A 144179-nucleotide genomic window follows, 5' to 3' on the forward strand; every position below is an offset into this window, starting at 1 on the left:
ATTTCTTAACCAGATTAGAAACCAGAACCCTGGTAGGCTTTTGTTTAGCTATTTTGCTGAGGGTGTTCTGCTAAGGCCATGCAAAGAATGAATAATTCACATTGAAAACCTTAGCATTTTGCTTAAAAGCCTTATTTTCATTTTTGGAAAATGTGACAGCAAGAATTAGTACTGGCACTTCTGTTTCAATAATGGTGGTGATGTTTAACTGACAACAAATACATAATTGGACTTACATGCACATTTGTGGACACAAAATGTCACTACCTATTTTAGTGGAACATTTTATATGTACTCTATAAACAAGAAAAATCAGCTTAAGTTGTTTTTTATCTATAAGCAATGAATCAATATAAGAAACCCTTACGGCATTGGTGAGAATATTCCTTTTTATCATTCCCTCATACTAAAAGGATGAAATTGCTTATTTTAAATAAGACCCTTGATGAATTTTCTTAAAATAAATAATAACTCATTTTCATAACATCCCTAAAGATCTTTTGAAGATTAATAATTAGACTCCTCCCCAAATTAGAAGATAGGCAAACTGTAGCATAATGATTCCCTGCTTTCCTTAGTTTGATTGAACTGAAAGTATTTGAATATCACAAGGTAAGAGATTTAGTATTGTACAGTGAGAACAGGGAAAAGGAACTAGGAGATTGAATGATGGGGGAGCCCCTTGAAACCATCTTGGATACCGATTATTATATCCAGAGAAACATCTGGATGGATAATACAAAACAATGAAGTAATGAAGAACTACTCTTGTTTCAAGTACCGTATAGATTTCCATTTTAAAGTAAGGGTTAAACAAATTTCAGTGTCAGTGGGAAGTACGGTTATGACCTCCAACATTCGCCATAAACAGTCTCTTAAACACCAACAATGAGGCTGGTTTTTCCTATGACATATATGAATTTTCTTTTCTGCCAGTCTCCTTTCATTATAATGCATATTGTGTTTGTTGGCGCAAATTAAGTTTTTTTTTTTTTTTAAAGTATGTGTCTTATTAGGGTGGCCCCAAAGATGTTGGACTAAAATACTGTTAACCTTAAAGGTTACACTTGCATGGTATTTTAGAATGACTGGTAAACATTCCTGGTGTTCTCCTATGGTCCCTTTTAGACCTTCTATTCAATGGGGACATGTGGGTAAATCTGTAAAGAATGTATGACAACCAGTTACAGATTTGTTAAGATTCACGGTCCCATCTTTCCTATCTTTATGGAATGACTGTTTTTCTTTCTCTTTTGTGTTGATAAGAATGTGGCTATTGCTATTTGTCTATGAAGGGGTTTTAAAAAGTTCATGAAAAAATAGGATTAAAAGATAGTTTATTTTTGCACAAAACAATTTCAAAAGCCATGCATAATTTTTTCATAATACTCATGTTTCACAAACTTTTTGAGTTTATTTCTACATTCTTTTGTAGTCTCCGGTAGTTCTCTATCATTTTTTTTTAACCAGATGCCTTCAGAATTTGAGTCCTCAGTCCTTCCCACAGTGAATATTCATGTAACTCACATTTTCCTAGTTAGTGATTCAATACTGTCTCTGTTCGTCTTGGGTTCTAACCAAGAATGCCAGCTATTTCAAATGCAGTCTGGGTAAACTACTAACCTTTTTGGCTTAATGTTTGGACTGAACACATCTCTCTATTCCCACTTCCACACCCCCTGTTTTTCTTATGAAATCTAACCCTAAGGAAAAAAAATTTAAACTCAAATATGGTCGGAATAAATTATGTTGCTTAAAAAGTTATATCTTTCAAGCATGCTCACAGATACTGAATGATATGTTTCAAGTTTTTTTTTTTTTTTTTTTAAAAAGCTATCCTTTGTGAGTAAAATTTAAGGACTCAACAAGCACATTGGGAAAGTTTGGGGGCAGTGAGAGCGTGGTGAGTCTACGAGTCTGTTTGGCACCTTGGGAAACACTTGCAGTCTCTTACTTTGCCTCCTTATAAGATTAGTTCTGGTGAAGTATAACTCCCCTTCTCCAAACCATCTCTCTCTCTCCACCTTTACAGTGAAGATCAGGGAAACCTCCACTAAGAAGCTTTTCTTGATTAGTCGCACCATGCTTCAGTCAGCCTCTTTAAATTCTGGCTCTCTGTTATCAGGCTAAGACCTCTGAGGGTCTGGAAGCTCCCACTTTCGCAGGCCCTACCCTACTTCATATCACTTGAAATGCATGGTTATCTCATATTAGCCCTCTCTCTCTTTCTTTTTTTTTTTTTTGGTAAAAATAATTTGAAAGTATCTTAATACTTTTACATTCAAAGTTATTTGCCTGTGTTCAATTCCTTTTTGATTGACTATAACTTCTTAGTAATCATGGGACATTTTTATAAATCATGAGAAAATATATCCTGTATTTTATGAAGTGAAATTTTTCTGAATATTAAAATTCATAGGTAATGAAGAAGACAATGGAATACTTTGTAGATATTTAATTGAATGAACTTATCTGAAAAGGTTTTTTGTTACTGATGATTTTATTTTTGATCTCAAACTTTTTGCTTGAGTTTATAGAAAGCACATAGATAAGTTCAGTGATTGTTTTAATTTCAGTGTTCTGGTGACTGGAATTGCCAGTGAAAGGAAAGAGTTTAAGAAGCAAAATGTTTGAATAAGCAATACTAAAGTGATGTTAAGATGTGTCAATGGCAATAAAGTTAGATACACACAGATGACTGTAACTCAGCCCTCCCAATTCTGACAAGAATTGATTCGCTTTAAAAGCTTATTTATTTATGTATTTTGAAGAGGGAGAGAGAAAGCATTTCATCTGCTGCTTCACTCCTGGAATAACCATACCAGACAGGGCTGGGCCAGGCTGAAGGTATGAACCAGGAACTCCATCCTGATGTCCCATATTAGTGGCAGGGACCCAGAGCAGTTGAGACTTGAACTTGGATAGCAATATGGGTTGCCAGCATGGCAAAGTGCCACAGTGCCCAAAGAAGTGGTTTTTCAGCACAAAGGTGACTGACCTGATTCATTCCTGAATCGGAGGGTCCTGATCCTTCAGGAAAGGCTCTCTCATTGATTCTTTACGCATTCTAGGTCACAACTAACGTCACCATCAGTTTTGCAGAAAATAAATCTGAGACACCTATCCTAATTTGTCTAAAATAGTTTAAACCTGCTCAACTCCTCTGGGTTTCCAGGTGCATTCTCATTGACAGTAGAGATAGGATGCGCAATGCAGGACAATGTGGCTGCATGTAATTCTCATGGGGAGCTTCTGAAGCAGAGTTATCTTTATCTCTTTTTATAAAACTCAGTGAAGGTGGGTGTCGTTTGCTTAAAGTCAGGTTAAATGAAAGCTGGAATTCGGTCCCTCATCAGACTCCATTAATTCTTACTTAACCTCTTGTCTCCGTAGGGGGTGACCGTGAGCAGAACCTTCCAAACCACATTTAGGGGCTGTTGTTTTCTAGTTAACTTTGTGTGTTCATTTTCCACCCATTTCCTCTGCACTGAAGTGCAAAAGGACTTCAAAAATGAATAAGTAAATAAATACATAAATGCCCAACTCTCTCTTCACCCAGGAAGTGGTAAAAGGAAACTCAAAAAAGAAAAAAAATATTGAGCAGAAAATTATCTAAATATCCCTGGCTTTCCTCTTAGCTCATTTTATTAAGTGATAAGCATTTCCATAGGTACTCTATCTTTACCTACTTTAACAAGAAATATTTTCCTCAACACATACTTTTTGGCAAGGGAAGATCCATCAAAATAAAAAGAATCCTACTATTTTGAACTAGGATGAATTTTAGGATGGTAGTGGAACAGAACAATAGAAGTGTCCATATGATAGTCACAATTTTTTAATGAGCTGATTTTAAGATTTTGTTGGAAGGTGGGAGTAGGACTCACACAAACATTGGATGAGTGAAGGATACTAATAGTAGAAATTTTGAGCCATGAAGATTAGTCTTTGGTGGAAGTTAGGATAATACTCTGTTAGAAGAATTCTGACTTTAGTATTGTGTAAGCTGTTTCCCAATACATATCTACTCTCTACCTAGGAGATATTCATGAAATAAGGCGTAGATAATGCATTTAGTAACACTGAGCTGAATCATGCAAAACATAATTTGTGTGCAATTTGAGGGAGTATAAAATAAAAGTTGCTTTAAATGTCAGGAAAATCTTGAAAAAATAAAGCATTCTAATCAGAGAAAAAAATTCAAAAGCTTGTGTCATAAAGGAAAACAATTTACTTGTGCTGGTACCCTTAATAAGTGCCCCAAGGCGTTCCAGTGCTGTTACATTCTCTAATGATATTACAGTGTGTGGCACATCTCATCTAATCTGTTAGTAAAATCCTAAAGTCACTTATGTCAGTCTCTAATGCAAGCCAAATGAGTCTTTCCAGTAATAAGAAGCTTCACAAAATTAGTTTTCGTTTTGCAGAAAATTGCCATTGGGGCTGGCACTTTTATCTAAAAATTTCACTCGTGCATAAGCAAAAAACTCATATATTATTTGGTTACATTCCATCAGTATGAGAAATAACATTGTGAGAATTCTATGCATGCTAATGATATATAGAAATCCACCTGCTTTCAGATAAAATGAGTTTAATTTTCTGTTGCCCACTGCCTGGTTGGCCTTTCATAAATTACTTATGCACAGCTATTATTAAAATAGAGGGAAAGCAAATTAGAAAGTCCTCCTATCTCTCCACTGGATTTAGCCAAGGCAGGGCTGTGACAGCCAGAGTCAGCGTTTTTGAAAAAATTCTGCTCTCTTGAAAAATTTTGCATCTCTATACAATTCTATACCACTGTTGTAAACGTTCTGACCTGCCTTCTTACCAAATTAACCTAAATCCTTTCTATTTTTCAACATTAATGGAATCCTCTAGAGTCCTGCTGATATATATTAAAATATATTTATTGGTTAATTTGAATTCCAGCATTTTGTACCTCGTTTCCAGCACTCCTGTTATATCTGAACAGCCTTGAGCTTTAATATTAAAAACTTACAAATTAAGATACATACAGAACATTTTACAATTATCAGATCAAAACAACATAACTTTTATTGGAGTATAGAATGCCAAATTTAACTTTCTGATAAAATAGAAAATGAAGGTTGTCTTATAACGCAGTACATTGGATTTCAAAGGGTGCTTTCTAGTTGATGGGGGGTGGTCTTTAACAGTCAATGAATAATTGACCTTTTGGCTAAAGGACAGGTGAAAAGTTATCATTTTCAGAGTATTTTGAAGCCAAAAGTTTCCAATCACTTAAGATGAATTCTTGCTATTTTCTTTTGCTTAGCTATGATCAGAAGTTTCTTAGAATGTGTCAGGTGATATGTCGCCCTCATTGATGAAGCTCTACTGCTTCAATAGCATGGTGTTAAAAAACACACTGGTAGAACCAATTTCAGTTCTCGATTCTATTGAGAAAGATAAAGTTTTGAAATCATTTTATAGTATTTCAATGTAAACATCACTTTTTAAGAAAGTTTAAGTTAAGATTATTATACTGCTCAAATGGCTTTGTATCCCAATTATATGAGATAAAGTGTTCTCAAGTTTTTTCTTAGGTTTTTTATTTTTATTGTTCTGATAAAACATTTGTCCATAGGAAAAATGAAATGTTTAAGAGAACATCTTGATAATACAAGATACTGAAACAAATAAAATTAAAAAGGAGTGTTTGTGGTAGATGTGTGAAGTGAGAACAAAGATGTTCTGTGAGTATGTCGGGATGAAGAATGGAGACAGTTATCTCTTTTCCTCATTTCTGCTTTGAATTCTCGGTTGAGTTTCCTTCCTTTGTTGGGAGAAATCTTCAAGCAAAGGTAGCAAACACATATTCAGTGCTTTAAAACTGGCAGTCAAAAATGATACCGAAGATATAAAACCTAACAACACAACTCAAAAGTTGTGTTGAAGTAGAAATAGTTCAGAAAATAATGCCAGCAGAGAAAAGGATCACTTTCTGATTTGTTCATAGCAATTTTCAAACACTATCATCTCTTAGAGTATTTGGTAAAAAAAAAAAATTCTACTTATGTACTCAATGATATTAATTCTAAGTTTCGGCATATAATTGGATAGTCTTATGATAAAAGCTTTCAAAAGAAAGATTTTTTGAAATTTTTAAGTTGAAATTCACTAGCAATAGAACTTTGTCAAAAGTCGTCAAAGATAGAATACAGAGTTGGTGATCAGTCAACTACTTGGACCATGATGTGTCAATTCTCTGTAAAATACTTAACTGAAGCTTCTATGATGTCTCATTTTGACCTTGAAGCTTCTAAGATGTCTCATTTTGACCTTGGTTAGGATGATGTGAATGGGAATTGAACAGAAAGGAGTAATTGGAGTGACATTCCCTAGAAACCTGCATATTGTCTAGTACTTGAATGAAAGTGAGACACCAATCCTTTAACTAGTTTAATGCCTCAGCACGGTTTGCATGTGACAGATGCAATTTGCTGTCAGTTCTAAGAGTTTAGGAGTAGCAAGGCTTTGGGCCATCCTTTATTGCTTCCCCATACCACAAGCAGGGAGTTGGATGGGAAGTGGACTGGCGGGGACATGAACCGGTGCCCATATGGAAACCCAGGAATGCAAGGCAAGGATTTAGCCACTGAGTCACCATGCTGGGCCCTAACGGAATCGTTGTTTTCTTTTTTACAAAGTTCTGGGCTTAGAGGCAAATTCTGTACCAAAATGAGGGGAAGCTGTGGATAATCTCTTTATGTATATATTTATTGAAGTTATCAATACTATTCAATGAAGTGTTTCTGAAATATTAGAGATTGGCCTGAACTCATGCAGTTCTTACCTCTGTTGTGTTAAGTAAAGCATTGTGTGTTAGTGAGTGAAAAAAAGAGAGGAGTTTAGGCATAGGAAAAAGCCTAAATCTAAATTTAAAATAGAGAACAGATTAATTTCTCCAGATAATTCATGCAAAAGCATAAAACAGAATCCTGTGAACAAAGCAATCATGAGTTGTTCTCCAAAAATTTCAGACTGCTTTTCCAGACATATTGCCTTTAATAAACTCATCACTTACTTTATCTGTATTGTCTGAGAAACAGTATGCATAGAGTCATGAAAAGCTATGAACTTTGGAATGCATTAGACTGATATGACATGTGGCTATAGTATTACTTAGGTTCATTACTCTGGCTCAGTACCCAATTTCATGTGAGCCTTAATTTACAAAAATGGCATGATAGCAGCTAATAGTCTGCTCTGAACATCATAAACAAAACAAAACATTTTGTTCTGGATAAGTTTGATTTTTAAATTAATTGTGTAATTGTTTTCATTTGGACTTTTTAAAATTGCTGGTGAGTTTGAACATTTTTCTTCTACTTTTTCTGTGACTGGAATGTCTTTTTGGTTATTAATCTTTTCTTATTTTTTCTTTTTGGTTTATCTTCTGGAATTTATATCTTTTTATTATTGGTTTATGAAAACTCTTTACATATTAAGATAAAAACCTTTCATCATTTTTGCAGTTACTACAGGTCTATTATTATCATGATGTTTTAAAGTGAGTGGCATGATTTTACATTTTACAGTGCAAATTTTTTTTTTGGTTTCTAATATAAACATCAGTACTTTATAAATGCTATTTTATAATATTCGACTCAGAGGAGAACAAATAATACTTAAAACAAATTCTGACTTTTTAATTTTTACATTTTAGACAAAAATTTGAAATTTATTTTGAATTCAGGACAACATATGATATTACTTTTTAGAAGAACAGTTCAGCTTTTCCTACCCCTTGTATTATAAGTGTCACTGATTTATGCAAATTTAGGACTTAAGAATCAACTATTCATTTGGAACTACTTATCTGTAGGTATTTCTCCTGATATTGTGCTATGTTATGGAACAAAATTAGTAGCTACTTATTGCCAGTTTGTGAATAGAAAGAATTAGGAAAAGCAATAAACATAATGATGACAGCTATCATCTTTTTGGTCAGCTCAGTGACTCTTTTGCCTGGGGCAGTTTGCTGATGCCATCTGGGCTATGCAAAATGAAAGAATGTAAAATGAGAGTGTTGTCTAGTGACTATTATGGCTGATTTCTGAAAATTCATTTCTCCCCAATATCTTGATGATCAACTGTAGTGTTACCACATTTAACAAAAGTTGGCTTAGATAAGGTCCTAAGAATATTCATGTCAATAAACTTGAATAAAATATTTCTTCCTACTTCAGAGAAGGAACTGTCTCTTGAAAGATACAAGTGTAGTTTACCGCTTTTCATAATTTTTATTGTCCCCCCTCCTTTTTTTTAGATGATGATCTTTACCTAGTTGATTAGGGCTCAAAAGGCCAAGGGCTACAGGAAAATGGGCAAAACCATTATTTCCACATTTTCTTTTTTTCCTTCCTGCATCTGGAGGAAGAGGAGAGACAAAGGGACATGCCACACCCACCCTCCTGAACGCCCCAAGGTCCCCGATGTGGGGCATGCTCTGAGGGCACTGCTCAAGTGGTTTAGATAGTTCAACTGTTCCGAATTGCTGCCTATTTTGCCATTCCAAGGGTGATAGAATCTCCTCGGAATCCACTTCTACATGTTTGTCTGTGTCCTCACCCACCCACTGCCCCATTTTCTCCCCCGCCCCTACACAGGTCTTAACTATGAATAAGGAATCCTGTTTCCCTGGCTAATATTGGTTGTCATCTTGAGATCATGAACTAAGCCAGCCTGAAGGTTAGAGGTAACCCAAAGAGAAGAGAAAGGCTCAAAAAATAGCATGAAGTTGGACATGGAAAGCCCTGATACCCCTTTGCCTGCAACCCATGAGATCTACCGTTGTTTCCTGTTACCTGCCAACTGAAAGTTTTCTGATTGATACATGTTGCCGCTTCCAAGTTGAGTGTGATAAGTACATAGAGCATGATTCTGTAGTGATTTAGAAGATGGCCAGGAACATAATATGCGATTGCTGTCAATAGATGTCTTCAGTCACAGAAGTGCTGCTGTCATTATGTGTGAGTTAGCTGATCGCTCATCTCTGTGTATGTTAAACTATTATAAGCATTAACATGCATATATAGAATACAGGCATAAAGTTCATATCAGCTTCATAAATGTAGCATTACATATAGTATACATGACACATTCAGTAAAATAGAATGAGCTGGAATAAAGATGAAATAACTAATTTTAAAGCACTCATAATTTTATTTTGTTCACTGGTTACCACTGGTTACAAAATATTCTTTTTTTTTTAAAGATTTATTTTTTATTATTTTTTTTATTGGAAAGGCGGATATACAGAGAGGAGAGACATAGAGGAAGATCTTCCGTCCGATGATTCACTCCCCAAGTGAGCGCAACGGGCCAATACCGATCCGAAGCCAGGAGCCTCTTCCGGGTCTCCCACGCGGGTGCAGGGTCCCAAAGCTTTGGGCCGTCCTCGACTGCTTTCCCAGGCCACAGGCAGGGAGCTGGAAGGGAAGCGGGGCTGCCGGGATAGAACCGGCGCCCATATGGGACCCCGGGCGTGCAAGGCGAGGACCTTAACCACTGCGCCACCGCGCCGGGCCCTACAAAATATTCTTTACCTCCAACTGAAATCATCATCACCTTCATTAAATTATTTATCTTATAAAAACAAACACTGGGTAAGACCTAATGCTTTCAGAAAAGCTTGAAAAATTTGGACCATTTTTTTTGTGACCAAAAAAAATCCTTAATTTTAACCACTGCTATAAGTACTTTTTGAAGAATTAACTAGAAAGTATCTGTATTTAACCCAGATTTTCACAGTCACTGCCAAACCAACACCAGGTACTGTAAAATTTCTATTCTTTAAAGCAGTAGTCACACATATGTACATTTGGTCTCATGCATAGACTGCAAAAGGTCACCATGCACCAAAAGCTTGTAGGTGAACTCAAGTTGTGACTACCAACCCTCTGCATGGCCCAAATGACAGACACTTCTCTCATCCAAACTCACCAACCTACTAAGACAGTATGTGATCAACTGCACATTAAATTTCATATCTAACAACAGAACTTATTATTTTATAAGATGCAAATAACTATAAACTCATACTCTCTTCCCATTTGTCAATTGTCAAATGCTGTCTTGGTCTCCACTCAAAACAGAATGTAATTGGATAGGTAGCACTGATGAGCTGCTAAAAAAACAGAAGAAAACAATTAACAAGTCTACATATAAATTTATTTTGATTTTTTCAAAAACTATCATGAGATGTTGTGGGCCTTGTTTTTCTAGTCATTATATTGATTATAAATACTGCAATTGCAGTAATTGGTGCTAAATTGAGGAAAAGCCATGTCAGATCAATGTTCAATTCTTCCAGTCAATAGGTAAGACCAGGAATTTATTCAGTGAAGCAAAATCACATATAGTTTTATTTTAAGTGCTTTCCACATCAGCAGAGAATCAATGGTGTTATTGTTTATTTGTTCAAAAGTTTAGCTGGTTTTAAAATAAGGCAATGGGCTGGCATTGTGATATAGCAAGTTAAGCCTTTGACTGTGATACCAGCATCCCATAAGAGTCCAGCTTGAGCCCCAGATGCTCCACTTATACTGTGGCCCCTTGCTGATGTGCAGCAACAGAAGGAGCAGCAAGCTGGGAGAGCTGGAAAAGGCTTCAGACTTATCCAGCCCCGACAGTGCAGCACTTTATGCGGTGGACCAATGGGTGGAAGATTCTCTTTGTCTTTTCTCTTCTCTGTGACTATGCCTTTAAAACAAACAAACAAATAAACAAAAAATGGATCTTTAAATAAAAAGAGGTCAAAGGAAAAAATGGTTACATTGGGGTATTATGAATTCTTGGCAAGTGAGTTGTGCTACACAGCTACCATTTTTTTTTTTTGCTAAGGACTAGACTTTTGATTAACTCCTTAATTGTATTTTAAGAATTCTGATAAGAAATTTTTTCTAGTATATATCTCAACCACATATTTATAACAGTGCAAACCATTCAAAGAATCTGCAGTAAATGGTTATAGAAGGTGCCTCTGAAACCAATGGCCATACCTTAAGTGATGCTACACTTTATCTTTTCAAATTTTTGCCTTATTTCTTGTTTGTTTCTTTTATTTTTCTCCTATACTTCCATTCTTACTGTTAATGGGAATATCACCCACCAGGCCTTCTTTTCCTTCCTAATTTTCTGCTTGAAATTAGTTTAGACCTTGTACCAACTTGGAATATCCATTAAGGACCAGATTAGTTTTGACTATGTCATGGACTCTCTTTTATGAGCAATGTATTTATTTTAATGCCTAAGTGTTATAATTTCCTGCTCAATTACTTAACATTCATTTTTTCCCCTTCGGTATTGGTGAGAAGGCCAGAGATCTAGGCTTCCGAATGTGTAAACTGCCATGGGTGTACACCCTGCTTCTAACTCTTAACTTTTGACCTCACATCAATTGCTTTCTTCAAACCTCTCACATTACAATGCATTTCTTATTTACATAGCTTCTCATTCTCCCCCCCCCCCCCCCGCCCCCAGTCTCAGAATATAGGATTTGGGAGAACATAAAACCATCTTAGAAGTAATCCAGCACTGACGCACAAATGGTACACACTGGGCTTTGTAATTCTTTCAATCAAAAACAGAAGTTTTCATGCAAAAACACAGTGGTAGGAATTTGTCCTGGCAGTGAAGATGCTGGTGAAGATGACTGTATCCATATTGGAGTCTCAGATGGCTCTGGCTCAACACCTGCATTGACTTTCAAGGTCTTGGCTGGAACCCTGGCCCAGTCCCAGCCTTTGTGGTGACTTGGGGAGTGAACCAGAAACTGAAACTCTGATTCTCAACTTTTTCTCCTGCTCTTTCTTAAGAGTACTAACTGATGAATTGTATGCATTTGATTTCTAGAGATCCAAAGTAAATTCTAAATTTTGGCTGAGACAAAGTAAAGATAACTGAATAAAATATTAAATAGTTTCATTCTTTGTATCACAACTTTCAAATTATTTGAATATTTACCAAAATTGAAGTTGATAATATTCACTTGAAATATTTTTTAAAAGATTTATTTATTTTTATTACAAATTCAGATATGTATATCTCTGTAGAGAGGAGAGAGACAGAGAGGAAGATCTTCCGTCCGATGATTCACTCCCCAAGTGACCGCAACGGCCGGTGCTGCACATCCAAAGCAGGAAACTAGGAACCTCCTCCAGGTCTCCCACGTGGGTGCAGGGTCCCAAAGCTTTGGGCCGTCCTCGACTGCTTTCCCGGGCCACAGGCAGGGAGCCGGATGGGAAGTGGAGCTGCTGGGATTAGAACCGGCGCCCATATGGGATCCCGGGGTGTTCAAGGCGAGGACGTTAGCTGCTAGGCCACTGTGCCGGGCCCATTCACTTGAAATTTGAAGTACATTTTATAATAGTATTTTTTACTTTGAAATTATTATAAGATTTTTTGAGAAGTTATAGAAATTCAGCAATCATAGAAAGTGAAGTCATGCAATATTTTCAGCTACATATAAGGTTACTTCAGAAACTTGTAAATAAATGACTTGTCTTGGCAAAACGGGATGTGTGAGCAGTAAATTGTGTTCAGTGCTTTTTGCCTTTCAACACACCATTCTAGAGTACAATTCGTAGGTCTCCTCATATGAAAATTAAGGCTTCATGCAAACATTAATTGGTGGATCGACTGATGATTGATTGATGAGTGAGGGAGTAGGACTTCTGTTGCTGAAATAACAAGAGACGGCCAAGGATCACAGAACAGACCTGGAGACGCCCTGGTGCCTATCTGTGTACTATCAGCCTCACACATGACAAAGGGAATCAATCATCTTCCTGCTAAACAGGCTCAGAAACTGGTCAGAATTGAGGGTACGGCTCTGTATACCTCTCCACAGGGAGAGAACACGGGAACAAATCAGGAATTCCACCTTCCCTATGCATCGTGAAAGTAGTCATGAGGCGGGCATTCCACCCAGCAATACTAAAACATTTTATGACAAGCTGTCCCTGGTCCTTAGGAGCTAATTTCCTTTTTCTTATGTTGCACAGGACATATCCTAGAAACTTAGTAAAGGACATGCTATAATATTAAAAGTTCTATAATTAATGTTGAACAGGATTTGAATTTAAATCCTTTACTTTTCAGGGTCTAATTAAAGTCATACATTATTGTGTGTGGAATGAGACATTTTCCTGTCCAACCGTATATTAATAGTTTAATATGTAAGGATTTTGTGTTAAAATGCTAAAACATATTTGGAATAATGTGTTTCCCTTTGAAGTCATGAAGAGTGAAAGTTATCTTGCTATAACATAAAAGGAAAACACCTTTGATAAAAGTGGCCCTAATAGGGCAATTATTATTTTATCTCTTTATAGTTCTCAGTAGCTCTGAATTACACTACATAAGGTTGTAAATATAATTATAGACACTATATCCCAAGATAACTGCTGTGGTTTAGTGGCTTGTGGTTCTAAATTATTAATTCATTTTAGATCACATTTCAGGCATTAAAATGAATTTGTTGGGGAATGATGTTAAGATTTGCAGCTATCTTTACTGCAGAAGTGTTGATACAATGTAATTAAGTCCTTTAATGGTTAATTTCAGTATTTACTTGGATTATAAAGATAGTTTAGTATATGCCTTGGAAAGTAAGCTGCAAGAAAATAACCTTTTGTTGATGTTTATAATGGATTCCAGAAAGGAAAAACTACTCATTTACAGTGAGCAATTTTTTCCTTTTTTTAAGATTATATTTAACAGCATTAATGACTTAAATGTCAATGATAACTTTCTTTGTAATAATTCAGGTGTTTACATATATTATTTCATAATATTTTAACATCACTTTGTGCTTCATTATATTTTAAACCCATAAATCAATGTTAATAGGCTTGAAATTTAAACCTCTGAGAGAAATGTATAATCTGTAATCAACAGTAAAAAATCTCTGTGCTGTTTCATAAGAGAATATTATTGAGATTTTATAAAGAAGGAAATATTGGCTGTTTTGGGTGAAATCCCACTAATATTGAATAAAATGACAGAGCATAAATAAAACATCACAACATCCTATCAGGTGGGCTCTCAATTTTTGTGTAAGTGTATTTTGTGTATTTTGTGTATTTTGTGTAAGTGTATTTAAGTGTATTTCATGCTCACCCAGCTTATAATTTTTTCTGTTCCACTTCTTCCCTGGCCCTAAAAAAGAAAAAAATCAAGTTCCTTGTTTTCTTTTCTGATCAAAATAGATATTACAGATAAAAGAAGCAGGCCAGGTAGTAAAACAAAGGAACAAGCATAAAATCAAGAGTGTTGAAAAGAAGGCCAAATTCTTTCCCAGGTACCAGTGTTCATTCGCCTGGGCTTCTCAATGCCTTTTGCTGTGGTCATGTGAGAACTGTCATTCATTTGTACATTTTCCTGAAACAGAGAATCGGACTGTGAATTTCAGGAAGAAGATAACTGCCACCAAGTGGGTTCCCAGGGCACTGAGTGAAATGTGTGAGCACTCAGAAATGAGGACATTGAAGCTGAACTTGGATGAATAACCTTTTGTTTGTCACCACCAGCAAGTCCTGCGGTTGTATCTCTTGAAACTTCCCATGCTTGATTTCAGCAGCCTGGGGGTTAAGTTTCCTTCCAACATAGGAGCTTGGAAAGCAGTTCTTCCAAATCCCTACTAAGTTATTCAAGATAGCATAAGGAAGAGCTAAATTCTTCTGTCGAATTTATCACAAGTCAAACCGCAAGCAAATCTAAAGAAGCCCACCAAACTGTTACACTACTGTCCTCCCTCACCAAAAGAGATAAAACGGGAGATTTACAAAGCAAGCTACAGTGCTCAGAAATACAAATATATATATATATATATATATATGTATGTATGTATTTAAACTCTACCACTTTGTCTTATTTGCATGAGCATAAATCGTTTTCAACCTAATACCAGAGAAAAAGGCAACACTCCCTGTGATGACTTGCTGAAAAGCTCACTGTATTTGTTTGATAATGGATTTTAGTTCATTGTCATGTACTTCACTCTTCATCAGCAGGAGCACTTCAGGTAAAGAAACAGGCTTTTACCACACTGGAACAAAAGCTATATAAGGAAAAAAAAAATCCTGAGCAGATGGAATATTATTTGCATTTGTACAAATAGGGCTTTTTACCACAATTCATATTACTTCATTGTGAGCTGAGAGAAGCCAGATGTGTCTACAGCATGCTGCAGACTCAGAATCGGCTCTTTTTGTTTGTCAGACTCAGAGGTCGCAACCTTGTGATATCTCTGCACTTGTATATCCATTAGTTTTATTTCAGTTACTTGTCAGGAGAGAAAAAAAGAAAATAGCACCAAGACTTAAGAGGACCACTGCAGAGAGGGCCGGATAAACTATTTTTTTTTTAATTTTCATGAATGAGGATCAAATAGGTTTCACATATCTGAACAACTATTAAGAGATCAGGATGATGATGTAAAATTAAAATGCAGAATGCATAATAAGATTCATTTCCTATGATTACATTAAATAATCTGATATATCTTTTCTCAAGTATCTCTTGTGCAAAGTACAGTAACATGATTTGACATTATTAGAACAGAGATTTAACTCTTAAAGGGTTTTTCTTTTTTAAAGATTTATTTATTTTTGTTGGAAAGGCAAATTCACAGAGAGAAGGAAAGACAGAGAGAAAGATCTTCTGTCTGCTGGTTCACTCCCCAAGTGACCACAACAGCCGGAGCTGAGCTGATTTGAAACCAAGAGCCAGGAGCCTCTTCCAGGTCACCCACATAGGTGCAGGGTCCCAAGGCTTTGGGCTGTCCTGCACTGCTTTCCCAGGCCACAAGCAGGGTGCTAGATGGGAAGTGGAGCAGCCCGGACATGAACTGGCACCCATATGAGATCCCAGGGGGCCCTAAAATGGATCTTTGATAACTAGTTCAATGTTTTCCCCCTACAAATCAGGTAACTGAGGTTCTGGAACTGTACTGACTTACATTCCAGGTGCAAAGGAAACTGATAGTCTGACCAATCCAAGCCTCCACTCACACATCAGAATTACCTGAAACGTTTGACTTGGGCTGTAACTCAGACTTGATAATTCAGATTTCAAAAAAGTTAATAAATCTTTCTCAACTTGTGGTATGTGCTGTCTCCAATAACAGGAAACAATAAACCAACATCCCCAGTGATGTGATCCAGAAGCTCGTTTGAGCATACTACATACCTAGGCTCTGGTGTCTGGGACAATATTTTGAGGATGAAGAGCACTGTTCCCTTCACAAGAAGAAGACACTCAACACAACTAAGGAAATGACTGAAAAGAAAAACAGAGAAGATTTCTGGTTAAACTAATGTAAAGATACTTTGCTGAATTTTAAATTGTAATAGTTTTTGAAGATTTCTAGAGACTTTTATTAATGATTTTTTACTTATTTCATTCTCTTTTATGACATGTGCTATATTGAGGAGCTATTCCCTGGGCAGCAGGTCCAGGAAGTTGTGAACATTTTCATTTTGTCAGCTTTGTACTTCAAGATGATCACTTAGTTTGACACATGAGCCCAAGGGAAGGAGGGCAAGGTTGTACACAGTGAAGCATGTTGAAAGGCTATGAAACAATCCAGGGGAAAGGTGGACGTGAACTAAAATTAATTTGTAGTAGTGATGAAAAGAAGTGGATAGATTTCAGGATAATCAGATAGGGAATGTGAATAGTTCTTGGAAACCGATGAGTTGTGTGGGCAAGAGAGAACGCTCTAAATGGTGTTTCATGTGGTATTGGTAGGTTACTTAACTACTTAGTTATACTGAGTTTGGGTTATTACCCTTCTGGTCAGCAAAGCAAAAGAGTACCCGAAAATAATTAAAATGATTTGGAGTCACAGGGATGCAGTGACTGTGACTGTTTTTCTGTGTTTCTTTCCTAAAAGCTGAGCCTCAAAGGAAACCTTTTATCATCTGGTTATAAAAGAAATATTTGTAGCTTACTAACTTTTTAACAATAAATGAAGCATTTTAATCTAGCCAATATACATAGTTTACAAAAATAGAGGAAAGATCTTCCATTTAGTCGCTCACTCCCCAAGTGGCTGAAACAGCCAGAATGAGCTGATCCGAAGCCAGGAGCCAGGGGCTTCTTTTGGGTCTTCCACATGGGTACAGACTCCCAAGGCTTTGGGTCATTCTCTACTGCTTTCCCAGGCCAAAGCAGGGACGTGGAAGTGAAGTAGAGCAGCCGGGACACTAACTCGTGCCCAAAGGAAATCCCAACACATACAAAGCAAGGACTTTAGCCACTAGGCTACTGTGCTGGACCATATGAATGTATTTTTAACTAAAATCTTATTAACTGAATTCAGGAACTAAAATAAACTCAGAAAGGTGGAAATTTTATATTTCTTCCTAATCTTTTATACAGGTGTTACCAAATTGCCTACAGCTTGTGTAATTCTGCTATGATTTTCTTTTTGTACTACATGTATTTCCTTACATCATCACATAATGTTTAACATAAGAGTGCATGGTTTGGACAGTCATCCAATCACACTATAATTTATTGAACCATTTCCTTATTGAAAGATGTACAGTTTGCTTTTTTTTTTCTTCACCGCAATAAATACTATAGTCATGGAATGCTTTTTTTTAAAAAAAATTTTAATTAATTTAGTTTTTGTTTGTTTTTTGATAAAATTTAGTTGGCACTGGGCTCTTCCCTCCCTCTCCCCCAAGTTCCTTCCTCTTCCCTCTGTTCTCCCCTCCAGGTTAATAACGTGTGTCCTTTGTGAATTTTCCCAGGTCCATCATGTTTCCACTGGAGTGTCTCCCAACCATAAAGGAGACTGTCATTTTGTTGTGAGTTCATTCTTGTATCCTGGGGCCCTAATGTAGATACATTGAGGATTAGATCTTCATTATTTATGGGCAATACTGATAACAGTAATAAAGGGGCCATTGACCATCTCAGGTGATTATAAACAATCAGCCCATTATGGATGGTTGATTAATGAATTACATCACAAAGTCTTGTTACATAAGGTACAGATAAGTATGAAGTGACATAGAGGAAGATTCAAATGTAATATACCTAGATTTGAAATCATACTATCTTATATTAGAGCAAACATATGATATCTGACCTTTTGGGATTGGCTCATTTCCCTTAACAAAATGGTCTCCAGTTTAGCCCATTTAGCCACAAAGTAATGTATTGCATTTTTTAAAATTGCTGAGTAGTACTATGGACATGCTTTGACACTGCATTTTCTGAGGATAAAACCCTAAAGTGAAACTGCTAAATCAAAAGTCATTGGGGGGACTAGTGTTGTGCATAATAGGCAGACCTTCCACCTGTGATGCTGCCATCCTGTATGGGTGCCAACTCAAGATTTCCCTATTGATGTGACTAGGAAAGTAGTGGAAGATGCTCTAAGTGATTGTACCCTGTGCCCACATGGAAGATCTGGAAAGAGCTACTGGCTTCTGGCTTTTGCCTGACCTCATGACCGTTTGGGGAGTGAGCAAGCAAATAGAAGACATTTTTCTATATTTCTTTCCTTCTCCCTAATTGCCTTTCAAATAAATAAATAATAAATAAATAAACAAATAAATAAATCCTGAAGAAAAAAAGGTTTAAAAAATTATTTACACCCTTAATTCTTTTGGCAGAAATGTCCAATTGAACCTATCATTTTTGCCATTATTTTGAATATTTTACTTAGCTCTAGAAAGCTCTTGAGTGTTTCCAGAAAGCCAAAACATTTCAGAAAATGTTCCTTAATCAGGGATCTATGTCAGATATATAAGGATATTTATATCTTTTTTTTTTTTTTGTCAGCCATTTCAAATGAGGTAGTTGTGTATTTGGCAGAGTAAAGAAATAGTAATTCTAGGTGAGAAGTAATAAAAGCTTGACCTAAGAAAATCACATTGAATGTGGAGGGAAAAGGCAGCCTACAAAGCTGCTGGAGATGGATCCTCCCTATTGTGAAAGATCAGTATTTAAGGAGATATCTTTGCTCATGCTATACTATTATTTTCTAATGGTACAGAAGCAATGTAGCACAGAGACAACAAAGTGGAAAGGCACAGGCTTTCAATCTGAACAAAGATTTAGAATGTCACTTTTTGTTGAGATTTTTTTTTTTAAATCTACTTGAAGGCTACAGCTACAGAGAGATGAGAAGATACAGAAAGAAAATAGAGCTACACAGAGGTGAGAGAGAGAGAGAGGGAGGGAGAGAGAGAACCTTGTAGTTGCTGCTATAATATCTTTGGCCATTCTCTACTATGTTCTTAGGAGCATTAGGAGGAAGTTGGATCAGAATTGGAGCATCTAGGTCATGAACCAGAACCCTGAGATGCTATCATTCCAAGCGGAGGTTCAACCGGCTTTTCCTCAATGATAACCAACTGGAAAGTCATTTCTAGCTAACTAGGTTAGCTAAGACTTTGAAAGTTACTTAGCTTACTTGACTCCTGGTTTTTCTTCTGCAAAGTGGGCAGTTGTAACATCTACTTTTCAGAATTATTATATGAATTTAATGTGATGATGTGCATCCTGGTATATAAAAAATGTTCAATAAATGTCAGGTACCTTTCATACTAGGACTTTTTCGATTATTAAATGAAAAAGATACATTCAGCAATAAGAAGAATGATACTGGCACACATGACTGGGAATTTAAATAAACCACCAATCCACATCTAAAGCAACATCGAAAGTTCTAAGTATCTTCTTCTTTCACCTCTATTTTTTCTCCTGCGTTATTTTCAATTTTACCTATTATTTATATGTGGTATTAGGATGGTTCTGAGAAATGTTATTTACACATTTAGAATGTGCTGTCTGAAAGAACCTTGATGTTAATCTCAAGAAGGACCTCAAATTGTTTCTGATTGAGTCATGTGTTTACCCATAAACCAATCTCTATGTCCTAGAAAATGTATCATTAACATTGATCCAGCCTTGAAGTCGTAGAAGACATTGTCTTGGCATTCTTGCCAGAATGCAACCAGGGAGGGATAAATTCTACTCAGGAAATGAATTTTTTCAGATAAAAATATTTCTTCACATTTTTTCAACTCACATTTTTGTCTAGTATATCCTCTACAATATGATCTTTCTATATTTCACTTGACTCTCAAAATTAAAAAAAAAATCTGTGCTTCTCAGAAAATGTAGTGCCAACTTCTTTATAGGGATAAAATATACATGCCTCTCTGACCTTAATCAACCCTTAACTCCTTCTAATTGTGTTTCCCTGAAACCATTTATTCCCTCCCAAAAGTTTTCCCTCTTTTGCCTTTGCTCAAACTCTCTCTTCTACTTGGAATGGACCCTTTTATGTGTTAGCTTGAAGGTGGCCAATCTGTTTTTCCAAACTGCAATGGTTCTGCAGTTTGGAAAAATTGAATCTGCAAACCAGATTCTTCTGGTTTACCCAGAATCTTTCTTCCTTTAAGAACATTCTTCTGAGGCAAAGCTGTGATATTTTCTGGAGTTTTGGCAATCCCAGAAGTGCCCTAATTCTGGACACACATTACATGGCAGATAGATATGTCGTCATAATTGTGATCCTAATGCATGGTCCGAGATGAATTATGAGCTAAAAACTCAATGTGGTTTCCACTGGAGTCCTTCCTAAACTGGTGATAAGGAAGAGACAGCCTCTCTGAGTCATTAATTTGGAATGATGATATCCCAAAGGTGCCAGTGGCCATGTTCTCCAATGCAGGGAGAAAAACCACACACAGTAGGAGATGGTGAGCCCAACACTTATAGAATCAAAGAGATATGATTAAAGACCCACACAGAGACTGAGTCAGAATGTCCCAGACCTTGTTCTGACAAGGCCAACTCATAGCTTCTTTTTTGCTGTGTTTTCTCTTAAACTATTTTGAATGCGATAATTTGTCATTTGAGAATAGTATTCCAGATCCAGCTTAAACATTCCTTTTTCTGGCAGACAATTCTAGCCTATACCTTTGTGGACCGATTTTGTTACAGTTATTACTGTCTTTGTTTTACAAGGCACACAAAAATATTTGTTCATTCTACTGGGTGCCTTCGTTCAGTAACATTGACCAAATTTTATCATGTTTCTGACTGTGGCAGATTGGGGACTTGACTCCTACTGAGCACAAGCCTGGCACACAGTGGAGCTACAAGAAGGAGTCTATTGAATGAATTGCCAGAAGTCATTAAAAGAAGTGCTTTCTTCCCAAAGTGCTTGAGCACATTTTTTTTCTATATTCCTAACTCTGCATTTATAATTGGATCACAAATGATGTAACATATTTCTGTGAAAATATAATGTTTTTAAAAATATGTGAACAACTTGAGAACATGAGCTACATTTGAAGTGGGAAAAAGGTTACATTTTCAAATAACGAATTCAAGCTATTTCTGCATCTTACTTCTAAATAGCAGGTACAAATTGGTTTATTTGCATTTTCTTGGTTAATTACACATTTTGGAATGATCTTTCCATGTGGAAGTCATTGATAACAGGATCTAATTCCAGAGACCAAAGTGCCATTCGTTTCATTGAATTGAAGCATTTTCTGAGGTTGGAGTCAGAGCCTGGGAATTAGAAATTGTGGGTCTTAATTACATCTTGGTCACACGTTGGTTGTTTTCTTGGAAGCACATAACCTCAAAAACTCACGTGCCTACAAAATGAATCTGAGAATCTTCGCATCCTTCAACATTAGATGTTTATGTAATTTAAAGAAAATGTCCATAAATGTCTTTAAAATACTAGGATGGTGTGCATTACTTTCCTAAATACTTGGCTAGATGGACTATTAGCAGGAGAGACCAATAGGAAAAGGTAGTGAACCCTTTTCTTCTTATCCTAATTGCTGTTGGTTTTGATTAAGGTCTTTGGTATAGGGATATGCAGTCTAGATGTTCATAATGAAAACACAGGATTAAGAAAGGGAAGCAACCAGGCCCAGATTGGGTGTTTATAACACCTTCATGTTAGGTAATTCTGCTTACCTACTTATGACACTTATAAAATAGCTATGAGTTAGAGAATATATTTCACCCACAAGGAAACTGAACTCCAGATACCATAAATAATTTTATTTGGGGTGATACACCAACAACTGGATGATAGTTTCTGGTCTGGTCTTTTGTTGAATCAATTATGCTGTAAAAAGGGATTATATATTTGTCTCTAGAAAATTGACATGTAATATTGAATGAAAACTAAGACCCATTATGAGTACTTTATCCAAAACAATAATGTACATTTTGTTGTTCACTGTCAGCTACAAGGGGAACTTCATTTTCTTGTTTTCCTTTTTTCTTTTTTTTTCTCTGTAAGAGTGGTTCATAAAATTAGAAAGCTGGCCCTTGAGTCTGTCTCTGGCTGGAGTTATAGGAATGCTATGGAGGATCATATAGATCACATTCGCTCAAGAAGCTATTTGCAAGAACCTGATCTTGGATTCATTTTGGCAAACCTTGACTCTGAAGACTGTACGTCTGTGTGTCTGAGAGGGTGGGGAGGATGGTTACAGTCTTTTCTTTGAGTAATGAGATTCAAGAATGCAATATTTCCTTGGAAGAAGACTAATGGCAGTCCAGTGGAGGTACCCAGGATAGGAACCCCATAAAACCTAGGTTCTCTTTAAGGTAAACTAGGGTTTCTAGAATCACTTTCCAGTTGCAGACATGTCTAAATTTTCTTCAGAATTCAACTTCAATAAAACCCATTTGGTAGTCATTGTTCTTGATTTGTCCTCATCTCTCATTATGAAAAAGGCAAAGCCATAACAGTTAAAAGGGGTGAGGAAGCAGCTCTCTGGGTGGGTATGAGAAGCAGTGAAAGTGACAAGCCTTTGGCAGTAGCCCAAAAATCTTACCATGAGGGAGGCTGCACCCCATTCAACCAGATAAAGCAGGATAATACCTTCATGTTTCACTTGGCCAGTTCATAATGTGCCACTTGAAAGGAAGCAAGTCTGTCAGGCTTGTGTGTGTGTTATCTGATTTTTCCCCACACTGCTCCTGCCAGTTGTGCATTGTGTGAGGAGTGCATTACTTGTTACAGCATCAAGGTTCAACCAATGTGAAGAGTGGGTCTGGGGGGGATTATGGTGAAGAGCACTGAGGCTCAACTAATGTGAGGAGTGCAAGAGAGAGAGTCATCTAACAACACAGGTCTGCTTTGCCTCACATGACCAAATTCAGCTGAAAGCTGGTACAGATTCTGGTATAACAACTCTATTGGCAAAAGACAGCAAAAGGTTTTCCAAAACTGCTTCTTTTGAGTTCAAGGAAGTAATGTGACATGGTGAATACAGGTTCTTAGTTTCCTTTATTGAACAGAAATGATTCGTGTGTGTGTGTGTGTGTGTGTGCATAAATTACTTCTTATACTAGTGTAAAAAACATAAATGAAGACTCTTTTGGAAATAGAGTGTTATGGATAAGGTCATTTTGTTGACATTTTTCATGCCCATAATACATGTGATTTCAATTGTTATTCATTGAAAATCAGCAGAGATCAAACAAAATACTAAGGGTTTTGAAGAGATTTAGTCTGTGTGAGGGTTCACATTTTTATTTGGAAAAGCAGTCAGTATCATAGCATGTATTGACTTAAGTTTGGAGCACTTTTGGAAACTCATTATTTCTTAACCAAAATAGGTGTAGCAATCCTGTTGCATATAAAAATATTGCAGAGAAAATAATAAATACCATTTAAATTTTTACAGTTTAACAAACCATACAAGATGCCTTACATTTCTTCAACTCCTTGACTTTGTTGTTATTGTTCACAGGTGAAAATACCAGCTTGGTAACACTTGCTGGAGATTTTTAAATGCACTTTTTATAATGAGCCTTGAACAGTAACAAATAATGATGACTACCATTTGCTGAGTAAGTACTCTGACCTTGATACTTGACTATGTGGGATTTTTACAGACATTAAAGTGTTTTTTACATATATACATTACATACAATTAGTCATCTCAAAGGTCCTATATTCTGATGAGGAAAATAAAGGTCACAGAGCTAATGTTAGTGATGAAATTAGGAATGAGACCAATGAAGCCAGACTGATGCTTGGAACCTATTACTGTATCCTAGAATCACAAACACCTTCACCATAACCCACAATACAGCAAGCAGCGTTAAATGGCTTGTCATGCTGATTCAAGGGTGCAACTTAGTCACTAGATCACACAGAAGGAACACAAATCAAGTAATCTTCCTTGTTTTCTGCCTGGAACCTGTAAAGGACGGACCTGAGTAGTAAGATTTCCAGGTGAAGTTTGTTCTATAAAGCACCATTTTGCTTTATATTATTTTTAATTAAGGAAAGCTCTGAAGAAACATACTTTTGTTGCTTTAAAAAAGGAAAAATACAGATACATTCAAGAAAAAAACCACCCATCACCCCATTAACCAGGGATCACTGTTTATTTCCCATTCTTACATTCTTCAAATTCCCTTCCACATGTCTATTTTAACATTAGAACAGATATTCCATAATATTTTCCAGTAGCTATTCTTTTTAAATCAATATGTGAGTATGTGGTATCAAGAAGGTATTTATGGATTACAAGAAGGTATTTATGGATTACAGAATAGCGTACAGGTTTACTGGCCCACGCTGTTGGATAATTTTGTCAATGTCTTGATAATACAAAGAGTTATCTTTTCTTGTGCATGTTCATAATAATTTCTCAAGAATTAATTCCAATAACAAAACTACTGGTGAGTGCAGTAAGGGCACAGTTTCCATGCCACATTAAACATTACATCTGATGAACTGCAAATTTGGGGGAAAGTTATTTAGTGTTTAAATGTCTCATTTTGGGTAAAGTAAACATTAAACATTACATCTGATGAACTGCAAATTTGGGGGAAAGTTATTTAGTGTTTAAATGTCTCATTTTGGGTAAAGTAAACATGTTAGTACCTACCTCACAGTGCTATCATAAAAGTTTTTCTTTTAGTATTTAAAAACATTTAGTACACAACTTGGCACACAGTAAACACCATGTACATGTTTACCAAGTAAAAATATGAATACTGGGAGTGATGTCATGGTGTAGGGGGTAAGGGCATTGCCTATGACACCATGAGAGTGTCAACTGTCTCCTGGCTGCTCCACTTTCCAGCTGCCTCCCTATGAATGGCCTGGGAAACTGGGAAAAGCAGGATCATGTGGGAGACCTGGATGAAACTCCTGGCTCCTGGCTTTGGCCTAGCTCAGTGCCGGCCTTTGTGGCCACCTTGGAGTAGACTAGCAAAAGGAGATCTCTCTGAGTGTGTCCTGTTCTTTTAGGGCACCACCTCTTAGCTTTCCATGTGAGTTAAGAGGCAGGAATTGATTGCATATTTAAACATGGTTAAACAAGGCTTTGCAGGATATAGAACTCATCATGGAGTTCTATGTCAGTGACTAGAAAGAGAAAGGGATCTGGTAATATTCACATTCGAGATTTTAAGACAGGTAATTTTGTCATTTTTTTTCAAGTATAAATAATGCTTTTTAGTAAGTAAATTGTATAATTATTTATTTCCACCAAGAATGGATCTGTAGGAAGTATACTTTAAGTTATAGCATGACAGATCTAAGTTATAATGATTAAAAAATATGTTTGCAATATACACTTTAAAAGACTGCAAATAACTAAGCAAAGAAAGCTATGTAAGTTCTTTAGAAGTATTTAAAATGGGACTTTTTGGTATTGGTTTCAAATTATTTCAGTGGGTCTTAACTAAAGGCAGGAGAATAGACTAGTAGACTCTAAGGGTTCCTTTCTATGATTTGATGATTTAAAAAAAAAACTTGATCCCATAAAGATTGCTCTGGCTTCTTTTCTATTGCAGCTACCCAAGGAACAGCTGTTGCCTTGACAACAAGGGACATTCTTAGGTTCCTCATATGCTAATAGGAAAACGGCCAATTTTCTTGTTCATAAAAGAAAACTGTTGGTTAATGTGTGCATCTCTCTTTCTCTCTCTCTTTTCCTCTCCCCCACCCCCACCTTTCCTTGCTACCTGTCAGAGAGCCTTGGTGAGAAACGGAGTTAAAATATACAAGGATAGAGTAGTTTGTATCTTCAGAAATCCTCACTGAAACTTAAGAAACTTATACAGAAAGAGGTTTGAAGGAAGATGATAGTATAAGAATAACAAGAACTCATCACTGAGTGTGAGGAAAAGAAAAACAATGTGTAGCACAAAATCCTTAGCCTGCTGTAGGTAATGGGCAGGTCGGTAACAGATTCCAAGAGAAGAAAAAGAGTCAGTACAACTCACCAAAGTCTCAACATCGGATGACATCTGGAAGATGACTTTTCACACAAATACTTCCAATACGTCCAACTGCGTAGGCATGATATGTTACAGATCTCATCCACTTGTAAATAAACTGACTAGACTGTATACAGATCTGGCTTCACACAGGACATATGTGACTAATACCACAATATAGCAGAAGAGCAGCAATTATAGCCACCTACAATTCGTTGAAGTAATAAGCAACAATTAGTTCCCTCTGGGCTCAAGTCCTGGAATAATCTTTTGCTACCTGAAATGTAGCCAAAATGCAAGCTAAGAAACAGATTGACAGCTGATAAAAAGTGCTTTGAGTAAACTTACCCATATATTATGTGGAGAGCAACAACTCATAGAATAAAGCAAGCCACCTCTGTACTGGCGCTTACAGCTTTAACTATAAAAAGGCGAAGTGTCTTTGCTGCCTAGAGGGGTGCTTTTTCCCTACAGCTGCACAGAAGGTCCACGCTGCAGCCTCACAGCAGCCTCGTTTGGGGCTGTGCTCTAACGGACTGTGTGTACAGTATCAGGATGAGCAACACATTTTCTTCTCTCTTTACCCTACACTTTTCTAGGGCTTTTTGTTTGTTTTCTGCTTTCACCCTAAGATTTTTTTTTTTTTTTGCACAATGTTGCTGTTAAGAGTGTTTTTTTCTCCCTGAAATCATAAAAGTAATTGGTGGTCATTGAGAAGAGTAAAAAGTTTAAAAAGAAAAGCAACGATGCTGCATTATTTTGAGGAGTGATAGTGAAAACAAAGAAAGCCATCGCCAATTCCTATTTTTCTTGCGGATTGAACAGGGTAGTCACAGGATGTATGCCTCTGCCCCTTTCTTAATTTATTTTCCTTGCTCAGAGCTGTGCTTTCTACAGACTCTCAAGAATCATACTGTGATGAGGGATGGGAACATATAGGTGTTCATATAAATTCTCTACACTTAAATTGTGGACACCCACCGAGCACCCTGTGGAAGGTACACACATTTGAATATCTAGAGGAAAATACATTTACATGCAGGCAGGGTAATCTTTGAAAATTTTGCTCCTTATAGCACAATATTACAGGCAGAGTTGGGATTGTTCTCCATTCCTCTCTCTCCTGCAGTTCGAGCTAATTCTCTTCTAGATGAGCCTGGTTAGCCTTGCACACACCCTCATAGTGTATGTACCTGGTCTAATTATTAGGCGAAAGTTCTGGAAGGCAGCATTCTAGAATGTTTTTGTTAACAGAGACTGGTGCTCATCACTCATCATAGCATGCAGGCCACATATTGGGTGATCAGGGGCTATTAGATACAATGTTAGGAAAGAACATCCACTGTGTAGTTGTATGGAGTAGTCCATGCTAAAAAGCAGAACAATGTACTTTTGTTTTCTATTGTGTTAGTGGACCTGGAGAAGTAAAAAGTGAGTGTCATTATAGTGAAACTGTGATGGAGGGAAACACACATAAATCAGAGAAATCTGACGTTAGCTGGGCAAATACACGGGAAGTGTATCCAGGCAGAGGGAAGGGATGTGTTACTACTTGATGTGAGGGAGATCTTGAAAAACAGGAAACTAATTTAGTCTAGAAATTCTGGTGCCAGGTGAAGGGCAGTGAAAGATGAGGCTAGAGAGAAAGTGTCTATTCATGAGTGGCCTATAAGAAATGTCAGGGAGACCAGGGAGTTTCCATAGAAGGGGGAAGTGTTAATGGTGAACTCAGGCACTAAGATTTGAAAACTTACTTTGGTTGAGATGTGATGATATAGAAGAGATAGCTGATGGCTTCTGTAATTACTTCTCTACTCGATGGTGACCGCCTTGAGAGAAAGGATTATCATATTTTCAGTACTGTAGCTTAAAGATTCATGCCACCATTTTAACAAATGCAATGCTTCTTTTATGTATGGAGAAAAATCTACTTATGCCAATGATTATATCCCAAGAACTAAGAATAAGAAAGCTTCCTTCTTTGACAAGATTTATTCTGTATGATTAGTCTAATCATTGGCTTAATGCTACTACTTCTAGATAGGCTGGTTGTACAAAGGAGATTTAGCAGCATCCTACTCTTGCCTCTTCTCTCCGGGATACTTGTTGATATTTATAGTTTGCCTATTTTACAGGGACCAACACCATTTTGGAGGCAACAGCTGTCTTGATTTCTAGGTGACAGTCATCCCAAACCCCATGATAGGGTAAACAAAGTCAGTAAGATTAACTGCTGCTCTGATCAAAACTTTGTCACCCAGCATGTCTCTCACCTAACTCCTGGAAGAAGCCCAAGTGCATTACAACTAGCCATGAGCTACCTTTATTTATAGCATCCTGTCCTGCTTCAAGGTGGCTCATGGCTCCATTGTTTTGTGGTAGATGGAATGCTTTTCTCGTCTGCTTCCCCAGTAAACTATGCTTTATGTAATTCGGGATTTGCTATTTCTTTTTTCAGTCTCTAGACCACTTCTACATTTAACAGGTAGTTTTTTTGTTTTGTTTTGTTTTTACACTGGGTGTTCTGAAGACAAACCATTTGATATCTTTTTTATTAACGTGCCTTTCTCTGGATTAAGATCGTATGGATTTTGTTATTATATAACACATCTAGAAATAACGAATTCAAGTCTTTGTGTTTTAGTTTGCTCAAACAAAGATAAAAATCAATGAAGACATGAGTGAAGGAAAGCATAAACTATGAAATTATTCTTTTGAAAGGTTTCTTTTGCCTCCTCTGTATTTGTAGCAGAATCTAATACTGAAAAAAGGCACAGTGCATTGAACAAAGCCATTTTATTAAGACATTAGCCAGCAGGTTATGAATACCTACATTATGTGTAGCACTCATTAGTGATCATAACATTCATTCTTCTTTTGATTTAGTGAGGAGAGTAAAATTTTCAGAGAATATAACAGAAATTCATGTAATAATACCATGGTTAAGTCAAAATGTAATACAGCAAACTAATACAGTAATGGAATTGCTCTGATTTTTACACTAGTAGTTGTCACCTTTACTCTTGATTTGCAAAACCATAGTATTTCAAAATAATTTTGAAAAACTGAGTGATAGCATATTATAAATTTAGAAAGATAAAAGAAGCAGAAATGTTAAAGGAGGATAAAGTAGATAACTTCTGGATTCATACTATGTGTCAAGTTTAGCTGTTTCTAGAATATACAAGCAGCAAATTAATTACTTGTAGGTTACTTGATGATGTAGATTATTTGGGCTGATACTTAAATATGGTCCCACTTTACTAAAATTTTCACTATTTGATGATTCATAAAGAAGCATTAATGTATATTGTTACTTTAATCACCGATTCAACTACAAATTTCATGGCTATAAATTCTCACATGTATCAAAGACTTTTAAATGTATGTTATTTACATGACATTCATTTATGTGGGGATCAATTCCTTATAATATTAAATGTAAACTTTCATTAATACTTATTATCAATGTCATGGTGGTTTCAGAGCAATAGCAACTAGCAGGATTTTGAAGAATAAGTTGGATTATGATTTTGTGCTTCATGCTTTTATTGGACCATCACAGAGTTCTGTGTGAACCCAAAGAGCTGTCATTTTAGAATGAGAAAGAGCCATTGCGGGTCGGGAGGAAGTTAACAGATTGTTAGGCTGGTATTTCGTCCACAATTACATTTTTTTTTCTCTTAAATGCATCTCAAATGCTGCACCCAGAGATTTGGCTCAGATGTCAAGAATAATGATCTTCTTTATAATAGTAGACCTTGATGAGAGTTCTGGCTCAAGAAAAGAAAAAAGGCACTTGTGGTACTTCACATAGACAGACATGCAGCACCATCTACTGGATTAGAGTAAGTGAATAAAATCAGGAAAATATGATTCTTACTACCAAAAGTATAAAATTCTGAATATCAAAACGTCGTAGAGTGTTCCTTTAGCCCATTCATGTATACTTGTTTTTTTCTTTTACTAATGGCTAGGAATACTTTTTTTTGCAAATAGTTATCTATTTACCTAGTTGTAAAACTAGGAAATAGTTACAGAAAAGTGTTAGGCTTTATTTAAATTCATTCACATATAGCAATTGATTAGATATGCACACATACCCCACGGTAGTCAACATAATTACATATTAATATTCACATAAATGCATCCTGTCATACTCAGGTCAATTACATAATATTTTTTACAGTTCAGTAGTTGTCACTCGCAAAATAACTTTTATAAATGTGAGTTTCCCAGAAAATATTTAAAAATTTTTTGATTACAGAAATCTTCCTTCTTTTGTTCTTTTGCATTGGAAAATGTTTTCCTTAAGCCTAGGCTGTCTCTCCTCTTTAGTAGGAGAAATAGACCTCTAGGAACAATTCACAGGTTAGTTAATTTGGCAAGTATTAATCAAGATATTGCTTTGTAATAGCAACATTTGTCAAAACCCTAAAAAAAGCAGAAATATTTCAGAATGACTTCATAATATGAGACATATTCAAAAGTTGATGGAAAATGCATATCATGAAAAACTACACATAAGTTTCAAATGGTTTTTGTACCATAATAAATGATGACATGGCAGCAAACTAAGCCTCTGCCTGTGGCTCTGACATCCCATATGGTCACTGGTTCAAGTCCCAGTTGCTCTACTTGGAATTCTGCTTCTTGTTAATGCACCTGGAAATCAGCACAAGATGGGGCAAATCTTTGGGCCCCTGCATCTGTGTGGGAGACTGGAGGAAACTCCTGCTTTCTGGCTTCAAATTATCATAGCTTTGGCCACTGTGCCCTTTTGGGGAGTAAACCAGTAGATGGAAGATCTCTCTTTGTCCTTCTCTTTCTGTAACTTTTCCTTTAAAAAATTAACGTTTTGAAAAAAGATAAGTTTGTCTTTTAATTCTACAAACTTTTGAAGTATATGTGTATTTTGCTCTGAGATCAAGTCTCCTTTATAAAGGACTTGCATTAACCTCTTTCATTAACAATGTTCAACATAACATCCAGTATTCTGACATAGCCTTGTGAACTTAACATGTTATCAAAATTGGTAAAAATACTTGCCACTAAAACAAACTTTGTGTAAGTAAAAAATGGTGGAACAAGACAGTAACTTCTCTGATACTGTTTTCAAGAAATTTATTTTTTCATCCACGTAATTATCTATTTCATCCATTATACTAAGATGTATTTCCCCAGGAGCTGATGAGTCCTGAATCAGAATGAAAGCACGGTTTGTTTCTGATGTACATCTTGTTAGGGACAATCTTGCCAATATTTTTAATATCTAGAATATACACAACACTGAAACTATTAATATGCAACTGTATTAAGAATTAGCTACAAAAGATCCAAATAAATGGAGACATTTATCATATTTCCATTCAGAAAGGCAATGTAATAAAATGTATAGATCCTCCTAACTTATTCTGTATATTCAAGGAAAATTCAACTAGCTCTCTTCCTGTTTTTCTTTTGAAGTTACCTTGATTCCAAGGTTTTAAAATTCACTTAGAAATGTGTTTGAGAACAGACAGAAGAATAGTTCTGATGGTAGTGACAGATGCTGTGTTTAATCCAAACATATTAAAAAACTGTACTACTCAAAACAGTATGACACTTTTGTAGAGATAATAAATGACATACTGGACTTCTATTAACATATCTAGCAACATAATGAGAATTTAATATGGCAAAAGGATTCATTTCAAATCAAAGGAGAGAACAATTCTACTTAATAAATAATCTATTATTGTCTTGAAAAGTTATGACTATATGACTATATTTCCTCTCACATATGAATACATATTTTATATAGATTAAAATTTTTATTATATAAATATAAAAGTACTAGAAGAAATTACTAGAATCCATTAGTGTGGAGCAAAACATAAAAGTCAGCAAAATATAGCTATAGTTAAATAAAAATTTAAAACTCATTTTTTCATTTCTACTCTGGTGACAGAATTTTATAGACAGACTTCATGTTAGAGGCATTGTTCTAGTTTCTGAATTTGAGATGAACAAAACTTGTACATTCCCTACCATCCTGTATGTTGGAGTTAGTGACAAAGACAAAAATTTAAAAATCAGCAAATAAAATTTTAATTATTAACTGATGTGAGCTGTTTACCCCGGTGGTGGTGGGCAGGTGCCAGTGTGCAGTAGATGAAGGTGGAATTGCCAACCAAATCCATCATGTGGTCCCAGTATTTTCCAGTTCTGCCTGTCATGTCACAGGTACTCCTCCATGGTGTTGGGTATCTGCTTCTTCCTATTCTGGGCAGGAGGTCACACTCAGCCAGAGCCCTGCAGTATCAGCTCAGCCAGAAGGGGGAACACCAGTGACAGGGACTCAGGCTCAGCCCTCCAGAAGCTTTGAGAAAGGGGAGCTTCCTGGACAGGTCTAAGGTCTTATCCTTTGTTTTTGCTATGTGGAAGAACTACCTCCCAAGACCTTGAAGGGGTTTGGGAAACCTTATCTCAGCCCACGCCAAATCCCCTGGGATCCTTGCAAGAAAGGTTCCCCACCCCCTTTCTCTGCATAGGAGCCCTTTCCAGAGCAGCTCCCAAGGAAGAAAGAGCGGTCCACTTTCCCATTGCTGGACTCCCTACCAATAGGCTGCTGGTGTTCCACAGTAGCTTGGTGAGGAATTTCTCTCTCATTAGATTCCAGTTTAGTGGGAACCTCATGATCTGCTCAGGTTTCTGCAGATGGGGGTGGGGTGGTAACTAGAGCCACATGGGGCCTCAGAAGTCTTGCCCATCTCAGGGTTGAGTTCTCAGTGCGCACAACTGCCAACAGTGACCATGACCCTGCCCTCCTGTTCCATGTCAATCACTAACTCCTGCTCCGCAGCTGAAATGGGGCTGGGCTATCTACTCTGACCCAGGAGGCTTGGGAATGGACTTGGTGACCCTTCTAAACTATTATCTGAGGAAACTGGAGCCCCAGACCTGCAAAAGACTGGCCATTCATCTGCCCTCCCTTTCTGTATCAGTCCTGGCCAGCCAGAACAGGAGACTCCCAGGTGAAGTTGTGAGGTGAAGAGGGTATTATGAGAGAATAACAGGAAAACATGACATTGGATTGGATGAGAAGGGGATCCCTTAAAGTTTATTTATAAACTGAAGAATAATACAGAACCAGCCATTAGAGGAAAGAAGTGATTAAGTCAGAGGAATAAGTTAAGCCAAGCACTTCAAGTTTGGAAGACTTCTTGGATGTTTGAGGCTCTTGCAAAACAATTTCACCAAGTCAAAGTGACTGCAGTGATAAGAGGAAAGAAGGGACTGCAAGAATATCAGGGGTCATATCACATAGAACTCTGTGGCTAGTTAAGAAAGCTGCATTTCATTCTGACTAAACTGAACTGTTGGAGGTCTCTTTGTTGTTTCTTTGTACATGTAGAAGCTTCTAAATCTGATGTAATCTCATTTGTCTTGTTTTACTTTTGTAGTCTATGCTTTTAGAATCTCAACCAAGAAATTATTGCCGACAACATTTTCTTAAACTATTCCTTCTACATTTTCTTCTAGCAATTTCAGTTTTGGTTCTTAAATTTAGGTCTTTGATAATCTCAAGTTTTTTCTTAAGTGAAGATGTAGGGATCTAATTTCATCTTTTTACATATGTATGCACACACACATACATATGTATATATATATATACACACTTACCCCTGGCTATCTAGAGTTCCATAATTATATCTATATCTACTATCATCAGCACCAGAAGTGAAAAGACAGCATGTTCTTGATACCTTTGTCAAAAATCAATTATATGCACACGAATTATTTTAGAAGTTTTGTATTTTATTCCATCCCTCAATGTGTTGGTTTCAACGCTTGCACAATGCTGTAGCTTTGCAGCATGCTTTGAAATAAGGTATGGTGATGCCTCTAGCTTGATGTTTCTTCCTTCTCAGGATTGCATTGGTTATTCTGAGTCTTTTGCGATGGGTTTTGAGGGTGTGGAATTACTGCTTAAGGACATCCATGGATAAGGCCACTGTACATATTGGTGAGAAATGAATCCTGAGGGGCACCCAATGACAGGGCCAATGTACTTGCATGTAAGTGAGGAGACTTAGACTTGGTGGTTTGAAGGGGAGAGACTAGAAGATCTGTATGAGTCAGAATCACGCCCCACATGGGCGTCCTGAGTTGGGCTGTTAGCATGGCATATTGCTGACCACCACATGCTAGTCCATGTGAAAGCTAGGGCTGGGGTCCTGTCTAGCAGGACTAAATTCCAGTACCTGACTGAATATCTGAACAGGGGGCAGGTCACATTAGGCGAGGCTGTGACATTAAGCAGCACGTGAGAGAACTAGGTTCAGGAGTAGATTCTGTAGGGAATATATGGGCCAAACCCTGTGGAAATACAAGTCCTGCTGTTTAGCTCAAGAGTCGGGGTGGTGATGGGTTAGGCTAGGTGTGACCATTGAACCTGCCAACACTCATGGGTACAGGGACTTAGAATAGGCTTAGCATATGCATGTGCATCCTAAAACAGTGTGCGAGGTAGGCCAGGCCACAACATTCACCAGCTCATACTAGGCCAAGATGGAGGGGCAGGCTAAGCCTGGAAGTGGCCTAGTACCTGTTGGCATACGTGAGATCTGGGTCTAGGAGTGGGCTGAGTAGGGGAACTTGGAAAACTTCCCTAGTGAGTCATAGCTCCTGCTGGTGAGCAGGTGGTCTAGACCTGGGGGCTAGGCAAGCTGGGTAAGGTAGCTCCAACTGTTTGCAAATATGTGTTTTGGTTTCAGAAACGGGTTGACTGGGCAGGGCCGAACAAACCTTAGCTGGCCAGCCAGTGCAGAAACCAGGCTGGAGTACAGGTCATGCCAGGCTACGCTGCCACACCTACAGGTTTGCATGAGCCAGGGATGGGAGCAGACTGAGCAGGGCCAGGTTGCAGCACCCACAAGCAAGATTTGGGACTGGGGGCCGGCTGGGTCAGGCCAGGCTACAGCACCCAAAGGCAAAGGCCAAGACAAGTGAGAGACTATGCCAACCTGGGTCAGAGCAACCACTGGTAAGCACAGATCTATGGCTGAGAAGAGGTCTGGCTGGGGAGAAACGGGGACATCCTGGCTGGGTTGTGGGTCCCACTGATGAATGCAGAGGCTGGAGTGGGGACTGCTGTCTGGTCTGGATGTGGCTTCAGTGTCCCTGTGCACAAGAGTTGACTAAGCCTCGGGTGCACCAGACTGAGCTGGACTCCAGCACCAACTAATGATCGTGAGAACCAGAATGGGTATAAGATGGACTGGGCTAGGTTTCTGCCCCTCCTGAGCCATATGTGAGCTATGTCTGCATGTGGACCAAGCTTGGCTGAGGTGTAACACCCAATAGTAAAAACCAGAATGGGAGATGGCCAGTCAGGAAAGCCCACCATTCCTGCTAGGACAGGAGATGGACTAAGTAGATCTGACCCATAGACCCGCCAGAACCTCTCCCAGTGCGATCTGGCACTGGGAGAGGTTCTAATGGAAGAGCTTGAGGAAGGACTCTGTTGGAACACAGTCCCTTCAGGTAAGCACAAGAACCACAATAGGGAACAGCTCAGACCAGGCCAGATAATAGTACCCACCAGCATACATTTGGCACAGGTTGGGGGCAAACCAGGCTGGCCCAGTTCATATCACTTGATGGTGAATCTGAGCACCAGAATGGAATGTGGGTCAGGCTAGGTTGGGCCGCAACAGAAGCCATTTCACATGAGGGGTAGGACTAGGGGCTGGCTGGGCTGGGCTGAGTTAGGCTGTAGCTCCCACCAGTGTGAGCAGGAACTGGGAGTGGGTCGGGCCCTGCCAGGCTACAGCACCCACTGGCAAATGTTGAGGTTAGGTGGGCCATGCCAGACTGGGCCACAGCACCTGGTAGAAGGCTACATGGGGCTCTCCTGCTGGACCATTATTCCAACTGGTGAGTGTGAGTTGGGATGGGGGCAGACAAGGCTGGGCAGAGCTACAACACCTGTTGGCCTCATGTGAGCTGGATCAGGGGAAAGCCAGGCCGGGTTGACTATTCCTACTGGTGCATGAATAAGCCAGAGTGGGTGTGGGTTGGTTGGGCTTTGCCGCAGCATCAGCTGACCGATGCTGGTACTGGAGTAATTCTGTCTAGTTACTGTAGGACCACCCGAGAGTGCAAGATCTGGGAGTGGGAGTGGGCCCATTAGGGAAATATTGGGAACCTCTCCCTTGAGTTACCACTCTGACTGGTGAGCATGAGAACCAGGACTGGGGCAGACATGGCTAGACAGAGAGTGGTACCTGCCAGCATGTGTGTGGGCTGAATAATGGAGCTGGTTAGGTTGAAATAGGCTTCAATGCCCATTGACATGTATGAGAGCTGAAGGGGATGTAGGTCGAATGGACCAGATTGCCATATAGACTGGCAAGTACTGGAACCAGGTCAGGGGTGGACCTGGTGGGGGTTATTGTGGGTTGCTCCGACTGGGCCATAGCTCCCACTGGTTTGCATTAGGGCTCAGTGTGTGGCTGCAGGATTGGGCAGAGTTGCAATACCCATTCGTTTGTGTAAAAGACAAGGCTTGAGACAGAACTGACCCAGCAATTGCAACCAGCAGCATGTGCATAAGCTGAGTGGGGTGACAGACTGTGCCGGACTCTCTATTAGCAAGCAAACAAAAGAATCAGGTTTGGGATCACCTCAGATGAAGTTTCTGTGGGGATTCCCTCAACTCAGAACCCTAACCATGGAGATAACTGCAAGTTTCATGGTTTGACCGTGGAATGCATGTGTCAGAGATGGGCCTCCTCAGTGACTTAGATGGAGCAGTGGACATCATATCCAAGTACACATGGAGGATATGGCAGTACATTGGAGTCTGCAGAGGACACCTGGTACCACAACAGAAGATGGAGGACAAAAAAGATTGATCAACTACTCCAGCCAAGAGTTGGCAGTGAATATCTGGGCAAATGGAAATTCTAAGGCAGACTACATCAACCAGTGGATTCTGGAGAGATTTCATCATGCTTGGAGTGGTAAGATCAAAACGTCTTGAGCAGTGCCCTCAGAGCATGCCCCACATTAGGGACCCTGAAGTGGTATCGTGTGACTGTCCTCCATCCCAGGGTACAGAGGCAATGGAAGGCTGGGTGTTGTTTCTCCCTTTATCTCCCCCCTTCACCCAGATACAGGAAGGAAAAAAGAAAATGTAGAAATACTGATCTCACCCATCTTCCTGTAGTCTTTGACCCTTATTACCCTAATTAACTATTCAAACATAAATAAGAAAATTAAAAATTTTACTTTTCTTGAAAGTCAGAATTACAGAGAGAGAGAGAGAGATGAAGTGAGAGATCTTCCATCCAATGATTCACTCCCCAAATGATCACCATGGCCAGAGTTGGGGTAATCCGAAACCAGGAGCCAGAATCTTCCTCTGGGTCTCCCATGTGGCCGAGGGGCCCATAGACTTGGGCCATCCTCTGCTGCTTTCCCAGGCTGTAAGCAGGAAGCTGGACCAGCCAGGACAAAAACTGACTCTCATATAGGATATCAGTGCTACAGGCAGAAGCTTAGTCTACATGCCAGGGTGCAGGGCCTCCTTCTTTTTATTTTTAGTTGCACATAACCTCTCTCTTCAACCTGGTTCATGCCACACAGGTCATGGCAGAAGCACTTTGGGGTCAAGTCCTTCTGGAACCACAAGCGAGCCATGACCATGTTCATACATTGGTGTTATTCAGACTACTAGTCGATGAGCTTTTCATCGGGACAAACATCACATACGCTTGTGCCTGTGACATCTTGATGTGTTTGTGTCACAAGACCCAGGCATCAGACTTTTTGGCCATAAAAGATGGGAGCAGTGACCAACAGCTGCATATTCCCTGTGAATGGAAATTCTCCCTGATTACTCTTTCACCAAGATCATTATTGTATAAAAATATAACTGCTTAAATGCTGAATGTGTGTCCTGTACCTTCACTTAATTGGTTTATTGATTCTAGTAGTTCTTTGTTGGCATGTCTAGGTTTTATTTGAAATTTTAAGTTTATGATAGAAAATAGTCATAATAATTTGTGGTTTAAATAAAGGCAGGCACAACAGATGTTTCAAGAAACTGAGAAAGCTGAAAGCAGAGACTGACTGAAAACACAGGCAAGAGGGAATGTTTTGTGGTGGTGGTAAGGTTCCATATCCTTGGAGTAGTTCTGAATCAGGCATGCGATTTGTGCATTTCTTTCTATGTACATTTTGCTTTAGAGAACAGATGAAAACAAAAATAAACATAGGCATCGTGGAGTAGTATGGGGAAGTGTCCTGATTTGGGCAGTTTATTTTAAATTCATCCAGAAATGCAGATTTCACTACTATTGCGTATATTCCTAGGAGCGGGATAGCTGGGTCATATGGCAGGCTTATTTGCAATTTTCCAAGCACTCTCCATACGGATTTCCATAGTGGTTGTATAGCCTACACTCCTACTAGAAGTGAAATCTGTATATGCGAAGGGGATCCTTAATCCTATATTTGCAGCAGCATGATCTACAATAGCAAAGACATGGAAACAATCCAAATGTGCGTCCAAAGAAGAGTGGTTAAAGAAACTGGTAATCTACTCCATGGAATATTATTCAGCTATTAAGAGAATGAAATTATACTATTTACAATCAGGTGGTCCCAACTAGAAACCATTATATTCAGTGAAATGAGTCAATCACAAAAGAACAAATACCATATGTTCTCTCTTACAAAGGAAACCAGCATGGAAGTGTAACTTAAATAATCTGATCCCTACTGTTTTTTGTTTGTTTGTTTGTCTTGGCTATATCCCATGTGTTTTCATGTTTTTTATTTCAGTTTTGTTTGGCCCAAATAATTTCTTTTCTCTTGTTGAATTTATCACTGGCTCAATGGATTACTTGGTGGCATTATTTTTCTGAAGAGACTTTTGTGTTTCCTTTTTGTCAATCATGTGTTGGTTACTCAGTGGTGTGTTTTTTTTGTTTATTATTATTATTATTATGAATTATATTGTATTATGTGACACAGTTTCATAGGCTCTGGGATTCCCCCAACCCCTCCCCATACCCTCCTCCCATGGTGGATTCCTCCACCTTGGTGCAGCATTACAGTTCAAATTCAGTCAAGATTCTTTCATTGCAAGCATAGAGTCCAGCTTTTTTTTTTTTTTTTGTCCAGATAAATTCAATGGTTTCTTGGGGAGACCATCTCTGGTCTGAAGGCAGAGCTGGCAGAATATCATCCCGATCAATTAAAATCCACAACATAACATCAACAACAATTTACAACATTATGGAATTAATTGACATGGTATTGAGTAACAAATATGTTATAAAAAAATTCAAGTTCTTAACCACATTCTGTGACTACTTCATTGACATTTCAATTTTAGTTTCTACACAGAACCGACTGCTACATACCTTAAAATGGTTATAGGGTACTATTCAGCTGTCTCGTGTCTGTTTTCATTTTAGTGTTTAGCAGTTTATAGTGTTGAAGCATAATTTTGCTGAACTTGGCAGATTTTAGGATAGTCTAAACTGGCTTATAATTCTAATAAGGCATATGTCAACAGTTGAAGTGCAGAACAGTTTTAGGAGGGGTGTGCAGAGAAATCTTCAATACCTTAGTGAGGAGTAACTAATCTTTGTGTTCTACCTAGTAAGGTATGTGTGAGTCCAAGCTGACCATTTCCTGTCTGGTTCTAAGCTTTCCTTATTGTTCTGTCTATCCTAATTTGTGTGTGTGTGTGTGTGTGTGTGTGTGTGTGTTTTGGGGTGGGGGTGGGGCTCTGGAGCGACCCTGATGGTCATTGCAAGAGAGGGTGGGGATCCAAAGTTGGAACTAAGTAAGGACCAGAGAAAGCTCCTCTCCCTAGTCCCAAAGGAAGCGTACTCTTCTTCCGTTTCTGCGGACCGCTCAGGGCTCCAATGACCTTGGATCCTGTGAGGAAGGATTCGGGTTTGTTCCATCCCATGTGGTAGATCCAAAGCATTTTTTCATGGTGCTATAATTTGTTGTTGACTGGGGTCTATCATATACAGACGTGGGGGATAATGGAACATGTATCCCTGCTTTCAGATGAAAGATGGATTCCCAATGAAACTGTTGGATATGTGTAGACAATGGGATGCTGGACTGTCTGACATTGTCTGTACGAACAATGTCAGGGTACACTTAAATAAAAGACTGATAGAATTATGATTCCTTATGAAGGACTACACCATTGCAGTAAAATGGGAAAAATCTGTTGGGGTGGGGTGGGAGTTTGGGGGGAATCCCAGACTATATAAAATTGTACCACATAATTCAAAATTCAAAATAAAATATATTATTAAAAATTCATCAAGAAATGAATTAAATGATATATGGAGAAATTGAGGTATGGTAACCTTTAAATAGTGAAATATTAATGGTAAAATCTAGGTATCCTATACATGTAGGGGTCATTGGTATTGATGATACAATTATTTTCTTTATGTGACAACATTTTAGAATTAGGTGTCAGAAGGAAAAGATTACCTTACCTACTGGTATGAAGATAAGCTTTCCAAGCAGAGTGGCAGTGGGCAGTTGGGCAAGAAGACAATTTTGATAAAGCAGGGGGGAGATGATGAAATCCTGAAAGAGATGGAGAGAGGTAGAATCAGTACTGCTTTGGGGTAAGGGGATGAAAGTGAGATAAAATAGTGACATAATGGAGTTGGGAGATGAAGAATAGGGAAAAATAACAAACGGCAAACAAGACTTGATTTTATACAGTTCGACAGATCTGCACTTGTTGTAGTAGAGAAGACAGACAGAAATAGGTTTGAGGGGCTTATGTTTTGTGGCTTAGCAAGTAAAGCTGCCACCTGTAACACCATGTGGATGCTGATTGGAGTCCTGGTTGCTCCACTTCCGATTCAACTTCCCACTAATGCGCCTAGGAAAGTAGCAGAAGATGGGCAAGTGCTTTGATGCCTGTACCCATGAAGAAGATCTGGATGACACTGGCCTGGTCCAGACCTAAAAGTCACAGCAGATGGAAGACCTGTCTCTCTCTCTCTCTCCCTTTATCTTCATCTCTCTTGCTCTCTCCCTATATAATCCTGTTTTTCAAATAAAATAAATCCTCTAAAAAAAAAAAAGAAATAGGTTTGAAATATATGTAGGGTGAAATGAAGAATTCTTAAATGTGAGTAACAGCTTTGCGATATATACTGAGACAAAGTGTTTTGGAATTCTCAGAGTTCCATTCAGAGTGAAGGGAGATGGAAGATCTGGGTTAGAGAAACACTAACAGAAGCTGTTAAAAAAGAAGTTGTTTGAGATGGAAATATTAATCCCATCCCCTAGTAGGTCCATATTTATAGTTCTAATTTCCAATGTAATTACTTGAAATAGGGACTACAAGGAGGTAATTCAGGTTAACTGAAGTGATAAAAGTAGTGATAGTAATACCCCATCTGTATAAAAAGAGGAAAACACCAGGACCACACAGAAAAAAGGCTCTGTCAGGACCCAGAGAGAAGCGGGGCTCCTGCAGCCCAAGGAGAAAGCGCTCATCAGAAGTTTTCTCTGTCAACACTTTGATAATGAGTTTGAGCCTCCAAAACTATATGAAAATAAGTTTTCTGTTGCTTAAGACTCCCAGGGTCTTGGTATTTTGTTATGACAGTTTAAGACTCCCAGGGTCTTGGTATTTTGTTATGACTGTTCAATCAGTTTGTAATACACCACTCATGGTGTTTAAAGTCATGGAAAGGGATATGATGACCCAGGAAGCAAGTGTAAAATGAGAAGAGTAAAAGGATCAGCATGGGGCTTGAGGAATACCAATATTACATGGCAAAACAGGACAAGAAACAGCAGGAAGATTGAGAAAGGTAATGAGATTTCTCTTAAAACACAGAATAACACAAGTCAAGAGAAGAAAATGCTTCAGTAGGGAAGGGACAGCTGTGTTGATCACTGCTGTTGGATCAGCTAAGTTGATGATGAGAGTGTGCACTTGAATAGCAAACTTGATTTTGGGACTAAGAATAGTTTCTGAGGTGTACATAGCAAAATATACCAAACGCAAAGCTAAAATAAAACCACAAAAACATATTGGTAGAAAAACAATATTTATACAGTCCCACACCCCTGTCTACAACATAAAGCACTGATATATTTGCAGTTTAGCCTTGTGAAGTTCATGACTTGGAGAGAGGCAGGAAAAGATACCTACTTCAGGTTGTTGGGCTTGAATAGCAATTTAGCAAGCAAGGTTTGTAAAACTGATTTGTTCCTGAATTTAGGTGTGAATAAATTCAAATAAAGTTGTGATCTAGAAGTTGTAGAATTTAAAAGAGTGCTAGGTAATATGGCAAGCTGTGGTGAGGAGGTGACGCGAAGATATTTAAGGCAGAACTGTAGAATTTGAAAGATGCACGGGCATTTTATTGAGAATTAAATATTGCGTAACTATCATCCTTAAATTCAGGAATTAGACACTAGTTCTAGAGAGTCCTATACCTTGAGACATGAGGTGTAGGACTCACTCAGGACTTCTGATGCTAGTGGCAGGAGGGGACAACCTACTGAAGACACAACTGCTAAGGATTTCTTAGACACATTAGGCCCTGAGAAGCCTAGATCAGTCTGCTGGCACAGGTTGGCAGCCATCTCAGCATTCACTTCAGAAACTGTGATGAGAAGTGAGGAACTGCCTTAGACACACGGACAGCAATGACATCAGGGCTTTTACTTTTAAAACGAACTAGGTAACTTTCATTCCAAAGGGATGGAGGGTGAGAGAAAGACTGAAACTTTCAACTGCTGGCTTACTCCCCAAACGCCAAATGTCTGCAGTGCTGGGCCCGGCTGACGTCAGGAGGCTGGAACTCCATCCATGATGGATGGAATTCAAGCACTTGAGCATTGTATGCTGTTCCCCAGAGATGTGATTGCAGGCATCTGATAAGAGATGGAATGTGGTCCACCCCGGCAGCAGGCTGTGCTATAATGTGGCTTGTTACTTTTTTTTTTTTTTTGAGCGGAGAAATACAGATTTTAATGCAAACTCCATATCTTTAAATGTTAACAGGTGAAAATGTGATGAAGAATAAAGGCACAAAAATGGCACGGTGGCGAGGGCTGCTGCGGGGTGGGGTTGCCATCAAGCTTCACAGTCCATCCTTTGGGATCCTGTAGAATTGGCTCTGAGAGCAGATGTGCTGTGAGGCACGCCAGTAGGAGAAATCACACCAACATCAATACCTAACAATGCTTCCAGAAAGCCAACTGTTTCAAAACATCAGTCTGCCTCGGCTACTTTAGTTTACAGCAGTGGCTAAAATCTCCACAACATAGCCATGACCGCCGATAAAGAAACCCGTTTCCTCAGCTCTTACGGCGGATCCCTCCCTGGCAGTCCGCGGGAATCTCAGGGACGGATTTTTCTCCCGCTGAGAATGCAGGGCGGACCACCCGGGCGGCCTTGTGATGAAGAGAACTACAGGAGGATAGAGCTGTCCCGCTTCCCTCAGCGTTCAAAAAAAAAAAAAAAAGGAAAGTTTTCCTCTTACCTGAAGTAGTTCGCCACCGGAAGTCCCGCCTCCCGGCCGAGCGCTTCCTGTTTGGTAACTAGGGACGCGGGGCGGTTGCTAGGGCTCTGTGGCCACGGGTGCAGAGCGGTGAGGTTGGCGGATAAGGGGTGAAGTGCACCTCCGGAGCCGCTGGAGAAGGCCGGACTTTCTTCATCCTGTGGAGGGGTCGCGACCGGGTTGTCATGAGCAGTGAGTTCCTGGCGGAGCTGGCTTGGGAGGATGGTTTCGCCGTCCCAGTGGCGAACGAGGAGAACAAGCTCCTGGAAGATGAGGTAAGAATCCGAATAAGCGTGGACGCGGAGGGAGGGTTTGTCAGGAGCGTTTTCTGGTCCACTTGGTCACCCAAGCCCGCTTATTTCTTCTAACGCTCCCGGCACCAGATCCTTCTCCCTCGCCCTGACTGCCCTTTTCGGCAGTGGTTAAGCGCTTGAAAAGTTCTAGTGGAAGTATAATTGGTATTGAGGTTTACAAAGCCTAAACCGTGACTCCCATCGCCCACCCCATTTGCTCCTTTCTCGTCCTGGGCAGGAGGGAGAAGGCATGGACTTTTGTGCCTTGTTTTTTCTTTCCAGAAGTGGTCTCTGCTTTGCTAGGCAACTGTTATTTGCACAAGTTCACAAATAAAACACGTTCTGGTTGGTATTTTGTAAATTTTTGCCCATGAGCTTTAAAGCCGAAGGTGACTTGAAATGTTTTAGGAATGTCAAATGTGCGTTTGTCACACAAAGTATTTTACCTTGGTGGGGCACAACCGAAAATTTTCTCTTTGAAATGTGGAAATGAAAATTTCTGGAGTCCATCTTTTGGAAATAACTGGAAATGTTTTCCCCAATATTCTGACATATTCCACACAGGTCTGAATTATGAGGCTGTATTTTCTGCCTCTAAAATGCGAAACACCACTAGTTATAAAAGAGCCCGACCCTGAGGGCTGAGGAGTGATAATAATATGAACGATAATAATTAAATTAATGATAATAACACTCAGTATCCGGAGTCAGGTTCAGTTCTTCTTATCAGCCCCAATATGATTTTTTCTTTTATAAAATGTGGTAAATAAAATATTTACATCACGTGGTTGCTTTAAGACATAGTGTACTTTTAACATTCCTTTCAAACATTAGGTTTTGGTATTATTGTCATGATGCTTGTCTCCTAGGATTTTTTTTATTACTTATTAGATAAGTATTAGCCATTCTGAAAAGTCAACAGAGCAGTAAAAAGAAGAAAAATGGAGATCATGATTACCTGGATAAACTCAGACATTAAACAGGCAGCTCTTACAGTCACGGAACTGGCTATCAGGGCATTCAGCAAATACTTTAGCTATCTCAGTGTAGACAGACAGAAGAGACAAGCAAAAGAAATATGATCAAAGTAGAATCCCGTTATTCATGTTCTTTTTAGGTCAGAATATTATGTTTACTGTTTGAGGGGGAAAAAAAAGAACCTCTGAATTTCAGGGAAATGTTACTTGATTACAATAGGTACTGATTGCTAAAAAAAAATTATTTTAGGTATAAAGAAAAAGCTTAAAAATGAGTGATTAAATTATTATTCTAAAAAACTTGATTTTTCAACTAAACATAGAAGTACCTTTTCTGTCCTGACCCTGTTTCTCAGTGTGTGTCCCAAGGGAGTGGGATCCGACAATCAGAGAGATGTCTGCACTTGCACAGCCATGCCTATATTACTAACGATAGCCAAGATGTGAGGTCCACCTAACTTCCTGTCAGTGGCTGAGTGGATAAAGCAAATGTACTACAAATATAAATGGTATAATATTTAGCCAAAAAATGAGTAAAATCTTGACATTTGCAATGAAAATGAATAGAACTGAAGGTTATTGTATTAAGTGATATAAGCCAGACACAGAAAGACCAGTATTATGTGTTTTATCATAAGTAGAAGGTATTTGTTTTGTTTGAATTTATTTGTTTTGAAATGTTTGTTACATCGGTGAGTAAATTGCAGATCTCTGCAAGTCTCTGGGTGGTATGGGGAGAGATGAGGGTGGGCACAACGGGTGAGGGGAAGACCCTGCCTGCCCTCTCGTTACCAGGAGGGTGTGGACAGGCGCGAGGAGATGCTGTGCCACTCTTTCCTGTGCCAGATCACTACAGCACATGAGGGCAGGAATAATCTCCTGATTTTGCCCCAGGGAGCCTGGCCAGGGAATAGTGACCTGAGGATATTACTGGAGTAGTCTTGATTTTTCTTAGAGGGTGTTGAGTGTCAGATACCACCTCCCATGCTTGCTGGCTGTCTGTTGTCTGGTTTGGTATGTCCGTTGTCTCAGGTACTTGGTGGAGAATCTGGCTTGTAGTGTTCAACCTGCTTTTCTTTCTGTACTTGGGTGAGTCACTCAGTCCAGCCCTCGACATCGGGGCTATTTAGGGACTGAGCCAGAAGAAGAGAGTCCTATTTATCTGTTTCTCTGCTTCTCAAATAAAACTTTTCTGAAAGTGGTTTATTATTTTTATATTGCCAGAGCTTATTTTGTTTGTGTTCTATTTAATGTCCTTAAATGCTATTTGTATTGATTTAGCTGACAGAGAGAGTGGCAGAGAGAGGAAGCGTGCTTGTTCATTCCCCAAATGGCCACAACAACCAGGGCTAGATCAAATGAATGTTAAGAGCCAGGAGCTTCATCTGGGTCTCCCATGTTCATGCAGGGGCCCAAGCTTTTGGGCCATCTTCCACTAATTTCCCATGTGCATTTGTAGGGAATTTAAATTAATGTTCATATGTTGTGTCTATGTTGCAGTTGGTGACTTAAACCCCTGTACCACAACAACATCTCTCAATGTCCTTAATTTGACACAAGTGTTTAGTATCAGTTCTATGTTTAATTTGATTTAGTGATCCTCAATTCAACTGTTTTTTTAATCTGTTTTATAGTTAGTTGAATTTTTCTTTTTTGGTCCATCTTCTGGATACTTGGAATTTGTTCTCAAATGGTTTCAAGAAGGGCTCCTTTAATTGTACTTTAAATTCCTCATTTCCTAGATTGACATTCTACTTTATTACATAGCCTACTTCAAGTGTATATAGCTTAAATCAGAGGAATAGCTTTGTAAAATATATGTTTATTTATTTGAAAGAGTGAGAGAGAGTGAGTGAAAGAGAGCGGTTCCATCCACTTATTCTCCCTGCAGGTGATTGCAGTGACTGAATCTGGGCCAGGCTGGAGCCGAGAGTCTGATATTCCACTTGGGTGTCACATGTGAGCGCCATGGTTCCTAGCACTTGGATCATTTTCTGCTGCTTTCTAGGCACAGATCTGGGAGCCAGCTTGGAAGGGAGCAGCCAGGACTTGAATCAGGGCTCATGTGCGAAGCTATCCCTGCAGGCAGTGGCTCAACCCACAATGTGGGCCCCAGGAGTATCATGTCTTAAGGACACTCCTTCATGCTTTCTCACTCACCATATCTGTTTTGTTTTTTTTTTTTCCTGGAGTGCTATGTTTTCCAATATAAACTAATTTTTCACAGGCATATTTCACGAATGTTAACTTAGCAAATCCATTATTCCTGTTAGAGCCTCAGGCTCTATTTCCTGATTCAGAAATCTTTCTTCTAGTATTTACTTATTTTGAAGAAGTACTGTCTTGTATCTCCCTAAAATTTGGGTGTGTGGGAAGTGAACACTGAGTTCTTACAAGTGTCCTTATTTACTCTTAGATCTTATAGTAATTTATCTGGTTAGAAGGTTGTGACTGTATAGATTTTTTCCTCAGTTTGGAGGGTATGTTAGCCAACTTTTTGGTACTATAGAGAAACATGTGACGCAGTATCATTTTTTAGAGCAAAGATATTTATTTTGGTTCATGATTTCTGGGGGTCTGATCTAGGATGATGGGGAGCTGAGCATTGTTAAACTCCTCATGATGATATTCTTTTTGATGCTGTTCTGAGGTAGCACAGAGTGTCTCGTGCAAAGTCTATGTGGCCTCCTATAAGGTAACCAGAATTTAGTTCTGGGGGCTTTACACTAGTGAGTTTTGTTTAAGCAATGATTTATTTATTCTTATTTGAAAAGTGGATTTATACAGAGGTAGAAGGAGAGAGAGAAGGAGAAGGCCTTATATCTACTGGTGTACTCCCAAATTGGTTGCAATGGCCAGACCTGAGCTGATCCAAATTGGGAGACAGTGGCTTCTTCTAGGTCTCCCCTCTGGATGCAGGGTCTCAAGGATATAGGTCATCTTCACCACTTTCCCAGATCATATGCAAGAGCTGGATGGGGAATGGAATGGCCTGGAATGAAACTTGCACACAGATATGGTGCTGGTGCCACAGGGTGCAGGATTAACCTTTCTTCACCTCCTGGGCCAGCTACCCTAGTGACTTATTCAATCATCTCCCAAAGGGCATACCTCCAAACTCCATAACTGAATACTTTCCATCCTTCTTGGTATCATCAACGTATGTCTTAATGAGTCAAACCCTTGAAAAATACTCAACCCATAGCAGACTGTATTGGTAAGTAAACTGACATTAATAGGACTTGTATTTCTTTGTTACATTACCTTTGAAAGATCACTTACATATTTTATTTTGGCAACTATATTGATCACCTGTAGTTTCAAGTTCTTTGGTCGCTGCTTTTTCGTAGAATCATATTCTTGTTTTGGGGCATGATGTTATTTCCAGTTTCTCCCATCAGATGCGTATTTGTGTTTGTCTATATATGTACTTAGTTCTCATGATGACATTTTAAATTCTCTGTTTCCTCTGGGATCTTATTTTCATATGCCTCACATGATGTAGGCTTTCAGTGAATATTGACTTTTACATGTACTTTTATATTTAAAGAATGTACTTTTGCAGAGAAACAATAAATGTTGTTTGGAAACTCTAGGGGGATGAGCTTGTAAACTTAAAGGAAGCTAGCTAATTTGCTTTCAGTCAAAATGAAGTTGTACTCTGGGACAAATATATACCACATAGAAACTGATGATATCAAAGAGTGATTATAAATCTGTGCCTAGTGTCAAAAGTAAAGTTCTGTTCAGATGTTTCATTAATGACTTTAACAAAGCTTTTTAAAATCACTGTAACAGATAGAAATAATGATAGAAAGATTACGAATAATCAAATAAAGGTAAAACAGAGCATGTATTCTTTGAATACAGAACATACACCTTAACAGTATGTCTGAAACTTTTTTATAAGAATGAGTTGTGTTTTATCCCAAAGCAGAAACCTTAGTCCTTTAAGAAGATTTGTTATTGTAAGTCTTGAAGTCATTATGCTCAGTGAAATAATCTAGACATGCAGGATATAGATATTATATCATGCACTTACATGAAGTGCCTGGAGTAGTCAGCTTCTTAGAGATGGAGTGGAGCAGTGATTGTTGGGAGCTGGGGAAGAGATGTGAAGTTAGCATTTAATGGGTGTATGGTTTCTGTTTGGGAGGATGGAAAAGTTTTAAAGATGGGTGGTGGCAGTATTTGCCTAATAGTGTGAATGTATTAATGCCATTGGGCTTTATACTAACAAATAATTAAAATCGCAAATTTTATACTATATATGTTGTAGTACATTGTAGGAAAAAATTATGTAATCCCTATATTCTGTACAAATAGAAATCACATAGGTCATATTCTTCAATCATAAGCTGGTAACATTTACAATAATTATAAAAATGTAGGTTATTTACCCTACAGTTAGAAATTTCTTTCATTTTAAATGGTTCAGCATACTTCGCAGAGAGAGTTTTCTTGAAGTGCCAATGTTGTGGCATAGCAGGTCTAGCCACTTCTTGTGATGCTGGCTTCTGATATTGGGGTGCTGATACAAGTCCTGGGCCCTGTGCTTCTGATCCAGCTTCCTGCCACTGCACCTGGAAAAGCAGGAGGTGACAGACAAGTGCTTGGGCCGCTACCACCTGCATGGGAAACATGGAATAGTCTCATCCCACCTTGACTGTGTGATCATTTGGAGATTCCTCTTGCTTTCCCCTCTTTCTGTCTCCACCACTGTATACTGTGTTATCTTAAAAGAAAACAAATCTTGGGCCCAGCGCAGTGACCTAGTGGCTAAAGTCCTCGCCTTCAGTGCACCAGGATCCCATATGGGCGCCGGGTCTAATCCCAGCAGCTCCACTTCCCATCCAGCTCCCTGCTTGTGGCCTGGGAAAGCACCCACGTGGGAGACCTGGAGGAAGTTCCTGGCTCCTGGCTTCGGATTGACACAGCACCAGCCGTTCAGGTCACTTGGGGAGTGAATCATCGGATGGAAGATCTTCCTCTGTCTCTCATTCTCACTGTATATCTGACTTTGCAATAAAAGATAAATAAATCTTAAAAAAGGAAACAAATTCTAAAGGGAATATTGTCCTGGATATTGAAAGTGAAAAATCACCTTTTAGAAAACAATGAAAGGTGGGACTGGCATTGTGGCAAACTAGGTAAAGCTGCAGCCTGTATTGTTGGCATTTCATGTAAGTGTGTTTGTGTCTAGCTATGCCACTTCTTTTTTTCCCCTCTATTTTATTTTTACTTTTATGGTAAAATTTCACATAGCCTATGGGATTTCCACTAGTCCCTCCTCATATTCCCTCCCTGCCCCAACTTATTTCCCCCATATTATTACAATAATATAGTACTTCATAAGCAGTCATAAGTCCATTATTCTGTTATTTAAGTGTGTCCTGACATGCTGGTACAGACATGTCAGACAGTCCAGCATCCCATTGTCAAGGTATATCTTTGATTTGGAAGCAGAGATGCACACTGTATTGTATCTTCACAACTGGGTACGATAGTCTCTATTCATTTGTCCCACTTCTTTTTTTTTTTTTTAAAGATTGATTCATTTATTGGAAAGTCAGATATACAGAGAGGAGGAGAGACAGAGAGGAAGATCTTCCGTCCGATGATTCACTCCCCAAGTGAGTGAAACGGCCAATGCTATGCCGATCCGAAGCCAGGAACCAGGAACTTCTTCTAGGTCTCCCACGCAGGTGCAGGGTCCCAAAGCTTTGGGCCGTCCTTGATTGCTTTCCCAGGCCACAAGCAGGGAGCTGGATGGGAAGTGGAGCTACCAGGATTAGAACCGGCGTTCATATGGGATCCCAGGGTGTTCAAGGCGAGGACTTTAGCCGCTAGGCCACGCCGCCTGCCCCAGTTGCCCCACTTCTAACCAGGATCCTTCGTCGCTTGGGAAAGCAGCAGAAAATGGCACAAAAGCTTAGGTCCTTGCCACGCAAGTGGGAGACCTGGAAGAAGCTCTTGGTCCCTGGTTTAACCTCATCCTGCCCTGATCATTTCAGCCATCAGGGGAATAAACCAGTGACTGAATGATCAATCTCTCTCTCTCCCTTTCTCTCTAACTCTGGCTTTCAAATTTAAAAAATCAAAACGAAGGCAGTGAGAATACTTAATGAGAAATAGCAAAATGTTTTCTTAGAGAAAACAGCCTTAAATGTCTTCTTGATTAAATGAGTAACATCAAAAGATAGCTAAGAAATCATTGTAATAAGCTTCAAAAAAGAACAACAAAGCAAACAAAAGAAATTAAAAACAAAAATTGAAAATCAGAAAATAAGAACCAGGTATTTAAAAATAATCGTTTAGTTAAATACAGGAGATAAAATGAATAAAATAAAAAGAGAGAAAAAAGCAAAGTAATACTGTTTTATCGTAGATCAAAACTTTTAATATTTTCTTCTGTGCTTCTGTGTATTAGGTTGTAGATTGCACAGGAGATAGCCCCTAACGTTTGTTTGCTGACCTTTTGTCCTGTTTTGAAAGGTGAGCTAGTCCAGTGGTTCTAAGAATCTTGTCTTTTTCCAAAGGTTTGGCTTAACATTTACCTTATTTTGTTTATCTTCAGGGTTCTAATTCAGAGGCAAATAAAATATATTAAGCAACACACATGGTGTTGTTTCTGTGAAGCTTTGCCTAAATCTGTGCATTTGAAATCAAGTTCAGGAGGAAAAAATAAGCCTGGCATCCAGCCACTGGCTAAGCTTTTGGTCCTGCTCCATGTTTTTGCTAAATCCTGCAAGCTCTTGTTTAGTTAAGATGTCTTGGTGGCTTTATTATGGAATAGATTGTCATTTTTGTCTTATGAGCATGTAGTACTGGGGGAGAAAGCATTTTAGCAGTCACCCATGCTGTTGTTGCAAATTGAATAGATGGTGTTAATTTTCATATAATTATCTCCAAATACGGCTTTAAAAATTATTTTAATTTTATTTGGAAACTGAAAGAGAGAGAGAGAGAGAGGGAGAATATGAATCTGCTGGTTCACTTTCCAAATGCCATAGCCAGGCACTTGGAATTCCATGTGAGTTTTCCAATTCTGTGGTAGGGACCCAAGTTCCTGAGCCATCACATGCTGCTTCCTTGAGCATGCATTTGCAGGAAACCAGCTCAGACAGAGTAGCTGGGACTTGAACTGGATCTTTACAGGTGACTTACAGGGTGCCATGTCATCTTAATCCCTGAACCAAATGCCTGTATCTCTTTGATAATAGTTATTCATTTATTTATTTATTATTTTCCAAAGATTTATTTTTTTTAGTGGAAAGTCAGGTGTACAGAGAGGAGGAGAGACAGAGGGGAAGATTTTCTATCTGCTGATTCAGTCCCCAAGTGGCTTCAACAGCCGGAGCTGTGCCAATCTGAAGCCAGGAACCAGGAACTTCTTCTCCGGGTCTCCCATGCCAGGGAAGGGTCCCAAGGCTTTGGGCCAGCCTTGACTATTTTCCCAGGTCACAACCAGGGAGCTGGATGGGAAGCTGGACTGCTGGGACAGAAATCTGTGCCCATATGGGATCGTAGCATATGTAAGGTGAGGACTTCAGCTGCTAGGCTAGCACACTTGGCCCTATTTCATAAGTTTTAAATTAGCAACCTATTACAGCTCATATGGACATTAAACGTAGTATAATGTTGCATGCTGACTGTATCCTCTCCACATTCATATAATGGAGCACTAACTGTCCAGTTTGAGTATTTGGAAGTGGGAACTTTGATAGATGTTTGGATTGTGCGAGTGGAATCCTCATGAAAGGATTTAACATTCTTAGAAGATCTAAGTGAAAGATGATTTCTTTCTCTTTGCTGTGTAAAGAGAATAATGAGAACGTGTGTGTCTGTCTGCAAATCAGAAAAGTTTGAAACAGAAACCCAGTTGACCAGTACCTTGATCTTGGACTTCAGAACTGTAAGGAATAAACTGCTGTTGCTTAAGTCACCTGCTCTGTGATGTTGTTATTACAGTCGCCTAAACTGACAAAGATATAAAGTCAATGAAGATGTAGTTTTGAAAACAATTTTAGTCTCTTCAGAATGGCAAAATGTAATAACATTTCTATTTATCATGTCATTTAAAATTATTTACAGTTGTCAAAGCTTCAGAATGAAAGATCAAACTTGCAGGATCAGCTGCGTGACTATCAAGATCGAATTAATAATATGTCTTCTCACTTAAAAAATGTTCAGCAAGAGTTCGCATTCACACAGGTACAGCAATGTTGAAATGAATGTTGATTAGATTGTGTATTCGTGGCATTTAAAAAGGTGAATTTAAGTCTGTGATTTTGTGTTTTAGCTACAATGGGAGGTGTTCGTGTAATTAAACTGAGCCTCAAGCAGATAGGAAAAAGAAATTGAGGAATTAATCACTGCGTCCAGTTTTAAACAAAAAACAAATCCATATGAAATGGGAAATCAGCTTTTAAGCAATCTGCTGCAGCTTTAGGCCACAGACTCTAAGAGAACAGTAGAGAGAGGACAGCGAGCAATGATGGCCAACAGCAGAAGCACAGCTAATGTAATATTTGTTTTCTGTCTCTTTTCAAACTTTTCGATACTGCTCAATGAGGCCATCTATTGACTTCAGTGTCATTTTAGTGTGCTACAATAATTGAACTTTATAATGATGGAAACTAAAATGGGGAGCTTCAAATGTTTATGGAAAATGACCTTTCTGAAAAAGCTGCATGGATCTTAAAAAAATTTTTTTTTTGCATGGAAATAAACTTATCTTTAAAGTCAGTTTTTCTTCTAATTTTTGAACACCTTGTGTTTAGAAGACTTTAGTTATGGTAATTTGGGAAGATGATATGTATTTTAAAATGTTAGTACAATATAATAAAGTATGTTGATATGATTAGAAGCTACCATTTTATGGAAATCTGTTCAAATGTAGAGTCACTCCCTGAAGTTGGGTGACATCCCAAATAGCTTAGCAAGTCAGCACTGGTGAGTTAACTAATTCTGTCTGTCTCAAGCTAATTTTTTAAAAAAGGATTTATTTATTTGAAAGGCAAAACTGTAGAGACAAGGAAAAAGAGAAGGAGATCTTCCTTCTGCTGGTTCGTGTCTCAAATGGCCACAACAGCTGTTTCAGGGCAGGCGAGGTCTCCTAAATGGGTGCAGGGGCCTAACCACTTGGGCTTTCCTCCAATGCTTGCTTGCTTTCTCCTTTTTTAAAAAAATGATTTATTTGTTTTTATTGGAAAGACAGATATTCAGAGAGAAAGATCTTCCATCTCCTGGTTCACTCCCCCAAAGGCTGCAAGGACTGGAGCTCAGCATATTCGAAACAGAAACCAGGAGCCAGGAGATAGGAGTTTCTTCCAAGCCTCCCATGTGGGTTCAGGATCCCAAGGCTTTAGGCCATCTTCTTCTGTTCTACCAGGCCGCAGGGAGGGAGCTGGCTGGTAAATGGAGCAGCTGGGAGACAAACTAGTACCCATATGGGATTCCAGTACATACATGGGGGTGAATTAACCAGTTTAACTGTCATGCCATGGCATCCACTGCTTTCACATTATAGCAGCGAGCTGGATCAGAAATGGAGCAGCCTGGACACAACTGCCACTCGTATGGGATGATGATATTTCTGGCACTGATGGTGCTACCTGCCACCACCACTCTACCTCCCCTCAAACTATATATATATATATTTTTAATATGTATCTCATGGGTTGACTCTATGGCATAGCAAGCTGGGTCTTTGCCTGCCGTATTGGAATTCTGTCTCGGTCCTGGATACTCCACTTTTGATCCAGCTCCTTGCCAATGTTCTTGGGAAAGCAGTGAAAGATGGCCTAGGTACTTAACCCCTCCATACATATGGGAGAACTGGAAGAAGCTCCTGGCTTCAGAGTAGCTCAGCTCCAGCCACTGTGGCCATATGGGAAGTGAACAAGCTGATGAAAGATCTTTTTGTCTTTACTTCTCTCTATAAATCTGCCATTCAAGCAAAATCAATGGCTCTTAAAAAATAAATCAACATTTCTGAGAAAAAGTATGTAATTCTTAAGGATGAATAAAGCCTTTCAGAAACAATTTATAAATAATACGGATAAATAATTATATATGCTGGCTTATAAATATCACCAGAAGGTTATAAAATTAATTATGAGTAAAAAGCAATATTCAGGATTTCTCAATCTTGATATGAATGAATAGTTGGTAAACAGTTTGGAGCAATGTTTTTTGTTAAGTTTTTTTTTATTGTTGTTAAGTTAATTATTTTTGTAAGTTTTTTGTTAAGTAGTTTAACTGAGTTGGCAGTTTGAGAAACTATCTCTTTGAAGGTATGTCTTGAAACTATCAAACCTAGTGCAATAGGTTTATATTAGGCTACAGGTTAATATTAAACTATAGGAAAAAAGCCATACATCTCCTATCACAGAGTAGCTTTAATTCTGCTAAAGTAATACCGAGTATGAACTTTGAAGTATTATGTTATCAGTGGTCAACAAGTACCCTTTCACAAAATACAACTTGATCAAAGCATGATTATATACTAATACAGTATATCTTTTTAAAAAAGATTTATTTATTTTTACTGAAAAGACAGATTTACAGAGCGAGGGAGATACAGAGAGAAAGATCTTCTATCTACTGATTCACTCCCCAGGTGGTCACAATGGCCAGAGCTGATCCAATCCGAAGCCAGGAACCAAGAGCTTCTTTCTTGGTCTCCCATGCAGGTGTGGGGGTCCCAAAGCTTTGGGCTGTCCTATTCTGCTTTCCCAGGCCACAAGCAGGGAACTGAATGGGAAGTGGAGCTGCTGGGACTTGAACCGGTACCCATATGGGATCCCGGTACATGCAAGGCGAGAACTTTAGCCACTAGGCTACTACTGTGCCAAGTAGCCTAGTATATCTGTTTTAAAAATTAAGTCTGTTAATGAAAATGTGTGATCAGATCATTCAAACATCCTTTTTCAAATCGTTTTTATCAATATTTTCTGATTTGTGGATAGTCAGTGGGTTACGACTTGTAAGGTTCATCATGCATGTTTTTCTTTAGTTTTCATATAGAAACAATGTCTGAAAACTGTTAGTTATATTTTCTCCTTTCAGTCCATTGACTACCTTTCTGTAGCTAATGTGCAACATTAATTATATTGTAATCATAGTCTAGTATGCTATAGGGTCAGGGAAGAGCAAGTAACAACTTAATATAAATATCTTGTAGGAATGTTGTTTTTTAATCTGCTGCGTTATTTAAAACATTTTATACTATTAAACATATACAAGTCTTTCTCTTTTGTGTATTATTCTGCAGTCCCTTTTCAAAGCAAGGGAGCATGAGATTGAAAGTGAAGAACATTTTAAAGCCATTGCCCAAAGAGAATTGGAACGAGTGAAGGATGAAATCCAACGACTGGAAAATGAGATTGCTTCAATACAGGAAAAGAAGAATGATAAGGAAGTGTGTGTTTCAATGTTATTTAAAACTTTATGCTGCTTGTGCTTTGTACTTTGCCAAAGAAACATTGATTTTTTTTTTCTGTATAGAAAAGCCATCCAGTAGTTTCCTAGCATCTACTTATACTGTGGTTTTTGAACAATAAAAGGCACTTGTAGTTGTGATTTGAATATTACGATGATAGAATATTACATTCCCCATTTTCACTCACCAGCTATATATTTACCAAATGCAAAGTAATCATGCTAGCCACCTGTTATAAAATACCAAGCATAATTTATATGTAAGAGCTACATTTATAACAGCTATATTTTATTTTAAAGATCATTTTTAGAGTTTTCATTTAAAGTTTTATGTTAAATATTAATTAATATTATACAATTAACTTTAGAATTAATATAATTCATACTATATAATCATATAATATGAAATTATATAATCATAGTTATATAAATATAATGATATAAATTAATATGAATTATATATAAATTATATGATCATATAGTTATAATTATATATTTATGGAAGCTATATAATTATAAAATATAATGTCAATTACTTTCAGCTGATATGAAATTAATTTAACACTTTTTTGGGTAAGATTTAATTTTTTTGAAGGAGAAAGGGAGAGGTAGAGAGAGGAGGGTAGAGGGAGAAAAGAAATATTCAGATCATCTTCTGTTAGTTGGTTCACTCATGAAGTGGCTGTCATGGCAGGGCCAGAGCTCTGGAGGCCAGAACCACGAACCTGGACCTCCATGTATGGCAAGGCCAACTATTTGCACCAATTTCTACTGCTTTCCCAGGTACATTAGCAGGGAGCTGGATCAGAAGCAGAGCAGTCAGGGTTTAAACTGGTGCCCCTATGGGATACTGACATCTCAGAATGTTGGCCCTCAATTTTCTTTAGTTTTGATTACTTGATTTGAAAGCTCCTCACAATTCTTTTTGATTTTTCTATTGATATATATGCCAGTGGAAATCCACAAATGTATATAAATACATATTCAGTTACATACATATTTATTGTAGCTTCAGCATGTATTGATATATGTATTGATATTTGGTTATACATTGTTTTATAAATCTGGATTTCTGTAAGTATTGATGGACTATTTCTATCTCCTTTAATATTTTAAGTTCATTTAGGATTTCAATTTTTAGTTCATTTAGAAATGTTTCAGAAATTTCTATATTGAGGGTTCTCTTGGGAGCAGCAAATGTGGCTGTAAATGGAGTTGAAGGGATCTTGGGTTTGAATTGGTATACAGAGAAATTGGATGGCTTTGGTGCAGTGATGGCTTTACTGAGAAGGAGTGACCTAAGCCTGCAGTCTTATAAAGTGATCTTTGTCTCTGCTACTATTCTCAACTCATATAATCATCGCTCCCCTCTTTTTATAACTAAAGAACTAAAATATATGAGTAATTGTTATATATTTAAATATGGTGTATTATAAATATCTGGAAGGCAGGATCTGGATTTCTTGATATTTTATAGCATGTGATATGTTTCATTTTACCTTATATAGTAAGTAATATCTTGTAATCTCCCTTTTTCTTTGATTCTTTGTGACTTAGAATGGCATATTTAAAGCTACTCAGAAATTGGATGGTTTGAAATGCCAAATGAACTGGGACCAACAGGCACTGGAGGCCTGGTTAGAAGAGTCAGCTCATAAAGATAGTGATGCTCTCACTCTTCAAAAGTATGCACAACAAGATGACAATAAAATTAGGGTGAGAAATTAAAAATTATAATTGATATGATTTATATGAATCTGTACTATATCAGCCTTTTTACCCAAAGGTATGCTTGATGAGTTTTTTTTTTTTAATGCAGTGGCTCGTAAACTTTTCTGTTTTGGATATCCTTTGATGTAATTTCTCTTTAGAAAATGTACCCGAATACCCTTTTGGGGATTCATAGATCTTTGGTTAATACCCTCCTGACTTAGAAGGATTCTTGAAAGCATATAAAAAGAAAAAGTTAAAAACTAAAACTGTTTGATATTTTAGACATTTTGTCTAGAATGTTACTTGAATGTTTTGTGTAGTTTTTACTGGTTTGAGAATAAATAGTGCTATTATGTTATAATCATCAATTAAAATTACATCAATATTACAAAGTTAAAATTATAAAACTGGATTTTTTTTTACTGAATTTAACCCCTAGCAGCACTATTTTAAACATCTTCAAATAGTAGATTATAATTTAATCTTTTTTCTGAATTGCTTTAAAAAGTATTAAAAGTCATCTTTGAAGAAATAGCATGTTGATTAAGTTATGTGCAAATACTTTAGCTTTTTGAAGTTAAATGGTATCTATTGCTTTATAGTTGTTTCAAGTATCAAATGAAAAATGTAAAATATGCTTAAGGCTAGATATGCTGTCTAATTGCCTTTCGATTAAGAGTGGTAGTTATAAATAATTTTGTATGTAACTACATTGCAGGCACTTACTTTACAATTAGAGAGACTAACTGTGGAATGCAGTCAGAGAAGAAAAGTACTTGACAATGAACTTACAGAGACTCTAAGTGCACAGGTTGGTTTAATAAAGATTCTTATTTTCAATATGGATGTTCACAAAAGCACTTACGTTCATAGAAGATGTTGTTTGCTCTTTGTTTGACAGTTGGAATTGGATAAAGCAGCACAAGATTTTAATAGGATTCATAATGAAAGACAAGAACTCATTAAACAGTGGGAGAACACAATAGAGCAGATGCAGAAGAGGGATGGCGACATCGATAACTGTGCCTTGGTAAAGTACTTGTTTGGTCTTTGTCATATTCAGCTCTCTGTGTTTCTTTTGTATTTAACTTATTTCAATGTATAAATCATTTGAAAGTAATTTTTGTAACAGGGGATTCGGGGAAGTATTTTTTTAAAGCTGACTCTACATGCATTTAGAAATGTGACTTTTAAGGAGATAATTTGCTTATGGTGTAATCATCTTTAAGGACTAGACCCTGCTGTTACCGAATTGTGGCACAAAGAAAAAGTTAACTTCTAATGTTCTTGCAGTAAAACTGATGGCCTGACTTACACATGGTTAGCCAGGATAGCTTGAATTTAATATACATCTTAGCCGGCAGTGAGTTAACTACTGGTGTAGGGAAATTAATGTTCTTAGACAACCAAGAAACACGGAGAAAAGAAACCTAGTCTGCAGTAAAGTCCCACTGTTAAAGCTGGGGTTCTGATAATGACATAAACGCTCAGAAAGGGTGGGGATAGTGGGCTGATAACAAAGACCTGTTGTTAGTTCTTTTTAGAGGTATTTTGGGAAAATGTTTTTGGACACCATTAAGGAATGAACTAATGATGAGCACAAGTAAGATTGAGATAACTTGGAAAGAAAAGATTGAAGAGGAGAGTTGGCAAGAAGGAGTGTTACATTTCTTTTTGAATCTGTTCCATGGAAAAGCATTTCTCATGTCGCTCAGGCTGCCCAGGGTTTGGAACTGTGATAGCTGAAAGCAATTATTTGTGATTCTCATACATTAGACTTCTGTAGGTGAGCAATATTAGGCTGACAAAACAGGGCTATCTTACTAGGAAGGACAAAGAGAATCGATATTTTTTAGATTATTTGAAAATCAGAGTTGGAGAGTGAGCAGAAGAGAGAGAGAGAAAGAGAGAGAGAAAGATCTTTCATCTGCTGGCTCACTCCCGATAGCCAGGCCCAAAGCTAGAGGCCTGGAGTAGCATCTACATCCCCCACACGGAGAGGGCCCAAAGACAGGGAACTGGATTGGAAGTGGAACAGTCAGGACTCAAATTTGTACTCATATTGGGACACTGGCATCACAAGTGTCAGCTTAACTGCTGCACCATTACTTGGGTTCTGAGAGAATCAATCTTAACTGTGGTTATCAGTATTAACTATGAGATTATGAATTCTTAATAATGATAGTGATTTCTATTTTTTAACTTACTGTGTCAAATATCAAGTTCTGACAGGTTTTGCTATGTAAGTCAAATGTGCTGGACCAAAGAGTGTAGATTCATGATCAGAATTTTCATACCGCCTCATATTTAAAGATTTATTTTTATTATTTTTTTATTGGAAAGGTGGATATACAGAGAGGAGAGACAGAGAGGAAGATCTTCCGTCCAATGATTCACTCCCCAAGTGAGCGCAACGGTCGATGCCATGCCAATCCAAAGCCAGGAGCCTCTTCTGGGTCTCCCACGCGGGTGCAGGGTCCCAAAGCTTTGGGCTGTCCTCAACTGCTTTCCCAGGCCACAGGCAGGGAGCTGGAAAGGAAGCGGGGCTGCCGGGATAGAACCGGCGCCCATATGGGATCCCGGGCGTGCAAGGCGAGGACCTTAACCACCTTAACCACTGCGCCACCGTGCCGGGCCCACCGCCTCATATTTAAATTGACTCAGCAGGATGCCCAGTGAGTAGCTCCCTAGTCACAGAGTTGATATACTCTGACTGTTACAGGGCTGGTTCTATTAGGTAGAGGGATACTTCTAGATATGTAACAGCTATTGTCTGGGAACAAGATAAAGCAGTACAGTTCCCCTACCCCAGTGTCTGTGGTGTAAGTATTTCCATGCCAAGAAAGAAATGTGTCGATGGGTTCTTGTAAATCAGTAAGAGTGGGTTCACACTATTGGAGCAACAAAAATGAAATTTTTCTTTACCCTTTTTGAGTTTTTGACCGGAACTGACAAATTAGCTGGAGAAAAGCATACTGATTGACCTCTGTGTACATGGGTGTGTTTACAAGAAAAATCAAAACTCAGTAAAGTAGCAAAGTCTTAAGTGCTTATATGAGGTGAAACAAAAAGTGATGATTTAGGAAAAGTAACTAAGAAGGTAAGAGTTTAGGGGCCAGTGTTGTTAAGCTGCAGCCTGCAATGCCAGCATTCCATGAGAGCTCCCATTTGGATCCTGGCTGCTCCATTTCACATCCAGCTCCCTGCTAGTGTGCCTGGGAAAGCAGTAGAAGCTGAACCAGGTGCTTGGACTCCTGTCATCCATTTGGTAGATCCAGATGGAGCTCCAGGTTCCTGGCTTCTGCCTGATCCAACCCTGGCCATTTTGGTCATTTGGTGAGTGAACCAGTGGATGGAAGATCTCTCTCTAACTCTTGCAAGTAAATAAATAAATACTTAAAGAATTGCCGTAATAAAATTCATGTATACAGAGTTGTGTTTGCCTTGACTACCTGTCTTTGGTGATAAGAATGTCTTTTTTTTCTTTAAAAATTTCACTTCCTGCTTTTAGAGAAAACCATCTGTTGATATTCCAGTGCCTTTAACTCAGAATGATCAATGTGCCAAACCAAAGAATTTTAGTATCCTGTGTTTATATGCTACGATTGAATTTATACTCTTTTTCTTTCCCTCATACTTCAAAGCAGGTCTTGCCTTCTCAATGACTTTCTGGGACAAACCTGACCATATAGTCCTGAAATTGGGATCGTAAAAACAGCAATATTCAGAAAAGGAAAAATAGTTTCTCTTTTATCTTTGTATACAAATTTTGAGATATTATTTACAAGTGTAGCCTAAATGAAAAAACCTGATTGTGAATAGCACTGTTGAGAAATATGTTGTAGTTATTAAATTATCTGAGTGTTAAAAAATCTATAAGATGCAGAAGCTTTAGAACGCTCATTTAAAATATTTAAACTTCAGAGGTTTGGACCTGTGTTAGTTGAGTGAGCATAGCAAATAAATAGAATATTGTAATTATGAAGTGTTAATTATTACAGAGAAAATACGAGAATGTTAGATTGAACAAATTTAAAATATCTTTTGAAATATTTCAGGTATGTATCCGTTTAGTATGGTAAGATACATAATATTACTTAGGGCATTTGTAAAAGTTACTGATTTGAGAAAATATGTCTCTTCTCCCGGTCTGAGGCAAGCAGTTATTTGGTAGGATCCCCTCTGAGAAAACTTGCAAGGAATGCATTTTTGTCTAATTTTCCTTTCTAATTAATTCAATCTGTTATCACCAGAATTGTTTGTAAAATATCTGATATTTTTCTTCAGCTTTGCAATTTTCATTCTATATTGCTTTCAGAGCTGACACTCTTTCATGTGCTATTCAAACACTTTCACAATTTGGTCCTCAATCCTATCTTTCTAGACTCGTTCTTTTCATTTGTGCCCTGTTGTTTCCTCATTGATTCATTTCCAGTCTCTCTCCACTCACCCTGTGCTTCAACACGTTCGACTATTTACGTATTTATTTCTTTCGTAGGCCTGAGTCAAAAGATCTCTCTTGGACAGTATCTTCTAATGACTCCTGTGCCGAACAGTTCATCAGATATACTCTTAGTGAAAACAGCGACTATTTCAACAAATGAAAAAAAAAAAAAACTAGTCTTTAAAATTTGGAAACTTTCATTGAAACTCAGCTTTTTGCAAGGGAACTATTTAATTCTGTTATATTTTAAAAGGTTTTATCCTTCATAAATAAAAATTTGCCTGTTTTTCCCTCTCTTTAGCAAAGTTCCATATTAGTTAAAGAAAATAGAGACATTTGGCAATATGGGTTTGTAGATAGTATTATGTATTATGTCAGTATTTTTAGTTTTATTCATATAGAAAGTCTCTTTTAAAAATGTTAGTAGTTTTCATAAAATACTGATTATAATAAGAGAAAAATAATTTGTTTTGGTTTTGTCATATACAACATACTATTTTAAATAAACAGGTTTCTTTTAATCCCAGGAATTAGCAAGGGTAAAGCAGGAAACAAGAGAAAAAGAAAATTTGGTGAAGGAAAAGATCAAGTTTTTGGAAAATGAAGTTGGGAATAATGCAGAATATGAGAAGCGGATTTCTGCTGCTGATCGGAAACTCTTAAAATGCAGAACAGACTTTGAGCATCAGGAAGCTGGTCGGATTCAGCTGAAGGATGAGGTATGTCAGCCAGGCAGACTGTTTTGTCTGTGTGCGGCCTGGTGCAATGAACATCAGCAGGAGGTCTTTCCTTCTGTGAAGCAACTGCTTTCCAGCGCTTTGCTCATGTCCCTCTGTTCTGTGGAACTTTCAGAGTCCTCTGAGCCCCTGAAAGATGAGACATCAGGAGTTGTCATTTATGTCCCAGGTGTTGGGAAGGGCTCCCCTGGAGCTGTGTAGGGCCCAGTCTACCTGCCATATGTGGTGTTCTGAAAGGAACTGAGGACCACATACTGTCTGATGTTCTAGGTGGGCAATCGTGAGGACAAGAGAGTAGGTAAGCTTGGGATTAAGCATGGGTGATAACTTGGAAATGTCCTCCTGTACCTCATGTGTAGTTGTGGTTTCAATGCTCACATTCATTCTACATGTTTGCTACTTTAGTTTCTGTCTTTCAGACTAGGGGGGATGAAACACTTAGAAACTGAGTGAGGGAAAGCAAAACTTCCACTGCATTGAGATTCTTTTCTCTTTTTGCAGATATACCTGTCAATTAGACTGTTCCAGAGGGAGAGTAAGTGGATAAGGGAACTTTGTGAATTTTCTGCTTAGTGGCCATTATATCTGAAGTTACCATCACTTAGGCTGGAGAAAAGAATAGTTACAGCAACTCCTAAAAAGGAGAGGGCATCTCTGTCTAAATTACATGTCATGGCTCACAGCTTCTAAATACGGCTTCATATTTTCAGTTTGGGGACTGGCATTGTGATGTAGTGGATAAAGCTGCTACCTGCAAAGCTGGCAACCCATAAGGGTGTTAGTTTGTGTCCCAATACTACTATTCCAACCCGACTCCTGTTTATTGAGCTAGGAAAAGCAACAGAAGATGGCACACGTGTTTGGCCCCTGTAACTGATGTAGAAACTCAGTGAGGCTCCTGGCTCTTGGCTTTGGCTTAGTACAGCCCATGTCATTATAGCAATCTGGGGAGTGAATCAGTGCATGGAATATCTCTTACTCTCTGTGACTCTTTTTTTTTTTTTAAATTTATTTATTTTTACTAGAAAGTCAGCTATTCAGAGAGGAGAGACAGAGAGAAAGATCTTCTGTCCACTGATTCACTCCCCAAGTGGCCACAAAGGCTGGAGCTGAGCTGATGTAAAGCCAGAGCCTGGAGCCAGGAGCTTCCTCTTGGTCTTACAGGGTTCCAACGTTGGGTAGTCCTTGATTGCTTTCCCAGGCCACAAGCAGGGAGATGAATGGGAAATGAGGTGATTGGGACATGTACCAGCACCTATATGGCATCCAGGAGCCTGCAAGCTGAGGACTTTAGTCACTAGGCTACTGTGCCAGGCCCTCTGTGACTCTTTCAAATGAACAAATTAATCTTTTAAAAAAAAGTTTCATGGTTGAAGTGGAGGAAAGAATGCAGGAGCAGAGAATCAAGATGGCAGAATAGGGTAAGGACACGTTTAAACAGATGGAAAAATATTTAATCATGATGAAGCAGAGAGGACACATCCCAGGAAATAGGAGAGGACAGAACAACACCAGACCGGTACCTGGAGACTGACAGACAGGAAAGCAGCAGGCACAGCTGTATGGTGTTGCAGTGACTGATACTCCAGCACGGTGATCTGAACTCTACCAGCAGCCAGAACTCCACCAGCAACCAGGTGGGAAGGAACTTTTGCTGGGAGCTTGGGAGGTGAACCCAGACAAAGAAGCGTCCACCCTGCTGGTCTGTTTAATTTGACCAGGAGCAGAGAAACAGCATCAGATCTCAGACAGGCAGTGCAAGAACAGGGTGGATTTCACAGCCCAGTCAGCCTCCTAGAGATGAATTGGGCACTATTTTGCATAATGAGGCAAAGGCAAGGGAAAGGACTGAGCATGTGCTGAGCTGAGAGTGAATTCATTTCTGACTCAGTGAATTGCAACAACGTGGCATTCTACAGGTTCCACCCCAGACAGGTCCAGGTAGCCCTCAGACCTGATGGCCAACAGATCAAGAACTCTAGTAGGGGCAAGACACATCAGGAGCCATTTTGCGTACTGTGGCAAAAGTTTTAGGACTGCAGGGGACAACAGTGAACTGCGCATGTGCTGAGCTCGCGAGAATTCACTGAGTTCAGTGGATTGCACTGGTCTTGAAGGAAAATAATACTACTGTGACATCGTATGGGCCAAAATAGATCTGGGTGCCACAGGTTCCAGCAAATCAGCACCACCAACAATCTAGCTATATAGGACACTAGGTGTCTCCGTAATCCTGGGACCTGCACCAACCCAAAGTGGGAGAAAAGCTGCAGAACAATGGTGCAGCCTCAGCATGGTACAACAGGAAGTGGAGATTGGTGAGCCAGGGGCTGGGGCTAGGGAATTCTTTGTGAAAATCTAACATAAGAACTCAGACGTGGAACTTGATGTAGAGAGTGGCACAATTGGCTGCAAGCAAAGAGCTGTATGCCAACCGCAATAAGTAAACACAAACAGTAGACCTGTGGGTGACAAAGCTTAGAAACCTGCCCCAAGAAGAAGACTCTGCTAACCAGAAGTACAATGGCCAACAGCAAAAGAAGAGACAGAGGCACAGTGAATATTACTGAAGACTTTCCTGCAAAGGAACAAAATCCATTGCCAACCTCAGAGTTTATTGAGAAAGACATTGAGAAAATGGAGGACACAGAATTCATAAAACTCATTTTAAAGCTTCTGATCAACAATGAGAAGCACATACAAGAGTTCAAAAAATTTAAGGAATATATTACACAAGAAACACAGCAATAAACCAAATCAAGGCAGATATATAAGAAATTAAGAACACAGTAGAGCAAATTAAAAGTACAGTGGAGAGTCTGCAAAATAGAATAAAGCAAGCAGAAGAATCTCAGAATTGGAAGATAATTTCCTGTCACCAGAGGGAAGCAAACAAAAAGCTGGAAGTAGAGCTGGATCAGGCCAAAAAAAGTATTCAAGAATTGAAAGACACTATTAAGAGGCCAAATATAAAAGTTGTGGGAGTCACAGAAGGTGCAGAAAGAAAAACTGGGTTTACAAATATATTTAATGAAATAATAAAGGAAAATTTCGCTAATCTAGAGAAAGAATTGGGAAACAAGATCCAGGTGAGGCACAGAACTCTTAACAGGCTTGATCAAAAGCAATCTTCACCAGGACACAGGATCATCAACCTCTCTTCAATTGAACATAAGGAAAAGATCCTTAAATATGCACGTGAAAAACATCAATTGACATATAAAGGAATGCCAATTAAATTCACAGGAGATCTGTCCCAGGAAATTCTACATGCTAGAGGAGAATGGAGTGACATATTCCAGATTCTAAAAGAAAAAATTGTCGGCCTAGGATAACATAGCCTGCAAGCTTTGTTTTGTGTTTGAAAAGGAAATGAAATTCTTGCACAGTAAAGTTAAAAAAATTTGCCTCTTCCAAACCTGCCCTGCAAATGATACTTCAAGATGTACTCTCCCCCCCTTTTTTTTTTTTAAGATTTATTTATTTTATTACAAAGTCAGATATACAGAGAGGAGGAGAGACAGAGAGGAAGATCTTCCATCCAATGATTCACTCCGCAAGTGAGTGCAACGGCTGGTACTGTGCCGATCCGAAGCTCGGATCCAGGGACTTCTTCCGGGTCTCCCACACGGGTGCAGGGTCCCAAGGCTTTGGGCCATCCTCAGCTGCCTTCCCAGGCCACAAGCAGGGAGCTGGATGGGAAGTGGAGCTGCTAGGATAAGAACCGGCGCCCATATGGGATCCTGGGGTGTTCAAGGTGAGGACCTTAGCCGCTGGGCCACGCCACCCGGCCCAAGATGTTCTCTTGACAGAGAAGAGGAATAGTACCCACCAAAACCAAAGGCCAATGTGAAGAACATCCCAGTAAAATGACAACAGAAGACTAAATCAATGAACAACCCATTCCTAAAATGACAGGACCAAATTACCACCCACAAATATTAACCCTGAATGCAAATGGCTTACATCAATCAAACGTCATAGATTAGTAGACCGCATTAAAAAACAAAACCCATCTATTTGTTGCCTACAGGAGACATATTTCACTAACAGAAATCAGCAGTAACTATATCTCATGAATTTTGATGTTTTTGTTAGTTTCATCTCTTCAAAACAGTTTCTCCTGATTATTCAATGACTCAGATCATACAGTAGCATCATTTTCTTCAAGAATGTTCTTGATTTTCTTTTTCATTTCTTCAGTGATACATTTGTCATTCAGTAGCATTTTGTTTAACTTCATGGTGTTGTTAATTTCTTTTTCCTTCCTGTTGATTTTTGTTTTGTGGCTTTTCATTTAAGGGGATGTACAGTAGCTGTGGATTGGACACCATCATCTCTAGTAACATGTTATTTAACTTCATGGCATTGTAAATTTCTGTTTTTCTTCCTATTGTTGATTTTTAATTGTGACTGTTCATTTAAGGGGTTGTACAGTAACTGTGAAATGGAGACTAACATACCTAGATGTGAGGATACAGTGTAGTATGTATCTCCACTTCCAGACAAAGATGGACTTGCAATGAAACTGCTTATAATATGTTGACAATAGGATGCTGGACTCTCTGCCATTGTCCATGCCTGCAATGAAGGACATATGACTGTGTGTAAAGAACTATTCTTTAGTAGTGATATAGGGGAACTCAGTGAAGGGGCGGGAATTGGGGAGAGATTAAGGGAGAATGATAATAATAAATAAATTTTTGAAAATGCAGGAGCAGGTTAATTCATTCATTCGTAATGTTTGAGCAATACTTCCCATATTGTAAATCATCTTTTTGAAATGTACAAAGGATTTTTTAATACACAGAGAGTTGCACAGCCCTGGAAAGTCTCCAGTTTTAGAATGCACTTGTTAGACCCAAAGAAAGTCCATATCTGGTAGTCTTTGTACATTTCCCCTTTCTCCCAATCTCTGACAACTACTTCTGGTTTTGCTTATCTTGACATTTCATATTAAATGAAATCGTTTAACAGGTAGCTTTTGTATCTGGGTTTCTTAGCATAATAATTCAAGATTTATCCATGTTGTAGCAGTTGCCACTATTTCACACGTTTTTATGTGGATTAAATTATACTGTGTTGATAGGTTTTTTTTTTAATTTTTAGTTTTGATGTTGTTTGCATAAAAGATCAAGGTCGGAAGGTTCAAGAGTTAGGGGAAACTAGGTGAGACTGTTGCTTCCAAATTTTTCTTTTGTGCTTTCTGTATTTGGGGGAAGAGGGGAGAAAAGGGGAAATGCAACCCCCCAGTACCGAGGAATGGGAAACAACAACCAGTATTAATCCATGGCTCCCCCTATGGAGCATATTCCAAGGGTTCTGCTTGAGTGGTTTCAGTAGTTCTGAAATGCTGCCAGTCTCACCGATTCAAGGAAGAGGAAGTCCCTCCAAGGTTTATTGGGTGACATAGTCAGCTTTAGAGTCTCAGCTCGTCCAGATTTTTGCTGTCATCATTTTCCTGAGTTAGTTGTTCCGTTTGTTCTGCACTCCTTCCTCTGCTTTGGTACCAGATGTCCTCTGCAGGCCCCAGTGTGCTGCCATGATTTTGTGTGCAGCTTGGCATGCTGTCCACTGTGCTGTCTTTTCCACCTACACATGCACTCTAGAGTCAGACCACCAATCTTGGACACAAGCCCTCATGTCCCCGCATGCTATTCCCCAGATGCCCTACAAGTCCACACACCAAGGCCCGACCAGTGCCCTACCTAAGGACCTGTAGCAGGCCTAAGAACCCAGGCCAGGTGATCAAACCCCTCCAAAAACCATGCCCCAGGGGCACAGACTCAACACCCACTGTGGAGGTGGGCCCAATCAGTGTCAGGTGATCTGGGGCCCCTTTGGACCAGGGTTCATGGACCTGGCACACACCACACATAGGGGTCACAGGACCCAGGCAAGGTGACCCAGGCACTTCCCCTTGCTGGGGTTCACTCACCCAGCATCCACCAAACAGGCAGGCTTAAGGACCCAGGACAGGTTACCTTGGCCCTGCCGACACCCCTATGCTTGGGGCTCACAGACCTGGCACCCCCCATGTATCTTTAGGAAAAAAAAATAGAGTAGACTAGATGACTGTGATGGCACACTGGTGTAGGTAACACAGATTTGGCAATAACCAGGCCCAGGGTGCTTACCAGCTATTAGCTACTTTTCTCCTGGCAGTGCAACACTTGCTTAGGTTATTACTCCTATCTTGTTTTGATTTTTCTAGCTCTGTTTTATTTTTATTTTTCATGATACAGTTCCATAGGCTCAAGGATTTCTCCTTTCACCCTTCGCATGTGCCCTCACTCCGATTGTTTTCCTGTCATTATCACAGTGGTGCAGTCCCTCATCCCCAGCCCCAGGTCCAGCATGCTGCCGTTTAAGTGTATTCCCACATTGTGGGTATAGACAGTGGTAGACAGCGTCCTGTTGTCAAGATAAATCTGGAAGTGTGATTGTTCTACTTTTATGCTTCTTGTTCAAGATTACCTTAGGCATTTGGAGAGTCTTTTGTGGTTCCACATGAGTTTTAGGGTTATTTTTTTTTTCTATTTTAGTGAAGAATGATGTTGGAAAATTTTGATAGGAATTTCACTGAATTTTAGATGGCTTTAAATAATATGAATACATGATGAGTGTGTTGAGTTTCCTGATCCATGAATGCAGGATGTATTTTAATTTAGTTGTGCTCTCGCCACAGTTTTGTCATCAACATTTCATCAATGTTTTTTGTTTTCAAAAACAAAATTCTTAACTTTCTGTTCCTTTTTAGAACTATTCTAAAAGGGGTTGTTTTCTTCATTTATTTTAAAATATTTTGTTGTTAGTGTGTACAAATGAACTGATATCTAATTGTTGATTTTGCATTCTGAAACTTTACTAAAATTTTTTTTTAGTAGTTGCAACAAAAATCTTGGTGGATTCTTTAATGGCTTTGAAAAGTTTCAAAACCAAGGACAAGATTCATGCCTTAGATTTTCTGTTTAGAACTTTAGGCTAACATTAAATGTGTATCACTGGTTAAGAGGATGATATAATAGAATCTTAAGATTTTTTCCACATATAGATAAACTTCTTACAATTTTCATGAGCATTTTATCAGCATATATTCATTTGTCTCCAAGCTTATGATGTGTTTCCTGATCAGGTCTAGTGACAGCAGACATTTCTATGTTTCCTTTGGATAGTTACAATTTGCCAGTATGATTAAGCAAAGCCAATTAAAGTTTGATACCCAGTTAATAAGGACATATGTTCATGTACACTGATCATACAAATATGGTTACAATTTTTATAACTGTTGTGTCGATTAGAACGTCAAGTTTGGAGACCAGAACTTATCAGAATTGAAGTGATGAGATTTAGGCTAAATGCATATTTTTTGTCTGTTAATATATAGCTGGATTCTTTGAAAGCCACGGTGAATAGAACTTCCAGTGATTTAGAAGCTCTGAGGAAAAATGTTTCCAAAATCAAGAAGGATATTAATGAAGAAACAGCAAAGTAAGAAAAAAAAATGCTTACACGTTTATGGCTTCTTAAAAATTACTTCAAGAAAATCAATTAAGATTTTTTTCTTGTGAAGAATGACCTTGCAAAATTGTAGCTTAAAAAAAATTCTGCTTTTTTTTTTTCTTCACAAAGGCTTAGAAGCAACATTTTAATGACCTATTTAATGTGCAGTGATAACAAAAGGCTTATAGCAAAAGAAACTTTTGAGTTACAAAGAAATCTTAGGATAAACTATGCTTTGTCGACCTTAAATGCTTTGAAGGCATGTTTTCTTTTTCTCATAAATCCTACTCAGGTTACAGAAATTTAAAAATCACAATGAAGTTGTAAAAAATAAATTAAAGCACATTACGGAGAGAACCATGTCTGTGGAAGAGAAAGCTACCAATTTGGAAGATATGCTAAAGGAAGAGGAAAAAAGTATAAAGGTAAAGTGCTTTTGATTTTTACAGATTTGTAGCAAGTTCAACAAGAATGAATTCCTTTGGACTTTGGACCAGAGGACCAGGAGGGCTTGTTAGAGGCTCCTGTTTGGTAGAAGCACATTTGTACCTGAGTGTTGGACTGCTGTCTTTTGTTATGTTTACATTATTATTCTAGTTTTGGACCCTTTTTATGTGTTGTTTCTGAAGTTATTCTCAGACTCCTACTTGCTCTATGTTCAGTGTTTAACTTCGATGTTTCCTTTTGAGAGTAGCTTTTTTCCTGTATCCTGGACTCCATTCTTTTATTATTTTTGTTAATTTTAATTTTTTATAATACGTCCTACAGGCTCAGGGGTTTCCCCTTCCACACTGTCTATATGCCCTCCCCCCCCCCCACTACTGTTTCCCCAATATTATCACAATAGTATAATCCTACCACAACAGTCCCAAGTCCATCATTCTTCTGTATATCATGATGCTGGATGTATAGACAGTGGATTCGTTCTTTCCAAATGCCTACAGTGGCCATGACCCTGCCATCATGCACACATTCATTTGTATCTTACAAACTCATCCTTGTTTTGACTGGTTTCTATTTGATTATAATTTGTTTTATCATTTGTGCTCAAATTCTCCTGGGGGTCTACATTCGTTACCTGTATTTGTTCGTGCCCTTTACAACGTGGGACCGTTGTTTGTAGTTGGTCTCTGAGGTGTTCTCGCTGTGTCCATCCAACTGGCACTCCCCTTCTACTCCCAGAGTCCGAGAAGCGACCCGCCCCCTCTACTCCAGTCTCTATGGTGTGTAGGTAGCCGAATGCTAACGTCAGTGTTTAAGGAATTGAAAAGGCTACTTTACCACTTGCTGTTTGAATGGTAAAAAGTGATCTGTAACTGTGAACAGACACTCTTACTTTTTGTTTTTCCTTTTTTGGGTGGTAGGAGAAGAGTGGGTGAAGATGGAGGCAAAAGTCCCTGACCATTTTCTGAAGCTTATATATAAAATAGGGGTTCACTTATGTGTAGCTGGAGTCCAGCTTCCTCAGTGATCCGGGTAATGAATTACGCAGAGTTTTGACTTGAGGGGTCTTTGAGTCTGAATTGTATGACACTATTCTAAGGTGTGCTATTGTTTTCCACCTGAGAATGTATTTTCCTGTAACATGGGAGATAGGATAGTATTATAACTCCTCAGAAACCTGTTAAGACTATGACATTCATTTGAACTAGGCTCTTTGGAAACTGATGGATTGGCCATGTTTTGTGTCTAGGTCAGTGTGAGAGGGCATTAAGACAAATGGTCCAAGTGCATGATAATATAGGTGTAGGATTAAAGCTAACACTGCAGGCAGCATTAACAGATTTATTGAAATTGAGGCAAACAACTTCATATTCTTAAGGGCAGAAATGTTGCACGCAACATTTCAATTTTACTTAGGCGCTCCCAAACTATCATGTTTATAGCAGTAAAACATTTCACTGTGTTGTAATTTCATTAGCTGCTCTGGCGTTTTATCATCAGGAAGTGGACGTTCAGTTGAACATAGTGAAGGATGTGCTGTTTAAGAAGGTTCAGGAGTTACAGGCAGAGCAAATGAAAGAAAAAGCTATTCTATCGGAAATTGAAGGCACTCGCTCCTCTCTGAAACATCTAAATAATCAGCTACACAAGCTGGATTTTGAAACGTTGAAGCAACAGGAAATTATGTACAGTCAGGTAAGATTGATGGTTGTCTTGTGACTGGTGACGGCCAAGATACTCCAGCATCCCGGGGGAGAAGACGTGTAAGCATTGTCAGCATTGTTCCGGGAGGGCACACAGGTGCTCGGAGTGGACTCTCATGTTAAGGCAGCAGTTGGGCGGAGGAACTTTCGTAGCTGCTTTTCTCAAAGCTGAGACTTGGGCAAGAGGACAAACCACACTGCTGAGGGGGTAAGACGAAAGCAGGGTGTGGTAGAAAGGAGCTTCGTGAAACCGAAGGTTGAAGCTTAGCTGTGCAAACAGACGTGCTCCTCTCTGCCCTCAGGACAATCGAGTGAAAATATTTTTGTTGCTGTTCTTGTTTTTCCTTACTCTGTTCTATTCATAGTATATTAGGCTCACTACTGTTTAAAAAGGAATTGTTTGAAAGTTAGATTCAAAGAGAGAGCATAGGAGGCAGGGGGAGGGGGAGAGAGAAGGCGAGGGAGAGCTGCTTTGCCAGGAACGTGGGCAGGAGTCAGGATGGGAAGCACTGAGTGGCCAGGCAGGGGCGTAACCCACTGCACCACAATCCCCTCCCTATTCTTGACAGACGCTAAAGTGTAATTAAAAAAAAAAGATTCAATAGAAATTAGTTGTACTTTAGCATTTGATAGGTAATAATTTAAGCCTGTCTTTTTATTGCATCTCCTAAGATATATGTACCCTAAAAATCCACAGCCATGTAGGTGTAACAGCAGGATGGAAGCTTCCTGGTGTTCCTGTACTGTCCGATTCCTCCTCTGACACTCTCGTGTTTCCTGATTGTTGGGGACCAGCTGTTGATGTGTCCCTTGCTCTGAGGAGGATCCTGTCTTCAGTTACTAAGGGGTTAACGTGATTCCATTCAAGGATGACATCAGGCCAGCCTTGATGGCAGTATTCGTTGTGTTTTTGTATTTATAAAGTTGCTTTGATTTGTTTCTTCCTATTAACTCATTTTTAAAAACTGCAACAGGACTTCTACATTCAACAAGTGGAACGGAGAATGTCACGGTTAAAGGGAGAGATCAATTCGGAGGAAAAACAAGCCCTTGAAGCAAAAATTGTTGAACTGAAGAAGTCATTGGAGGAGAAGAAATCGACCTTTGGCCTCTTGGAAACACAGATCAAGAAACTTCACGTAACTTAGCCAAAATACTTGCTGTTTCTAATATCCTACTTACTAGCCAGTTTTTTTTTTAATCAGTTAATTCTTCTTTAAAAAAGCAGGAATGTAGAATTACTGAAAAGAGTGAAGTGTGGAACGGAGGGAGGTAGAAGACAGGAAGAAAAATCATTATATTCTTGGATTTGCATATAGTTCATCAATAGAATTGAATTTGTCATAACTAATATGGTTCATATATAAAATTCATCTGCTAAATCAAAATCAGCTAATTCTTTAAAAAGATGTTTTTTAAGTTTTTTTTTAAAGATTTATTTATTTATTGGAAAGTCAGATATACAGAGAGGAGGAGAGACAGAGAGGAAGATCTTCCATCCGATGTTTCACTCCCCAAGTGAGCACAACGGCCAATGCTATGCCGATCCGAAGCCAGGATCCAGGAACTTTTTCCAGGTTCCCCACACGGGTGCAGGATCCCAAAGCTATGGGCCGTCCTCGACTGCTTTCCCAGGCCACAAGCAGGGAGCTGGATGGGAAGTGGAGCTACCAGGATTAGAACCGGTGCCCATATGGGATCCTAGGGTGTTCAAGGCGAGGACTTTAGTCGCTAGGCCATGCCGCTGGGCCCCATTTTTTAAAATTTGAAAGGCAGATTTTTAAAGAGAAAGAGAGAGAATCTTCCATTTGTTAGTTTACTCCCCCACTGGCTGTAGTGGCCAGAGCTGAGCAGATGGGAAGCCAGCAGCCAGGAGTTTCTTCACTGTCTCCCAGGTGGATGCGGGGACCCCAGGCCTTGGGCTCGTCCTCGCTTATTTCCCAGGCCTAAGCAGGCAGGTGGATCAGAAGTGGAGCAGCCGGGACATGAACTGGCTTCCAGATGGGATGCTGCCTCCACACCTGGCCCTAAATTAGCTTATTCTTAAGACTACTTTATATTAGCCTTATTATAAAGGGCAATTGCCTGGCTGTGCGCACGGACAAAAATTTAATGAAAAATATTTGTATTTCTTTTTTTAGGAGAAAAAAAGATTTATTTATTTGAAAGACCATGTTCCAGAAAGGCAGGGAGAGGATAATCTGTCTGGTTCACTCCCCTCATGGCTGGGTCAGGGTGATGCCAGAAGCCAGGGTCTCTGTCCGGATTTTACATGTTTTACATGTAGGTGGCAGCGGCTCTTTTTGCAGGACCTTCTCAGGGACCTGGTCAGAAATGGAACATCTTGGACTGGAAGCAACAGCCATAAGAGATGCCAGCATTGCACCTGGTGTTTTAACCGGCTGTGCCACAGTGCCAGCCCCAGTGTTCATATTTCTATACTCACAATGTAACATCACCATTGAATCAAACACTTACTATATGCTAAATATTGTATTACGTGCTTCCAGTATTGAATTTCATTTAATTCCTATCAGTGAATTTTAAAGGATTTTTTATTTTTCTTACAGATGAAATAACTTGTCCAAGGTTATACAACTAGTACATGAAAAGCTGGGATTTGATTTCCGGACCATTTGTCTTAAAATTATATTCTTAAGAATACACTATTTAGAACATTAATAATAAATTCCAGTTTTCTGTGATTTATCTGCCGTAATAACTTGATTGCCCCAATATCCTAAATACTGTATAAGAGACGCTGTCTTTCCAGGGGAATTTATTGTTACTGAAACACCAGTAGCAATATTTCAGATTAGTAAGTTCTGTTAGTATGGTGGGGCTGATCTTCATCTTTACGATTTTTTATTATTATTATTAATGTAATGTGAAATCTCAGTAAAAGTTTAACAGAACAAGGGACTCTAGTGAGGACATAAATATTCTGACAAGTTGACAGCTGCAAAGTCTAGTGATGAGTGCCCTCTAGTGGCTCTAGGTAGAATTGCCCTGATTCCTAGAGGGCTGCCAAAGATGAAAAGGGGCTGTCAATTTTTAAAGAAAACTTAAAATGTTTTGTCAGTTTCCAAATTTCTTTTTTAGGTTTTATCTTTGTTCACTGGGAAATCACAGGTTTTTAAATTAGAACCTGTTATTTTTGGAATTAAAAGATTTTGTGCAAAACTAAGAAATTACCAATAAAGTAAAAGCTGTAATCTCAAGGTGATGTGGCAGCGATCAGGAAGGGGCACGTGTTGGCTTCTGGGGCATTGGACAAAAAGTGACTTCCTGCTGTTGGTGGTGGTTTGCATGGATTTTCTCTGCATAATTAATGTTCATGTGCATGCCTTAATTAGCTCTTTAAAAAAAAATTTATTTTATTTGAAAGGCAGAGTTAGAAAAGAGGAGAGAAAAACAGGAGGGGTGGGAAAGTGGTAGAGACAGACACACAGAGAGAAAGAGATCTGTCCTCTGGTTCACTCCCCAAAGGACCACGGTGGTTGGAGCTGGGCTGTTCTGAAGCCAGGAGCTAGGAGCTTCTTCTTTGTCTCCCATGTGTATGGCAGGGGTGCCCAAGAACTTGGATCATCCTCTGCTGCCTTCCAGCTCATTTGGAACTGGAGTAACCAGTGCTTGAACTGACATCAGTGTGGAATGCTGGTGCCGCAGAGGATGGCTTTAGCAACTATGCCATGATGCCAGCACCTACATTTTTTTTTTTTTTTAATATTTGATTTTACTTGAAAGGCACAGAAATGGTGAAGGGTAAAAATATCTTCCTTCTGCTTCCTTACTTTCCAAATAGCCACTAGGCTGGGTCTGAGCTGGAAACTCCATCCATGGCACTCTTGTGGGTGGCAGTGATCAAAATCTGTTTTGAATTTCAAGGTTATATCACTGCTACTGTTTTCATTTTCTGAGCCTAAAATGAAGCATTAGGAAGTTTGAGAGAAGTGGAGGAAAGAAAGATTTGGGGACTAGCAAGTTTTGATTTAAGAACTATGAGGGGACTAAAGACCGAACTTTATTCTGGGTGGAAAGAAAGATTGAACTGGTAGAAAATCAGAAAGCTAGTATCTGGGCAGGTGTAAGCTATTTCTTCGTGTAGCAGAAGCATACTGTACCTGATATTTTTCTCTCCAACAATATATGGTTATATATGTATTTAGTGCTTAGTATTATCACTGCTGGTAGCCACGTGGAGCCAGACACTGCTGTGCATACACCTGGACTGGGACTTTAAATTGTCACAGCAACCCAGGGAGGTAGGAAATGTCCTTATGGCCACTTCGGGATGAAGACACTGAGGAAGGTCGGGATGGAACTGACATCTTTACTTCTAGCGTTTGTGCTAACCAGAAGCTTATGCCTTCTCAGGCTTCTTTGTCTTTATTATCCAAGACTTGGAGAGAACCAAACATAGAACTCCAGATGGGAGTGGTGAACTAAAGTGTGTGTTCTTTTCTGGTAAATAATGGTCATGTAATAGCCCATGTTGGAATTGAATCATATGTAACTTGTAAGCATAAATATGTGTTACAAAAATATTTCCATTTCTGTTATTTTGGAGATGTAGCATGATAGTGATTGTTGCAAGCATTTACGATAACATAGCTTATTGTAACATGCTTCATATACTTTAATATTCTATTATTTAAAACATATACGGTTTTATGATATGACTTTTTTCTTTTTACAGAATGATCTTTACTTTATCAAGAAGTCAAATAGTAAAAATTGTGATGAAAAACAGTCTCTTATGACCAAAATAGATGAATTAAATCTTTTTATTGATAGATCAGAGAAAGAACTTAACAAAGCAAGAGCTTTTAAACAGGTATAATAAATATTATGTACTATGTGTAGCACTAAAAAACACATGATTTCATGTTAATTGTAGAAAATGTTAAGAATAAACAGATTAAATCACTGTTATTACTCTATCAAGATAAACAGTGCTAATGTTTATTTTTCTCCTGTCTTTTAAAAAAGAAAATTGACTTTATATGTTAAGTTGAAATAGTACTTTAATATGTTTTCTAAAACATTATTCTTTAAGAAATGTTTTAATTTTCCAACATATTTCATATTACTGTTTAGCCTTTTTTTTTTTTAAAGATTTATTTTTATTATTTTTTCATTGGAAAGGCGGATATACAGAGAGGAGAGACAGAGAGGAAGATCTTCCGTCCGATGATTCACTCCCCAAGTGAGCGCAACGGCCAATACTATGTCGATCCGAAGCCAGGAGCCTCCTCCGGGTCTCCCACCGGGTGCAGGGTCCCAAAGCTTTGGGCTGTCCTCGACTGCTTTCCCGGGCCACAGGCAGGGAGCTGGAAGGGAAGCGGGGCTGCCGGGATTAGAACCGGCGCCCATATGGGACCCCGGGCGTGCAAGGCGAGGACCTTTAACCACTTGCGCCACTGCGCCGGGCCCTGTTTAGCCTATTTTTGAATATTTTAATATTTGTTCATTATTATAAATAGTATTGTATTTAATGCACATATAGCATGTTATAATTATTCAGTTGGGGTAAATTCTATAGGTACAGTATGGTTAAAAATAAATGAATATTTTAAGAATTAAGATTTCTTCCTCTTTTTTTAAAGATTTATTTTATTTTTTTATTGGAAAGGCAGATATACAGAGGTAAGGAGAGACAGAGAGAAAAATCTTCCGTCTGCTGGTTCACTCCGCAACTGACCGCAGATGGCTGGAGCTGAGCCGATCCAAAGCTATGAGCCAGACTTTCAAGTCTCTCATATGGGTGCCTGGTTGCAAGGTTTTGGGCCATCCTCTACTGTTTTCCCAAGCTGCAAGCATGGATCTGTATGGGAAATGAAGCAGCTGGGATACAAACCAGCACCCATACACGATCCCTATTGATAAAAGGTGAGGATTTAGCCATTAAGTCGAAGAGAAGGAGAGACAGAGAGGAAGATCATCCTTCCCCTAGCCCATTCTCATGGCTGCAGTGTCCATAGCTGAGCCGATCCAAAGCCAGGAGCCAGGAGCTCCCTGCAGGTACCCCACTTAGGTGTAGGGTCCCAAAGCTCTTGGCCATCCTCCACTGCCTTCCCAGGCCACCACAGGGGGTACTTTTAGTTTGAAAACTATTTTAAAGCCCAATTACTCCCTTCAGGGTTCCAATAACACCATTAGCAGTGAATATATTTTGTATCGTATCGCCACCACTTAGGCTAGATATTTTAATGTATAAAATTGTTGCCAACATGACATCTCATTATTTTAGTCTGCAACTTCAAAATTGGTGACATTTAATTTTATTTAAAAACATTTAACTTATTTGAAAGGCAGAAGAGAGAGACAGAGAGAGAAATACCTTCTCTGCTGGCTCATTGCCCCAGTGCCTACAAGTGCCATCCCCGTCTAGGCTATGGCTGAAGCCAGGAGGTTGCAAAGGTGTCCCCTCTGACTGCAAGCACCATGTACTTGACCTTCAGTGCTGTCTGCCAGGGTTTGCGTTCACCCGGAACTAGAGTCAGGAGCAGTGGTTGGGTATTGAGCCCAGGTATCCTGCTGTGGCATTATAAGTGTCTTAACTTCTACGCTCAATATTGTAAGTTTTGGCCTTTATAATTTTTATGCATAGAAACTCATCACAGTAAAAAATCAAATATTTTCTTGTTTTCACAGTTATCTTGGTTACAGGAAGCTCTTAAAAATATTTAGAATATATTTTTAATACATGTTAAATAAGGGTCTAATCTTTCTGCAATTAAAAAGCTGCTTATGAAACAGTACAATCTTATATTCTAGAGTGTTTGTTTCTGGAGACTCTGAACATTTATCACTGGTTTTAGTTCTCTATTCATGAGTAAATTGTTCTAAAGTAAAAATTCACTTTCCTGTTGTGTGAAATTTAAAGTATAAAAAAAGTTCATCTACAGGATTTCATAAGCTTCTGGACATTTGAATTTTCGATATTAGAAGTAAGTTCTTTTTAAAGTAAAGGTTGAATTTAAAATTGAATTATGGAAACTTGTGGCAGATAGCCATAGACCTTTTCCTTGAAAGAAAATACAACCGTCATGACTCTAAAGCAATTACAAATTCAACTTTAGTCAATGTCTTAGTCACCGGTTGAATTCGAAAAATTTGGCATATGTGGGAATAAAAATAATCTTGATTCAGTTGTAAAACAAAAATTATTTTAATATTTTATAATTTTTTTGTTGGTAGGATTTGATGATAGAGGACAATCTCTTAAAACTTGAAGTTAAACGTACGCGACAGATGCTTCACAGTAAGGCCGAAGAAGTTCTGTCCCTGGAAAAGAGAAAGCAGCAGTTACACACAGCCATGGCCGAGCGGACGGAGGAAATCCGGGTCCACAAGACAATGCTTGTTTCACAAATCAGATACGCTGACCAGGAACGCCAACGCATAAGGTCACTCTCCCTTTTGAAGATTTATTTATTTTGATCTGAGAGGCAGATTTGCAGAGAGGAGAGAGAGAGGGAGATCTTCCATCGCTGGTTCATTCCCGCATAGGGCTGCCAGGTTGAGAGCTGAGCTGCTGCTTTTCCAGGCTATATGCAGGAAGTTGGATTTGACAGTGCAACAGCCTGAACTTGAACTGGCACATGTATGGAATGCTGGTGCTGCAGGTGGAGGGTTAGCCGGCTAAGCCACTGCACCAACTCCAGCATAAGGTAACTATTTGAGTTTTTAAATACTATTAAGAATTTCTGAGGAGCCAGTGCAATAGCCTAGTGGCTAAATCCTCATCTTTCATCCACCAGGATCCCATATGGGCACCAGTTCGTGTCCTGGCTGCTCCACTTCCAATTCAGATTCCTGTTGGTGGCCTGGGAAAGTAGTAGAGGACAGCCCAAAGCCTTGGAACCCTGCACCTGCCTGGGAGACCTGGAGGAAGTTCCTGGCTCATGGTTTTAGATTGGCTCAGCTCCAGCCATTTGCAGCCACTTGGGGAGTGAACCAACAGACAGAAGATCTTTCTGTCTCTCTTTACCTCTGTAAATCTGCCTTTCCAATACAAATAATAATGATGATGATGATAATAAAATAAATCTTTAAAGCAATTTTTTGGAAAGAAAATGTTAATGTCATCAGAAATGACCGCTCCCTTTTCTATGCTGGTTTATTCTCCTAGTGATGGGGGCCAGAGGCAGGAACTCCAAGTTGACTATCTCGTATTGGTGGCAGGGATGCAAGGATTGAGCAGTCATCTGCCGTCGGTCAAGGTGTGCATTGGTGGAAAGCTGCAGTTGCAAGTAGAGTTGGAACTTGAATCCGAGCATTTCCATTTGGGCTGAGGGCATCCTAAGTGGTGTTGCCCTACTGTGCTAAGCACTCACTCCAGTAAAACAGTTTTAACAGTATTTGAAAAGAATTGATTCATTGTTCTTTCCTAGTGTAAATTTATTCTTTGCTTCATTAACTTCTGATCTCACTTTTTGTCCACTTTCGTTCCTTGTTTAGTGTGGTATTTTTGATGTTGATTTTTAAAAAAATTTCTTTAGGTGCTTTATTAGTTGAGCTAAGAGGGCTAACATATTACTCTGTTATTTTAACTGTACTACGCAGAATTTTAAATCGTCTTATTTTCTTTATCTTCCCTGCTTTTTATTGTCTAGTTGAAGTTTTACTTTTAAGATATAATTTCTTGAGATGTCATTTTGAGGTATAATTGAGATACAAGTTGATACATTTTGATGACAGTCACTGCAGCCAAGTTACTTATCATATTCATCACTCCACAAATATCTTAATTTTTCCCTCAAGTAGGGGTAGGGAACCTTTTTTATAACACCATTCATGGGTCATAGTTATCAACTTAAAAAAAGTTATAACTTTTTTTTTTAACTTAAAAAAAGTTGTAACTTAAAAAAAGTTACAAAGTTATCAACTTAAAAAATAGCCAGCTATATATTATTGAATTTTGGGTCCTGTCTGTAGTTGCCCAGGCTGGGGTCAATCTCAACACCCACCAGTTTACGTGAGGGCTGGGATGGGCCAGACTGGGCTAGGCTGTTGCACCCACTGGTGAGAGCTGGGACTGGGGATGAGCTGGACTCAGGCAGCTGTTGCAACTTCTGGTGAATGCCAAGGTTTGGGGACAGGCCATCTCAGACTAAGCCACAGCACCTGCTGACACATGCAAGACCCGGGGCAGGGAGTGGGCCTGGTAGGGGAACTTCATGGACTCCCTTGTTGGGTTGCTGCTTCTTCTGGTGAGTGTGAGAACTGGGTTTGGGGGCAGGTCAGGCTGCTACATCCACTAGCACACATAAGAGCCAGAATAGGTGTGAGCAGCTGGGCTAGGCTGCAGCACCAGCTGGTAAGTACCAAAACTGAGTGTGAGTTATTCCAGATGGACTGCAGTAAAATGCTTTGTTTTTAATTACATTTTCAAGAGCTTAATCGGAGTGGATTCCTATGGTAGGTACTATAATTGTCCAATTTATTCTATTCAGAGTAATTAAGGTTTACTAGTGTTGTAAGTATCAATACTGTATTTTTATCAGGAATTGGCACACTTCATAAGAACAAGATGAAAAACATGGTAGCTCTTTGCAGGCTGCTTTTTAATTTTTATTTTTTTCTAGTAATTCAACTCTGTCATTGTATGGTGAAAGCAGACAGCCACAATCATGTTTTCAAACTGTTGGAACACTGAAACCTGAATTTCTGCATAATTTTTATTTTTCATGGATTATAATTTTTATTTTGTTGTTGTCTCTCATAAAAGCTATCCTTTGCTTCTGAACCATGTGGATACAGGTGGCAGGCAGCATGGTTTGGAAACCCCTGCTTTTTATTGCCAGTCTGATGTATTTCATTGGATGTGTTAACACCAATTTGTTTATTCCTCCACCTTCTAATGGGCATTTGTTTTGCTTTTAGCCATTGTAAATCAATCTGTCATGGATATATGTGTTCTTGGGATGCACATATGCTTTCTTTTCTCTTGAGAAATACCTAGGAGTAGCATTGCTAGACAATTGAAGAGACAGATACTTAAATTTTCAAAAGCATCAAGAAATTGCCATTTATTCACTTCATTGTTTTTTCTTTTTTTTTTGCCTATTTCATTTTTTCTCTCTTTTTTGTTGTTTGGAAGTTTTATATTTTAATATTTCAACTTGTGAATTTTGAAAATTAATTGTCCCTATTGGTTTTTGTTCCTACAGAAGAGTGTTAGCATTTTTCATTTCTATGTTTGCTCACCCCAAACTGCATGTATTGCTAAAGTCACTCTGTATTCCCCCAAGTTACAATATTGTTTATGAGATATCTGATTCCAGATTAATTTGCCTTGCTTTGTCTAGAACTTGGCTTTTGTTGTTAATCTCTCAATTTTCATTTGATGCTTTATAATTGCTTGGATATTTTTTCAGTTTTTAGTTTTCTTGCTTGATCTTTGGTGAACTCTTTGTTTCATTCAGTTCATTCAGAGAGATATTTTCTTTCACTTTATTTTTTTCTCACTATCACTGCTAATATTTGCTCATTTTTAGTGGACGTAGGCCCTACTGGATCTGACCAGATTTCTTTTATCTCGTTTTCTGCTTTCTATGTTTTAAAATTCTGATTTCTCAGATCTCCTCTCCCTCGAACTGTCCTCTTTGTCTTAGCTTTGGTGCCTCTGTCTCAGGTTACTAATAGAATCTGTATTCTTTCTGTTGTTAACCTGAAAAGGAAAGCTTTCTTGCACGAGTTATTCCTTCCCAGCTGCTTGCCTTCCAACGATGCTCATCTCGTCTCATGGAGAGATTTTAGAGGCAGCATCCTACTTTCAAGGCTATTGATGAGAACACTTTGAAAGTTCTGTTCTAATCTGTGGTTCTTTTGTTTTCTCACAAGGTCTGTTCCTTGTTCATTTGTGTTTTATTTTTTTCCATTCATGCTGTTAAGTTTATGTAAATGATAACCCTTGGCTTCCCGTTATTATTTTTTAATAAATGCTTACTTAACAATCAGTGGCTACTGACAGAGCTGCCAGTAAGAAGTATCTGAATTAGATATATATCTGTCACCAACAGATCTCTTGCTGAAATGAGTATTGGGGAGGGGATCTGATTATAGGGTCTGTGCTAATTTATCACTTACGGGTCCTTAGCTACAAAAAGTTGAGATCATTATTCTGAGTGAAGACTTTAAAACATCCCTGTTTACCTAGAAGAGCCCAAAGTGGTGACCCAAGTATTCTGTGGACACCACTTTTATCAACCACCCACTGACAGCAGCCTCAGAGATCACTCATACTCTTCTAACTTATCATTTCTGAGTTTGGATTTTTTTCTATACTCTTTTTTCCCTATTAATCATATCCTTGTTTTCTATTCTTCCATAAGTGAATGGATAAAATCTTGTGTATATTTTTCCCAAATGTGTTATTTATTTTTTTTTCCAGACTCAGAAGGCGGAGAGATAACACTGGTTCTGTGCCCATCATCTTAAGCTTATAGGCCAAAACATATTTTATAATTACATAAAGCATGAGTAATTTCTTATGAAAAATAGTGATAACTGCAAGTGAGAAAAAGCAAAACTTTTAGCTCTAAGTATATTTTTAGCATCAGTTTTCTCTAAGGGTGGGAAAACTGGAAGTTTGGATGGCTGACTTTCATGAGGTTATGCCAAATGCGTCACTCTGCATATTGCTGTGCGTTTGTTAACATTAGTTTTGTTATTTAAATTTTAAAGATGTCAAGAAAATATGTTATTCTTAAGAAAAAAGTGACAAATTTAGAAATCAGTGTTGGGTGAAAGTTTTCCATTAGTTTTTCATATTTGTGTTCATTTTGCAAAGAGAAGCAGTAACTGCCCTGTCCTGCACTCTGTTTTAATAGATGTATGAATAGCACACACCATCAAAACCTGGAGCAAAATTTAGCCATGTTTACTTACTTCCCATTATCAAATAATTGGTTCACCTTAGCACTCTTCACCTGTCATGCAAACTCAGTTTGTGTGCAAGATCCCTTCATGCTCCTCTTTGCCCATGTGATGAAGGGAACAAAAGGGTTCCCAATGCAAAAAAGAGACACTCCTGATATTTGATGCACTATGAGCAATAAAGATGTTTGCTGGGAAAATTATCTTCTGCCCCCCCCCACCATCTATACATTCAAGGCAGGTAAAGCCTAAGACTCTTTACACTAATTATTAAACTTGAAATGAGGGGCTGGCAATATAGTATAGCAAGTAAAGCTACTGCCTGCAGTGCCGGCATCCCATTTGGGTAGTTTCACTTACGGGCTGCTCCACTTCTGATCTATTTTTTTTTTTTTTTTTGAGCCTCTGCCACCCACATGGGAGACCAGAATGAAGCTCCTTATTGCTCGCCTCATCCTGGCCAAATACTGGCCATTGCAGCCATCTGAAGAAAAAAACAGTGAATGGAAGGTCTCTCTTGATCTCTTTAAAATAAATAAATGTTTAATAATGAGAAAAGCCCGTTTGAATTCATTAATAACATAAACACAAATGTCTCCAATATGGACATGATAGTCTTTTAAGTATGTTTTTGTTTTTGTCGTCTTTTCATTTTAGTGCAGAGTATCATGAGCGACTAAGTAAAATTGATAAGCTGAAGAACAGATATGAAATTCTGACTGTTGTTATGATGCCTCCTGAGGGAGAAGAGGAGAAAACACAGGCCTATTATGTAATAAAGGTAATCTTAACTGATGTTACAGTTGTGATAGCAAGAAGTAGCCTTTGCTAACTCACTGTTAGTAAAAAAAACAAATAGTATCACTCTTATCCCTGAAAATCTAGCAACTATCTCACTTAATTAGGGCCACTAGTAGCGAAAGCCACAACATCAGTAGCTAGGTAGGGACGCTGAAGCACTACTAACTCTATATAGTTCGAGTTGATGTGGTCACAGCATTGTTCTCTGGTGCCCCAAACCCTTCATTTGAGTTCAGGTCATTCTACTGTTGGCCATCACTGTGTTGTGCCATTTCCACTCAGCTGACTGATAATCTGGTATACCCTAAGACCTGTTATCTCAGTGTACTTTGCTATTCAGTATGCGGAAGCTTGACTTCGTCAGAGCTATACCATCCTCTGGATTTCTCATGTCCCAAGAGCTGTACCATTGCTGAATGTTAAACTCCGGTTCACTGTAGTACAGGTATGGCAGCTGTTCAGAGAGGAAGCCTGCTATTGTTGCATTGTCAATGCTATATGTGAAGCAAAGATCAGGTGGAACTCGATGTTTCAGAGTTGTCTGCCATCTCCTGGTTGACTTCATGTAGTAATATTTAAGTGAAATTCAGATATGGTTGCGAATCCAAAGAGATTCCCTTCATCAGTACTGCGATAGCAGCCATCTTTTCCATGTTGAAGGTACCCCAAACGTGTAAATTCCTTTATGGATAGATCTGGGAAGTTACTGACATTACACATAGAGAACAGAAATTGCAACTGACTCATTTCCCCATACACGGATAGAGATGGTATCTCCCACAGCATGCGTTAATTGACAGCTTTGGTGGATTTTCTTTTCCTCTCTTTATGTGTCTCCTTAATTTCCCAGGCTTTCATTTATAGTCTTTTATCAGGTGTACATGCATTCAGGATGATAGGCCTTTCACTTTTCCGCTGGAAATTCTGACAGATTTACTAAATGTCTGTCCCAGTGTCAAAGCTCTCTTGAATGGACACATGTGTGGTTTATAGCTCTCACCTAGTGCTGCTAGCCTGTGTTGTTTCTGCGCATTATAGAACAGACATCAGAAAACCACGGACCCTGTCCGATGGTCTGTACTTGTTTTGTAAATAATTGGAGACATAATCCACTCATCCCTCATTCAAGAATTGTCTGTGTTCATGCTACAGTGGCCCTTTTATTAGTTTCTTCTGGCTACTCTAACAGAAGCATTTGGGTTTAAACGATTTTATTGTTCCATACTTCTCGGCCCTAGAAATCCAAGATGGAAGCTGTTGGCACAGTTGCTTTGCTCTGAGGACTACGAGGGATTAGGTGTTCTGTCTCCTCTAGCTCCTGGTGATCTTCGGTGTCTCTTGATTTGCAGGTGCTCCATCCTGGTGCCTGTCTTCATCATCACATGTCACTGCCTGTCTTCACACAGCTTTGCCTATACACTCTGTGTTTAAGCTTCCCATTTTTGTAAATTTATTATCAAATTAAGACCTACACTAGTAGCCTCATTGAAACTTTACTCCAAGTTCAAAAATCTCATTTTCAAATCAGGTCACATTCTGAGATATTCATGGACATGGTTCAACCCATATCCCCTTTTTGGTACTAACAACCCTTGGCCTATGGGAAACGCATAATTGTTTTTCTTTGTCAACTCCAGTATCTTATAGGGCCAGATTGAAAAATATAGCATAAGTAATGAAACTTTCCAATTAAAGTACTTAAAAATATTTTGAAATCTTGGAAAGCTTATGAAAATTTGTAAATACCAGCCATTTAAACACAAAATAAAGTTCTACATTATAAATCCAATATAGAAACAGATGGAATCATAATTTCAGCATTTAGAAATAAATGAGGAATTAGAGCAGGGAATTGTGTAGGATGAACAAGTCCAACTCCTTTGAAAAATGAGGAAATTGAGCTCAGAAAAATTTAAGTCATCAGTAGGTAGTCTAAAATATGGCTGCCCTGGTTCTTTGTCCCACTAGCTTTCAAATGAAATGGATGGCGATTCTGAACTGAAAAAAGACTTAGATGTCATTTTTTTAAATGTAATGTTACAAAAACATGTGCAACTCATTTTGAAGCATAACAAATTTCCAATAGAAAGGTTAAGAATCAAGATTACTAACACACTTCTCAGTGACCACGTTGTGGTTTAAATCTGCATATTTAGGAATTCAATCAGTTTTAATAAGAGATTAGCTTATTTGGACCGAAAATTAGTTTTCTTGCACTTTTAATATATCTGTATGCTATTTCTGTCAGAATGTAAGGAGTTATTTAAAATTTCTTGGGTATAGATTTGGAGATCTAGCCTAGTGCCAGATTGGGCTAGGACAGTCACCAACTAGTTGGCACTGCCTTCCAAAGTTATCAAATACATTCTTGCTTATGAAAGAGATTATATTTGTGATTCATAGGCCTCATCTTTTCATCCATATTTATCATGGTCTTTTTTATATTAAATATTAAATAATTTTTAAAATTCTTTTTTGGTTTTTTATTCTTCTCCATGACTTGACATCAATGAGAAAGCATCCCTGAATTTTTTTTTCAGGCAAAATTTTCTTGCTTGTGATTTAATGCCTTATTTCAAATCTTCCCTCCAGTTAACTATTCATCTTGGTGGTCATTTTTTTTTTTTTTAAATGTCTGCTTCAGTTTTTTTTCTGGAGTTTTTATGTATGTACTGGTTAATTCAAAATTGGTTTTGTATCCTGTAGACGGTATTTTGGAAGTCTCAGGATTTGGTCTTTAAAAACACAAGGATTGTTGTCTGTCTGCAGGCCCTATGCTAAAGCTGGCACTGCTGTGAGTTGACTTTTCTGCCCCACAGAAAGACAGCTCCTCTCCTGCCAGCTTCTCCAGTCACTTCCATTCTGTACTTCCACAGGCTGCTCAAGAAAAGGAGGAGCTTCAAAGAGAAGGTGACAGTTTGGATGCAAAGATCAACAAAGCTGAAAAAGAAATCTACGCTCTAGAAAATACATTGCAAGTGCTGAAGAACTGCAACAACAATTACAAACAAGCTTTTAAAAAAGTTACCCCTTCTAGTACGTAGGAGCTTAATTTTTGAAAGAAATGTACATAGTGAAAACTGTAGTCATTTAAAGAACACTGTAAGACATGGAGAACAGTCCTGTCCCAGGTGTCACAGGGTCACAACAGCTCACTTTTTGTCCTCCCTCCCTTTGTTACTCTCAGTGGTTTACTAAGGTATGACTATCACTGCGATAGTTTATCATTTTTCTAGGGAAAGTAAAAACGTGTAAAATGCAGCGTATTTCTGCTCTGTGTTGTCAAAATAATAGCTATATTTTTGACTATACTGTTTTTCCTAAAGAGATATAAGGGATTTAACCTTTCGTAGCAAAAATTAGATGATCGGTACTCTCTGTATAATATGTAAATTGCTTTCTGAATAGCAATGTTGAAAACTCATGCTAAAAATTCCCCGAATACTAGGTGATGAGTATGAATTAAAAATTCAACTAGAAGACCAGAAAAGAGCCGTTGATGAAAAATACAGATACAAACAAAAACAAATCAGAGAACTTCAAGAAGATATACAGGTAAATAATACAGGTTCTAATTTAGTAAATCTTCAATAAAAGTTAACTACCACTATCACTACTGCGGTTCTCTTAGAACCTTTTCATGCAAGTCAACTGTTAGAGTGCAATAGAGTCAATTAAGAGAAAAACAAGTGATCCAGGTACTAAGTGGTTATATCTCAATGCTGAACATTAACAATTACTTGTACTTAGTTGAGTAATCTTAGCAAACTATGCTCTTCTTAATGAACTTTAATTTTATTACAATTGTAGTAAGTTTCTCCTGTAAAACAAAATTGAAAGGTAAGTAGTTAGTGGAAATTGCCTGAAATGCCAAAGAACATAGGCAGTCCCTCGATAGAAATTGTTTGAACTCATTAAACTGAAGTTATAAATTCTGAATATTTTAAATTTCATGCTTTTAATAGCCAGTTATTTTTTATTCAATATAAAATACTTTACAGTTAAATAACATACAGTACTTAACCCCTGATTAAGACAACTATACCTATTTTCCACTAAGTTTTTTTTTTAACATTTATTTATTTTTATTGGAAAGGCAGATATACAGAGAGGAAGACCTTCCATCTGATGATTCACTCCCCAAGTGACCGCCACGGCCAGGGCTGTGCCAATCTCAAGCCAGGAGCCAGGAACTTCCTCCAGGTCTCTTATACAGGTACAGCGTCTAGGCTTTGGGCCGTCCTCAACTGCTTTCCCAGGCTACAAGCAGGGAGCTGGATGGGAAGCAGGGCTGCCGGGATTAGAACCGGCTCCCATATGGGATCTTGGTGTGTTCAAGGTGAGGACTTTCGCTGCTACACCAACATGCGAGGCCCCAAGAGTTCTTGTATACTATATCGTATGTGAATTATGTGATGAATTGCAAGCATATTACTCTGTTTTTCATTAATGAAAGGAAATACTTGAAGGTGGTCTACTTTATAAAGAGAAGAAGGTTGTGCAGCTCACTTCTGCTGATGGCTTTCCTGTTGGCAGAGCCTGGAGCAGCACATGGTGCTGTGTGGCAGATCAGGGGCACACATGCCTGTGTCTGTGTGTTGGATCTGTCCTCCCTCTCAGTCTTTGGGATCTAGCCATAGCGTTCCACCCCACTGACTTTATTTAAATCTAACCATGTCCCAAAGACCCCCACCTCTGAACACCATAACTTGATTGTTTCTACCCTCTTCCTACCAGTGATATATAAATTGTGGATGAAAAACCTGCATGAGAGCCTTGTGCCGTAGCCTAGCAGCTAAAGTCCTCACCTTGCATGTGCTAGAATCCCATATGGGCGCTGGTTCTAATCCTGGCCACCCCACTTCCCATTGAGCTCCCTGCTTGTGGCCTGGGGAAGCAGTTGAGGACACCCCAAAGCCTTGGATCCTGCACTCGCATTGGGAGACCTGGAAGAAGCTCCTGGCTTCTGGCTTTGGAGTGGGATTCAGTGTCACTTAGGGAATTAATCATCATACAGAAGATCTTCCTCTCTGTCTCTCCTCCTCTCTGTACATCTGACTTTGCAATAAAAATAAATCTTAAACAAAAAACCTGCATGAGTTTAGGAGAATAAACCATGTTCAAATCATAGGAACAACCAATAAAATACAGCTTTTGATTATAACCAACAGGTATTTCAATACTTTATTTCTGCAGAGCATGGAAAATACTCTAGATGTCATAGAACACTTATTAAATAATGTCCAAGAGAAAGTATCAGAGAAGCAAGCCTATTCATTTCAACTGCGGAAGGAAACTGAGGAGCAAAAGCCAAAATTGGAAAGAGTAACTAAACAGGTACTGATGTCTTGCAAAAACTACCCTGTCACATTTACTTCTTTTTATTGTCCCAAATGGCAAACACAATACCCCTTTAGCGTTAAAAATCAAGTCTTGGGAATCAGGCATATGTAATAATCGACTGTCACTTACCAACAGTGTGCTAAACTCACAAAAGAAATCCGTCTTCTGAAAGGAACAAAAAATGAAACACTAGAGGAACAAGACATCAAACTTCGTGAAGTTAAACAATTTCACAAGGTCATCGATGAAATGTTAGCTGATGTCATAGAAGGAAATGCTGAGCTCCATCTAATACTACAAACATACTTTCAACAGGTACTAGGGTATCCTCCAGGAAAACCTCCTTAACACTGAATGAAAACAAATTTATAGTGCTCATCATAGAGTGAAATCTAAAATAATTTTTCTTCTGAAATGGAGTAGGAGTAATGAATTGCTGTTAAATATCATTTCAGAATGGGTTAGAACTACCTACAGCCGGTCCCAAAGGCAGCCGTCACAGTTCTAGATCAGCCTCGCAGATTTCACTGCTGTCAGCAAGGTATGCGGAAGGTTAAAAAAAGAAAAAACCTCACCCTCCCAGCTGCTGCCCTGGGAACCCCGTCAGTCACACACGAGCACGACGGACTGGCTCATGGACTCTGGGTCCAGACAGCTGAAATGTGGCGGCTGCAGTTAGAATTTGGAGGTGAAACTGGGGGATGAGGGAAGAGATACTTTTTAAACTACCCAAGGGCAACTTAGATGGACATAAAATTTCACATCAGGATTTGCGATGCTTTTCTAAAAAGGAAAGTATTTTTAAAATTTTATTTCTGAAACTTACTGTTATCTAGGAATCTGTCATCAGAGATACTTTAATCAACAATTTTATTCTCTGTTGGGAAAAGTTACTAATGATGATCCTCATTTTGGAATAGTTAGCAGTTGCTTAACACTTCCTACTAGTTCCTACTAGTTGATTTCACGAGGTACCCATACTTCCGTGAAATGTATTTTAAAAATGTGTCATTTCAAAGTTGTATGCTTTCTCTCAGCATGTCTCTCCTCTTCCTCTTCATTTTAAGTTACACATCTTAGAGTCCACTATGTAAAGTCCTTGTCTTGCATGCGCCAGGATCCCATATGGGCACCGGTTCCCCACTGGTTCCCCATCCAGCTCCCTGCTTGTGGCCTGGGAAAACAATTAAAGATGGCCCAAAGCCTTGGGACCATGCACCCACATGGGAGACCCAGAAGAGGCTCCAGGCTCCTGGCTTTGGATTAGCTCAGCTCCGGCTGTGGCAGCTGCTTGGAAAGTGAATCATCAATTGGAAGATCTTCCTCTCTGTATATCTGACTTTCCAAAAAAATTTTTTTTTAATTTAAAATACACATTTTAATTATTCTTGCTAGAAATCCTCTTGCCCTTGCAACAATCTTGCAAAACCTTTAATGCTGAGTGATGCTAAGAAATGGATTCCAGTTGAAAACTTTTCTCACATAAAAACGTACTATATTTATTGAACTATTGAAACTATTGTTTTAGACAGTTTTTATTAATCATACTTCTAGAATTTATTAGCACTGCTACTTTTTGACTCCTTAGGGAATCGTGATATCTTTTATACCCCAGTAATAGGAGGGTGGGAGAGGTCAATATTAAAATATAAAACTTGCATTGACTTTAGCATAATTCTTCTTCCTTCTAGGTCATCTAAGAGTACGAGTTCTTCTGCATCTCAGTCCTCAGTTAAAATATTAGAGCTCAGCTTCCCAGACTCCTCTGCGCCGGAGGGCAGCACTACTCAGCCAGCTAGAGCTAGCAGTAGCCCCAGCAGCAAGAAGGGCAGCAAATGAACGTTTACTCTCAACTAGCTGTAAATGCAAAAATCTATTTTAAAACAGTAAATCCTTTTCTATGTTTTTGAGTGCTTTATAATGATAGATGTCAAATGAAAAAAGTGTTAGACATATAGAATGACCAGTTCTTATCCAGCACCTACTGCTAGTTAGTTTTCATATTATTTTCTTCATGCAAAAAGAAGTAACAGCAGATTTTTGACAAAGTTACATATTATACAAGTGTGAGGAAAATATTTTTCACTATAATTTTGATTTTCATTGTTTTATAAAACACATTTCACAACTGTTTTATCAAACTATGCCTAAACATGTTTAGGCTATTGTTCTGGTAGAATCACTTTACTGTTAAGAGTTTCTAAAAATAACAACTCAAACATTTTTTGGGGGTGGGTGGGTAACCTGTTACAAGCAATTTCTCATCTTGATGTAATTTTTAACCAAAAAATCATTACCTCCCTCCCATCAAAGAAAACAATTCATCAGAAAGGCACATTGTATATTAATGAAAAATGCCTTAGGTTTCTGAATTACTCCATCCTGTGAAACAAGTCATATGTGTTTAACATTTGCTGTCAAGATACAGCCAAAGATAAAGCATAAATGTTTGAAACTTCCTTGACTTAATAAAGTTGGATGTGATTCTAGTTGCAATAGGGATTCTATAAATTGATAGTGGAGATACAACTTCAGATCCAGAATTAGCTTTTCCAGTTAATTCTTTATTGCAACATGTCCAACACTTTGAATTTTACAAAGTGTGCACTACTAGGTTGCAAGTCTGGATTCCATTTAACATCAGAATTTGGGTCAATAAATGACTGTTTCCTTCAAATACTGGAAAATAAATTTATTGACAACTGTGAACATTTTCATTTCTTTCTGAAATGCAGTAGTGGTAATCTCTCCTATCATTTTTAGTTCTGCTTACAAAACAGGCACAGGGAAGTCCAATGAGTAAGATGGGAAAAAGGTAATTTGTGGATGAATCACTGCTTTGTAAAATTTCTGGACTTGATATTAAAAAACTGCACTCGGGGTGGGGGGTGCAGGTGCGGTTTTACAAGCTCTGTGTCTGTGGATGGTTAACTTCTCTGCCTTTCCCCTTGGAATTCAACAGTAACAGTGTCCTATTGCTAGGATAATTGGATATGGATAATATGAGCAGTGCACAAGCCTTGGCATACAGTAACTGCACTGTAATGTCTGTTACCGAGTCGCGACCATGAACGCAGCGTATCTGCTGAATAATTCGATTCTTAGCGCAGAGGTTCACATAGAACTCTTAAAATCTTAATTGTGACTACAGTAAAACAATGCTAATGTTTTATTTTCAGATGTGGGATCAACCCCTCTAATTCCTAATCTGGAGTTCTCTTAACATCCAGAATCCCACTTTTCATCTAATTCTAGAAGTCACAATATAGCCAGCCCGAGTATGTGCAAAAAATGCGCTATGCTGAGACAGTGAAGATGTCACTGGAGATGGCAGACAAATAATTCCATCTTTATTATTATTATTTGCTGTAATGAGTTTCTTGAAGAAACTGGCTAATTTTATCATGTCACAGAAAGAAATGGAATTTCTAAATTTAGACAAACAAAATGGTGTGTGCAAAAACAGTAAACTGTATTAGGCCATATCAACAGGCAGTTTCCTCCTTAGCAACATCACCATGTAGGACTATGTAGGAATGGCACTGAAGTTTTAAATGCATGCGACCCAGCTGAAGCTCCCTGTCTTGGTGTAGAGTGATGGCTAAGCAACTGACATATTTCTATTGTTTCTAACAAGGGTTTTTTCCTAGTTTCACTTAAATAAATTTTAAGACTTTTCGATTAGGTTCCCATTGAAGGACATAAATAGTAACCTCAGTTATGCTTAAAAATGTGGTAGTTTACTGTGGGCAAGAACTGCAAGGCAGAACAAAGAAGTGGAAGTTTCTTCTCATTCTACTTTGCACAGGTAGGCCTTGGTAGATGGATGCTCATGTGCACATTCACTTATACCATTTAGTGTTGTCATCAACGGCAGCATCGACAGCCTCAACCATCCTATAGTGAAAGCTTCTGATGACCAACACCTTTGATTTTTATCTACCTCTCCCAAGACTACACTATACCATTTAGAGTCAATCTGAGAAGATATTTACAATCCAAATCTCTTCTTTATTTCCAGCTGCTGAAATGTAGAGTACAGCCAGGCTCTAGATGGTCAAGGTATTTGCTCAGACCTTGAGAAAGGGGACACCAGGGAAGCATCAAGAAGTTGTAAGAAATGCAGGCCAGCCCTAAATTATTTAAGAAGATGCCTAGTACCTTCTTGACTGAACATCTGCAATACCAGGACAGTTTTCCAATTCTCTTTCCCTAAAAGAAAATTGCATTTACTGTGTGCTTCTCTGGCATGGCTTTGCATGCTGAAAAGATCTTTTCATATTCTTACCTTGCTTGGAATATGGTCTCTTAAGAGTCTTGCCAAATTTAAGGTTAAAAACTTTCTTACGGTTATAATGTTAGTGAAGAGATGAAATAGAGAAGTGAAATGGGCTCTTAATTCAGCTTTCATGGTCTTATGGTACTAAGCAGGATGGAAGCCAACTGCCATTCCCCAACCATTTTAATTAAATAAACCATAGAAAATACTTTAAAAAATGATGGCTATACATACACTAGTATTCAAGAAACACTCAAGCAGAAACTTTTTCAAAAACTGGGCTTTTAATTCAACAGAAGAAAAGCGAGTAAAGTAATATTTGATGAAAAACTGTTCAATGCACAAAATCAATTTCCTCACAATGAGTCATTTGAGCCCAGGAAGTCTCAACCCTCATAATACAATGAAGAAACAATACATTCAGAGAATTAGCTTTAGGGGAAGAGGTTTCTATTGTCAGAGTAAGAAATATACTGTACATATCAAAATCCTGAAAATCGTGACTGAAACATAAAGCTTGAGAAAAGCACTGCTTTTTATAAACTCTGCACTGGACTGTTGATTACTGAAATACCCTAACATTTTTATTAACAGCATTTAATATAATGGTGTTGATTTTTTTGGCATCTTAATTTTTTGGCTTATTTCCCTTTTCTTTCTCAAATGCAGCTATCTGATTAAATATATTGAGTAGATTTTGAGGTAAATCTTTCTTAACTTTGCTATCTGACTGCTCTTGACTATTTAATCTGCTTGCTTCTGGAACCTCTGCTTTAGTTTCCTCCCCATAACTGTCCTGTCTTTCATATTCTCCTTGACTTGTATTTAATCGATACCTGGGCTCATGTCTGCTGAAATCACGGGACCCAGAGTGAGTGTACTTTCTGTATTTTTCCCCCGACCTCCAGGGGTAGTCTGAGCTTGCTGCCGAGGTGGAATACCTCCCAGAACCTGGCTCCCACCTGCGGTAGTGTTCTTTTCTCCCCTCTGTATCTTTTTCAAACCTCCTAGAACCATACATTTTTGTCTTATCCTCTGAATTCCTACAATAGGAATCTGAGGAATTTCTCCTGCCAGAAAAATGTCTTTCTGATTTACATGGCTTTTCTGTTTTGCTGCTACCTGCCTGGGTTTTATAGCTATTATCAAAGTCTTTTGAATCTTCAGACCTACCTCTGTTATCATCCGGGATTTCACCTGAAGATGAAGGGAGAGGGCATCTTTCCTTCTCTTTCACCTGTGTCTTTGGATATTGTAACCTATCTTGCTTTTCCAGCAGTTTTTCCACTTCTTGCTTTTGGTTAAGGAAAGATGCCGAAGTATTGGTTGGCACTGGATAGCACTCATCTGTCCTATTCTGATCTACCTGACCGGAGGATGCCCGGGATGAATGCCTTCTGGAACTCCGAGCAGACTCTGTGCGGGTCCTCTTGTGCTTCTTGTGCTTTTTGTGACCAGAAGACGAGGAGGAGGAGGAGGAGGAGGAAGAAGAAACTGACTCAGCAGCAGAAGACACACTTGAAGAAGAAGAAGTAGATTTTCTTCTTTTCTTCTTCAGCCTAAAAAAGCAGTTAATTCATCAGACATGTTAAAAACAGATATTCCTATATAAGCATTGATTTTCATCCTGTTTCCAGAAAAGATTTCAGAAAAATGATCTAAGAGTTCATCAAAATGCTCAAGGAAAATGCACATTATGAAAAAACTATGCTTTGATTTTTTTGGGGGGGGAGGCCACCAAATTAAACATCTCAATTCCCTTTTTCCAGGAACTTTTTGAAGCACTAATATCTCCTTGGGAAGAAAACCACTGCCAGCCAAGAAACACTGCTTTATTTCTCCCTAATATAATTAAAATAACAGCCTGTATTTTATTTCTAAGGTCAATCTTCTTTTTTTTTTCCTCTAAAGATTGTAACCTTAGATTCTACTCTGCTTATTCTCCTATAGAAAAAGTGACACACATACTTGTTAAGGATTTTTAACTCACTGTTTATCACTTGAAAAACTTCTTATACTTACTTTACCTCCATTCGGGCTTTTGGGTTCAAACTAGTAGCTGCCTTAAGTTAAAAAATACTGAACATTATAGTTTACCTTTTCTCCTCTTTTAAGAGCTTACGCAACTTTTCTGCACTTGTTTCTATTGTCTTTGTTTTCTGCTTTTCTTCTTTTTCAGCTTGTTTTTCTCTTAATTCCAAAGATTTCTTTTAGAACCCAGATATCAAAAAAAACAACACGTTAAAAATAGCATAGTATATAAAACCCAGCATTCAAAAGACCACCCCCAACCAGAAACCCCATTTGTTATAACCAATGATCATACAGCCGGCATAAAATACATTTTTTAAGACATTAAAAATAACGAATCATACATATGTTGGCATTAATCGTTGGGATGGCCAGTGTAGTATTGAAGACCATATTGCAGTCGGTATCCCATGAAAAAAGGGGACGCCATTGCAGTGGTACCCCATGACCCACAGTGCAAGAAGGGTAGAAAACATAAAATACAAGAAGATCATTTTTAAAAATTAAAAAATTCAAATGGGACACAAATTTTACAAATAAAATCCAAAATCGTTCCATTAAGATGAATTGAGGAAGGAATCACCATGTTCAAATACAAACCATTTTACAAATAGCACAGCCCAGTTGGATGCATGATTACGTATGAAACCATTTTCCAGTTGTGGATGGGGACGAACAGCACCAGATGTCACAGACACAGCAGCAATGGTCCAATTCGGAAGAGAATGCATAAGAAAACATCATCATCAGTATTACAGGAAGATGCCTGAATTATGTTTACAAAGCTTTTTTTTCCCCCTCTTTTCTGGTTACTTGTTTATAGTGGCAATACTGTACTGGTTAATCTTATAGCCAATAGGTAAGTTCACTACAAGGACAATTCTCAAAACCACATATCAAACTGAGTCTTTAGGAATTTTCTCCCAGGTTATTTTTACTTTTAAGGATAACTAAGAAGGGGCAAGAGGAGCAATGTCAATCCCCATTAGGGGACATTTTAAAAATGCCTTACTTTTACTTCTACAGTTTTCTCTAAAGATAAATAAATTTTAGCATTAAATAGCAATCTAAGAGGAAATAAAGAATCACCTGCATGTATTTATGGAGTTTCTGCAAAGCATCCTCTGCATCTTTAAACGTCTCATCCAAAGCCAAAGCTTTCTTATAGTAACTTTCAGCATTTAAAAACTTTTCTTCTTCTTCCAACCTAAATTTAAGACAATGACATGTGACAAACCAATGTCTAGGCATCTGTAGGATCTTGAGCATAGGTCTATATTATGAAAACTCAGAAATTTCAGCTATAGAGCCGCAAAAGGACTCAACAAGACACCTTTAGTTCTTATAAAAAAAATCACTATAAAGTAAAAACAGTAAGATCACCTTTGGTCTACTGGTTGGATATTGCAAAGAATAAGTCAAAGATGAGCAGTGTTTATGGCTTGTATAACTGGATGATACCAGCTAAGTGACACTGCCTCCTAGCTGAATGACAACGGTATGTGGGTAATAAGACAACTAAGCAGGAATCAGTTATCTACCTAGTGAGAAATTAAGAAGTTGTTCTGATAGAATGAAATAATAGGTTAACAAGACGGTAAAACTTTACAGCTACAGTACACTCTATCATATCTGCCTTTGTACCAATAGAATGATGAAATTTAGGACTGAAATCACCATTAAAACAAAAATCTTTCAGGGTATTTCTAGAAAAAGAATGCTTACTTTTTATATTTTTCCGTTTATATTTCTATATGATGAAAACACAGAGCACCTGAGACAAGAACCTCAGAGACAAATAAAAAATCAATGAGGACTATATTTAGAAGACATTGTCAACTAAAATTAAAAGCAAAAGTTCTAAATGACATCAGTTAACAATAGTATTTCCTTACATTAAGGCTTTTATTGTGCTAGAATATTAGACTTCTATTGTTATATAAAACTCAACACTTACTGCCCTCCTCTCTCTACAAGTGTCTGGCAGAGATATTTTCTTGCATTCCTGTGAGTAGGACAGTTCTCTAGTGCCAGCTCAAAATCTTCTATTGCTTTGTTCAGACTTCCTTTCGTTGCATATCTAGACATGAAGTAAAAATTAAATGCATCATGCAAAGTATTCTTAAATATTAATTACAGTTATCTTGTAAATGTTCCTGAAAATCCACAATTCACTTACAAGGCTCCACGTGCCACCAACGCTTCCACATTTTGTTTGTCTATTTCCAGAGCTTTATTGTACTCATTCATAGCATCCACATGTCGCCCAACCTTAAAATAATCAACTCCAATCTTCACACTAAAGAAAACATTTGTAAATCATAACTTTTGTCTGGCATGTTTGCATCAACCTGAAATGATATATTCTTACAAAAAGCTAATGTCAAAAAGGTATCATCATAATTCATCTACAAACTAATTTTAGTTTGGATGATAAGCAAGGTTGTCTTACCCCTAACCTTTTAGACCAGAAAATGCAATTGTTGAAATATATTCTTCATACCATTTTAAAGCCCAAGATGCAGATTGTTTCTTTCTTAATGCAGAAGCAAAATCATCTTCAGAGAAATTTTTGCTATTAAAAGAAAAAGTTAAACTGTAAATGCTTTTTAAATAACTATACTTGACATCCTGTCTGAAAAACTCAAAACAGAAAGAACAAATCCCAAATTTGTATTCCATTTACATAGCAAAATCCTTGAACTATCACAAATGATTACTGTCAAACAATATTGTTCTTCATTATATACAAAAAGTTCTCTTAAGTGCCTGGGTCCCTCTCTACGTGGTTACATGTTCAACCACAGGTAAGGGAGTCCTGTCCAGGAGATGGATCACCTGGCTCAACCCCCTGGGCATTTCCTCGCTGCATCCTTCGGCTGCCCACCTTAAGCTCAGCACAGTGCCCTCGCCGCCTGTGAGAGTGTCTGTGATGTACTCTACCTTTGTAGTCCTCTCATTAACGATGGTGGGTTAGATTCATCTATTCCCAGTTTCTCTAGAAGGAATTCAACTACTCCTGGATTAACAAATCCCAAGGAACTTTCCATGATATTTTCATAGGAATCCAAAGAATTGTTACTTAATTCAACACTCCTCCTTAAAAGAAAACACAAATACACACACACACACAAGACAAGAGTGAGTAGTACAGTTGGCACATTCTATTTCTACTAAAGTAATAACATTACTATTTAAGGTTTAAATTCTAATAACATTTATTTATTTAAGATTTATTTATTTTTACTGGAAAGGGAAATATACAGAGAGGAGGAGAGACAGAGAGGATGATCCTCCGTCCAATGGTTCACTCCCCAAGCAGCCGTAATGGCTGGAGTTGAGCCAATCTGAAGCCAGGAGCCAGGAGCTTCTCCAGGTCTCCCACGCGGGTGCAGGGTCCCAAAGCTCTGGGCCGTCCTCGACTGCTTTCCCAGGCCACAAGCAGGGAGCTGGACAGAAAGCGGGGCTGTTGGGACCAGAACCTTCCCCCCCTATGGACTCCCAGTGCGCTCAAGGTGAGGACCTTAACCACCACGCTACTGTGCCAGGCCCTCTAATAACGTTTTATATGAAGGCATAGCAATATTATATGGCTCCTTCTATCAAGCTAAAGTAACAAAAATGAACACATTTTCATTAAGAGAAGTTAAAACCTCACTTTATGGTCGGTTTAACAAAATTTGCAATTTCATAACCAAGGATATTTTAGGTAACAAAAATAATTTTTACCTATAGTACAAAGGAAGTTCTTCAGAGCTAATCACACCTAACTTAATGCCAGACAGATGTGGTGGAAGAGATGCGCCATACAGAGACACTGCAAGCTTTTCATGATATCTGTCAATATCCTTGATTCCAGCTAAATAAGAGAATGTGCTGATTAATAAGAAAATGTAAACATCAAAAACAAACTTTATAAACGCTACCCATGTTGAAACTTCATTTTCAAATTTAACAACAAAAAAAACCCCACTACTGTTATTTATTTTTAAAAGTCATTTTCACTTTACTCCAAGGACAGAGGAGACAGCCTGCTCACTCTCCAGTGTCTGCACTGGCCAGGGCTGTGCCAGCCTGACCCCGGGAGCCCAGAACTCAGAGCAGACGTCCCACACGAGCGCCAGGGGCATCGCTCCTGGGACGGATCCCCTCGCTGCCTCTGGGCATTCCAGGAAGCGGGCAAGGAGTGGACTCCAACCCAGGCATGTGAGCTGGGCACCCCAAGCTGCATCCCAGCTGCCATGCCAAACACCCATCTCCATTGTTACTTTTTAATTAGTACGATGAAAGTTCATCACCTCGAATGATGTCACCAGTTTGATAGTATGATAAAGGATCTCCATGGTTACTCTGAGCAGGTACATCTCTTAATGGACAGAGGGCCTGCAAGGAAGTGTTTCAAAACATCAGGTGTTTCATTCTTGGTAAGGACAGTGTCTTCTTTGATCTCAGTTGCTCAACATGACACAAACATTAAAAACAACCCACACCTTAACGTCTACATTTAATTGATGATTTCAGTTACAAAATAACCTCTGTGTTCAAATGCTTTTTTTTCTGGTTCAAAAACTAAAGTCTCAAAGAAGTCCATGAATTTTAGGAACCAAATCTACTTCTGAATTAAGAAGCAAAAAAAAAAAAAACAAAAAAACCTTTGCCCTCATCAACAACAAAACAAGTTTCTCCAGAAATTGCAAGGATTCCAAAGAAAACGAGTGGTGAATTTTTCAAAATGCGTGTCTGTAATGCAGTCTGTGCCACCAGCTGCTTTTCTTCCTTTTCATCTGCCTGCCTGGACAGCCAGTACCCCATCCTTTACAGTGAGGGATTACACATCTTATACACAAGAAGCTAATGTCGCCTTCAATAATTAACATCATGCTCAACCCGCAGTACAAGCTATGCCAACCTCCTCATGTCCACGGAACATCTCCTTGAGTATTCAAAACACAAAGCAAGCGAGGGATGCAGAACCTGTCTGTGTAACTCTCTCACTGCTGCAAATTTTAAAAAGCTACTTTATCCTTCCAATTCTGCTTATTTCATTCCCCAAAAATATCCGGACAGATACGCTACAGCTTGAGATGCAGAGATAATGTTTGCACGGAGGTGATTTTTATTAGAAACAGAAGCAATCCGCATCACTAAGAAGTTGAGTAACTTACCGTGATTTCTAAGTGGGATATATCTCTCACGATGCCACTTCCTAAACAGATCAACACCATGAAAAACCCAAATTCCCGAATGGAAGTAATTCTGCCGATGACTATGTCACCACGCTCAATATCACGGAAAAACAGTTCCCTCCGGTCCATACTCGGGATCTCCATGAACTGCTCCAGGGGCGGCATGACTGCGAAACGATCTGGGGGAAAAAAAAGAACAAAATCACCAACAACACTTGAGTCCCGTTTCTGCCCAAGTACTGCTCAGCTAAACAGCCATTTTTTTAAAAAAATTTTTAATTTTAGGGTACAAGTCTGGGATTTGTCCCCACCCCCAAAATTCCCACTCCCCCCAACTGATTCTTCCCATTTTGTTACAATAGTATAGTCCTTCACCAGGAGTTATAATTCCATCAGTCTTAAACTGCAATTTGTAAAAGCTCTTTAAGACTGCACTCACCTTCACTGTCTTCATTGACTTCAGAATCTGCTGGCGCATTTGACTTCCAGGAAAGCGCAAAAAGCAGATCTGCTTTCTTGGAGATGAATTTTTGTATCTCCGTGTTGTCAACTCTCTTCTCCTTTCTTAACAGAGGGAAACACACTTTGTGAACGTGCTGGCTTCTGAGAAGTCTTTGCTCCAGCTGCTCCCAGCCCGAGCCCCGAGCCCCTGGGAGACCAACTTCTGACCAGACTTTCCTTCACTGCACTGGGATGTGGAAGGCGCTGAAGCCTGCAAGAGATGCTTTCAGCCGTGCTGGTGCGGGACTGCTGGGTGCAGCCTGCGTGGGGAGACACGCCGTGTGGACCCTGCATTGGGGCACACTCCACCCGCAGCCCCCGTGGGGGGACACTGTGTGTTGGGGGGAAACTCCGCCCGCACACCGCATGGGGGACATGCCGTGTGGACCCTGCAACTGGGGACACTGCCTGGACCTTGCGTTGGGGTACACTCCGCCCGCAGCCCCGTAGGGGACACTTCGCTCGCATCCCATGTTGGGGGACATGCCGTGTGGACCCTGCGATGGGGAACACTGCCTGGACCTCGCGTTGGGGGACACGCCGCCCGCACCCCCGTGGGACACACGCAGCAGGGCGCCCACTGTCTGTCTGCTCACCTGCCCGGCAGCGGCGGGGGCAGCGGCGGGCCCCGGGCAGGCTCGCCCGCTGACACGAGCAGGCTCCGGAAGTGCGGGTTGTCCTGCTGCTCGCTGCGAAGCAAGGACAGCAGCGACGGCCCGTGGCAGTTGAGCGACTGCCGCAGGAGGTCCCGGTCCATGGCTGCGGCGAGCCCCGGGCCCCGCGGCAGACCGGCCAGCCGCGCCCTGCAGCCGCCGGCACACGCCAGCACCCACGCCGCAGCCCCGCGGCCACACGGCCGCCTCCCGGAAGTGCTCCGGAGCCGCCCCTCGCGGCTGGGCGCGGGAACTCGGCCTCGTTCTCGCGACGCGGAGCGAGACTACGGAAGCCCGCGGGCCTGCGCGGTGTGGGAAGCGTGCGTCTCAAGATTTCTGTGGTGTTTTTACGTTGAATACAATGAAAGGTAGAAAGAAAAGAACGTTTATGAAGGAACTGGAATTGTTTTGTATAAGTAGCCTGTTTCCTTTTAGGGGTTTTAGCAAACTAGAATGACTTAAGGATCCACGTACATAGGTAAAATTTTTTGAAGTTTCTCGCAGCGGCGGCTGCTGTCTTGGTGCTGCTAAGACTTTCAGTATGATATTATGTGCACGGAACGCAACGTGCTCTTCCGAGGAGTAGCTCAAGTGACTTAAAGGTGATTTCGACCTGGGTGTCCCGGCTCCAGACCCTAACCACCACCACCACCTCGTTTTACTTTCTTGTCCAAGACGGGGAAACAGGCTGGCGTCTTAGTGGATTGTTCCTGACTTAACTATCAGTTAAGGATTGTGGAGTTAGGATTGTGGCCGAGGACTTGGGAGATCATGTAATGTTTCACTTTAAAAGACTAGAGAAAGCAAACTAAACAGTAAGTTATCTGAAGGAAGGAAACGATGTAGTGCAGAGCAGAAGTGTATTAAGAAAGTGAGCAGAAAGCTATATCGCTTTCAACCAAAATCAAAGACAGGAAGAGCTGCTGTTTTGAAGAAATTAAAATCAGCAGAATTTTACTTATACAAAGGAAAAGCATAGTGCGCAAACTCAAGTAAGTGCTTTCAGAAAGGAAAATGAAGACATTATAAAGAATACCGTAAAAAATAAAGAATCTTAAGGGATTTATAAACATATATGCACCAACAAATTGGGTGATTTAGAGGAAATGGATAAAGTCCTGGAAACATACATCCCATAAGACTGAGTCAAGAAGTGAGAAGCCTGAAATACTGCTAGATTAATTATAAAAGGAATAATCCAATTAAAAATAAACCTATGACCTTAACAGACACATTACCAAAGATGCTATACCAGTGGCAAATAAACAGAGGAAAATATATTCCACATTGCCTAATGAAAAAACAAAGCAGAGAGAGATACAAAAATGGCACAGCTGTAAGAATGACCAGATTCCAGAACACTGCTAACATCCAGTACTGTGAGGATGTGAACAGGAGCTGGAGTACTTGACAGTGCAGCCTTTTGGAAGATAGGTTGGTGCTTTCCTATAAAACCAAATGTATTCTTACTCTGTGATCCAAGTTCCTTGGGACTTACCCCAAACAAAGACTTACTTATTTTAAAGATCAAGCTATTTAGATTTGTCTTAAATTTTTATTTATTTATTTTTTTTTAGTATTGTTTACGTAGTTGAGAGGGGTGCACAGCTATCTGGGCCTCTGATTAGGGTGGAGAGGGTCAGATGTGGGGGAAGGTGAATAGGATGAAGGTGTTCCATTTTCTCCTGTGTCTGCAGGGGTAGAGGAGGAGGAGGCTGCTCCTTTCTTTCAAACTACATCAACACCTGGGGATGGGTGACAGTCCCTGAAAGCCTTAGAGACCCGGATGTAGGGGAAAGTGTTCCAAGGGTGTTACTTGAGTGGTTGTGAGATCTTCCAAGATCTGTTGGTTAACGAAGTCCACCTTAGTGCATCCACAGATCCATAAACATGCTGCTAGTGCGGCCAGGAGAATTGACAGTCTTCTGCTTTCTGTCCTCTGACAAGGCGGTTGATGTCCCTTGCTGGCTTAGATGAGCTGGCCTTTATGTCCCTTGTGTTCATTTTGGCATGCTGTCTACTGCACGGGTATCAGCAACTGAGGAGGCCCAGTCCTGATGCATGCACTACAAGCTCTGACCACACATCTTGTCATTTTCCCTGTGGCCAGCATCTGGGTCCAGAGGTCAAGTTGGGGTTCCCCAGAGAAACCTCGCCTAGAGTGACCTTAACTCTTCTGTGTGCTAGACTGACCTGTGCAGGAATAGATTTGGTCTGTTAGTTGCACCAGTCAACACACATATGGTGGATGCAGCTGCCTGGTCAGTCTAGTCACATCTCTTACATGAACTGATAAGTCCCGTCGCCTGGCCAAGCCAGCCCTCCATAGGTTCACTAATACCAGCAGATGTTGCAGCCTAGTTGGGACAACCTGCAATGACTGCTACGAAGCTGCACCCAGCCTTTGTTGCATGTGTGCTGTGGGCTAGTCCACTCTGTCCTGTATCCCTTTGGCTCTCATGCATTCCCACGGGTGCTGCAGCTTAGCTCAGCCTCATCTGGCCCACATGTATGCTAATGAGTGCTGATACCTTGACCAGCCTAGCTTACCCCCAGCATTGGTTCTTGTGATCACCAACAGGTATCAATCCATTTTATCAATCTTTATCTTTTATTTGGATAATTTGGGCAATTTACATATAATGTTCTTATTTTGCTTAGATTCCTTTGTGCTTTGTGCTTTTACTAGGAGATATTCTGCCTTCTTATTTTTTTTAAAGAGTTATTTATTTTTATTGGAAAATCAAACATACAGAGAGGAGGAGAAATAGATAGAAAGGTCTTCTGTCCAATGATTCACTCCCCAAATGTCCTCAATGGCTGGAACTGAGCTGATATGAAGCCAGGGTTCTGGAGCCCCTTCTGGCTCTCCCACATACGGGTGTAGGGTCCCATGGCTTTGGGCTGTCCCTGACTGCTTTCCCTGGCCACAAACAGAGAGCTGGATGGGAAACAGGGCCACCAGGACACGAACCACAGGATCCCATATGAGATCCCGGTGCATGCAAGGTGAGGACTTTAGCCGCTAGGCTACTGCAACAGGCCTGCCTTCTTATTTTTTAGGATGCAGACTATATTTTTCTGTTCTGTTTAGTACATCTGAAATCATCTTTTTTAAGGCTAGACAAGTGATGACAAATTTATTTTTTTTTTATTTTTGAATGTCTTTTTTATCTTAATTGCAAATAGATTGAAAATTATTGTTTTTTTTTTTCTTTTAGGGTTTCTGACGAGAACTCAGTTGTCAGTCTGATTGAGCTCCTTTGAAGGTAATCAGTGTTTCTCTTGTGCATATTTTAGTATATTTTCTTTAGGTTTTACTTTTGAAATTTGACTGTAATGTGTCATGGTGCAGATTTTTTCTGATTATGTCTACTAGGAGTTCTATGTACTTCCTGTACTAAGATAGCTCTATTTGTATAAAATAGGGAAATTTTCTACCATTATTTAACCAAAAAGATCTTATAATACATTCTGTGTCTTCACAACTTCAGAAACTCCTGTGATACATATCTGTGGTCATTTGGTAATTTTGTATACATCTAAAACACAGTTTTCAGTTTTTCCAAATTTTTATCTAGGATATTCCCAAAGATTTGTCTTCTAAGTTAAATATCCTTTCTTCTACCTTACCTCATCTTTTGTTAAGTCTTTGCACTATATTTTCTATTTGATATGTTGAACTTTTCATTTCTCAATCATGTCATGTGTGAAGTTCTTCAATTCATGTATTTGCTCTTTGGTAGATTTGAGTAACCTTATGATCATTCTTTTGAGTTCCATTTCAGGCATTTCATTTATATCAGCATCTTTATATTGAAACACTCTTGTTCTCTTGGGGGAATCATAGCATCTTCCTTGTTCCCATTTCTCATTCCTTTACATGTACTTTCATGCGTTTGTAGAAACACTACTTTTCTCATCTGTCCTCAGCCCCAACTCTCAGGTTCACCAGCAGAAGCTGGAAACTAGCAGGGGATTCTCTAAGTTCCCCTACTAAGCCCGCCCTCAGCCTCAGATCTTCTGTGTCTTGGCAGGTGCTGAGGCACAGCCTGACATGGCCAGCTCCTGGTCCTGGTATTGACCATTGGGTACCATGGGCTAGCCTGACTGGACTGCACCAATTCCAATTCTCACTTGTGGATGCTACAGCCTATCTCAGGCTGACCCACCCCCAGATCCAGCTTTCATGTGACCTGGCAGGTGCCTCAGCCTAGTCTGGCCTGCCTTATACCCAGTCTAGCTCTCAACAGTGCCAGCAAGTATAATAGCCTAACCTAGTCAGGCCCGAACCTAGCCCCAGCCCCAGACCACATATATGCTGATAGGTGCTGCATCCCTGCCCAGCCTGGTCAGTCCACAGTCCAGTTCTCACACTCACCAGTGGGAGCTGCAGCCTAGCAGGGGGGTCCCCAGAATCCCCTGCCAAGCCAATTCCCAGCACCGAGTCTTGAGCATTCTGGCATGTGTTTTGACCCAACCTGGCGTGGCATACCCACAGTCTCAGCTATCACTGACAGGTGTTCCAGCCTATTGAAGCCAGGGCATGCCCCACATGCTGTGCTGACTTTTATGCATTCCAACAGTTGCCACAGCCTGGCCCAGTCCAGCCTGTCCCCAGGCCTTGCTCATACAAATGCTATTAAATGTTACATCCTTGCTTGGCCTAGCCCGCCTTAAGCTCTTGTGCTCCCCAATGGAAGCTATGGCCTAGTAGGTAGTTCCCCAAGTTCCCCTTACAGACTAGCTGCCAGCCCTGGATCTCACACTTCCCAGCAGCTCTGCCCTCAGTCCCAGCCTTTGCATGTACCAGTAAGTGCTATAGCCTATCCCAGCCCAGCTTCTTCCTAGCATCAGCTCCCACAAGTGTCAGGTAGGTTCCTGCCAGGTGAGTTCTATGGTCCAGGCTGGCTCAACCATCACCATTGCCTGCTCTCTGCACAGACTGCTGGGTGCTGTAGTCCCATAGAAGTGAGCCATCAAGTCCCCTACAGAATCTTCTCCCAGATCCAGTTTGCTCACATTCTGGTGAGTGCTGTGACCCAACCTGATGTTAGCCTAGCCTCTACTCTGACACACAGAGGCATCCCTCATCTCCACACCTGAGCTCCAGCATTTGCATGGGTCAGTGGGTAACCCATCCCATGTTTCGCTTGTATGCAGATGCCTTGGCCTGACCCAGACATGCCCTCTGGTTTCCCTGCTCTAAGGCACTGTATCTCAGCTCCCTGGGCTACCTGTGAGTGTAGTCACCTGGTCTGTGGAAACCCCAAACGTCATTTCTCCCCAGTGAAACATTCCCTCAGCCACTCATACTCCAACTCCGATATATCTCTAGATCACCTCCCCCTGCGAGGTACATCATGCCTCTCCCTCTCCCCTCTGCCCACCCACACTTGGCGACCAGGTTGGAGTGCCTGAGCCTGGGGTTCCTGACCCACATATTGAGAGAGAGAGAGAGAAAGAGAAAGAAGGAAGGAAGGAAGGTAGAGAATTAATTTTTGTGACAGCATATGAATTCTTACTTTTATGAATTGTACATTTTGCATTGTATCTAAAGAGTCAGCAACAAACCCCAGGTCATCTATATTTTCTCTGATACTATATTCTAAAAGTTTTGAAGTATTCCATTTTACATTGAAGTATATGATGCAGGTTGCTTTATGTATTTTTTGTGTGTGAAGAGTATAAGACTTGTATATGGACTCTGTTTGTATGTGTGTGTATGTCCATTTGTTCCAGCTGCATTTTCTGGAAAGACACTTTTTTCCATTGTAATGTCTCTTCACCTTTGTTAAATATCAGTTGACTGTTCTTGTGTATGCTCTGTTCTATACCACTGGTTTATTTATTTATCCTTGCACCTGCACAGATTGTCTTAGTTACTAAAGCTTTGAAGTAGGTCTCAAAATTGTAGTGTTAAATGCTCCAACTTTGTTCTCCATCTTGACTCCTTCCCGTTTTCCCCTTAAAAAGTCTCTTTTTTGTTGCATAAAACAATTTGAGTAAATTTATGTGTTGGAACCAAGAGTCTTGACCAATATACTAAGAGGACAGTAGCTAGCAACTTCTCTTTCTACTCCACTAGCTAAAGAAAACAATAAAAATATGGAGTGATTAAAAGTATTTGTTGTTGTTTTCCAAGTAGCTATTTTAGAATCCACACTAGTAGCCTATCGATGATCTTCTCACCATACTAAGCAGTTAGAGGGTCAGTGGAAGCCGTGTGCCATAAGACTGTGACCTTAAAATATGTGTATATGGTACTTATTTTATCTTAAAATGTTGTGATGATTTCTTTTGTCATCTTTACTGGACCAAGGAGTGTTCACATAACTGGCTAAAACTTTCTCATTGTGTCTGTAGGCTGGTTTTAGGTGAGAGTAGCAGTCGACTCAGAAGTGTGGAAGGCTCTCCTTAAGTTTAGATGGGCATTGAACAATGTATTGAGTGCCTGGATAGAGCAACAGAGAGTGGAAAGACAAACTCATTGAATGTTTTTTTCTGCCTTATTATTTCACCTGGGACATAAGATTTTCATTTTTGTCCTGCCTTCAGTCTGGATTTTACTACATTGGCTAGCCTGGTTCTTGGGCCTTAGGACTCTGACTGGATTACACCATCAGCTTTCCTCACTTTCCAACTTACTGGCTCCACAATCCTCTGTAATCATGGGAGATAACTCAATGATATACAGGGTTTTCCTGTTTTGTTTCTCTGAAGAATCCTGCAAATATAAATATCTATTATTAATATCTGAGGTCTGCCTTGAACCTTTTTTTTCAGGTAATGGGACCACTTCATTTTATTCATTTTATTATTAAATGCATGGGGTAAGATGTTCATATTATACCTCTACTACAAAAGGTAATTAGCTGTGTCCTATAAAAAGAAGACTCAGAAAAGCATAACCAACAGTAATATCCACCCATATGTTGAAATAATAATTAAAACAATAAGCTCTGTTGATAAATGTTGATCTATTTTTACTCATCCCAGTAATCTTGGAAAGGACTTCACCATCTTATCTCTTCTTCAGACTTCAAGTAAGTCTGTTGGAGGAGAAAAACATTGCCACTCTATTCCACTTGAGGGTGCTATAAGATTATTGTGATACCAAATCTTAGCCCTTTTAACAGAAAACCTACCAACTGAAAATTCAGAGATAAAGAATGACAATATATCAAATAGAATTAGCTTAAATTAATTTTGTCTCTAAACTTTCTCTGATTTTTAGTGACTGGTAAGGGTTTTGAAGCTATTATTTCATTGTAAATCAGCTCCTATTTAATTGCCCAGCATTGATTAGCTTAGAGATTGTAGTTACTTTTTCAAGAAAAGATTACTGATTTCAAATCCAACATAGACTGATTTGTTCTGAGAAAACCTGGAGGTGTATGTTGCACCGCGTAGGATGAAAAGGCAGCTTAGTGATATGTTTTATAATCCATGAATGATGTATGTGGCACTCCTAAAGATGTGCAGTTCTTGGCCATATGCAGTGATCACCACAATGCCATATTCAGCCAGTAGTTCTTCCTTGTTTATCTTTGTTTCTAAAAAGAACTAGGAAATAGAATGAAGGTATTTCAGAATAGACATGTTATGATTGTTCTGGAAAAAAGGCAGTTAAAAATGTTTGCAGTGCTGATAGAGTGTGCTTAATATTAGGCACCTGATCATAAATGTTGGTAGAGATACACACACATATACACACAAAAGCACACTTCTTAGATTCTTGTTTTGTGATTATTTTCTGGAATAAAATCTCAGAGAACTTGCCAGGATTAAAACAAAGAAATATTACAAGTTTAATAATAAATAACATTTTCATCAGATTGTTCTGATTTGCTTTACTACTCATTTTAAATACAGTGTATACATTTTTGTAAAATGAGAGTAATCAATCATTTGTTATTAAATTATTCTTAATTTTATTGATGCTGATAAGAGAATTTCAGAGAACTGACATATATTAGATTTCTTAATGGAATCCAGTGGAAAATTTAATATATTAAGGAAGGAATTTACTTTGACCCTAATCACTTTACTCTTTTTTTATGTGCAAGAATTTATTTATTTGATAGAGAGAGAGAAAGGAGAGAGCGATGTCTTCTGTCCCCTGGTTCACTCCCCAGATGCTCACAACACCCAAAGCAAGGTTGGGTCAGGTCAAAGCATCCCAAGTGTAGTCAGGAGCCCCATCTAGGTCTCCTGCAAGAGCGGCAGCAACCCTTGTCCTTGGGCCATTATCTGTTGCCTTTGAAGTGCGTTAATAGGAAGCTGGATCAGAAATGGATGCTGTCTATGTTCACGGATAGAAAGAATTAATATCAAAATGTCCACACTATCTGAATCATTTTAAAGATTCAGTGAAACCCCAAACAAGATACCAAGGACATTCAGGTCTAGGATGAAAAACAGTAAGTATGGAAGCATAAGAGACCCAACATTTCTAAAGCAACCTTAAATAAGAAAAGCAAGTTGGTGACCTCAAAATACTAGACTTCAGGGCATACTACAGGGACGTTATGATTGAAACAGCCTGGTACTGCTACAAAAATAGATGTGCAAACCCAAAATAGTAACCTCAGAAATAAATCTGTGCATCTACAACCAGCTAATCTTTGACAAACAAGCTTAAACCAATCCCTGGAGAAATGACAGTCTCCAATAAATGGTGCTGGGAAAATTGAATCTTCACGTGAAGCAGTATAAAGTTGTACTGCCATATTATACTTTATATAAAAGTCAATTTTAAATTGATGAAGAATTTAACTCTATGGTCTAAAACCATTGAATTATTAGAGAAAAACACTGGGGAAACTCTAAGACAAAAGCATACGCAAAGGCTTCATAGAAACGACCTCAGAAGTACAGGAAATTAAAAAATAGACAAATGAGATGACATCAAACTAAGAAGCTGCTTAGGAAACACTCAATAAGGTGAAGATGAAATCAACAGAATGGGAAAAATATTTGCAAACTATGCAACTGAAAAAGGATTAATATCCAGGACTCATCACAATAGCCCAATAGCTAAATCCTTATGCTGCATGCGCAGGATCCCATATGGGTGCTGGTTTATGCCTGATTGCTCCATTTCCCAATCCAGATCCCGGCTTGTGTCCTGGAAAAGCAGTAGAGGATGGTCCAAAGCTTTGGGATCCTGCACTCATGTGGGTGGCTTAGAAAAAGCTCCTGGCTCCTGGCTTTGGATTAATTCAATTCTGGTCATTGTGGCCACTCGGAGAGTGAACCAGAGGATATAAGATCTTTCCATATCTCATTGTCTTTGTACATGTGTTTTTCCAATAAGAATGAAATAGATCTTTTTTTTCCAAATATATATGCATTCTCACTGGAAAGCCATATATACAGAGAGGATGACAGAGAAGATCTTTCTGCTGATTCACTCTCGAAGCGGCCACGATGGCCCAAGCTGAGATGATCTGAAGCCAGGAGACAGGAACTTCCTCCGAGTCTCCCACATGGGTGCAGGGTCCTGAGGCCTTGGGCCATCCTCGACTGTCTTCCCAGGCCACCAGCAGGGAGCTGGATGGGAAGTGGGCTCGCCGGGATATAAACCAACTCTCATATGGGATCCTAGCATGTATAAGGTGAGGACTCTAGCTACCAAGTTATTGTGCCAGGCCCTGAAATAAATGTTTTAATAAAAGGATTATTAGCCAATAGCAGATTGCTTTAGGAATGTGGGATCTCTTGTATTTTCCAATGGATTTCAGCTTTCGTTTTCTTTTTGGTAGAATATTCTTGGTGTTTTGCTATAAAGGTTAAGACATTGGGGAAGGAAAAAGGACATGAGTGGACATTTTGCAAGAGATGAAATACAAACTACCAAAGCACATTAAAAAATGCTGCAGATAAGTAGCAGTCAGGGAAATGCCAAGAAAAAGCACAAGGAGATATCATCTCACCTCATTTAGAATGACTATCACCCACAAATGAAAAAAATAGTAAATACTGGTGAGGACATGAGGAAAAATGTGCATTAATTCACCTTTGGTAGGAATGTAAACTGGTACAATTATTGTGGAATATAGTGTGGAGATTCTCATACATTTGAAAATAAATCTTCTGTTTGACCTAGCCATCTCATTCATAGGAATTTACCCAAAGGTAATGGACTCAGCATATGAAATGATTGTACTTCATGTTTATTGCAGTTCAAAGCAAAAATAATTATGATATATTATACAATCAAGATGTCTGTCAGCTAATCACTGGATAAAGAAAATGCAGTACATTTACACCATGGAATACTATTCATCCATGACAAATAATGAAATCCTGCCATTCAGCAAAATGGATGGAAATGGAAATGTTTATGCTTGTTAAAATAAGCCAGTCCTAGAATAGAAAATATTATATGGCTTCTCTGATATATGGCAGTTAATACAGAACACTATATATATAGTGTTCTATATATATATATATATATATATATATATATATATATACACACACACACATAAGTGAAATGGACATTTTATAATATGATTGTTATTTTTAGCTCTTGTTTATACTCTGGTGAAACTGTGGTCTTTCTACTTTTTTACATGTTGCACATTAGGTTAGTGGTGAATTAAGTTTGTGACTCAGGAGTGGATGTAACATATGTCTTTGCAAAAATTAAGGAAAAAACGGAAGGAGGGGATTGAGGCATTATGAGGGAGGAAAGTATGTTTATCTTCTTAGAACTGTAGCTATGAAATACAGTCTGTTCTCTTTATAATAACAATAAATGGAGGCTGACTTTGTGCTACTGTTGCTTTGAGGTAGGCATTTACAGGGATAAGAGCATTGGTACAGGAGTCCAAGCTGTATTTTGGGAGAATCATCTAGTCTCTCCTACTTCCCTTGTTACTTTCAAAACTAAGGGGTTGGACACAATGAACTTTGAGATCTCACCCTTAACATTTTCTGTTCTGTGATTAAAAACAGTCCAAGTGTTAAAACTGCATGTCAGTCTTTAAGCCACTATACTCCTTTTTCTATGAAGTCGGTATGAAGTTATTTTTCTATTGTATTGCATTGCCAGTTAAGTGTGGATTCCTACTGTGGCTGGTCTCTTTAAGTGAATGATATTCTGGGGTTTCTTTAGTGTGGTTAGAAAAGGCACCCACAAAGTGTAGAAAGGGATTGATTGGTCACTCTTAAGAAGTCTTAGACTGGTAGTTTCATGAGGTATATAGATTGCATTCTGGATATTAATCCTCAGTTCTGCAAGTGCAGAAATGTAAGTCATCTAGACAGATACATACTAACCAAATTAACTAGACATAGATTCAAAATCACATTGTTGGTATATTAAAGATGAAATGTAAATTCTGTGTGGGTTAGAAACTCACATTGAGTATTAATATTGTTTCCAATGGAAAACCAACTTTAGTCAGAGTTTGAAGTTTGCAAGAAGAGCAAATTCAATCCATTGATGCTTTTATTTCCTCTGTATGGGTAAGTCTACTCAGCTATCAACTCTTCTGCCAATCAGGACACTGCTTCTCTTTCTGTCTCTATCTTACACACAAATATAATATATATATATATAATAAAATGTAATACATACATGTAAGGACACTTCAAAATGTGAGAAAAATGAATTTAGAATGTGAATGTGTAGAAACACAGAAAATTTTAATTCCAGACATAGCTTTTTTCATAATATGTTGTTTTATAAATTTTCTCAAGATCCTGCATGCATTTCAAAAAACTTATAGCATCAAAATGAACATCTTTTCCATGAACTTCATTTTCCAAAACTTTTTGAAGTATCCTTTCATATGTGTACATGATAAATATAGTATTTATAGCATGTATATTGTGAATATAACTGCTGATATGTATGTTATGCAATATATTTCAAAGTTCCTTTAAAATATAGTGTTCAGATTCTAAAAAATTGCTCAAAATGGAAGCCAATATATAAAGCAGATACTAGCAGATTAACCTTCCTCTTTATCTCCGTGCATATCAAATGGTGGCTGGAGAGACACCTTTAAAGGATATTAACAGATTATTATTTAGTAATCATTTTATTAACAGATTATTTCTTCTGGTAAGTCTCTATCTTGTTGATTGTGTTTCATCTTAAGTGATAACCATTTGCTAGTCATTCTTCTCAGTGTATAGGTGTTGGTAACTTTGGATTGCACGTTTCTTAAATGATTAAGCCAGAAGCATGCATGCACTTTGTTCTGCTTTTAACTACTTTCCTACCTGGTGGCTCATTTTCATAATGTTTCATCTTTTCTAATTTCAACTTTCTCAGATTATGATTCTGTTTTCAGGTTCAGGAGGGTTTTATTCTTTGCTCAGTTAAGTTTATTATAAAGTTCTTAATAATCTGGCAACTGACTGTTTCCTAATTTGTCTTTAACCCTCCCCATCAATCATCAGTCTTTAACTACACGTGTTTTCTAGTACCTATAAATCCTGAAAATTCTCTTCACGTCATACTTTAAAAACATTTTTTTTTTGAAAAAGAGGGTTAGAGAAGGCAAAACGGGGAGTAACAGATAGCGATAAGGACTGGAGCTAGGCCAGTCTGAGGTCAGGATCCAGGGGCTTCTAGTTATCCCACATGAGTAAATGTATCCACTACTGCTTTCCCAGACCATAAGCAGCGAGTTGAATGGCAAGTGGAGCAGCCAGGACTTGAACTGGCACCCACAGGAGAAACTCGCAATGTAGGTGGAGGCTTAGCCTGATGTGCCACTGCACCGGACCCCACATCTTATGTTTTTGCTTTCCATTTTCTTTAATACTTTTCTCTCCTTTTTCTTTAATCTTCAGTATTAGCTTACCTATTGTTCTCATTACTCCAGGTTACTTCCAGCATAGCAACTATCATATTTTTATCCTTTTTTATTTATCTTCCTCTCTAAAATAAGATGCATGAAAACAGGGCCATATCACACCTTGACTCTACACAATAACCAACTCAGGCACATGTTAGATACTAAAAAAGTATATCTAAATAAACGGGTGACCACATGCACATATATACTTGTAGTTAAATATTCAGTCAGAGTAAGTGATGCAACAGACATATATGAGTGAGTAAATTCAGTTAATGATATTGAATGGAAGAGTACCTGAAAATAAATTCCCATTCTGGCCCATGGGATAACCCATTGGCTTACAAGGTAGTAATGAAAAATAAAATACATTAAGGGGAAATTGGGGCAGTAAATAGCTGTATATGCACCCCCCCCCCCACTGCCCCAAAGTAGTCTATATTGTAGTTCAATCTTGAGTCAGATACTTCCTTTTTAAAATTTATTTATTTTAAAGATTTATTTATTTTTATTGCTAAGTCAGATATACAGAGAGGAGGAGAGACAGAGAGGAAGATCTTCTATCTCTTGATTCACTCCCCAAGTGGCCACAATGGCTGGTGCTGTGCTGATCAGAAGCCAGGAGCCAGGAGCTTCTTCTGGGTCTCCCACTTGGGTGCAGCGTTCCAAGGCTTTGGGCCGTCCTCGACTGCTTTCCCAGGCCACAAGCAGGGAGCTGGATGGGAAGTGGAGCAGCCAGGACTAGAATCAGTGCCCATATGGGATCATGGCACATTCAAGGTGAGGACTTTAGCTGTGGCCACTGTGCCAGGCCAAAAATATATTTATTTTACTTCTTTTTAAATTGAAATACAGATTTACAGAAAGAAGGAGAAAGAGAGAGAGAGAGAGAGAGAGAGAGAGATATCTTCTATTTTCTGATTCACATCACAAATGGCCACAAAGACAATGCTGAGGTGATTCAATGCCAGGAGCCAGGAGCTTCCCCTGGGTCTCCCACATAGGTACAGGGTCCCAAGGACTTGGGTCATCTTCTCTTACCTTCCTAGGTCAAAATCAGGGAGCTAGATGGAAGTGGAGCAGCTGGGACATGAACTGGTATCCATATGGGATGCCACCGCTGCAGGCTGAGGCTTATCCTTCTATTCCAAGGCATTGGTCCCTGTGTTTTACTTCTTTATTTCTATAACATGAATGAACAAACTTAGCTCATTTCACAATACAGTTTTAGGAGCATAGTGATGCTTCCCTCCCACGCACTCTCCTCCCTGCATTACCCCACTTACCCTCCTCAGGTCTTTTTCTCCCCCTAATTTTTACAATGGGATCCTTTCACTTCAGTTTACAGTCACAGGCTTAAAACTTCTTTAGGTAAAGATATCAGAAGTCCAGAATTCAAAGTAAGTTTCCCATGTGGGTGGAAGGGTACCAGGTGTTTCAGTCATCATTTGCTCCATCTTAGCCTGTAGATTAGCTGGGAGCAGAGCTGAGACTTGCTTGGCATCCATCTGATATGGGGTACTGGTATTCCAAGCAACATTAAAAAAAAAAAGAATATTGATTCATTTGAAAATCAGAGAGATTCCTATCTATCTATCTATCTATCTATCTATCTATCTATCTATCTATCTATCTATCTCTCTATCTATCTCTCTATCTCTCTATCTATCTATCCATCCAACCATCCATCCATTTATCTATCCATCAAGAGGGAGAGAGAAATCTTTCATCCACTGGTTCACTCCCCACATTCTCACTGGCTAGGACTGGGCCAGGTGGGAGTCAGGTGCCAGGTGGGAATCAGGAACCTGGAGCTTTTTCCAGAATTCCCAAGTGGGTGGCAGGGGCCCAAACTTGAGCTAGCATCTTCTGAGGAAGCTGGATCGGAATAGAGCAGCTGCGATTCAAATTGTTATCAATGTGGGAAGCTCTTATCATTGGCAGCATGGTTACTAATTATACTACAATGTCACCGACCCCCAAGCAACATCATAACTGCTATGTCAACAGTTTGCTCCCAAATCATCATATCAGAATTGTTGTATAAATTATAAATTTTTAATAGTTTTTTTGGCCTAAAATTCCTTTAATTTAATTTTAAGGGCTTTTGTCAAAAGAATTCTAAGCTTATGATTCTTTTTAACATCAAGATCTAGAATTCAAGAGCTTTACTTGTTTTCCTTGGTGGTTTCTGAAAAATAACTTTGGAATGAAATACTGAATAAAATCTTAATATTATATTACATGTTTATTAACTGCAAATGACTTCCTTTTTTTTTTTGAGTAAGTCAGCTCTAATTGTGACAACCTATAGTTTTGCATTTTAGCTTTTCATGTTCATTTGTGTGGCCACGTTTCAACTCTCCTTTATCAATAAAAGGCAAAATTCTACAAAGATAGAATAATCTTGTAATGTTGTTTTTGTTCCTATTTTTTACTTATACATTTTTGTTAGCTAATGAGTAAGAATTTATGGTATTTATTTCACTTGCATTATGGCAACTAGCATGAACAAAAGAGTGGAAATTCATTCACCTGTTTAGCGTTGGTTGGATATCTACTTACTTCAATCAGCTTAAGAATCTGGGAGTTTAGGGATGAACAATCATTGCATAATACCAATTGATAATGATAGTGTGAATCGTTATTGTTGAAGCGTTATTTTCATCCTGGACTTGGGTATGAAAGACAAGTACTTTGCTTTAGACCTGCAATAACTCCACAGAAAAAAAGAACTGGCACCATGTTAAAATTTAAATATTTAGGAAAGAAATAATTTATAATAACAGAGTATGATTTTAAGATGACAAATGCCATCTCTGTGTAATTAAAATATTGCTAAGCCTTTGAAACTACCTCCTGTTTACAGCCAGATTAAATCATTTACTGAACTGTATAACAAGAAGTCTGTATAGAACCTTTGGAGTTAGTGGTGTAAGAACTGTGTCAGAGATATTTTGTGCACTTATATATTCCCTTATTGAAAATTTTGAGTTTTTGTGGTCTGTTTTCTCAGTGCTCATGGAACAAGAGTGGTGAATTGTAAGAAAAGCATTCTTATGATAGAATTTATTAAAATTTTAAAACAAATTGTTTTTTATTGTTTTTAAAAATTATTTATTTGAGGGGAGAGAGAAGGAGATAAAAGAAAAAGAGAGGCAGAAATCTCCTATTAGCTGATTACCTCCCTCAAATGTTCGCAATGGCTAGGACTGGGCCGTACTAAAGCCAGAGAGCCTGAATTCCACCTAGATCTCCTACACAGCTGTCGAGAATGACTGGAGCCATTACCCACTGTCTCCTTGAGCATGCACATTCGGAAGAAACTGAAATTGGAAACAGAGCACTCTGACATGGGGTGCATGCATCCCAAACAATGTCTTAACCAAACCAAATGTCTGCCCCAGATACATTTTATTTTAATAAAAATGAGTTGATAGCAAATTATTGCTGTGATTTTCTGGACAATCTCTTTGTACAAACCTATTAGTTTTCTTCAAACATCGACCTATTTCCAGAATTGCTGTGTGAGACTGTGTGGCATGCTTGTCCTTGCAGGTTGTACAATCTTTCAATTTTACTAAAACTCCAGTTTAGAGTGTTAGTTTGAGTGGGAGCTATGAAAATCCTTTTAGATTTTTTCACTCAAGCCTCCATTACTCTTTTCTGGTACATTAGGTTTTATTTTCGACATGTGAAGCAGTGGCCAGGAAACTCTTTTCAGTTTAATTAGCAAAGAGTTGCATTTAATACCCATTTTTGTTCAAAAGGAAGTTCTTTAGGAAGCCTTTTATAGATCTCTTATGGATCGTCTTTATCAATAATTTTCCAGCCTTATCTAGCTGTGTCATACATGTGTATTATTGTCAGGACATTAGTACAAAATTTGACTGTGCAACATAGTTTATAGGCCTATGGAAATGGGGAATAAAGTATGGCAAGATGACTTAAAGATTATTGTTTTGTTTTCCTGGAGCAAAGAATTAAGTTTCTATCCTTTCCTCATTTAGATAATTAATGCAGAGGAGAACCATTGCTTTGGGATATTTCAATAGTAATACATAGGATAAAATCAAAAGCTTAGATTTAAAGCTCTGATTGAATAGCTTGCATCACATAACTTTCTCAATAGAAAAATCTCCTTTTACCTTTAAAAAAAGAAAAAAAAACTTGAGAAAATATATGAAACAACTGTTTTCAGACATTTGATAACAGGTAATGCAAGATTACAATATTTAACAGAAGGGAGATAAGCTCTTTCCTATAACTGCCCACATTTCTGACTGGAAGCACTAATTGTATGATTGTGTGGAGAAGGGAAGTCAGAACTTATAGACTTGCAAGAAGGATTATATAGATTTCAAAGTTTGGGAAAAGTTAAACGGTTGAAATTTATAGGGCAGAAACAAACAAACAAAAAAAAAAACAAGGAAAGAAAAAGAAAAGCAAAGCAAGGAAAGAACTCTAGACAATACATCGAACTCTATTGGCATATTTTATTACCAGGATGCAAATATTTGACAGTGCTTTAGTAGTTTTTGAAAAAATGAAATTGAAAGTGCAAATTTAATTTGGTGCAAAAATCTTTTTGGTGCATTTTTTCACAACATATGGAAGATTTGCATTATGGAAAAAGCATGCATTTTTTGACGATTTTTTCACTAAATTGAAGTAATACTTTTAATTCCACTTCTCCAAAAATATTTTTGAAGTGCCTTTATATGGGGTGAGCTTACATCAGGACAAATGGGTAACAATTACCAGATAAAGAACAACTACTAGACAGCTATAATCTGAAGAAATATCGAAATTCCTTGGGTTAATAAGTGTTTGAATTCTGATAAATTGGGATGAAAGACCTTCTTGAATAGTCAAACAGTTCAGTTCCCTAAGAGGCCATGCTAGCTTTAGTCCTAAGGCTAAGGGCTACAACCAGCTAGCCTCAGATTAAAGGATAGTCTGGAACTTTTGTTTTTTCTTAAATACAGATTTTAAAAGGTTTATTGATTTTCATAGGAAAGGAAGGTCTGCAGAAAGGAGAGACAGAAAGGTCCTTTATCTGCTGGTTCACGCCCCAAATGGCCACAATGGCCAGAGCTGAGCCTACTTGAAGCAAAGAACCAGGAACCTCTTTCAGGTCTCCCACACATGTGCAAGGCCTGAGGCCTTGGTCATACTCCACTGCTTTCCCAGGCTACAAGCAAGGAGCTGGATTGGAAGTGGGGCATCAGAGACACAAACCAACACCCATGTGGGATCTTGGCATTCATAGGGGGTGAATTACACAATTGAACCATTTGTTTGAAAGTCAGAGTTACAGAGAGAGATGTCTTCCATCCACTTGTTCACGCTCCAGATAGTTGTAATGATCAAGGCCAGGCCACTTTAGCTATCCTCTGCTGCTTTTTCCAGTTGCATTCACATGGAGCTACCTTAGCAGTGGAGTAGCCAGGACTTAAACCGGGTCCATATCAGGTGCGGTGCCAAAGATGAAAGCTTTACCCACTACACCATAGCACTGACTCCTAGATCCTTCTTAATATAGTTGAAAAAGTGGTATTAAAAGGATTGAATTTATGCCCATGTAAATTTTGACAGAATGAAACTATTTATAAAGAAACATGTAAGAATCACTCAGTAATATAATTCAAGGCTAACATTTAATAAACATCATTAAGATGCGAAAAACATTCAAATGTGATCCATATACTCGTGAAAAATCCTTGAATACAAACAGTCCTAGAAATTATAGTAATGATGGAATTAATAGACATCTATTATAAATATGTATATAAGTTTAGACTAGGAATTAAGATAGAAACAAGGAAAGGGAGAATTTTTTTTTTCTTGTAGGTATCTCCCTTAGAATGAATTCTAAGTGCAGGAAACAAGTATAAAGAAACTCCTTTTCACATTCTTCCTTTGATGACTTTTTTTTTTAAAGATTTATTTTTATTGGAAAGGCGGATATACAGAGAGGAGAGACAGAGAGGAAGATCTTCCGTCCGATGATTCACTCCCCAAATGAAGCCAGGAGCCTCTTCCGGGTCTCCCACGCGGGTGCAGAGTCCCAAAGCTTTGGGCCGTCCTCGACTGCTTTCCCGGGCCACAGGCAGGGAGCTGGAAGGGAAGCGGGGCTGCCGGGATAGAACTGGCGCCCATATGGGATCCTGGGCGTGCGAGGCGAGGACCTTAACCACTTGCGCCATCGCGCTGGGCCCCCTTTGATGACTTTTTGTGCCTTACCTGTCCTCTTTGGAACACTGGTGAGTTTGCTGAGGTTCATCATGCCATAGCAATTTGAAAGCAAGGGATCAGAGAATTCTGGATGGACAATTTGGCATAATGAGCGAGTGGGAGAACTTTATGGTCTTTCATGATATGAGAGGTGTATGACAAGGCAGAGAACATTCTCCTGAGTTCACAAGAAAGAAAGAGTACAGAGTACAGGTAAAGAAGACTTAACAGATTTGTAGGAGGCGTAATGGCTCAGCCTCATTGACGAAGCCTAATGAAGATGGAATGTCAGAAGAGAATGCTGCCATATTTCAGTAGATCACCAACACAAAGGGGAAGCAATATCTCCAAGGACACCAGGTGGCAAGAACAGGACCAATTTAGATCCAAAATGAACAGTTCTTCTACATGAATGTCTTGGTGGAATTTATTTAAATCCCCAAGGTCAGTAACAATAAGAGTAGATAAGAGGGTGAGAGAAACTAATCTTAAAAAGAGTATTGCATTTTCATTTTGCTCTCAGTTTGTGTTTTGTTAGACAGTCCAAAATAAAATGATTTCTTGCTCCCCAATTGCCCTTCTATGCAGGTAGCATGAGATTTGTTAGTGGATAATTTTAGAGATGTTCTTGATTCTGTACAGGAATAAACAGAGCCAGACTGCAAACCTCTGAGAAGCTAATGTGCTTTGTGGAGGTAAGCAATTTAAAAGCTAACATGTAGGTATATTATTGACAGGAAAAATAAAAAGTGCAGTGGAAAGCTAAAAATAAACAGTCTTCTGTATAGTTTGAGAGAAGAGATGATGATTAAGTACTTGCACAGTTCATTTTGTCTCATCAGCAAGTACACAGCTGCACAAAAACTCTTCATCTTATCCTATCAGTATGATTTGATGAAACTGAATTATGTGTCTACCTGGTTAAACCCTTCCTTCCCTAAACAGTAACAAGATTTAAGGGAACTGTGAGTAGAATTTAGGATAGAGCCCAATATTTTCTTGCCATTCATTTGATAGAAAACTCATCATGGGTTACAAGTCCACATGGTATTACTGGTCAAAATTTGCAATTATAATCACTCCTGTTACCACATCATATTGTAATTTTTTTCTGGGACATGTCAGTAGATTTTCATTTCTTCAGTGCTGACTAGTTAGATTATTTGAACTTTGCTGGTTCTTAGTTCCTAAAATAACTTGAACATTTCTAGTTTTACATGTATCTGTCACTGTGATTCTTTATGTTTCAAAACCATTTATCTTGGGTAATGGTGTTACTTGTGTTTCAAAGTGAAATATTTCAAAGTGTCATTTTATGATTAACATCATATTGGCTCATTAATTCATCCTCCTTTGCCAATAATATCTGAAAAAAAGTTTAACAAATAGATAAAACAGAAGTGATTTCTCTTTTAGGAGTTAGCAGCCTAAAAAGAATGCTAATATTGTAGGAAGCATTTACAAATGCTAGAAAGTTAATAACTATTGCATAATTGGAAGTTTTATATATGGACATGAGTATATTTTTATATCCATATATGTATATGTACATATAGTAGCTTATTTGGTTTAAAATGTGGAAATTATTCCTAACCATAATGATAATTGAGAAAGAAGAGGGAATTTGCTTACTAAATAGATCCTAGTGGTCATTTGTTGTCTTTTGGATGCCTAACATCCATTTCTCCAATTTTGGTAATAGTACTCTTAGCTTCTCTCAAGGGATCATCCTCCACCCAGTCTCTGACATTTCATTTTGGGTGGCCTCCAGCATTGAATGTTCAGATGGATATGTAACTTAGTGTAGGCTAATAATTAGTTTTAATCTTTGTGATTGAATCAACTAGTTTAGGAATGGACAGGTGACTTCATTTAGGCTAGTGAAGTTGTTGCCAAGAACCAAGATTAAACTGATGACAAGTTATTTGCTATTTTTTTCTTTTTTTTCACATTTTATTATTATTGCTATCATTTTACGATACAGTTCCATATTCCCTTATCCCCTCCCCAATTCCCTCCCTCCCCAGTTCCTTTATATCATTACTAACATATAGTTCTTCATACTCAGTCATATGTTCATCATTGCGGGCATGGACAATGGCAGAGAGTCCAGAATCCTGTTGTCAAAATATAATATAAACAGTTTCACTGTAAGTCCATCTTTGTCTGGAAACAGAGATGCATACCGCACTGCATCCTCACATCTGGTTGTCAGTCTCCATTACATAACTACTGTACATTCCCTTAAATGAAAAGTCAGGATACAAAATCAACAATAGAAAGAAAAATAGAAATTTATAATGCCATGAAGTTAAATGACATGTTACTAGATATGACAGTCTCCATTACACAACTACTATACCTTCCCTTAAATGAAGAGCCACAAAACAAAATCAACTTCTGGGAGAAAAAAGAAATTAACACCACCAAGAAGTTAAACAACATGCTATTAAATGTATAACGTTTAGCTGAAAAAGTGAAAATAAAGAATCTTCTTGAAGAAAATGATGCCACTGTATGGTCTATGAGTCATTGAATGATTTAATCAGAAGAAAGTGTTTTGAAGAGATGAAACAAACAAAAAACAACAAAACCCATGTGATAAAGTTTCTGCTGATCTTTGTTGGAGTGTGTCTCCTCCCGACAATAAACAGATGGGTTTTGTTTTTTAATCCAGTCTACTAATCTATGATGTTTGATTGAGCTTAAGCAAGTTACATTTAGAGTTAAATATACATAGGTGGTACTTTGGTCCTGTAATTTTAGGAATGGGTTGTTCATTGGTTTAGTCTTCTGTTGTCATTTTACTGGGATGTTCTTTCCATTTGCCTTTGGTTTTGGTAGGTGCTATTCCTCTTCTCTGTCAAGAGAACATCTTGAAGTATCATTTGTAGAGCAGGTTTGGAAGAGGCAAATTCTTTTAGCCTTTCTTTACTTTGGAAGAATTTTGTTTCATTTTCAAAGACGAAAGAAAGCTTTGCAGGGTATGTTATCCTAGGCTGACAATTTTTTCTTTTAGAATCTGGAATATATCACTCCATTCTCTTCTTGCCTGTAGAGTTTCCTGTAAGAGATCTCCTGTGAGCTTAATTGGCCTTCCTTTATATGTCAATTGATGTTTTTCACGTGCACATTTAAGGATCTTTTCCTTATGTTCAATTGAAGAGAGGTTGATGATCATGTGTCTTGGTGAAGATCGCTTTTGATCAAGCCTCTTGGGAGTTCTGTGTCCCTCCTGGATCTTGTTTCCCAATTCTTTCTCCAGATTAGGGAAATTTTCCTTGATTATTTCATTAAGTACATTTGCAAACTCAGCTTCTCTTTCTGCACCTTCCGGGACTCCCATAACTCTTATATTTGGCCTCTTAATAGTGTCTTTCAATTCTTGAATACTTTTTTTGGCCTGATCCAGCTCTGCTTCCAGCTTTTTGTTTGTTTCCCTTGGTGACAGGAGATATCTGCCAATTCTGAGATTCTTTCTTCTGCTTGCTTCATTTTATTTTGGAGACTCTCCACTGTACTTGTAATTTGCTCTACTGTGTTCTTAATTTCTGATATTCCAGTCTTGATTTGCTTTACTGCTTCCTTAAATTCTTTGAATTCTTGCATTAACTTCTCATTTTTGACCAGAATCTTTAAAATGAGTCTTATGGATTCTGTGTTCCCCCATTTTCTCAATGTCTTCCTCAGTTAACTCTGAGGTTGGCATAGGGTTTTGCTCCCTTGCAGGGGAGTTTTCAGTAATATTCATTGTGCCTTTGTCTCTTCTTTTGCTCTTGATCATTGTACTTCTGGTTAGCAGAGTCTTCTTCTTGGGGCAGGTTTCTAAGCTGTGTGACCCACAGGTCTACAATGCGATTTTACTTATTGCAGTTGGTACACAACTTTTTGCTTGCAGCCACTTGTGCCACAACCTCCAGAGAGTTCCAGGTCTGGATTCTTATGTCAGATATCCACCGTGGTCTCCACAGCCCCAGCTCTTGGCTCACCACTCTCCACCTCCTGTGATACCGTGCTGAGGCTGCACTGTTGTTTCTGCAACCTTTCTCCCTCTTCTGGTAGAGTGGGTTCCAGGATTAAAGAGACACCAGGTGTCCTATCTAGTTAGGTTGTTGGTGGCGCTGATCTTGTCGGAACTTGTTGGATGTTAGGTCTGGGTGCCACACGGACCTGTTTTGACTGGTATGATGCTACAGTCGGTATTATTTTCCTGCGGGACCTCAGCGAGTTCTCGTGAACTTAGCACATGCGCAGTTCACTGTTGTCCCCTGCAGTCCCAAAGCTATTGCCACACTGCGCAAAATGGCGCCCGACGTGCTACCACCACAGTTCTTGATCTGCTGGTTGTCAGATCCGAGGGCTACCCAGACCTGCCCCAGATGGAACCCGTAGAATGCCACGTTGTTGCAGTTCACCAAGTCAGAAATGAGCTCACTTCCAGCTCAGAGCATGCTCAGTCCTTTCCCTGGAAGATTTTGAATGAAGGCCCCATGGGAAAGAACAATGCTGAGAGAAGCAATGATACTGAGTCCCCGTGACATGCTTTGAGATGGTGGATTGAGCTGGCCATGAATGTGGAACTGCTCCTAAACTCCCCAAATACATAAATCAGTAAATACTCTTGTTTGCTTATAGAAACGTTAGAGTTTTACTTACCTACAGCAAACATGCCCAGTGGTGGATGTTTCCCATTTGCCTTCCAGAGTCACTCTGTATTCTCCCTCCCCTACACTGTACCCCAAGGGATTGACCTGCAAGGAACTCAATTTCCTTGTGGTGTCTGATTGTGTTTAGCCAATAGAAGTAACCCTAGAGAGCGAAATCATTGTTATCTATAGGTTTTCTGTACCTGAGCACAACAGCTTGGCTGCTCCTTCTTGAAGGTACAGATGCTGTTGATTAGTTTTGTTTTTCTTTTTTTCTTTTTCTCCAGGTTTGAACAACCATTGTCTCCCTTCACACGATCAGATCCAGGGAAGCAGCATCTTTGTACCATTGCTAGCACAAGATATAATTTTATCTCTAGTTGATTTTCCTTTACCCTTCCCATATTCTTGTCAATAGTATCCATTGATTTAATTTCAATTATCCAGTTTGAGGGAGCCATCTGTTTCTTTGATGATCCAAGGTAATACATTACTCCATTTGTGTTGATCTGCAAAATAAATAAGTTTTGAAACATATAACCAACTTTATCATACACATAATTTATTCCCTGATAATGAATACTCAGCTGCATATTGAGATTCCAGATGTGGCTTTGGGCCATATTCTATTGCTTTCCCAGGCCACAAGCAGGGAGCTGGATTGGCAGTGGAGTAGCTGGGACATGAACTGGGACCCATATGGGATCTCGGCATGTGCAAAGTGAGGATTTAGCCACTAGGCCATTGTGCTGGGCCCAAGATAAATTTCAGTATTTTCCTGTATTAGCTCTGAATGAGCATTTTTAGAGACACAACATTTAAGATTAACCACACTGAACGTAAGTAATGGATTAATAGCAATGGGAATTTAATACTAGCTTGAGGGAAGGAGTACATTCAATAGTTCAACATGAATCAAAAATATTACTTATACTTTAAGTTGAGAATAATAAATCAATGAAGGCACTTCACCTGGATATTACTGGCTCTTCACTTACACCAGCACACTTTTATATTGGATAATAGATCAAATTAATGGCAAAGATGAAATTGCCTCATTTATCCACATACTTGTTTATTTGAGTGATGGCAAGCATGGAGAGTTGGGAAAAGCCATTGGGTTGGTGTCCTATTAGTGGATCCTCTTCCCAAATGCCTGTGGTGACTAGGCCAGGCCATTAAAAGCTGGAGCTGAGAATTCAGTCAAGGTCCTTCAGGTGGTAGGGACTCAACCTTTAATTAATCACAATTGCTTACTAGGGGTATGTGAGGAAGCTGGAGTCAGCAACAGAGCTACAACTGGAACTCAGACAACCTTTCCATTACAAAATGAGGGCATTCCAAATGGTGTCTTAACCGAATGACCACCTTTGCCAGGTTTTTCTGGACCCAGAAATCTACGTATTGTGACAGGTTATTTAAAATAGCCTATATTCTAAGGGAAGAAAAAGTGCTAAGGCATAATGTTGCTAGATGTGTACTATCTTATGTGCAAATGTACTTTATCTTAATCTCATTCAACAGCAGAAGTTTAAAAACTAAGTACCAGTCTTTGAAGAAATTCCATAGATAAAATATTTAGTAGTGAATACTACGAAAGAACTTTATAGCAAGATTCAGTGCTTCAGTTTACAAAAGTGAAAATTTAGAAGCAGTTAAACTATTTTTCACTTGCCAAGACAAAGAAAATACTTAACCTTGGCAAATATTCCTATGGCAGGATGTTTTCCTTTGCTTGGGTATAAAGCAATAAAAACTTATATGATGCTTTCTCACCATATTGAACTCTACTAAGTAGCACTTTTGTTGATTACAAAGTACAGTAAGGTATGGTTTTGCTCTTAGGGAATGGGTGATCTAATTTAAGGAAGTGAATTGTTAGCACCAGGCTGCACCAGAAGCTGTGACATTATAGAGGGCAGGGTTACCAGATGACTGGAGAATGAAGAAGGAGGCAGTGTGTGCAGAATGCAGGTCATCTACATTCTCGGCTTTAGTTATGACTGTATCACATGCTAGTTATTTGATATTGGCTAATATCCTGAGCAAGATTCTTTTTAAAATTTTTCATTGGAAAGTCAAATATACAGAGAAGAGGAGAGACAGGAAGATCTTCCATCTAATGATTCTCTCCCAAAGTGGCTGCCACGGCCAGAGCTGAGCTGATCCAAAGCCAGGAGCCAGGGGCTTCTTCTGGCTCTCTCAGATAGGTGCAAGATCCCAAGACCTTTGGCTGTCCTCGACTGCTTTTCGCAGGCCACAGGAAGGGGCTGGATGGGAAGTGGGACTGCCAGGACACGAACTGGTGCCCGCCCACATGGGATCTCAGCACATACAAGGTGAGAATTTTAGCCACTAGGCTACCATGCTGGGCACCTGAGCAAGATTCTTAAAGAGAGTTACCTGACTATGTCACAGAATTACTAAGGGGCTACTTATGGAGAGAATCGTTAGGTGGAAGATCTTCTCTGTCTCTCCTCTTTTCTGTATATCCAACTGCTCAACCTCACAATTTTTTTTCTCAAATTTTCTTCTATATATTTTATAGGATTACTTCATCAGTCTTCTTAGTTTTTTAGTTCTGTGATGTTTCTCAAAGTAACTGCTGATATAAGAAAAGGTTCCTTAAGCCTACGTGTCCAAACCTAAGTTTAATGATCAGGTTCATTATGTAGACCGTATTCAAGATGATGTGATTTGTAGTTTTTATACTGTAAGTTCAGTGCATCTGAGCTAAGAAATTTGGAAAAACTAGTCTTTGTGCATCTTTGTTGTGATTATATATGTATGGATGTGTATATATACTTATACATACACATATATGCTTATATGTACATGTAAGATTTATGTTTATTTGAAAGACAGATTTTGCAGAGGCAGAAGGAAAGATGGAGAATATCTTGCCATTCACTGGTTGACTCCCTGAGATGGTTGAAATGATCAGAATGGAATCAGTCTGAAGCCAAGGCTGGGAGCATTTTCTGGGTGTCACATGTGGGTTCAGGGGCTCAAGGACTTAGGTCATCCTCTGCTGCCTTCATAGGCTGTAAGTATTCAACCAGATTGGAAATGGAGCAGCCAAGACATGAATTAATGCCCTTATGGGATGCCTGTGTCACAGAATGTGGGGTTAGGCTGCTATGCTACTGCACCAACCCCAACTGGAACATATCTTAAACATAAAATGTTGATGAAGAAATATGAAACTTTTCTCAATAAAGTTGAAGTTATTGGAAACATGATGTAATTTTCAACATTCCATATTTTCAAATTGTTTTGTACATTATAAAATGAAGCAAATAATTAAGTGTAGGTTAATATGATTAGGAGCCAAATTTTCAAGGTGAGTACAGAGCAAAAATTATTACCTCAAAGAAATTAATTAAAAAACTTATGTTAATTGAATTAGGAATATCAGTAAGAAGAACCCATACCCTTTTAAAAATAGACTTTAGTTTTTGGAGCAGTTTTAGATTTATAGAAAAATTGAGCAGAAAGTACCAAGTTCCCATATGCTTCCTCCTCCTACTTCCTTAGGATTAACATCTTGCATTAGTGTGGTAAATTGGTTGTACTTGTTGAACTGATACTTACACATTATTTTAAATTACAGTCCATACCTTACATTAAGGTTTAGTCTGTGAACTGTAAAATTTTATGGGTTCTTAGATATCCACAATTTAATGTATTCACAATTATGGTGTGATGCAAAGTCTCTTATAACATACCTGGTCATTTCTCCCTTCGTGTTTCAAACCTAGCAACTGCTGATCTTTCTATTGTTTTGAGATTTTTAACTGTTCCCGAGTGTCATATCATTGGAATCACATAGTAGGTAGTCTTTTTATACTGGTTTCTTTGCCTTAATGTCTATTTAAATTTCCTCCAAGTCCTTTTGTGTTTTGAAAGGTCATTTATAAAAAACCACTGAGTATTGTCCTGTTTGTGTAGCAAAATGTGTTCATTCATTCACTATCTGAAGTACAACTTGATTGCTTCAACAACCCTAGATTGAGCAGTAGGTGCTCAGAAAGATGCAGAGTGCTGTAAGGAAGTATGAATCTTACATTCAGAGAAGCCTTCAGAGAGGCGATGACCCAGGCTGAGTCAATGGCTGGGGGTGGACCAGGAGCCTGGAACTCCATCTCCTTTTCTTGCAGTGGCAGTGATACAAGCAATTGAGCCATCTTTCCCTGCCTTTCTTTGCTTTCCTGCAAGCATTAGCTGAGAACTAGATTGGTAGTGGAGAAGTTAGCACTTGAGGTGGTATATAGGATGCTTATGTTACATCTTGAGGATTAACCAGACACACCACAACACAAGCCCCTGATTTCTATATTTTTAATGTTAGAGACTCATCTTTTTACCATTTCCACTTTTTGTGACTTACTGAGATTTTCCTTGGGACAGAGATATTGTATTAATAAATTTTTATGTACAGTTGAGAGGAAAATCTTTTCTATTTGTGGGATGTAAACTCTGATATTTATTCTCTTTTATATTTTCTTTTTAATTTTGAATTTTATGGTACAATTTCATAGGCTCTGGGATTTCTCTACCCCTTCCCCAAATTCCCACTCCCAACTGATTTTCCTCCTATTATTACAATAGTATAGTTGTTCATAAGCAGTCGTAAGTTCATCAGTCTGTTATTTAAGTGTGTCCTGACATTGCTGGTACAGACCATGTCAGACAGTCCAGCATGCCATTGTCTAGATATATCCAACAGTTTCATTGGGAGTCTATTTTTGATTTGGAAGTCGGGATGCCTATTACATTGTATCTTCATGTCTTGATAGGATAGTCTATTACACCATCACTATACATTCCCTTAAATGAGAAGGCATGAAACAAAGTCAACAACAGGTATAAAATTAAAACAAAAAATTTACAACACCATGGAGTTGATAAACATGCCACTGAATAAACAGTATATGGTGAAGACATAAAAAGAAAACACTCAGTCTCTTGAATAAAGTGATGCCACTATGAGATCCATGAGCCAGCAATGAATTCGACAAGAAAAAAGAAACTGCATGGAAGAAATGAAAATAAAAACAAAAACATCAAAACACCAGCAATAATTCAAAACACATAGGATGCAGCAAAAACCAATATGGAAAGGGTTATTGATCTTACAGTTTGCATGAAGACTGCCTTATGCAGAGAGAAGATATGGTATTTGTCATTTTGGGTTTGACTTATTTCACTGAGCATAATGGTCTCTATTTGGGACCATCTGCTTGCAAATGGTATAATTTCATTGTTTTTAATGACTGAGTAGTATTCCACAGAGTAGATGTACCACAGTTTCTTTAACCACTTCTGTTTGGATGGGAATCTGGGTTGTTTCCATGTCTTTGCTATTGTAGATTGTGCTGCTGTAAATATAAGATTACAGATCCCCTTTTGATGTGCATTTTTCGTTTCTTTTGCATATATTTCTAGGAGTGGGATAGCTGGATCATGTGGCAGGTTTATCTGCAATTCTCTAAGGACTCTCCATACTGAATTCCATAGTGATTTTACTAGGTTACACTCCTACCAGCAATGAAGGGGTGCCTTTCTCCCCATATCCATGCCAGCAGTTGTTAGTAGAGTTCTAAATGTAGGCCAATGTCACTGGAGTTAGGTGGAACCTTGTTGTATCTCCCTGATTGCTAGGGAGCCTGAGCATCTTTTCATATGTCTGTTAGTTCTTTGCATTTATTGTTTTGAAAAATGTTTGTTCATTTCCTTTGCCCATTTCTTCACAGGTTTTTTTTTTTTTTTTGCTGTCCCTGGACTTTTGAAACTCTTTGTAAATCCTGGATATTAGTCACACTTGTGAAGTGTGCAAAGATTTTCTTCCATTCTGTTGGTCGCTGCTTCACTTTGTTAATTGTTCCCTTTGCTGTACATCAGCTTTTTAGTTTCATGTATTCCCTTTTGTTTATTTTGTTTTTTGACTGCTTATGCTTTTGGCATCTTTTCTAGGAAGTATTTTACTATTTCTATATCTTGGAGAGTGCTTCCTAGGTTTTCCTTTAATAGTTTGATGGTTTTTAGATGTAGATTTAGTCCTTGATCCATTTAGAGCTAATTTTTGTATAATATGACAGGCATGGGTCTTGCTTCTTAATTTTGCAAGCTGCTATCCAATTGTCCCAACAGCATTTGTTGAAGAGACCATCTGCAAATAGAGATGGTTTCAATTCACTTCCAATTTGGATTTCTTTAATTCTTTCTTTTTGCCTAATTGCTCTGGCAAGGACTTCCAATACTATATTGAAGAGTAGTGGTAAGAGTGGACATCCCTGTCTAGTTCTAGATTTTGGTGGAAAAGCTTCCAATCTTCTCCCATTTAGTGTGAGGCTGGCACTGGGTTTTTCGGATATGGCTTTGATTGTGTTATAGAATTTTTCTTCTATGCCTGTCTTGCTTAAGGTTTTCAACATGAAGTGGTATTGGATTTATCAAATGCCTTCTCTGCATCTATTGAGATGATCATATGGTTTTTATTTTTCAATTTGTTGATGTGGTATATCACATTTATTGAGTTGCAAATGTTAAAGCATGCCTTCATTCTTCTTGATTCAATTTTGGTGATTGTATGTGTTCAAAAAGCAATCCATCTCTTCTAGGTCTTCTGATTTGTTTGCATATAGTTAGTTGCTTTTTTCTTGTTTTAAAGATCTATTTATTTTTATTGGAAAATCAGATATACAGAGAGGAGGAGGAACAAAGAGGAAGATCTTCCATCCGATGGTTCACTCTCCAAGTGGCCACAATGGCTGGAGCTGAGCCAATACAAAGCCAGGAACCAGGAACTTTTCCTGGTATCCCACATGGGTTCAGGGTCCCAAAGCTTTGGGCCGTCCTCGAATTCTTTCCCAGGCCACAAGCAGGGAGCTGGATGGGAAGTGGGGATGCCGGGATTAGAACCGGTGCCCATATGGGATCCTGGTGCATTTAAGGAGAGGATGCTATAGTGCAGGGCCCTAGTTAGTTGCTTTTAATAGTTCCTAGTGATTCTCTTTAAAGCTGAGATATCTATTGTTATATTTCCATTTTCGTCTCTGATGCTGTTGATGTTTATTTTCTCCCTCCTTTTTTGATTAATTGGGCTATTGGGAACATATTTTGTTGATTTTCTCTAAGAACCAACTCTGCTTTGTTAATCTTATGTATTGTTCTTTTCTTCTCTATTTGGCTTATTTCTTTCTTATTTTCATTCTTTCTTTTTTCTTACTAATCTTGGAATGCTTTGCTGCTGTTTTTCTAGCTCCTTCAATTAAAGGTTACCTTATTTACTTGGTGCTTTTCAAATTTCTTAACATAAGTGTTGATTGAGAGGAATTTTCTTCTTAATGCTGCCTTGATTATGTCCCGTAAGTTTTGATATGCTGTTTTGATGCCTTCATTTGTTTCAAGCAATTTTTAAGTTTCCCTTTTGATTTCTTCTCTAGCCCATTGCTCTGTTAGTTGTATGTAATCCTGATAATTTTGAGTTCTTGTTCTCTACTTTCACTCCATGTTGGTCTGAGAAGATGCATCATAAAATTTTAATTTATTTAAAATTTGCCTCGGCTTGTTTGTTTTGTGGGCCTATAACATGGGCAATTCTGGATAAGGTTCCATGTACAGAAGAAAACAAAGTGTATTCTCTGTCTGTAGGATGAATGGTTTGGTAGAAGTCAACTAAGTCCATTTGCTTTCGTTTCTGGGCAAGTTCTGTTGTTTCTTTGCTGATTTTCTGTCTTGTTGATCTGTCCGTTGATGTTAAAATGGTATTAAAGTCCCGAATTATTATTGTGTTGGAGTCTGTTTCTCCCTTTATATCCATTGATATTTGTTTCATGTAGATAGAAGCCTTGGCATTTGGTGCATATATATTTATTATGGTGATCTCTTCTTGCTGAATGGATCCTTTGATCATTATGTGGTTTCCTTCTTCATCTCTCTCTTTTTGAAAAGATTTATTTTATTATTATTATTTTTTTGGACTGTCAGATATACAGAGAGGAGGAGAGACAGAAGAGAAGATCTTCCATCTGATGGTTTACTCCCCAAGTGACTCTAATGGCTGGAGCTGAGCCTATACAAAGTTAGGAGGTCAGAGCCCCTTATGGGTCTCCCATATGGGTGCAGGGTCTCAAGGCTTTTGGCCTTCCTCAACTGTTTACCCTTTCTACAAGCAGGGAGCTTGCTAGGAAGCAGGGATTATAACTGGCCAGGGTTAGAACTGGTACCCATATAGGTTCCTGGCACTTGTGAGGCAAGGGCTTTATCGCTAGGCTAGCATGACAGGCTCCTTCTTCATCTTTGGTTGTGTTTCACATGAAAGTCTGTATTATCTGATGTATGAATGCCCACACCTGCTCATTTTCCCTTACCATTAGGTTGGAATATCGTTTTCCATCCTTTCACTTTCAGTTTCTTCTGATTTTGTTGGTAAGATGTGTCTCCTAGAAGCAACCAAGATGGGTTTTGTTTTTTGACCTAGTGCTTTAATCTGTGGCATTTGATTAACGAGTTTAAGCCATTCAGTGTTAATATGGATAGGTGGGTGTTTGGTCCTGTCATTTTAGCAATGGGTTGTTCTTTGATTAGTCTTCTGTTAGCCTCTTACTGGGTTGCTCCCCACATTTGCCTTTGATTTTGATAATTGCTTTTTCTTTTCTCTTTCAAGAGAACAGCTTTGAGTATCATTTGTAGGGCAGGTTTAAAGGAGGTGAATTCTTGCAGTTTTTCTTTACTGTGGAAGAATTCCATTTCAGTTCCAATGACAAAGGAGAGCTTTGCTGGATACATAATTTTGGGATGAAATTTTTTTCTCTTTTAGAATCTGGAATATGTCTCTGCATTCTCTTCTGGATTGTAGTGTTTTCTTTGAGAGGTCAGCTGTGAATTTGATTGGGGTTCCCCTAATAGCCATTTGATTTTTTTCAAGTTCACATTAAAAGTAAAGATATTTTCCTTATGTTCAACTGAAGAGAGCTTGATTATCATGTGTTATGCAGTTTACTTTGATCAACTGTTGGGAGTTCTGTGTCTCTCCTGGATATTGATTTCCAATTCTTTCTCAAAATTAGGGAAATTTTTGCTTATTATCTATTGAATACACCTTTAACTCTCTACTTCTCTTTCTGTACCTTCTGTGACTGTGATAACTCTTACATTGGGGCTGTTAATCGTGTCTTTCAGTTGTTGCATACTTTATTTTTTAGCTTCACCCAGTTTTGCTTCCAACTTTTTAGTTGTTTCCCACGGTAACAGGAAATATCTTCCAATTCTGAGATTTTTTCTTCTGCTTCATTCATTTTATTATTGAGACTTTGTACTGTATCTTTAATTTGCTCCATTGTGTTTTTAATTTCTAATGTATCAGCTTTGATTTGATTCATTGCTGCTATTTCCTGTGTGACATTCCTTGAACATTTATATGTGATTTTCAGTGTTGTTCAGAATCTTTTTAACAAGTATTCTGAATTCTGCATCCCCAAATTTCTTGATATCTTTTTCACTTGACATCTCCCACTCTTAGGGTGTCTGGTCCCATGAAAATGGCACCTGATTGTTACAGATTTAGTGCAGGTGCAGTTTACTGCTGCTCCTCTCATCCCCTTAGCTCTTGCCCCTCTGCCTAAGATGGCACCTGACAGAGCAATGATGAGGACCTGAGGCTGCTGGCTGTCAGACCCTGGGACCACATAGACCCTGCAAGATGCGAAGCTGGTGTTGCTTCCCCTGTGGGATCAGCCATTAACTGCCTCTTGGAGTCTGCTGCTCCTTGTTGGGTCCAACAGATCAGCAATACAGCCAGTTCTTAGCCTGTATTCACCTCCCGAAGTCCCAGTGAACTTTTGCTCCCACCTGGCTGCTGTCAGTGCTGTGGCTACTACTGGATCTCTGGCTGCCACTGGAGCAAGGATTGTCAGAGTCCAGATCACTGTTCACCAGCTGCTGGTGGATTTTCTGGTTTTCTGGTCACTGCAACACTGCTCTGCCATTACCGCTGCTTGCTTGTGTCCAGAGGTCTCCAGCTACACCCCTGTCAATTACCTGACCTCTATCTTTTCTGGAAACTGCTCCTTGTGCTTCACCCTAATGATTCTCGGTGTTCCCAAACCTGTCTGCACTCTATACCACCACCTTGCCTCTGATATTTATTTTTAAAAAGATTTATTTTATCTTTGTTGGAAAGTCAGATACAAAGAGAGGAGGAGAGACAGAGAAGAAGATCTTCCATCTGATGATTCACTCCCTAAGCAGCTGCAATGGCCAGAGCTGAATCAATACGAAGCCAGGAGCCAGGAGCCTCTTCTGGGTTTCCCATAAGGGTGCAGGGTCCCAAGGCTTTGAGGTGTCTTTGATTACTTTCCCAGGCTGCAAGCCAGGAGCTGGATGTGAAGTGATGCTACTGGGATTAGAACTGGCAGCAATATAGTATCCTAGTCCTTCAAGGTGAAGACTTTAGCCACTAGGCTACCATGCATGGCCCTGATGTTTGTTTTTACAGTTTGTTCTCTATATGTTATGTTTTTTAAAGATTTATTTTACTTGAAAGGCAGAGTTATAAATATAAAGAGATAAAGGCCTTTCATTTGCTGATTCAGTACCCAAAATGGAGGCAATGGCTGGAGCTGAGCTGACCCAAAGTCAACAGACAGGCTCTTCTTCTGGGTTTCCCATGTGGTTTCAGGGTTGCAAGAACTTGAAACATCCTTCATTGCTTTCCCAGGCTATAAACAGGGAGTAGGAACAGAGGTGGAACAACTGAGATACAAATCAGTGCTCATATGGGATGCTAGCAGCTCAGACAGAGTTCTAGCCTACTCTGCCACAGTGCCAGATCTTGTTATGCTATTTAGGGCCTGTATATCCTTGTGTTTTGAACTGACAGTTGTGCATTAGAATCATGTATTATGTATTTTTAGTTATTTTTCCTTGCATTTCTTATAGTTTTTGCTATAAAATGATAGCTATATTTGGTACTTACAAGTTCAAAATTATTGTGTTTCTATAGTGATTCATTTTTTAGGATAATATTATTGTTTTCATTGTTAAGGTATTGCATCTGGCTTGTAAGCTCTTAAGGTCACAACCCCTTTCTTTTTTTTTTTGGAAGGTTTGACCCACTGCTTTATTTTTCTAAAATGTTTTTTAAAATTTACTTATTTTTATTTGAAAGGCAGAGAGATTCTTCAAATGCCATTTCATACTGCAAATAGCCACAATGGCCAGAGCTGAGTTGATCCAAAGCTAGGAGTTTGTAGCCTCCCCTGGAACTCCCATGTGTGTACAGGGGACCAGGGACATGGAATAGGAAGTACCAAGGCTTGGGGAGGCGAATGAGGATATGATGATTTCCTGGATAACTGATTCATGGTGATTCATTCATGACTATCACTCTATCTTATAAATTAGAATAGTTATGAAAAAGTGAAGCTGTTCTGATGTAATAGAAATAGATGTCATCTTCATTTGAGGGTGAAGAGTTAAGTGTGGATATAGGTAGACAAACAGAAGAAGGAAAGCATAGTGCAAGCATTAGTTTTAAAGATAAATGAGTCATATTGCTCAAACCACATTGACTGTGAAATGCATTACAGTTATACTGTTTTGAAATCCTTATTGTAGAGTACCCATCAAGACTGTAAAAATAGCTGTGTGGTTCATACTTATGGAAGGCAGGCATCCCAAGCATAACTCTTCAGTTCTCCAAATGCCTATCCCATTCACAATACTTTAGTATTTAGTGACTTTGATTTTTACATTATCTTTCTCCAATTTTTTGAAATAATAGTTAAAAAAAAAGAAAAGATTATCTGGGCCCGGTGTGATGGTCTAGCAGCTAAAGTCCTCTCCTTGAACGCGCCGGGATTCCATATGGGCACTGGTTCTAATCCTGGCAGCTCTGCTTCCCATCCAGCTCCCTGCGTGGGGCTTGCGAAAGTCGTCGAGTATGGACCAAAGCCTTGGGATCCTGCACCCACCTGGGAGACTTGGAGGAAGGTCCTGGCTCCTGGCTTTGTATTGGCTCAGCTCTGGCTGATGAGTCACTTGGGGAGTGAGTCATCGGATGGAAGATCTTCCTCTTTGTCTCTCCTCCTCCCTGTATATTTGATTTCTGTCTCTTCACCTCTCTGTATATCTGTTTGCAACAAAAATTAAATAAATCTTTTAAAAAAGATTATCTATCTATCAATCAACCAAATATTGATCTATTCATAGGGCATATTTACAGAGAGAAGGGGAGTCAGAGATCATCCATCTGTTGATTCATTCCCCAGTGGTGGCACTGCAGTTCACTCTAGTTAGAGCTAAGCTGATCCTAAGCCAGGAGCCAGGAACCTCCTCTGGGTCTCCCACATAGGTTCAGGATCCCAAGACTTTGGGCCATGTTCCTCTCCTTTCCAAGGCCATCAGCAGGGAGCAGGATTGGAAGTGGAAGAGCCCGGACAAGAATCAGTACCTATGTGGGATGCTGACACTAGTAGGTAGAGGAATAGCTTATTGAGCCACCACACCAGATTGTTTTCTTTATTGCATCTTCCCGTAAAAGCCTTTGCTTTTTTGTAGTTTTGTCATAAAGTCTCTAACACCCTGGTGTTACCTTTCTTTTTGTAGGATCTGTGAGTTCAGTGCTAGAGTAAGGCAAAAATGTGTTCTTAGATTTCAGTGCTACCAGTCCATGTTTCTTTCCTCTGCTTAAGCTCCCATTATGCTGCAGTTTCATTACCTCTGCTTTTCTGAGGAATGACATTCTTTATACTTGTATTATTTGCGTGCTTTGTCATTCCCTGGTACTTAAATTTCAGTGTGCACAATTAATACTTAGAAAAACTAGTTCAAAAAGTAGGTTACAGATATTTGGTCCTACAAAACTGATCCTGTTTGGGCGCCTCTTTGTGCCCTGGTTGCTCCGCTTTTGATTTAGCTCCATGGCTATGACTGGGAAAACAATGGATGATGGCTCAGGTTTTAGATCCTTGTACCCATTGAGGAGACTTCTGGGAGGCTCCTGACTTCTGGCTTTGGAGCAATCCAGTTCCATCTGTTGCAGCCAGCTGGAGTGAACCTGAGATTGGAAAATGTCTGACTCTCCTTCTCTATATTAATCTGGCTTTCATATAAAAATAGATGAAAAGGGCCTGGCATGGTAGCCTAGTTGCTAAAGTCCTCACCTTGAACACACCAGGATCGCGTATGGGTGCAGATTCTAATCTTGACAACCCTGTTTCCGATCCAGCTCCTTGCTTCTGGCCTGGGAAAGCAGTTGAGGTTGGCCCAAAGCCTTGGGGCCCTGCACCTGTGTGGGAGACCAGAAAGAAGTTCCTGGCTTCATATCAGCTCAGCTCTAGTCATTGTGGCCACTTGGGGAGTGAATCATGGGATGGAAGATCTTCCTCTCTGTCTCTCCTCCTCTCTATGTATCTGCCTTTCCAATAAAAATAAAATAACCCTTTAAAAATTATAAATTAATGAAAAGGTGTGGGAAATATTTAGGGATAGAATAATATAAATCTACTTGGTATGCTGATTTTAAATTTAAAATGTTAAAATATGTTTTCTCTGTAAAGTTTATATGCTTATTTTAAATACTTCACCTAGAAAATAATCTTCATCTGTCTTTTTTTGTATGAGAAATAGGTGGAACAATGAAGCTATTTAGCCCAGTGAAGAAATTGCAGGATGGTTTTGTCATTTTTTTCATCACCTTTCAAGAAAAGAGAACCATAGAGATTGACCAATAAGCCTTCTACATTTTACCATACTAAAACACACAACATAAAATAGACTATTTTAAGCACTGTTTAGTTTACAAGTTGGTGGCATTAAGTATGATCACATGGTGTTACAAGTATCACCATCATCCATCTCTAGAAAGTTTTCATTTTCCTATGCTGAATGCCTAGATCCATACATAAGAACTCCTCGTTCCTCACTCCCATTCCTTGTAAGCGTCATTCTATTTTCAGTGTCTATGGATTTGGGAGGTGTGGGTACCTTATACAGAACGATTATTCTACCTAGCAAAATGATCCAAGTTTTGGTGTGTGTCCAAATTTCATTCTTTTTTAAGGCAGAACAGTTTTCCATTTGTTTGTAAAAAAATGTTTTGCTTATTCATTCACCTGTCAATGCACATTGGAGTTGAATACACCTTTTGGCTCTTAAGAATGATGCTGCTATTCACTTGGGTATGTGAATATTTGAGTGAGAAAATTCTTTTTCTGAGTATGAAAAAAATTTCAGAAATTTATTCCCATGCTCTTTTAGATGCATAAAATTTCTCCATGCTCAGCCACCCACTCATAAAGTAGGTTTAATGCTAGTTTTTGCTTGCAAAACACAACAGTCTCTGGGTGGCAGGTCTCCTGCATTATTATTTATTCATCTGTTCTGACACAAATAACATACTTGCTCAATAGAGGGTGAAGTCTGCAAGTGAAATACCATTCTAGAATTGGAGGGCAGCTTTGCCAGCCAGTGACTTGGAACCAATCCATATGCAGTAGCATTCATAATGCAGAGGTATATAAGAAAAAAAAATCAGAGATTCCATTAAACCTCTAGCAGAATTACTTGTAGCTCAGTTCTTCCTGCCCTTCTAAGAAAGGAAGATGTTTTATGAGTCGTGGAGAATGGAAAGGACAGGTAAGTATGGAAGAAGGAAGCCAATGATAACTAGAGCCTCTTTGGGCAGTTGGTTAGGAAGAGACATTGCTGCATATGACATTGTTATCTTAGGGTATCTGTTCGGCATTGGTTGCCCTGTCCCTCAGTCTAGGTTAATACACTCATGGTATCTGGTGACTATCTCCTGATAACGCTTCCTCCGCTAGTTTGAAAGGAAGGAAAATGCCCTCCCAGATCCTTTGCAACATATACCTTAATTATAGAGAAGTGAACCAGTTCAACAAAAGCCAACAATCAAGAGATGGGTGATATAATGAGTTGAGAGATAATGCTGTAATGTTGGGGGAGATGATACAGGTTGATGTGTTTGGAATCCAAATCTGGCAGAGGTGGAGGTAAGAATTGTCAGAATAAGTAATATTTGGATAGACAGAGAAGAGGAAAGGTTCCCTGAGGAATTTTGATTTATAAAAATTAAACCAAACATGAAAGGCGAAGTTGACTTTTAAAAAAATTTAGAGATGGATCTAATTAGTAGTAGGAGAAAAGAATATACCAGCATATTTTACCCCACCCTAAATGAAAGAAATCTCCTTGATACTATTTTCTTTTTAAAGATTTACTTATTTTTATTAGAAAAGCAATCAGATTTACAGAGAGAAGAAGAAATAGAGAAAGATCTTCTGTATGCGGGTTCACTCTCCAAATGGCCACAACAGCCAGGAGCTGGGAGCCTCTTCGGGTCTCCCAAATGAAGACAGGGTCTCAAGGACAAGACTATCCTCTACTGTTTTCCTAGGCCATTAGCAGGGAGCTGGGTGGGAAGTGGAGCAACCTGGACAAAAAGCTCCCCTTCCTTAAAAGGTTTTTGTTTGTTTGAGATAATTAGACACCACTGGAGGTTGACAATATTATCTAATTTCAAGGAATTATTACAGCATCAGGAACAATTTAGCTACTTCCTTTGTAGATCCTGTAAAATTTGCAGGTTAAGTTCTGAACACTTATCAGAGTAGTAGAATGGAACTTGGTAGAACTAGGCCATTAGATTCTTTGGTAACATCCTTGTAGAAGTTACAGAGGTTTCAAGAAAGGAGTTAGAACATAAAGGGTTGAGCACTGTTTGTATCCTATGAACTTACTGGTATTTTTAGGCTCCTGTCTTACCTCTGAATCAGCAGTTCTAGAAAGCAACTTGCAAAACATGCACAATAAATACAATAAATAGTTAAGAGCGATTAGAATCAGTAACCATTGAACAGTCAGTAAAGAGAGTTTGCACATTTCCCTGAAGTAATTAGCACTCTCTTTTCTTGTTTTATTTAAATTTTGTTTTTACCTGAATTACCTTAATGCTGCCCTTAGTGAAGGAGTTTAAAATAAAAGCTGCTGGAATAGGAGCTTTCTTAATTAAGTTGTAGAAATACTGTGAGGTTAATTAGACCTAGTCTGTATCTGAAATGTTGAATACAGAGCAGTGGTCCGGGAAACCTTTCTCCTGTCTCACAACATGCCTGAATCCCAAGACATGGACAGCCATACTGTCATCCAGTTTTTGCTTAGGATAGTACATAATGTCTATGAGGTGATTTTGGGGGGTAAAATGTAATTCTGTAGAGGCAAAATGTGTTTAGAAATGGGAGAAATTCCAGCATTGGAGCAGTTTTGGTTTCTTGTACCCAAATTGAAGTAGTACTTTAAAAAATACTATCATACTACTAATAGGTGGCCTTCAGGTGTATAAAAATAAATATATAGGGCCCGGCGTGGTGGCATAGTGGTTGGGGTCCTCGCCTTGCATGCCCCAGGATCCCATATGGGTGCGGGTTCTATCCCGGCAGCCCCGCTTCCCTTCTCCCTGCCTGTGGCCCGGGAAAGCAATCGAGGACAGTCCAAAGCTTTGGGACCCTGTACCCGCGTGGGAGACCCAAAAGAGGCTCCTGGCTTCAGATTGGCATAGCATTGGCCGTTGCGCTCACTTGGGGAGTGAATCATCGGACAGAGGATCTTCCTCTCTGTCTCTCCTCTCTGTATATCTGCCTTTCCAATAAAAAAATAAAAACA

General features: G+C 38.8%; 2 protein-coding genes across 4 annotated transcripts; one reads left to right on the forward strand and one right to left on the reverse strand.

The window, feature by feature from the left end:
• The first annotated feature begins 44032 nt into the window (after positions 1-44032).
• CCDC39 (coiled-coil domain containing 39) lies at positions 44033-93712 on the forward strand. Of its 2 annotated transcripts, none has more exons than XM_041002738.1 (20): positions 44033-44122; positions 53212-53331; positions 56396-56542; positions 58120-58278; positions 58994-59086; positions 59177-59305; positions 63247-63438; positions 70844-70947; positions 71252-71384; positions 72904-73098; positions 74081-74245; positions 77806-77943; positions 80310-80518; positions 85650-85773; positions 88670-88829; positions 89242-89348; positions 90990-91130; positions 91272-91451; positions 91592-91677; positions 92828-93712. In XM_041002738.1, exons 1-20 carry the CDS (start codon positions 44033-44035, stop codon positions 92973-92975), a joined length of 2820 nt encoding a protein of 939 aa, XP_040858672.1. In that variant the 3' UTR covers positions 92976-93712. The 2 variants fall into 2 exon arrangements, with proteins under 2 accessions (XP_040858672.1, XP_040858673.1); XM_041002739.1 differs by having other exon boundaries at positions 91592-91668; positions 92828-92975.
• Positions 93713-95687: 1975 nt separating this feature from the next.
• TTC14 (tetratricopeptide repeat domain 14) lies at positions 95688-103956 on the reverse strand. 2 transcript variants are annotated; one of them, XM_041002809.1, is made up of 12 exons: positions 103730-103956; positions 103072-103196; positions 102612-102811; positions 101745-101829; positions 101176-101305; positions 100390-100545; positions 99950-100021; positions 99626-99745; positions 99404-99526; positions 98536-98653; positions 97513-97622; positions 95688-96974 (listed from the first exon to the last, which is right to left on the reverse strand). In XM_041002809.1, the coding sequence occupies exons 1-12, from the start codon at positions 103888-103890 to the stop codon at positions 96044-96046; spliced, it is 2331 nt and encodes a 776-aa protein (XP_040858743.1). In that variant the 5' UTR covers positions 103891-103956; the 3' UTR covers positions 95688-96043. The 2 variants fall into 2 exon arrangements, with proteins under 2 accessions (XP_040858743.1, XP_040858744.1); XM_041002810.1 differs by lacking the exon at positions 100390-100545.
• Positions 103957-144179: the final 40223 nt, after the last annotated feature.

This window comes from Ochotona curzoniae, unplaced genomic scaffold, assembly GCF_017591425.1.
Source record: "Ochotona curzoniae isolate NIBS_2020 unplaced genomic scaffold, NIBS_Ocur_1.0 scaffold_2587, whole genome shotgun sequence".
In the NCBI taxonomy this organism is placed as follows: domain Eukaryota; kingdom Metazoa; phylum Chordata; class Mammalia; order Lagomorpha; family Ochotonidae; genus Ochotona; species Ochotona curzoniae.

Coding starts and splice junctions, on each gene's coding strand:
- TTC14 (XM_041002809.1), bottom strand. CDS start 103,890: ATGGACCGGGACCTCCTGCGGCAGTCGCTCAACTGCCACGGGCCGTCG. Junction 100,022..100,389: donor TTAATGAGAGGACTACAAAG/GTAGAGTACATC, acceptor TTCTTTTAATAG/CAAAAATTTCTCTGAAGATG. Junction 96,975..97,512: donor CTCTTAAAAGAGGAGAAAAG/GTAAACTATAAT, acceptor CTGCTTTTTTAG/GCTGAAGAAGAAAAGAAGAA.
- CCDC39 (XM_041002738.1), top strand. CDS start 44,033: ATGAGCAGTGAGTTCCTGGCGGAGCTGGCTTGGGAGGATGGTTTCGCC. Junction 70,948..71,251: donor ATTAATGAAGAAACAGCAAA/GTAAGAAAAAAA, acceptor AATCCTACTCAG/GTTACAGAAATTTAAAAATC. Junction 77,944..80,309: donor AAGCAAGAGCTTTTAAACAG/GTATAATAAATA, acceptor TTTTGTTGGTAG/GATTTGATGATAGAGGACAA.